The sequence below is a fragment of the Cnephaeus nilssonii genome (assembly GCF_951640355.1).
Source record: "Cnephaeus nilssonii genome assembly, chromosome: 21".
Taxonomy (NCBI): Eukaryota; Metazoa; Chordata; class Mammalia; order Chiroptera; family Vespertilionidae; genus Cnephaeus; species Cnephaeus nilssonii.
In genome coordinates this window covers 17,745,764-17,858,927 of record NC_137092.1, presented here as the reverse complement: position 1 = coordinate 17,858,927, position 113,164 = coordinate 17,745,764, and the positions used below count along the sequence as shown (strand labels likewise).

The following is a 113,164-nucleotide window of genomic DNA, read 5'->3' as shown; positions in this document are numbered from 1 at the left end:
AAGAATCAGCCATTGAATGCTTAAATAAGTGGGACAACAAACAGATAGCTCCCCCGCCCCCCCCCCTCTCTATTTCTCTCCCTTTCCCCTCTCTCTAGAATCAATTAATAAAAATTTAAAAAGAAAAAAACATTCTCCCAGAGACACACCCACACTTGTTGTAAAGCCAGGGACAAGGGAAGAATTCTGCTTCGGCCCTCCCTGAAGCCTGGTGGCCCTCTGCCCGTGTGTGTCTGGCTGGCCGTGGTCTCTGTCGCTGCCACAGGGAAGAGGGACTGTGTCTCAGGCAGGTCTGTGTCCCCGGTTCCTAGCACCGTGCCTGGCACAGAGCAGGTTCTCCACAAAGTCTGCAGCATACACGGAAATAGGAGCTGGAAATAAACCCTTGTTGAAATCTGCCCACAGTGGTCATGCTGGATGCGGTGGGCACGTGTGAGGGTGTGTGTGCAAAATTGGGAGAGGGGGGTAGAGGGATATTATGGGGATGTGCAATGCATGAAGTGGGACTTTTTTAAAAAAAAAAGCAATTCAAAACAGACTTCTGGAAAGTCATTTTCTAAGCGTCTTGCCGGCAGCATGAAAACAAGCCTCTTGTGCGTGGCCCCACCCGGCCTCACGTGGCCACCTCTCTGCCCCCTGCAGGGCTGGTTCCCAGTATATATGACCCGGCCAGGCCACCCAGCCGGGCACCGCTCCTGCAGGGGAGCCTTCCAGAGGGAGCCTCGCCCAGCCTCTGCCCCGGGGACTCCGTGCACAGCGCTGCAGCCACGGGCCCAAGATGCCCGCTGTCCAGCTGCTGCTTCTGGGCTGTCTGCTGTGGGGTGAGGGGGCCAGGTCAGCCCAGCTCCGCAAGGCCGACGACCAGAGTGGCCAATGCCAGTACACCTTCAGCGTGGCCAGCCCCGCCGAGGCCAGCTGCCCCGAGCAGGGCCAGGCCATGTCAGCCATCCAGGACCTGCAGAGAGACAGCAGCAGCCAGCGCGCCGACCTGGAGCGCACCAAGGCCCGGCTCGGCTCCCTGGAGGGCCTCCTCCGCCAGCTGACCGGGGCCCCGGCGGCTGGGCCCTCGGAGGGGCCGCCGAGGGAGCTGGACACCCTGATGCGGGAGCGAGAACAGCTGGAGAGCCAAGCCCGGGAGCTGGAAACGGCCTACGGCCACCTTCTCCGGGACAAGGAGGTGCTGGAGGAGGAGAGGCGGCGGCTGGGGGCAGAGAATGAGGATCTGGCCCGGAGGCTGGAGAGCAGCAGCCAGGAGATAGAAAGGCTCCGGAGGGGCCCGTGTCCCCAGGCCCGCAGCACCTCTCCGGATGTGCCACCGGGCTCCAGGGAAGGTAAGAAGGGGGCAGCGCCCAGGGTGACCTGTGACCGGGGGCCCAGGTGTGCCCTTCCGGCCCTCTCCTCCCTCCCAGAAACCGCACCTCCGCGCGAGGCAGACGGATGAAGGGGGGCAAAGCCATCGCTTTCACCTATCCCTAGCCCTTTGACTCCCGAGGGCTCCATCCGGGTTAGCGGGGCCGGGCTGTGTGCCTGCCCACGACAAAGTTTTCACGGCCGCAGCGAAAGGGGAGCGGTGAGGGCCAGGGGAGACGCGCCCGTGGGCGGTCAGTAGGGCGTACCAGCCGTCCTTTTCAGAAAACCATCCTGCTGTGCATCTTTGTTCAGGGCGGCCGGTTCCTGCCTTTTGGGGTTAACGTGACCTCCATTTATGAAGTGGCAAGAGGTTTATGAAATGACAGCAGGTGATCCAGGCCCTTCCGTGGCCACATAAAGACGCAGCAGTCACCCTCGGTCAGTGCCCCCGTTTGTTGTTTGGGAAGCTGACCTCCGCTTTGCCCCATCGGAGAGCCTCTGCATCAGAGCCACCCGACGGCTCCCTGAGGAGGCTTCTGCTAAGTGAGGGGGGTGAGTCCGTGTGTGCACCGGGAGGGGCGAGGGGCGCACGCTCCCCGGTAGCGGGGAAGACAGGACTTGCGTCACTTTTTGTGTGAAATTGTGCCCCTAGATGTTCGCTGTTGAATACGTCGTCCCATCAGGAGGAAACAAACCAGCCCATCCAGGTGTGGGACAGTTAGTCTGGACGCTTCAAAGATGTTAATGTCACGATTGAAGGGGACTGGAGAGACACGGTCACCACATGCAGGTGTGAGCCTGGATTGGCTCCTGCACCCGGGGAAAGAGCTGCGGGGGGCCGGGTGGGGGTTCGTGGGGAAATGCCCAGGTAGACTGCTGCTGAGTAGAATGTTCCCGGATTCATGTTAGGTTCCCTGGGTGAGATATGGTGTCGTGGTTAGGAGGTGTCAGGAGGTCCGCGATGTACTTTCAAGTGATTCAGCAAAGATTGTAAATAGAGCGAGAGAAAGGAAGGTAAACCGATGGTGGCAAAATAGTAACCACCGGTGAGTCAGCAGGGCAGCTGAGGCCAGGTCCCGGCACCAGGCACCTGCACCAGGCAGGTTGCCACAGCAAGGGCTGACGAAGGTGGGCAGGATATGCCCCGGGGACACCTCAGGTCCTCCACTCAGGCGCCGCTGCAGGTTTCGCTTCCTCGCCTACGGGATGGAGCTCACATCCCCTTGTGGGATTATCACGCAGGTTAGAAATAGTGGGGGTGGGTCTCCAGCATGGAGCGGCCTCCCAGGAAATGGATTGTAGCTACAAAGGGCCTCTTTTGCCCGAGCTCCACTAATGTTTTAAAATGTCATTTAATGATCAAAATGTCCACGTGTGCCTAATGATTCGATAACACACGCTGATTCTAGAGACCGGGCCTGTTGGGACAGCACCCAGCACCCAGCACCCAGCACCCAGCACCCAGCACCCAGCACCCAGCTAGTCTTCCCTTTCCTCGAGGACCCGTGATGACCTGCAATTATGTGGCACCCCAATTTTTCTTCATCCTCTCCATTTGTACAATACTGACCTAACTTTTCAGGCAAGGACAGAAAATAACGATAAAAATCATTATAGTGTCACTTGCCTATATATACTTGACACATGCAAATTAATAAATTCTGTTTCTGGGTTAATCTCTCTACGTGTCTATAACGCAGAGATAAGGTAGAATTTTGTCATCAACATGAACATTGCACCCTAGAAAGGCTAAATTTTAATAGAAACCAAGCCCTAACAATGTTGAGGTGTCTGATATAATAAAGTCCTTAATATTTTCATGACCTCTTTTTTGTTTTTTCCCATATTCAGAATGAGATATGATTTTGAAACATTCCTGAGAAACTTTTGTTTTGACACATCCTTATTGAAGACCTTGTTATTTATACCTTGAGCTGAGAATGCTGAGGCTCAGAGAGGTTGAGTAACTTGCCCAAAGTCACACAGCAGGCACATGGCAATACTGAGCTAGGAAGCTAGGACTCCCAGCCCGGTCCAGGCCCCTTTGCACAACTGCTTCCCTGCCTTCGGGACGTTGGACCTCGAGCCTTGCATCCTCTCCCACAGGATTGGGTCCTCACGCCAGACCGCTCTAGGCTGGGAGTCTGCCTACTGCCAGATGCTCTGGCTGACACAACCAAGAAGCAGCCAGCGGGCTTCTAACCCAGCCAGTCCACCTGCCAACTGAGAACTGGCCTGGCCGTCACCCTGGAAGCCGTTCCCTGACATTATGTTTTATTGTGATTCTTGTTTACTTCAAAAGCACTTGAGGTGTGGTTCCCGCGGAGCGTGGCGGAAAAGGGGCGGGAGCAGAGGGAGAGAGGGAGGCAGAGAAACATCCCTGAGGCTTTCGTAAACCCTCTGGTAACACTCTGGTTAAGTCGGGGACATTGAACACAAAGAGCTGGGTTTTTTCTTAGATGGCATTTGTTCAGGCTGGGGACTGGGACAGGGAAGGGCTGAGGATAGAAGCAGCAGCAGGCGAGCTCGGCAGGGTGGCCTTGCTCTCTAGAAAGGTTATAGGAAAGACACTGACCAAGGCGGCTGCTTTTGCTCACTGGGAAGTCAGAGGAAAGGGGGCCTTGGGGACAGGGTCAGGGGTACCCAGACGAGCGGCTGCTGCCCATTGCTCCCCTGGTTGCAAATCTCGCGGGGACCATGAGGGTTTAGGAGATGCACCCCTGTGGGGGAAGAGGAAGGGGTAGGGAAGGTGTGGGCTTGCTCCCAGGAGGGAGAGCCCTAAAGAGAATGCTTAACACTGAAAAAGGAGTAGCCATGAGCTGTAAGTGCACTCTCCATGGCACCCTCGGGCTGAGGAAGGACACACTTAAGGAGTTCGGGCCTCAGTAGGAAGGTGGGGTTCAGCCTATCAGATAGCAGGGAAGGTGGCCGGAGCTGGTCCAGAGCTGCAAAGACCACCTCCTGAGTGCCGGTGGAGTGACCAGCAACCTGTGGCTGCGGGCCAGGGGGTCAGGCACAGGCTGCAGGAGCCCGGCAGAGCCAGGAGGGGCCCGTGCAGGGACCCCGGGTTCCATGATGAGAGGGCTGAGGAAAGGTCATGGCCAGGCCAAGGCTTCTGGGGCCCACTCTGGCTACCAACCAGCCACCCCTGAGGACTGAAGATCTGCCTCCCACCATGCTCCTCCAGCGCCCTCTACTGAGAAAGCCTAACACTCAAAGGAGAAGCGCCTTATTTTTCAGGGAGCCTTCAGTCCTGAGACAATACATTTACAAGTGACAACCCGCCCCCCCCCCCCCCCCGAAGGTGGAAAGGGTCACAACTGCCATGGCCTTGGCAGACATGAGTTCAAGTCCTAGTCCCACCGCTTAACAGCTGTGTGACCTGGAGCAAGTTACTTAACCTCTCTGAGCCTCAGCCCAGTCACTTCCAGGGTTATTATGTGGAATAGAGGCCATGATAGCAAGCACCTGCCCAGTGCACCGCCCCCACACGACACTCCGTGTGTGTTGGCAATCATTCAGTTAGACACAGACGACAATCCTAAAGCCTAATTCTATCTCTATATTTTTCTAAAACTTGTGAAGTCACCGGATCACATGATTTACACAAAACTGCTTTGAGATGAGGAATGATTAACAAATACCTGTTCATCATCTCTTTTTATAAAGAAGCTATAATTCAGTATTTCGGTTGCCAACATTTTAGCTATTTTCAAGGAAGTTACCCGAGGAAATGCCTGTTTGGGGGGGCTTCCCCCCCACACACACACACTTTATTCCCTCTGTGTCTAAAGAGGACATTTCTCAATTTTCTTCTCACTGGCTTGTGGGTGTATGCCTCCACTTTTCTCAATATGTACGTCTTTTTCTCAGCAAGTCCCTGAGTTCTAGGACCATCCTAGCTGCATCCGCATAGCAAGGCTGCCTCAGTGGCCTACACGTGGTCATGAATGGTGTGGTCTAACATATTGTGGACGGATCACGAGAATTCTTGCTTCATATTACACAGTGTTTTTACAAAGTATCATACTTTAAAAATATATTAGCTTGTAAGAACATGTAATAAATAACTTCAAAATGCAACGGGTATTTAATTTTAAAGCGTGCCTTTCACATTTATGTAAAATGTTTTTTTGTACTCGTTCAATAGAAACTTACCTGGCCACTGGGTAAAGCTAGCAATGAAACTACTGGTCCGCAATGAGCTAAGATGGGTGAGCTGTGGCACAGGGGGCCGGGGGTCCCCTGGGACCCTCTCTGCCCGACAGCTGCATTTAGGAGGGGTGAGCAGACACGCGATAAAAGGCGAGAGTGCCCTCCCAACCTCCTCCCTGGGTGGGAGCCCAGCTGGTCAGCGCGTGGCCTGCCCTCTCCTGTCCCTCACACCTGGCACACCGGAGCTGGAGCCGGCTCCCTCGGGGCCGGGAACTGACTGAGATGGCCAGCAAGAGGAAAGGCCCGCACTTTAAGCATACCTCTTTGTTGTTGTTAATCCTCACCCGAGGTTATTTTTTTCCACTGATATTTTGATAGAGAGAGTGGAAGAGAGGGAGGTAGGGGGGGATTGGGGGGAGAGACAAACATTGACGTGAGACACATCGATTGGTTGACTCCCGCACATGCCACAAGCAGGGCCGAGACTGAACCTGCAACCCAGGTACATGATTTTGACCGGGAATCGAACCTTGGTGTGCGGGCCGACACTAACCACTGACCCACACCGGCCAGGGCTTATCTTTTGATCCTGATGCTCTGACACCTGGGCCTTGCTGATACTGAAGGGACTGCCCTTCGCGGGGTTAGCCAACTCCTAGAGGTAGCGTCAGACTCACCTGCAAGCACACCTTCCATACGCAATCCAATCAGTCCACAGCCACCCCAGCCCTCCTGTCTCAGGCTCTCACACTCAAGTCAGCTGTCCCCCTGCCCTGATCACCCCAGGCCCCCAGAGCCTGCTGAAATTATCCAAAATGGCCAATCCTCAACCTATGGCCCTGCCCCACCTGTTTCTTCCCACGGAAAGCACGGCAAGGGCTCTTGCCCATGATCCCCCTCCCTCCTGGCGGAGCCTGGTACTTGCCCGTGGGCCCCCTGTGGTGGGGGCCCCCTCCTCTCTGGGTCAGTGAGAATTACAATGGCATCGCCTCCTGACCCGCTGACCTCACCAAACCCGAATCACAAGCCTCCATTTGAAAGCAGCTAAGCCTGCACCTGTGGCTGCTGCTTTGTCCTTGTATTGAAGGACCCCCGATGGCCATAACCCTCAGCCAAAGCCGCGATGTGTGACAGTGTGGTGACCATGTCTAACCGGGGTCCTCACACCTCTTCCCTCCTGAGTTCCTGTAGGATTCCTGCCCGCTCTTCCTGGGCCAACACGGGTCTCAGAAAGAGGTCTGACAATATTTCAACGGAGTGTGTCAAGCTTAAGACGCTACTTCTTACAGGAACGCTTGCCTATGGCAAAGGGAAAAAGAAACCCAAAATCATGCCGGGGGGGGGGGGGGGGGCGGGGGCCTGTTCATCATCGAATCGCAGGCGCCCCAGCAGAAGCCAAGGACCTTCCCAGTATCCCTGAATCCATACACTGTTCCTACTCAGAAACCAGGCCTTCGAGTGGGAGTTACCTTAACGGAGACAAGCTGCCTTTAGTTTATTTCTAATACCCTACTCCGTGCTCTGCACATTGCTCTGCAATTTATTATTTGTGAGCTTCTTATTACGGAATTTTCCCAACATTCTCCAAAGTGGAGAGAACGATAGGAACCCCAGCTCCCAGCTCCAACAGTTGTCAGCAAAGTCCAGTGTTACCCCCTTTCCCCTCCCCCCATTTACTGTCCTCAAACGCCTTGTGGGAAGCCTATTGAAATGCCATCCTCAACCAGTCATCGGCCCCTCTTCCTCACGTGAGGAAGGGTATCGTCTCTTTCTTTGAATCTAGTTTCTGGATGGAATCTGGAGAACGTGGACTTCCAGGAACTGAAGTCAGAGTTAACCGCGGTGCCTGCTTCCCGAATCCTGAAGGAGCGTCCACCTGGCCATCCCGGGAGTGACGGCGGGGACACCGGTATGACGTTAAGTGTGTTCTCTTCTGTCCCCACGCGGTCTTCATCTGCGTCTAGTCCTGTGTGCCCCCTCTCCAGGGCGAATCAGACTTTCCCCAGCAAGGCCTGTGTCCTGTCACCCACGCTCGGGATCGCGGGCCGGGCTGGGCCGGGCCGGGCCGCACCTGGGAAGATGGGAGATGTGTCTGTTTCACCCACGTGATTGCCACATTGAATTGATTACTCATGAACAATGACGTTTTTCAGTGGATTCTTCTTCCCTGTATCTCGGGGCCAGACGAACACACAGGCTGTCGCGGAGGCTGTCACTGAACTTTGGGTCCTTAGGACACGTACAGGGACCCCACTTGAAGGTGTTCTGAGAGCCTGATGTTAAGACAAAGACTGTGGTTTTCAGAAACGGCGCCTCTCCGTGTTATTGACAGTAACTGCTGGCACTGCAGGTCCTGCCTGGCCATGGGGCACTTGGAAATATTCAAAATATGATTCCCTGAGAGACGAGCACCTTCTCTAAGGAAACTGAAGGTTCCTGGTCAAGTACAGAAACTTAGGATTCTGCTAAATCTAAGTTTTTAACCACCTCTTCATGGCGTGATTAAAATTATATTCAGATTTTATTGTATTAAAATGATGCCTGAAATATAGGGTCCATCAGTCAGGGCTTGTAAAACTCTAGCGATTATTATAATGACCTGATTTTTGTCTTCTTCTTTTTTTTTTAAATAACGAGATGAAGCAGACATGAAAGTCATAAGGAATAATACAGGGCACACACATGAGACACTGGCCAGGGTCAGTTGAGTATGACACATACAGGCCGAAGCCCCGGGGCAGCCTCTGTCAAGGTTCAGTTCTGACCACGTACAATCACAGCATGTACTGGCCATTTCCTCTAACCAAGCACTGGACATGTCTAATGACATTGGAGACTTATAACAGCGCTTCTACCCAAAGCACTATTATTATCCCCTTCACCAAGGAGAGAACCGAGGCCTAGTTTGCAGAGTAACTGACTGAAAGTCACACAGCCGGCAGGTGGCGGAGCCAGGATTTAAACCCAGGCTGTCACAGGGGCTCCTGGTCCGTCTCCGGGCTCCTGGCTGTGCCGGCTCCACAAGGTGGAGACACGATGGTGAGGCTGTGTGTTTTGTGTTTTGTTTTTAATTTGCCAGGATGCGGAGAACTCGTTTGGGTGGGAGAGCCCATGACTCTGAGAACAGCTGAGACCATCACGGGCAAGTACGGGGTGTGGATGAGAGACCCCAAGCCCGTCTACCCCTACACGCAGGAGACCACGTGGAGGATCGACACGGTGGGCACCGGCATCCGCCAGGTGTTTGAGTACAGCCTCCCCAGCCAGTTCTCGCAGGGCTACCCGTCCAAGGTGCACGTGCTGCCCCGGCCGCTGGAGAGCACGGGCGCCGTGGTCTACGGGGGGAGCCTCTACTTCCAGGGGGCCGAGTCCAGAACGGTGGTCAGGTACGAGCTGAGCACCGAGACGGTGAAGGCCGAGAAGGACATCCCGGGAGCCGGCTACCACGGCCAGTTCCCGTATTCCTGGGGCGGCTACACAGACATCGACCTGGCAGTGGACGAGTCGGGCCTGTGGGTCATCTACAGCACCGAGGAGGCCAAAGGTGCCATCGTCCTGTCCAAGCTGAACCCCGAGAGTCTGGAGCGTGAACAGACCTGGGAGACGAACATCCGGAAGCAGTCCGTGGCCAACGCCTTCGTCATCTGTGGCACCTTGTACACCGTCAGCAGCTACTCGTCGCCCGATGCCACTGTCAACTTCGCGTATGACACAGGCACGGGGAGCAGCAAGGCCCTGGCCATCCCGTTCAAGAACCGCTACAAGTACAGCAGCATGATCGACTACAACCCCCTGGGGAAGAAGCTCTTCGCCTGGGACAACTTCAACATGGTCACCTACGACGTCAGGCTCGCCGAGGTGTGAGAGGCAGGCGCGCGGGGTCAGGAAGGGCAGCAGGAGAGGACGTCCGGGGGCCCCCAGGGGCCGGCCAGCCCGCCAAAGCCCAACAGCTGTCCTCCGCGTCCCACGCTTGCGTGAATCCAGGAGAACGCGCCCCGTCGCTGTCACTGCGTCTGACTGCGGGGATAGATATGCTTGTCTTTTGCCAGCTCTGAAAGGGGTGTTGAGCCAAAATCGTTGGGAGTTTCCTGGTGATTTGGGGCAAAAGCTATCACGCGCAGTCGTTTCTTCATGGAAACCACAAGGCTTTTTATAAATGGCCTTCCCCTGGCTAACGAGGGTGGTTGGAGAAGAGTTTGGGGAAACGGGCTGGAATCCAGGTGGACGCCAGGGCCACCCCTTGCGCTTGCGTGCTGTGTGGTTAGCACAGGCCACCATGAGAGCAGCCCTTCTGGGGGGGGGGGGGGGGGCGGGGGGGGGCGGGGAGGGAAGCTCTGTGGCCAGCACTGAACTTGTGTAAGATGCACCGACTCTAGTTGCTTCTCATGCTTCAGGTAGAGTGCAGGTGGGCATGACATAACCTTTGCCCGTGCAATAAAATGATCGCACATGCCATCCTCCTTGGATATTGTGGGATATTTTGCATAAGAGATGTGTATACAGATTCCAACCATCAGAGAATTCCTTTGGGTTGGGAGCTGGGATGGCAGGATGCTCACGGTGTGTGTGTGTGTGTGTGTGTGTGTGTGTGTGTGTGTGTGAGACAGAGGTGTTACCCAGGATGACACCTGGCAAACACCGGAATGTACACCTTCCCAGCCCCATCTCCTGGCCCTCTTGGTCCTTCCAGAATCAACTTTTCATCTTTCCTCAGCTCACCCTCTCTTCACCCTAACTCCACTTCGGTTCTTTTTTGCTGGCATGAGTTTCATAAATCACCACGTCAGGTAAGCAAACCTTATAGCGCTGTTCTATAATAACGGAACTTAATTTCTATCTTGAGGTGCCATTGTACTTAATGGGCAGAACGCCTTCTCTTGCCAGTTCTGCTTGGACTCTGTTAGCTTTTTCAGTCAAGTCAGGGGTTTCTCTTCGCCATGCTCTTCAAGGTGGCCCTTGTGGTTGAGATAAGCGAGGGAGGGGGCACCCACCAGGAGGGGAGGACCAGGCAGAGTTAGTTACTCATCACACCTGGTTTCAGTCACCAGCACAGATCCCAGTGTTGGCTGCTGACCCCGTGTGTCCACACCCACTTCCAGCTCTGGCCGCCAGCCCATCGGCTCCCCGTGTTTTTCTAGCCTGTCCTGTGTCCCTCCGGGGCACCGGCACGTGTCAGAGCTCACCTGTGTCGTCGGACCCTCAGGGTGCTCGGGCCCTTTCCCCCAGATAGAGCTCAGGTTCCCCTGGTTTTCCTGCTGGTGAAGAGTCACTTCTCTCGGAACTTTGCCACCAACACATGCTTTACCCAGAACAAGCAGAAGTCGCTTCTGCTTTCTCACGCCCCAAACTATCTGGGACCCAAAGGCTTGTCAAGAACGCGCTAGAATTTAAGCTCCTTTTTCCTCTCTGGGGTTCCCTGGCTTCCCCTATACTCACCCCCCCCCCCACCCCCCTGACACACACACACACACACACACACACACACACACACCCAGCTGCTCCTGTCCAAATCACTGTGGCCTTTTTCCTGGATTCCTCTGAAGTGTGTGCTCCCTCCCCATGCGACCCAAGCTCCACTCAGCGGCCAGTGAGGCTCAATGAAACACAAGCCAGACCGTGCCTCTCCTTTCCTGACCACCACCACTCCCCACGGCTTCCCATTTCACACACAGTCAAAAGCAGAGTTCCCCATGACTTCATCTTCTAACGTCTCCCGATTCCTTCCACTCCAGCCAAGCCCTAGCACCTACCGGCCTTTGAACAACCAGGAGCGCTTGGTCCTCAGGGCTCTGCGCTGGCCCTGCCCACCGGCCCTGACGCCCACGCACCAAACGCCATCACTGTTCCCAAGGCCTTACTCGGATGTCACCTTCCTAGGTGCCCTGCCCACACCACCCTATCTAAGCTCGCCACTGCTGCTTTCTCTGCCACTTCCGATCTTCCTTACCCTGTCGTCCTATTTTAAGACGGTTCCCGCGTCATCCCCTGACATGATACAATCCACTGTTTACACGGTATACGCTTTCCCGCACTGAAGTGTACACTCATGGGTGCAGGCGTGGGGCACTCTGTTCAACGATGTGTCCCTGGGACCCTGCCCAGCCGGCATAGGACATACTCAAGAATATTTTTTTGCACAAATGAGCAGAAAGAAACCATCCTGAAATGTACTCAGAAACAACGGGAAATAAAACCACCTCAAGAGTCTGTTAGCCCTTCTCCCCCTCCCCCTCCTCGTGCCGATGCTGCGTTGACTGTGGCCGTGGACAGGCCCCTCGGCCTCTGGCCCAGCCACCTGCCCAATAGCACCACCCAGGGTGGCAGCCACCAGCCTCGAGTCACTACCGGGCTGGTGAAATATGGTTCGTGTGACCGAGGAAGCAAACTTTCCATTTTATTTAATTTTAATGAATTTACATTTAAGTGGCCACAGGTGGCTAGTGGCTATGCTCTTGGACAGCGCAGGTCTGTTTCCTCCTGGGACTGAGATGACGCCCTGTGTGTGTCGGAGGCCCAGTGGGCAATGCCAGGTGCCCATGGTGCACCCCCCACACCCCGGATGCACGTTGCTGCAGCAACCACGGGTGAGGAACCTGACTTCTACACCAACCCCACAGCCGCTGGCTACGCGGGCAGGGGGCCCGGAGCACATGTTAAGGGCCAGCGTGGTGAGAGAACACCTACAAGGCTCTCTGAAGAAGTGGGTGATATGAGAGATGGCACCTAAGGACGTTTCCCACACGATCACATTTGTGACGCTTTCAGGCTGAGAGAGCCGTGGGAATCCTTCTGGTGCTTTGGGAGCAGTGGGAGCCTAGAGTTTGGAGTCTGAGTAATACTCTTCTCCCCACCGAGGTCTCTGCTCTCGGCGGCTATTCAAGGTACACTTCTCCCGTTAATGAGCTTGCAATCTCCTAGAAGCAAACTTTAAAAATATTGCCCATAAATGTGAAATGCCACCTGCCTCGCACCAGCACCGGAGATGGGATGCAGCTCCCTTCGGCCACAGGCCATAAAACTGCCATGTCTCAGGCCGGGTTTCGAAAATCCAAACACCTCAGGGTTCTCTGGAGCTCGGATCTGGAAAGTCTCAGAGGCCTGGGCTTGTCATTATCCAGGTTTAGTAACAAACATTGAGGCCTGATCATCTTTTTTTTTTTTTTTAATTCAAACAGCATGCCAGAAATTAAAGATAAATATATCCACATTATCAGAGCTGAGGCTTGAAGAACCAAAGATGACCCTAGAGCATCTGTGAGGATAACAATGTGCAGCAGTGGGTGAGGAGGAGGAGACAGGAAAGAAGGACAAAGACCTTCCAAGACAGTCTTCCAAGACAGCGCAAGGCCTCCCCAAAACCGTCCTCTGGAGGTTTAGGTCAGAGTCCAGTTCAAAATAACTGACGTATTGCGTGCCTAGGAGACTTCGAGGTCCTCAGCTGGAGAGGGAGGTGGGGCAGGGGGGATTGGGGGGTCGGCCATGTCAGGGACAGGGACTTGATCCAAACCCTTTGGCTTCCTCACCAGGGCTTCCTCACCTTCCTTGGTAAGCATCTCTTCTCTGGGAGGAAAGGCATCATGAATATTATTTTAAACAAAGACAGGATTTTTTTATTAAAGAAGAAAAAAAAAGAACCCTCAGCCCCCAGCCCCAAAAGACAGCCACTTCCTGACTCGTCTACAGACGCTGACAGAGCTGAGACCTGGTGAAAATGAGCCGCACGCTAGTCGACTTGAACCGGGAGTCCGCTGGTCTCGGAGGGAACTCGGCTGTCTGCCCGGGTCCCGTGGAACCCACGGCCCTGGGTCCACCCCTACCAGCCAGCTCTCCAGTTTCAGCCCAGGGCAGGCTCGACCTCCAGGTTTCATTGGCATCCCAGCTTTTCTCCGCCAGCTCAGCTCTAGGCTCACTTCCCCTCTCCTTTCTCCTTTCTGCCTAACTTAACCTCCACCCCCATCCCACCCAGGGCTGGGCAAACCCTGCCTTCAAGGAACTAGACTAGCCCATCAAGTGCTTAAAGACCCAGATCTAACTGTCCCCTGACCACCTGCTTTGTTCCAGGGACTAGAAACGAACGAGAAACGAAGCACATGCAGATTCTCAGCCCATTGACCCCTGTCCTGTGGCCTGTAAAAGGCAGGACTAGAATGCGGACTCAGACCTCCTGACCCCAAGTTCACTGCCGAATCTCTCAGAGCTGAATCCCACTGTTGCTCAGTGGAGGTGGAGTAACGGGGAGGGGTCATGTGTGGGCTAGGAGAGGCCCCAGAATTGGTGTGTGTGGGGGAGGGGTCTATTCCTTCTTGCGTGGATGTCAGAGCACAGTGGCCACAGCCCCCAACCCAAGACAGTCTAAACCAGTGGTCACCATGTACACCGGTCAGTAAAGGTTTCCAACACCCCATATCCATGTGAACTAAGAAACTGCACCTAACTTACCAGTTCACTAGTATCTTATATTCCAATAAACTCCCAAGTTCAACAAGCGTTGTGAACAATATTGGATAGAGGTCCATATTTTAAATCAATGTTTAAAAAAAATCTTGGCTAACGTATCAGGTTTAATAAAGTCATTATTTTTAAACTGATACCCAGCCTGACAACTCAGAAGGGTCAGCCCTGCCAATTTTTGTTCTTTATTCATATTTCCTGTATTAGAATTATTTCAACGCAGGCTTCTTCGCAGAAACTCTAGGGCCACTTTCCTTAAGACTAGATCATAGAACTCGCCAATCCATGCAACCGACACGAGTAACAGGTGGGCATCGTCTGCGAGTGAAGCGTCCCTCCGCCCGGAGGTTCAGCTTCTCCACAGAACCTCCCCACACCCAGCCGGGGAGGCGTCTGGCTGCACACGAGTTTGCATAGAGCTCAGCTTTAATAGCAATGAGAGCCCCCCCCCCCCCCGGCCCCGGGTTCTGCAGGCACCTTTATCCACGATGTCTTCAGACCCGACAGAGGAGGGCTCCCTCCCACAGTGAGCACTGCAGGCTCGTCAGATTTAGCAGAGGAAAACGCAGGGTCCCAGTTCAACGGGCAATTCAAATAAACCACTGGTGTTTTACGACAAGCACATCGCAAATACTGCACACATGTGCTTTGGCCAAATGAACTTTTTGTTGTTTGTCTAACATGTAAATGTCATTAGGCATCCAGTGTTTTACCTTCTCTCCCCCCCTCCCCCCACCTCCGGCGGCAGGCACACTCTCTCCTTCAGGCGGGACAACTGTGAGCTGTCTCCTTTCTAAGGCCCCCCCCCCCCCCCCCCCCCCCCCCCGTGAGCACGGTGCTGGATAGCGGCGAGCTTCAGGGTTCGCTGTGCCCAAACTTTGCAAAGTCACGCATTTTTATACTAAGAGGGTCCCTCATCACTTATCAACCCGACCACCCCACATTAAGAGCCACGGATCTGAAACTCATCCCAGCACCCTTACCATCACCTCTGGAGGAACCACGTGGGGAAGGTCTGTTCCCCCCCAAGGGGGTGACAAAGCAGTTTCTCATTCACAAAATCTGTCTCCTCCCTGCCACGGACGAACACATGTGAATACACTGACCTTCACCAATGCCTCCCGCAGCTTCAGGCACCCACCCGCCCCCCAAGCTCCGAGTACCTGGTGGTCATGGTGAACCTGCGTCTGGCCACCTCGGACACCAGGTCCTTGTAGGGGAAGCTCGGGCCGTTGCCTGCAGGGCTCTTCTGAGCCATGGCCTTGTGCTCAGAGGACTCGAGGAATTTAGATTCAGTTCACCTGTGAGTGTAAAACACAAGCACCAGCAGCACAGGCGTCAGGGTGAGAGGAAATCTACTGGGTCCAGCCTGGCGAGGTTTGCCGAGGGCTTTCCCTGCCTTGGGGGTCCTCCCTGCAGCGGTCCCCAGCCCCAGCCCTTCCCTGAGGCAGGGACTTCCTCGAATACCTGCCCCGGGGAGGAGTGAGGGCCTCTCGCCCCTGAGGTCGGACAGGCTTTCTTCCCCGATCTTGCAACATGGCAATGGAGGTCCAGAGAGGTGGACCGACTCTCCCGGGGTTGCACAGCTGGGCCCTGAATGGTGCTGCTTCCCCTCAAACGGGGGCCACTGCCACAGAGCCCAACTCTCACAGGCCTGTTGGGCATCGCTGACACCTGCCGAGCTTTCCTCCCAGGGCACTTACCTTCTAAAGAACGGGAAGGGGACACGGACAAAGCTGGGGCTCGGGACCAGGCTACTTGCTCAGCTGTGCACCTGTCAGACACCTGAGGCTCGATATTGCTAACAGAAATCACAGCGGCCACCCATTTAGTGCCAGCCCCTGCAGGGTGTCCTTTCACAGGACTCGATTTGATAACCACAGTAACTCTGCCAGGCAGGTGCTAAGGCCCCCATCAAACGGAGGGGGGTGGGGTGAGCAGTCAAACGAAGGAGCAGGGGGTGAGCAGCGAAGAACTTGTGCAGCTCCCCCAGGGCCGCGGGGCTGAAATCTGAACCTAGGTCCGCCTGGCTTCCGGCGGTGCTCTCTCCACGACAGGGCTGAGCAACCCCCATGTGGGCTCGGCCTCGGAGGAGCCAGGCCCGTCTTCTGGCTGGAAAAGTTTGTTCTTAGGAGGAAGCCCAGCTGACTTACCTTTTGATGCCAGATCAGCTCACGTCTCCTAAAGACATGCCCTTAGGGTGGACTCGGTGCCCACATGTCAGCTACTCCGCCTCCTCCGGGAAGGGGAGACTGACCCGTCACACCCACTGCCTCCCCCGTCTTTTATCCTCCTGAGGCCCTCTCCCCCAGGATCCCGAATTAATGACAGTCATTTGCGCCCTAAGGAGGTAGCAGCTGATACAAATGATCCCTGCAGCCGTGGAGAAATCCCCAACCGTGTGGCCGGAGAAGGTGGGTCTGGAGAGCAGAGCTGGGGAAGGGCGTTCTGCCACTGGGGCAAGGAGGAAGCACCAACACAGAGGCTGGCGAACCTGACAATATCTACTGACTACGTTTTGAAGCTAACTCATGTATTCCTCTCCTCCCATCAGAACCTTTGATCTCACCCTTCTGCTGATGGACAGCACTCCTGCTGAGGTGGCAGGTGCTTTGGCTTTGAAAAGAGTTGATTGATGGCAGGGCTCCCACCTTTGAGCTGAGTGATCTTGGGCAAGTCATTTAACTTTGATGAGCCTGTTTTCTTACCTGTAAAGGGGAGTTATTCTCTTTCTCCTAGAGATGTTGTAAGGATTGAGAAAATATTTGCAAAATCCCCTAATTATATATATTTTTTTGCATTTTAAAATGTTTTTCTATATGCATTTAGCCCAGAGAGGAATATGAATATATGTGTATGCAAGAGTGGATACAATTTCCCATTTCCTCACGAATCCAATTCTATACTTTTTGAAAGCAGGCGCCCAATTTTTCTTCCTCCTCCCCCAGAGCTCGGCAGTGTTGAGCCCCAGGTGGGAATCCAACTATCACTTAAGCTGAATCAGAACCTGCAGGCGCCGTGTTCCCAGCTGCTTCCTTCCGCCAGAGCATCACCGAAGTCTCCCAAATGTGGAAGGTTGTCAAAGTATAAAGATTTCTGTGTGGGGCCTGGATGTATCAGAAGCAATTATTGGATATCAACTTCAGAAGGAACACGGTGACCGTACGATTTCTTAAAATGGTCTGTTTTATATCTTGTTACTGTGCTGGTGCAATGGCTTTGTGGAGAACTGGGCTTTATCCGGGAGCCCTGGGGAGTCTGTTGTAGTCCAGACGCATCTGAAGTGATATGTAAGACTAGGTTAGCAGACATCTCAAAGAAATGCATAGGCTTCATCTAAAGATTTGGGTGGGAAATAAATGTATACCTAAAACCAAGCAACTGAGCCCTGGCCAGGGTGTCCTCAGTGGGTAAAGCGCCGGCCCTCACACTGAAGGGCCACAGGCTTGATTCCGCCAAGGGTTAAGGGCACATACCAAGGTTGCAGGTTCAATCAATGTGTGTCTCTCTACCCTTTCTCCCTCCCACTCTAAAAGTCAATGGAAAAAATACCCTCAGGTGAGGCTTAACAAAAAATAAAAATAAAACCAAGCAATTGAGGCATCCATGATTTTTGATTCATCCCACTGGCCACTAGTCCAGAAATAGTCGAGGGCTTTTACTTAAGAATCCAAGTGATGTCATATCATGTTCACCCCACAATAGAAATGAACTTCTCTACTCGTCGGACCCCCAGACAGATCAGCTCATGTCTCCTAAAGACATGCCCTTAGGGTAGACTCGGTGCCCACATTTCAGCTACTCCACCTCCTCCGGGAAGGGGAGACTGACCCGTTACACCCACTGCCTCCCCCGTCTTTTATCCTCCTGAGGCCCTCCTGAAACTCAACAGCACTCTGGGCTTGAGACTGGATGCCTGTCTTCTGTGTATTTCAGAAAACCAAATAGAGTCCCTGATTTATTGTTGTTAATCCTCACCAGAGGATATTTTTCCATGGACCTTTTAGAGAGTGGAAGCGAGGGAAAGACAGAAACATTGATGTGAGAGAAACACATCGATTGGTTGTCTTCTGCATGTGTACTGACCAGGGCCTGGGCTGGGGAGCAGCCAGCAACCAAGGTCTGTGCCCTTGACCAGAATCGAACTTGGGACCCTTTGGTTTGCAGGCAGATGCTCTATCCACTGAGCCAAACCGGCTACGGCAGAGCCCCTGCTTTGAGTGCCAACAGCAGACTCAGCCCTACACCTGAGGGTGAGTGAAGACCAGCAGATGGAGGAAGGAAAAGGACCAAGGAATCATTTCTCTGGTGACATGGGAATGCTGAGATGGCTGGTGTAACATTCATTTCATGAGCAGAAACTGTGACATGGACTTCATCAGAGGACTGGATGAAAAATAAATGTCTACCTAAAATGTAATCCAGTTAAGGTGATTTTCATAAACAGGTGAGCTATGGTTAACTGCAGACTGCGAGGAGACTGGAAAGCGGATGTGAAAATACCCAAAGTGCTCAGAAGCTATGATATATGCTGCAGTCAAACATGAAAAACCTTGGTGACCTGTTACAAGACATGCCAACAACATTGAGGTCCTGACAGTCTACTCTCCCCCTTTTAAAATCCACGAAGCATTCTGATTCTACCTTCTCCATCTTGCCCCTGGCTAAGAGTATGTTGAGCTTTACTTTCTCTAACTTCTATTGTGAAAACGTCAATGAGGCCTTTTCAAAATACATACCCTTCCAACCCTACACCCCCAATCTTTTCTCCCACCATAAAGCACAATTTGTCATTAGCTAAGGACAAAAACATACCCTCCTCAGCAGCAAAGTTCAAGGGGTAGAGAATGTCCAGAAGCTTGTCACCAAACCCACTGTCAACTACTAAATGCAACATCTTTTGAGGTATCATATGGCAGAGAAGCCAAGAGATGAGATTTGTATGACAAAATGGAGAAGCCCTTATACAAATATTACTTTCATTGGGTAGGTTTCTGTCATTTTTTCCCCATTGGAGACCCTAGCCAGCAAAGGGCCTAAGGTATTAGTGGCATTTCAAGTTAATAATGATCAACTGAGCAAATTAAGATAACTTGGCTTGCAAATGAAGATAATGAAGCTCTGAAAATTTAGGAGCATTGAACTTAAGGACCAGAATATGGAAACCAGTGGCAATGGGAGAAGGCAAATATGTGGGGCTACAGCTCTTTGGTACAGATTTGTGTTCTGAACCTCACCCACCACGCCAATTTAGTGCATCTCATGAGGAAAGCTTTACCCTGAAAAGCTTGGCTACAAAGGTAGGGCTATTAGTACTTATTTTGTGTGTTAAGAATCATAGGGCCCATGAGTAAAGAAGGCACACAGATCATTAGTGACTGAATTACTAGTTTTCCTAAAGCTGAGGCTGGAAGCCATGCTTCTGGGTATGGGATTTTAGGCAACAAGTAATTGACAAATCAAATTCCTTGTGTAGGTGATAACGACTGGGACTGTGTGAGCCAAGATGTTCCTCCAAGTCAGAAACCAGTCTGCATAATGTTGTTCACTGTGCACGACAGACCTTGCTTCAGATTTCAGGAATGGATTAGAAGCTCCAAGACTCATTATTTAGAGAATACTTTATTAGTTTCTGTAATCAAACCCATGTAGATTAAGACCTTACATATTTAATACAGTGCGTTACCCCTGTACAAATGGAAAAAATTATGTTGAACGTTTCTAGACCAATATGGCTGTTAATTTCTGTACAATGCCAACCCAACACAGTACAACTGGGATAGTTTTTCCAAAGTTGACAGCACAGCTAAAGTTTCCAAAAATTCAAATTATATATATATGTATATATATATATTTATTTATATAAAAAGACCAATAGCAGTATGTTATGCATCAATAGCAGCAACAGCCTTTCCAGGTTCTGCAGTCATCTGAACAAAATTATAGACATCCAGCACACTCCAATAAAAAAAAAAAAAAAAGTAAAAAACAAATCTCCAGAAAACAGCAAAGTTCTGTTACTGTTGTGGTACCTGGCACCATTTTTTTTTTAAGCTTCTCCATCATCATCTGGAAAGAAAACACTCTAGAATAACGTCATTAAAAACAGCTCTGATAAAGCACGGTCACTACTACGTATCATAAAGCAGGTACAAGGTACTTTACATTCACAGAGGTATGGTACAGTACTGCCCTACGTCTATAATACTAGAGATACAATTAAAAAGGCATTGTTTGAGACTTGATTCTGTTTTCCCAGCAGAGGCCCCGGGTGGGACAGCGGCTCTGGGAAGAAACGCACCTTCTCAGACAGGCTTTCCTCTCATTAGTGGCACAGTCCTAGGTACTGACTGCTCTTCATGGATATCACCTCAAAACCGTTTCAGAAAGACCAAAACCAACAAACAAAAACAATAACCCCCCCACACACACCTCATTGGATTCATATAAAGATGACCAAGTGGAGGCAGGCAAGACTCGCCCCAACCAGTATCACCAAACCCGCTGTGTGAGTGATCAGCGCTCCACAGAAGCGAAGCCCAGCAACACGTCACAGCTTGGGCCACAACCAAAGCACAGCATCATTCCAAAAAGCAGCAGCAGCGGGGCACTGCCCACCCGGGCATGTTCAGGGTGCTGACACCGCTATTTCACCACCATCGCTCGCTCATCCAGGAAGAAGGGATATCAGTTACTATACTTTGTGTTCAACTCAATTACCATGTTATAAAAAGCAGCAGGTTGCCTGGGGCAGACGTAGGCTCCTCTGGGCAACCTGAGTTCCTGTCAGCTGCTCACCACCGCGCCCACCAATGCCACCACCACATCCACAGGCCGGAAGGGAGTCACTGCTGTGTTACCAGCTGGGACCATGTGCTGTTCAGGCTGGGCTACTCCTCTGCCGTGTTACTTTCTTGATTTCTGGTGTCTCATTCTAACCATAAGGACTGAGTTCTAAATGGTACACACTCCAAGAACGTGTGCACGTGTTTGTATGTAAATCCAGACTGAGATGCATGGCCATCAACAGGGGGTGTGTTGTGTAGTGGGTGTGAGTTGGCAAAGCCTCGTTGTACGGGTGCAGCCTGTGTCAGTGTGAATGGCTCCTATGTCCCCAGTGCTGCACCTCTGAGCTCGGGACAGGATAGTGTGTCACGGACCATTTTACCCCTTTGGCTGCTGGCATGAGCTGTCTGCATCCTTCCTTCTTCCCCTCTCCCCTCCCCAGGCCCCTGCAATAAACCACAGCCTTTTAAGATTTTGTTTCTTCGGTTTTGATGGCCTGAGGTTTGATGGGTCCAGTCCGAACAGGTTTGGTGGCCATGGTGGGTGCAGGAGGAGGCTTTTCTTCTACTTTTTCCTGACAGACACCAGGAGCGTCAGTCAGTGCTTCAGGAGGTTTGCTTGAGTCGCTGTCCACCTTCGGGGCCTTGCCACCTATCTGTTTGCTCTGTTGTTGTTCAGAGAAGAAGCGCTGCGTGGACTGAAGAACCTCTGCTCTCTGCTTTGCCTTAAAGAATGAGAAACAACAACTGAAGATGCTGCAGCATCACCAAAGCCTGTCAATCACTCTCAGTTTGAATTCTTTCACCAATCACCAATAGCTTTCCCACGCTGGTTTGGCCCAAACCAAAAGTACCTCATTGATTTTTCAGCTTTTAATGGATAGATTTCTTCCTATCTCTGAAAACATTCAGTGATTTTTTCCTTTAATATTTGAAAAAAGCAGGACCACCTCCCACCACCTTTTCAAAGTTTGCCCTCTTATAAAGCAACAAAATAGTAATTGCTGTTACTTTGTATTTTTTTCTGGGACAAACCTTACTGATACCATATGTTATCTAGGGAGCCTGCTTGTGAACTTGAAAACATATATGTTACACTTAAAACTTCTAGTTATCAGTATGTGGTCTACAATAAAATGAAAAGGAAGCACTTATATTGTGGCATTACCAACACCTAGGACCAAATGTCTTGTGGCTGAGTCCTCTTCCCACAGCTCTCTTCTGCAGGGGAAGAGCATCAGAAATTAGTAACTACGACTTCACTGCATCACTAAGTTCTGATAGCTCCTACCACACTCTGAGCTGGTAAAATAATTGCCTCATTTTAATGACTACAAGCCCCAAGTTTATACTTACGTAGTCCTATAAATTATACCACTGTAACATAGATTTCTACACCTCTTGCATATAAAAAACCCTACATGTTCTGTACTATCCAAAAATCTGAAACAATTTTCAAGAAATCTGTGCCCTCCTCCACCCCATTATTAAGCTCCAATGCCATTCCAAACATGGGAATTTATGAGAAATCAACTGCCGAGGAGCCAGGAACAAAACTGGAAACCAAGGCCAAAGAGTGCCCAGAGTTTTCTACACAGACTAGTATCTGTCAGTTATGAACAGAGGGAAACTCTAGGCACACAGCCTTAGTAAAGTAGGGGACGTTAACCAGAGTTTCACTGCAGGGTAGTCTTTAAATGTGCTTACTCAGGATCAGAAACAAGGGATATCAACCCGGAAAGAAACTCCAGCCAGTCAACCAATTCTCTACAGGATTATCATAAACATGTTTCTAATCCAGAGTAAAACCAATCAAGGCCATTTCCCTGTTCGGAAGCAGTAAGCTTTTCTTTGTTCTAGTCTGACCAGATACAGATTGGTGACAAAATAGGCAAAATTATGAAGACCTCTAAAGTGAAGTCTAAGTAAACACAGACATAAACGACTCAGCTGGCTGTACAGGCAGACAGGTAAGGTTTATGCTACAAAACCGTCCCCACACAGACTCCTCAAGGCACTCCTGCATCAGCACACCTCACGGTCACCAGTGCCTTGTATTGCGAAGGATCCCAAAGTGCTTTTGTGAGTTCTTCATCTACAACTACACAGCTACACAAACTGCTGTGGAATAAGCCACCTCAGGTGGCAGGCAAAAAGGAGTATGAAAACAGTTCGAGAAGAAAATTGGACTTGGATGACTCAGGGAAGAAAAATCAAGCCAGGCATCATGTCTTACCCATTCCAGAGTTTTCTCTGAAGCATGATTTATATCTTAACTTTGGGAAGGGGGTGTGGGGAAGAAGAGGATGGGGGAGGAAACAAAGAAAAATAAATGAAAGAAAATGGGGAAGCCTATAATATATAATAGTCCATATTACCTTTTTTACTCTTCCAAAAAAAATGTAGCAGCTAAACTTAGATCTCCCTCAAATACTTATTTTATAAGCAATTCATTTGGCCACAGAGCTTAAAATATTAACTTGTTGGTTGACAATAGTTGCAAAAGAAAAAACAGGTTGGGGGAATAGGGAGAAAAATAAAATAAGTAATAATAATAATTTAAAAAAAGGAACAAATAAAAGCAATTAGCTTGGTGAAGTCTGCTGAGACAATGAATGCCTGGATATGCAGTTATGGGTCCAGAGCATCGTTAAGACATGGTTCAGAGACAGACGGTTGCTCTGGCGGCTGCCAACACTGTACTAACCTTCATGTCTTGTTCAGCCTTCAGCGCAGCCTGGGCCTGATTGCCTCTGACTCCAGACAGTGATCCACAAGGACCCCTGGCTACATGTGGCAAACGAGCATGGCTCATGAGGCCTGTGGTCAGCGGAGGAGGCATCTGACTGGCCAGTGCCATTGGCGGCCTCTGAACGGGCGCTGGGAAGGTGTTAGTATGTGGGGCTCTTACCAATGGAGGGACCAGGTTAGGCTGAGAGAGAATCTGAGTGAAAAAAACAAAACATACAACATTAAACTGTTAAAAAATTTTATTTTGCCAACTAGACCAGGTTGGCTTATCCCAGAGTCAATGTGCACCAATTCCGCCATGAAAGGAAGTGTACGGAGCTGTGTGCTCTAGCACCGGGACAAGAACCGCAGGCCATGCTGGGAGAGTCTACGGGAAGACAGTGCAGCATGCCAGTGCCCAGCTACAGATTCTGAACTGGGGACAGGGATGCCTTCTTAAAAAGATATAATTGCAGAAAAGGCATACACCTACTCCAAACATAATCTAAATCTAAATAAAAAAATAATGCTATTTGGCAAATATTTCAGGTGCCAATTCTAGCTTGTGAGTGTTCTTATGAACTTTAGTTAGTCCTTCCATCTGATCAGCAAAGGGAAGAGAAACCAACATTTTAATATATAGATTAGAATTATCTTTTGGAAAATTTACCTCACCTACAGTTATCTTAAAAAAACAAATGAACAACAACAACAAAACAAACCCCCAAAACAAACCAAAAATCCTAGGAAACTTTAAGCACTGGGACCCTTCTCTGAAAAGTCAACTTCTTCAAAAAGATAAAAGGAACAGGACTGAAATAAAAGGATCAGAGCTGTGTGGGGAATCTTTCGACTATTTCTATTGTCTGCTTTAGAACTATATAGCTACCTGTGTCTAGCTAAAAATCCTAGAGTCTACACTTGAATGTTAGATTTACTGTTTAATAAAAAACTGCTTATTAAAAACTGTGCTTCTGAACTGGTTATAATAGGGCAAGACTATAAAATCAGAGAATTCGCCAGGTTAGCAAGCATTTGCAAGTAAATCATACTCATTTCTCACTTGTATCTGCCCACCTGGGGTGCAAACTGTGTAGGAAAAGGCTGTGTCATTCTCACAGTGGCAGGGGCTGACGGGAACTGCTTCTGATAGACAATGCTGCTCATTTTGCTGGACTGGCTGTTCGGACTTGTGGAAGTGGCCCTTGGAAAGAAGTCGTCACTGGTCAGTATGGCAGTGCTGGGTTAATGATGCTATTCGATTTGTAGACAGTGCGCTTGGCAGACTCATCATACTTGGTAGTTGATGAGAATTACCAAGGTGAGTTACCAAACATCACAGCAGTGGAAAGACATTGGAGGAGCAGAGGTGAGAAAGGATACTGGCTATATTTGCCCTGCATTAAAAAGTTCTTCAAATACAGTATAACAAATATATTCTCAATAATTCAATAGCTTAATATTTCACATAAAACTATCAGAATGTCTGTGCTTACCACAGGACTGGCGACACTGCATGCATCTAACAAACAGAAGGTAATCAGTTATTGGGAATTCTACAGCAAATGCAAATGCCCACGTTACCGGAAGGGACTAGAGGTGGGTGTGGTGCTTCTTCCGCTGATTGGAGGTGTGCCTGGTTTTATATCAATGCCGCTTCCAAAGGCTTTTAGTTCCATTTCAGACATCTGAGAAAGAGCATAAAATAAGCCTAACATTTCTGCAATCCCATAAGCTAACCTGCTGTGTTTAGTATTCTATATGTGAAGACTTAATCTAGCAAAGGGCAAAGAACCTCAGTACCAAAATCCAATAGTTTTCAAGTACCATAGAATTAACAAAGCCGAATGTGTGGCTGAAAAGTCTGAGAGGCAGTATAAATCCAATTCTCCCACAAAATTTGTGAATTCTTTGTTATGAGGTAAAACACAGAGGGGGCCAAACACATTAGATTCTCAAAGAAACTGTCCCTTTCTCTTCACTTACTTTCCCCGTGGTTGGGATCATGCTGTGCTGGGTTCCAGCGGGGATTAACCCCCTGAAAGGCTGGCTGACTTGCGCAGGGCGACTCAGGCTCTGGGCCTGTGCTTGGGGGGCAGTGTGCTGTAATGGAGGCTGAAGAGTCTGAGGCAGAGCAATTAAAGGCTGCCCCGTGGATCCAAAGTTAGGCAAGGAAAGCTGGGATGCTGGTAAAGGTACTGTAACCTAGAACATAAGCAAACAGAAACTGTAGCAATTTGCTTATAAAGAGCCCGTTGTACGTATATTCTATAACTTTAACACAACTCTTCAAATTCTTTTGAGTAAGATTTTAAACAGAAAACATCAATATATTAAGTACATTTCACATATAAATCTTTTGCTTAGTAACTATCTCCATTCTTTTTTTAAAGATGCAACAGTATGCCCTGGCCAGGTGGCTCAGTTGGTTGGAGCATCATCTCATACACTAAAAAGTTGTGGGATCTGGAACATGCCAGATCGGGGCATGTACGAGATCTGCCTTCCTCTCTCTAAAAAAAAAAATCAAGAAACACATCGTTGGTGAGGATTAAAAAAAAAAAAAAAAAAAAGTGTAACAAATTAGCACTGAAGAAACTATTTAACTAAAATAACTATCTTTCAATTAAGCTACAGTATATGTCAAACAAACACAAAATATAATAAAATCAAGGGGATGCAATGTAAGAAAGTAGTTACAACTTCCCAAATAGCAATTTATTTTGAATGTCAATAGGTAATATATAGATGTGAGTTATCACCCCTAAAATAGCCACCAAAAATAGTTATGAGAAGGTGACTAAGGCTTGCTTCTCTCATCCAACCCTCCACCAACTTTTAAAGAGTAAGCTGATAAATGATATTGCTAGGAGAGTTTTAAAAATTTATACTTTTCACTGAAAATTATTGTTACAAGCATACATGTAAGGAATATGTTTGTCATGTACCTTCTGCTGCACTAGCCTGGGTGTTACAGTGACCGCTGTGATGGTCTTTAGTCTTCCTTCATCTCTAGCACGAAGTAAAGCACCTATCACTCACTCATACATAACTGCATAGCCCTAACGACAGCCTTCAAATGTTTACATTCATGGAATCCTTTGTTAAAATAAACAATTATATGGAAACCCATAAAAAAAAAAAAAAAAGGTTAAAAAGTGGGGGTGGAAAGACTGGTATTGTGGGACCAACCAGTGGACCCCATGAAATTCCTAGGACACCACAGAGAAAAGTCTGAAAACTATCAAACATCTCCCTATCTTGGTTCTGTTTAAATTCCCAAACAACAGAAGCAACAACAACAACAACAACAAATATAATGATAAAGAAAATTGAGGAAATTTACCATGCCATAGTTTACCTGCTGGAGAGTACTCGGTGACTGGGCAGTGTTATAAAAATTTGTCTGACCAGGCTGTTGTACTTGTCCAGAATAAAGGTTTGAAGCCTGGGTAAGATTTGCTCTAGCCTAGAAAAAATTTAATAAGAAAATAACAATAAGATTTTAAAAATTTCCGATTCAGATACCAAGGTTACGGCTTCAAAGAAATCTCGAAGAATTTCAGCGTTAGATCACAAGGAAGACCTTAGTTTTCCAATGTCTTTTAACATTTTTTCTTTAAAAACTGTCCTTAAATCACCTGCTGCATAAGACTGCAACGACAGATGGTGCTTGCTCTTGCTCCTGCTGTAATTACCTGGAGAAGATGTGTATCGATCAGCTGGGAGCCTCCCAGTCCTGATGCCTGACCCAGCTGATGTTCATACAGTATAGGAATAGGCTGGGTACTGGAAGTTTGTTGAAAGGCAAGACTCGACTGTGCCTTGGCAAGTTCCTGGTGCTGGACAGCTGGGAAGTTGTGGATGGCAGTACCAGAAAGGACCACAGATGGCTGGGACAGGCTACTCTGCATAAAAGCCGGCTGAGATCTACATCAGTATTGAAGAGAAAAGGATATGTTAAAAGTTAATTCTACCTGGAATCTGGCAACCTTAAGACTCAGTAGCCTAAATGTCCAAGTACTCTACTTAGTGTAAGAAAAGAGGCAGTGAACACAGACCTTGTCTAAGGTACCTGTTTCAAGCCTTAGAGCCCACTATATAAAAATTCTGGAAAAAAGCTTCTTCTTCCCAGAAACCGCCAAGATTTTTTTCATCTTGGACAACGAGAATGGTTCTCTTTTCATGTGTTTATTAGCAAGCTCAGAACCAAACCTACCGTCTTCTCTTTGGTACTGACATTCCATTTAATTTACAGCACCAATAGCTCTGACTTGTATCATCTGTATTTCATTATTTCCCCTCCTATAATTCTTACAAGAGGCCTCAAGACCTCTATGGAATGGAGCAGAGTACTAGTTCACATTAGGATTATTCAGCAAGTATTTTCTTTTTTTAAAATTGAGGTATAATGGACATATATACCTATATAAAGATAATTTGGTATTTGCATATATTGCAAAATGATCAACATAGTAAGTCTAGTCAACACTATTGTAACCATACAGTTACAAAATTTTTGATGAGCCTTGTAAGATTTACTCTTTTACCAACTTTAAAATATGCAACACCAATATTATGATCAAAGGGTGCAAACTTCCAGTTATAAGTAAGTCACTAGGCTGAAATGTACTCCAGGCAACTATCTGAAAATTAAAAACAAAACACACACACACACCCCCACAATGCTGAAATCTGACTTGGGGTGGTGAACACACAATATAGTGTACAGATGATGTGTTGTGGAAGTGTGCACCTGAAACCTGCATAATTTTGTTAACCAGTATCACCCCAATAAATACAATAAAAATAAAAAATAAAATATAATGCTAAAATCTAACTTAAGACCTCTGGGATAGAGGCCTCCAATCTATACTTTACAAAGGCTAAGATAAAGAGCAAATAACTAAAATCAAAGTAGTGGATTAAAGATAATATTATCAATTATTACATATCTATCTATATAAAAGCCTAAGCCAGTGATGGGCAACCTTTTGAGCTTGGTGTGTCAAATTTCGCCAAAAAACTGAGCATAACTCAGGTAGTGTGTCACTTTGAGGGAAAAACTAACTCCAAGACTCTAGTCGCAAATGTTTCATCCTCAGGAGCAGCAAATGTTTCATCCTCGGCATGCGGCCGCGTGTCATCAGAAATGGCTATGCGTGTCAGTGCTGACAGGCGTGTCATAGGTTCGCCATCACTGGCCTAAGCGATCATTACAGATGACCAGCTGGTAGTTATGATGCATACAGACCACCAGGGGGCAGACGCTCAATGTAGGAGCTGGCCCCTGGTAGTCAGTGCACTCCCACAGCCAACCTCCTGCAGTCCCTTCCCCAGGCCAGCCAGCCACGCCCCGATCGGGACTGGGCGAGACGGCCCTGATTGGCCCAGATCGCCGGCCAGGCCGAGGGACTCCACCCGTGCACAAATTTGTGCACTGGGCCTCTAGTATCCACACTAATCCTATCTAATAATAGAGTAACATGTAAATTACCATCACTCCGCTACGCCCATGACTGTGCGGCGGGAGGCTGGGGGGCGGGACTCGGGGTGGCCTATCCGGCCATTGAGAGGCGCAGGGGGCGGGACTCCCGCCCCCTGTGCCTCTCAGCGGCCAGATCCGCGGCCGCTGAGGGGGCCTGCCACGGACACCCAGCTGCGCCTCTCAACGGCAGGGTAGCCAGGTGTCCGCGGCAGCCCCCCTCAGCTGCTGTTGAGAGGCGCAGGGAGCGGGAGTCCCGCCCCCTGCGCCTCTCAATAGCAGGGTAGCCCCCCTCAGCGGCCACGGACCATCAAAAGTGGGGGAGCTGGGTGCCTGTCTGCTCATGCACTGGGCCTCTAGTAAAAGAGTAAGATGCAAACTGACCGTACCTTCACGATGCCCACCAGCCAATCAGGAGTATGCAAATTAATCCAACAAAGATGGTGGGTTAATTTGCATACACCGGGGGGCGAGGCGGGATGCTTGCGTTGTTGCCATTCCGCACCGCCCCAGCTGCTCCGGGACTCTGGGCAGCGTGGGAAGGTGGAAAGGTGGCTCCGGGCCAGAGCAAAGGCAGTGCTGGCAGCCAGGGGAAGGAAGGCCCATTCTTACACGAATCTTCATGCATTGGGCCTCTAGTTATAATTTTGCTCTGTTAAACTGACACGTGGCAGGAACAAAAGCTACCAAGGAGGAGTGCTAGTCTAGAGTCCTAAGTAATCTTAAAGTCTACGGTGCTGGCAGATATCAATTCAGGGATTCCCTATGAATAAATACAGGCTGATTAGGTTGAGAGTGAGGAGTAGCAGAATGATGTGGTAGAGATACAAACTGCTTTCGAAGCCTAAACATGTGTCTTCCAACACAGTAGCCACATACAGCTTACCCTGTATTCCCAATAAACAGTCTGGTCTTCCAAGGCATTTGTCACAATGGGAAGTACAGATACAGAATGCCAGTGCACTGCTACTCCATCTCCCAGGCTATGGAAGACATTGTTAAGCTATCACTGAACTCTCTTGTCAAAGCTGAAAAGTAGCTGCAACTTTCTAACAATGTTTCAAGCAGTCAATAACAATTAAAAGGAGATTGGTTTGTGAGAGTATTTGCTAGTTCTGAATTAGAAATAAAAAAATTTTAATCACAGATTCAAAGATAACCCCAAATTTAATAGTACAAAAGAGATAGTCTGTAACTTCTACTTGAGGTAAATAGTTTACTTCTAATGGGAGTGAATTTCTTGGAATAACCAAACTAAATGATGGAGTAAACACCAGAAAACAAAACATCCTATATAATTCATTATACAGACATACTAAATTCTACCAAAGAATCTCTAATCAAAAAATAAAAGTGAGCACAGCCAGTGTGGCTCAATGGTTGGGTATCAACCTAGGAACCAGAAGGTCATGGGGTTTGATTCCCGGTTAGCACATGTGCCCAGGTTGTGGGCTTGATTCCTAGTATGGAGGTTTGCAGAAGGCAGTCAATGGATGATTCTCATTATGGATGTTTTTATCTCTCTCTCCCTCTCCCTTCCTCTCTGAAATCAATAAAAAACGATATAATAAATAAATAAATAAATAAATAAATAACTGGGAGAGCCACATTTTTAAAGTTTATTAATAATTATGCTCTGCTAAGAAAGTTTAATTTGCTGAAACTAGCTTCTTAGGAATATAATTTATGTAATCTAAAAGAAATAAGCTATTACCAATTGATGCCACGTCTAATCTATATATAGACTATAAAAATTCTATCTGAACCACATCAAAACCCAATATATTTCTAAAAGCTAATGATTAACTTTGCAACCATTCTAAGCTGCCCTAAAGAAATAGTTTATTTTTCTTTTTGCGGGCTTAGAGCCATCAAATGAATATCGGCCACAGCCATGCCACGATGATGACAGAGCTAGGCATGGGCTTTGCTCATGCCCCCACCCTTCCACTCTCATTAAGTTGGAGATGAGACCACTTGGGGTTGAATCCAGGCTCTCATTGATTTGTAATGCAACCTTAGGTTAAAACCAACCAACCAACCAACCAACCAACCAACCAACCAACCAACCAACCAACCAACCAACCCCTTCAAGTCCCAACACGGCATGTCAAAGGGAGAAGACAATCCACCTTATATGGTTTTGTGAGGACTAGATTTTCTAAGTTACTGCATGTAAAGTACTGAATAGTGATCATGTATATCACCACTACTTCTCTTCCTTGTCCGACCCTCTTTTCATCTTTTATCACACTCCTCCCTGGCCTCAGACCTTACACAGCAGACTTGGGTTTCCAATTGTTAGCAACAAGATGCAATTAAAACTTTAGGTCCCCTAGCAACTATTTTCTATGATTTCAAATTGTCATGGGACTGTTGTTACCCTCTTCTTCAAGAAATTTTGAGGCTTGACTTTGTTCAGTAAAGTCTGACTAAAATGACCACAGGCTGAGGTTCATAATCAACACGATTAATAATTTAATGTAGTTTATAAGAGGGTCATCCTAGCTCATAAAGGGAAGGAAGAAGCAGTAGGAATACAGCAAGAAAACTCAGCAATTACAATGTTTCCAACCCACAAATGTATTTTAAAGCGTTTTACCTATACGGTTGAAGGGAAGAACTGAATAATTCCTGGGCCTGGGAAACAGCGGGTCCAGCACCCAAACTCAACTGGGCTTGGTGCTGCCCCTGCAGTGGTGCGTAAATAGGAATCGGGATCTGCTGAACCGAAGTGGGCTGCCATGCAAGGAGAAAACGGTATGTGAGCACCATGTATACAACTCATGACACGTGGGAAAATAAACTTAGCTATGAAGAATAAATGATTATTACCACATACCAGTTTTCTTTAAAACCAAATGTAAACATTTTCCTTTCAATCCATTACTTGATTCTACATTGTTAACCATCAACAAAGGGTAAGTTTTAACATTTTGCTTATACATCCTAGGTAATCATGGTTTGTCCCATATTGTTAAAAGGATTATAACTTCAAAGAGTCTATTATTTGTAGCTCAAAATAACTACTACAACATAAATAAATAAACAAACAACTGCATGATGGAAGAAGTATGTGATGTTTACCTGAGAAAGACCTGGTTGGAAGCCTTGCTGCTGAGCCAATGACGGTGGAGCCAATCGTGCATGCTGGGTATTGAATAAATGACTGGTGTCCATATAGAAAGCTGGGATTTGAGCTATAGACCATTAGGAAAAAAACAACCAGTCTTAAGTATCTAAATTTCAGAATTTAGACAGGTATATGCACATTAAAACAAGGAAACTCTAGTACTTGTGAAGGTATAGAAAAATATGACACTCTTATATACTGCCAATGGGGTATAAAATAGAAAAATTTTATATATTCTACTAAAACTGAAAATGAACTCACCTGTTTAACAGCAAGTCCACTCCAATTTTAAATCTACCAACTAGAATTTAGCAAAATATTTAAAAGAATTGACATTTAATAACTGAAAGAATTTGGTACGGATTTTAAAATATATTTATTTTTAGAGAAAGAGGAAGGGAGAGAGGGAAGGATGGAGGGATGGAGGGATGGAGGGAGGGAGGAGAGAGAGAGAGAGAGAGAGAGAGAGAGAGAGAGAGAGAAACATTGATGTGAAAGTCACACTGGCCAGGGCTGGTATAGATTTTTAATAAATTTCTTTTCTATGTATTATACACACTATTTTGTTATTTGCCATTTTTATATTTTGAAGAATTTCCATATTGTTTTTAATTTGCCATCATTATAAACAATACTGTAATGAACACCCTCATACACGTATCTCTGATAAGTTTATGTATATCTTATACAGATAAATTGATTGACTATAAAACTGTTACTACAGTATGTACACATAAAATATTCTGAGGTAACTTTCTGAAAGAATTATGCCAATTTATATATTGTCACCAGCAAGGTATTTTAAGAGCCCAATATAATACCCATGATCCTTATAGATACTGGGTATTAAAGATGCTGGTTATCAATCTTTCTATTATTCCCATATGGAAAGGTAAGAAATAGTCTATTTATTTTGAATTTAAATCATTAGTGAGTTTGAATATTATACAAATGTTTATTTACTATTTAATTCAGATTAACATTGTGATATTTAGTAATACAAGTTACCCCACTCCCAATATACAATTTTTTCTTCTTTGCTATTCTTAGGTTTATTCTTCCCCATGAACTTTATTTATCAATCTGTGAAGTTTCAGATAACTAACTTTTATAATATGACTGGAATAACATAAAATGCGTAAGTTATTTTCCAAATTATTGGACACTAACTTGTCTAATATACGTGTAAGAAATAAATGCTAAGAGTCCCAGAATGCTTATCAAGGAGAGAGAGCAGTCAATTCTATCCGGAAATAAATTTGCAAAGCAGATAAAAGATATTTAAACTTGAAGGGTAACTAAAAAGAGAAAAAGCATTCAAAAGTCTTCATTTTCTCAATTCCTTATATTCAAGTCTAAAAGCCTTACCTGCTGCGGACTGAGACACATAGACCTGTGGACTCTGTTGCTGCTGGGCAATGAGGGAAGGCATACAGCTTAACTGTGAAAAATGACTTGCGGAAGGCAGGCTGCTTGTCTGTAATTGTTGGGGCTTTACTTTACAAATATTAGGAGGGTCTGATGTGGTTGTAGATTTTGTACTCAGAGAAGAGGTAGTGTATGTACCAGCTCCTATATTTGGGGGAGAGATAAAATAAGGGAACAATGTAGTATATTTTAAAGTGCTGCTGTTGTTCATAGTAAAATAACTCAAGCACCAACCATAAACTAGAAAACTAATGTTTATTGCCACCATGTACGTACTCTGGGCCAAAAGGGGATATGAGATATATCACTATCATAATTATCTATCTATAGCTTGCCCTCTCTTTCCAGCACTGACCCTCTACATACCTTAAAAACACACACACTATTATTAAATATGTGGCATTATACAACTTGAAAGTTCAATTATTTCTGTTGATCAATGAGTTCTAATGACTGCAATACTGAAGCAAATGACAACACTGGTATTGGACTAGAGAGAGATATAATCATTTTAAGATGATGTTCTATATAAGAGAAGATCAGATCAAACTACCTTAGCTGTTCAACTTGAGTCTCTATCAGTAATATGACAAGATGGCCCTCATGAAAAAATTTATCTCAGTTGAGGGACTATGGAGAAACTATAGACCTGGAAAAAAGGAAGTAGCTGGGTTCCAAAGAAGTAGGAAGCTTTGCAGTCCCTTATTTCCTAATCTCCCTACAGACTCTTCTCCACTAGACTGGGGCCCAAGCAAGAGCCAGTAAGCAGAATAAAGATGCCTTGCATATGGGTGGTGAGGAATGTTTGCACAGAGGAAGAGATATAGTTGGAACACTCCCTTTGATTTGAATCTCTGGATTTGTCTTAATAAAGAACAATACATACTTCTGATTCTAGATCAGGAGTGGGGAACCTTTTTTCTCCCAAGGGCCAGACAAAATTATCAACTTAAAAATTAGCCTGCTATATTTGATCAAACATTTAACTCACCCCTAATGCCTTGGCAGGGCCAGACCTTATACGGCCTGTGGGCTGGATGTCTCTCCCCCTCTGTAAGCTGTAGCATAACCCAAAGATCAGTTGTTTTTAGTACTTAAAACTAGCAAGGAATGCCAGAATATTGAAAAGCAGTACTACCATCAGTAAATAAGAATCAAATAAGGTAAATTCTTTGCCAGATATATTTTATAACTATTAGAAAGGAGTTTCTCACTGCTTTGGAAATATGCGAATATCAGGAAGCTTGAAATCAAATTTGTTTTCAGTAAAAGAAACAGCCTCTGTGACTCTGAGAACTGTAAAGCCCCAAATGACAGTACTGCACACCAGTGAAAAACTGAAGGAAGAAAATCACTTTCTAATTGGGATGCTGCTGGACTCTCCTTAAAAACCAACAAAACAAAAACCAAAATATATTGGATATCATCTACTCAAAACACAAACTGGAAATTCTCTACCCCTAACCCTTCACCAGAAAATGTCAGCCCAATAGATTTAGGCCAATAGTTCCTTCAAATTAGATAGAGACAGCAAAAAATTTAAAAACTGTATGATTCTATGTTATTTCTGAGTTGGTTCAATTAGCTGTATATGAGTTCAAAAAGAAGTCAAAAGGTAAATTTTGCAGGAAAACTTAAACACAATACAAAATTTTTCACCAATTACTTATTAATATGTCTTTTATAAATAACTAGAGGCCCAATGCACAAAATTCGTGCAAAAGTAGTCCTTCCTTCCCCCGGCTGCCCTCTGGCACCCGGGACCTGGGCTTCCCTCGAATCCCCAACTTCGTCTGGAAAGATGTCCGGTCTAATTAGCATATTATGCTTTTATTATTGATACTTTTGGGGGGATAGTTAACAGAAAGTGATCCTAAGAAATTTGAACTAATTGAAGATATTGAAAGGAAAAGTATAAAGACTTCTACCTGACAGTGACGTTGTAGGGGTGACCGAGGCAACAGGGATCTGAGGCATGGACGCACTGGAGAAGGAGTTGTAATTTGCACTGCTTGGGCCACTGGCACTACTGCTGACACCACTTACAATTGGAGGGGCTGTGGAAGTTACTGGAGATCCCTTTTCACGCACATTTGGAGAATTCTCCCAAGCCTTCCTTGCAGACTCCATCTGCAATGAAATGGGGGGAAAATCACTATGCTAACATAGAATATACATATATACATAAATATACTCACATGTGTACATATATAAATTCCAAATATCTTTCAGAAACGCCAAAGTAAAAGATGGGTCGTCTTCAAGGTAATTTTTAAATTTCTGACACCTAATTTATTTTTTCAGGTTGGCCACTCCACTGGGAGATGTTACTATTTTTTTTAAATTATATTTTTATTGATTTCAGAGAGGAATGGAGAGGGAGGGAGAGAGAGGAACATCAATGATGAGATAGAATCATTGATCGGCTGCCTCCTGCACGTCTCCTACTGGGGATCGAGCCCACAACCTGGGCAGGTGCCCTTGACCAGAATCGAACCCAGGGCCCTTCTGTCTGCAGGCCGACACTCTAACCACTGAGCAAAACCGGCTAGGGCGACCCTAGACTTTTCAAACCTTTCATTTTCCCCTTTATCTTTGCTCTTTTACATAAATTGGGAGGCAGTGGACTTTAATGATGTCTCCACAGAGAGCTGTTGATAGCTCTGGCAATCAGGCCAGTGAAATATAAAGTCACAGCTCCTGTATCAACTAGATCCAAGTAACTACCATGACCAGCATCTAAGGAAATGGAAATACCAGGCCCCTCCAGGAGTGCTTTAAGGCTCTGACTCTAGTAGGAAAGGCACTGAAGCATTCCCCCCTCCCCCCCCCCCCCCCCCATCAATACCCATTCCCTATACTCTGTTTTTAAGCCAACAGTTCTCAAATGGCAGATGACAGACACCTTTTGTTTGGCTGTTTTATGCTCAGTGTTTGAAAAGTTAATGTAAGTAGATAGGTTTTAGGCTTGACTGCAGCATAGATACTTGTTTCACATCAAAGCCTCCTTGGGCATTTTAGGTACTGACTGCAGCCGTTTGGCTTTGGGGCTATTGATTTTAGCAGTAATCTCCTAGTTTCTTAAAAGGAAGAAACAGGTCTTATTTCAATTTATATTCAACCTCTCTAGAGTACTGCTGTTCAACAGACATGTAAATGCAAGCCACATATATAATTTAAAGTTTAGTAGTTGTATTTTAAAAAATAAAGAGGTAATTCTAATTTTGGTAACATTTATTTGATACAACATAAAAACCTATAATTACCATAAAAGTTGAGATGTTTTAATGTTTTAAAAAATATTAATATGTCAGACCCAGTGTCTATTTTATTTTGTACTGAAGCACACACTGGACCTGAACTTGGATCAGACACATCCAGTGCCCAGTGATTTTAACCACAGGGGCTGATGGCCCCGGAACAGGAGAGCACAGATGCAAATTCTCACTATCCTAAAGCTATCTGAACAGGAAGGAAACACATGGGTTTTGACATTTTTAGTTTTAGTAGTTGAGATACTGGGTGGGCCAAAGGAAAACACAATATAATATACTAAATTCAGTTGCAATGATTCACATGAGAGTTTTTTGGGTTTTTTTACAAGATTTTTATAGTACTGCTAAGAAGTTTGTAGTCCTTCAAATACCAACTTTTAAAACTTTAACCTTATTTTAATTGTGAGAATTTGAGAATTACATACCTCCCTGCTTTTCTGTTAACACACACTATATGTAATTTAACCTTTTCTTAATGACTAATGTCATCTCCATAAATTAGAAATATAAGATAATTCAATTTGCTCGAGTCTTCTCACTATCACTTGGATGGTTTCATATGTGTTTTATTTTAAAACAAGAGTTTTTTTGGTGTGTTTTCTTTTTTGGGGGAGGGCAGGTTTAAACAAAACTTAAGTTAAACATAATGCAATTTGCAATCTGAGATTTTTATGGTTTAGAGCTTTTTTTATACATGGCAATGTCTTTTATACCAGTTTTGTTGTGGTGAAAACACATAAATCATGTCTAATCAAATTTGCATAAGATAAAGGTCACATACATTTGGCTTTATTTCATTTCTTTTTTAAAAAAAATTGATTTCAGAGAGGAAGGGAGAGATAGAAACATCAAAGATGAAAATCATTGATCGGCTGCCCCCCCCCCCCACACACCCACTACTGGGGATCAAGCCTGAAATCTGGGCATATGCCCTGATCAGGAATCAAACCGTGACCTCCTGGTTCATGGGTCAACGCTCAACTACTGAGCCACACCAGCCGGGCTATTTAATTTCTTAAGCAGCAAGAAAATTTAGATTCCAATTTTGGAAATTCAAGGAAATTCACTTTTCCCCTCGATAAATATACTGTAAATAATACCCACATAACAGAATTTTTCTATACCTTATATGTTACCCAGAAGGATGTCAGAAGTATAAAGAGTAAATTTTAAGTTAATGAAATTTAATTTAAAGTAATTAAAATTATATTATTTCTTCTTGGAGTGTTAAAAACATTGAGTGAAAGGCAATGTTGAAGGGTTTTTCTGAAGAATTAACAACTGGCCTAAAGAATAATTAATGATATTATATTTATTTATGTGGCAGACTACTTCCTTGAATAATATAAATACATAAGATGAAACAGACTGAGACAGTCATTCAAGTGGAATAGGAATTGGCAGTCAATAGTAAGAACTGGGTTAAGACGAATAGCACAAATTTTATAGTCTCAGCCAACACTCATTTAAGCCTCTTACAAAGAAGTTGGGGGGCAAAGGGTCAAGTGGTCAGGAGGCTGGAGACTCAAAAAGAAAGAGTCTAAAAGTGAACATTGTCCACATTGTGAAACCATTTCGTTTCCCACTCCTGACGACCATCAGAAAGATTCATTGACAACCAGAGCCACATTAGGAGGTCCAGCTATTACACAGGTTAATACCTGTGTTTAAAAACCCCTCACTTAATTCCATGTCTGCACTTTTTAAACCACTGACTAATCCTGAGGTGAACTCATTGAAAATACTCTCAAACAACTCAAATATAACAAAGCATTAATATCATAGCTCAAAATTATAGAGACTAAAAAACAAACAAAAGCCTAAACTTGACATCAAAAAGCACGTGTTGTCCAAAATCTTTTGCCCTTATTCAAAAATTATCTAACAATCAATTCTAAATCACTTACATAATTACCACTTCATAAAATGTTCTAACTGCTACAATGCTTTCATTCAATTCACATGAGACTTACTTTCCTATAATTTTAAGACCAAATTCACAAGCATGATAGGCCTTATTTTAGAGAGGATAGCAAGTCGCTGCTAAGGGTATTAGAAGCTAATAAGTTTAACGTGTAATTTGACATCACATTATTTCCTTGGCTTAGCATTGTTGCTTACCACACAAAACCAGTAAAAAAACCAGGAGAATAGTATTAGCATATGTCCCCCTTGCATGCAACAATCATGGACCTTTAGAGATGGATAAGGTACATACCTTGAAGGTGAGGCTGAAAGTAGTGGGAGGAACTGAAGTTAGGCTGGAGCTCTGTTGTATAGTCTCCCTCTTAGGGAGGGGAAGGGTGTTGGGCAGGGGCACCTGAAAAGGCAGGCAACACATATCACAATCTAACTAACTGGGTCTGCTACCAAAGCCCCACTAAGATAATGCTATCATACTCTACGGGTGTTCTATTTTTCATCAGAGCCAACACGAATATTCAATTACTTAGACCGTGTTTATAGTAATTGATAATTTTGGACATCTTAGATACAACTCCTGAAGAGAAGTATTTTCTGCCTTTTTATGCATGAATTGAAAGAGCCAGTCCCAAATATAAGGCATACCCTTGATGGCAGTGCTTCTCCTATTTTAATGTGGATACAAATCATCTGAGGATGTTGTTAAAATGCAGATTCTGATTCAGCTGGTCTGGAGCAAGCCCTGAAATTTTGCATTTCAAACAAGTTTCCAGGTGATGCTACGGCTGCTGGTCCCTGGACCATACACTATGCAGCAAAGCTTTAAGGGAATATAATTTTCCCCATTTATGGGATCTACAGGCTCTATCAGAAGCATTCAACATGACAAATATAATACATTTAAGAAAGAAATCTCTTTCCTAAAATTGTCAACTTTCTGACATCTACATTCAAGAACAAGAGTAATACTGGAAGGAAAATACGGAATATTGCTTCCCCCATTACACTGAACAAATTGCTTTGTTATATAGTAAATAGTAATGACACGATTATGGCAAATATTGTTAAATGCCTGAGGATATTAGAAACTCACTACCCTATCTTTTTTTCCCCTCTAAGTCCCTGGGTCTTGAGATTTTTTATGATGTACTATTTATTGCATGATTGATTTTGACAGCTCACTCAGTTGTTCAGGTACAATGACTGAGATGCTAGGGGTGCCAGATAATCACTTTGTGACACGATGGAGATTTTAATACCACAGACTAGTTACTGGAGATTAGCTGTGCTATAATAAATAATCAAAACCACCACCAGCATTTATATCTTCAAGACATTCAAAACAACTGTATTATTAGATAACACTAACCAATAAATATCAACTAAGATCCTAAAAAAGTATATTAAGCTTCAATAAAAGAAATAAGCCTCTTTTAAGTATAATTCTTAAAAAGACAGAAATCCTACCATAAAATAGAACTCCCAAACAGACTAATAAAGGAAACAAAAACATTTCAAAACGAACTAAAACTCTGGACATTGTTTTTAACACTATATTAACTAAATTCAAAATCACTACCATACTTGGCACAAATAAGCAATGCTGTGGAATCATTCCAAACTGTGACCACTTATGATGCTCCCTGACCCAACCTGATCTTCCTGTTTCCAAACGTACTCTGCATAAATTGCTAAAAATCAAACGCAGATTATTCACTGATACACAAGAGCGGGTCTCTTCCCCTCAGTTGTTTCTGTGCACAACTCACCATGTTCATATGCCAGCAAACCACATGGAAACCATTTAAATGCTCATATGAATATTTTCAATGATTTTTAGAGGGTCTGCCAGAAAAGCATTATATACTTTCTTGAAAAAGTAACATCGAAGAAATACTCTATGTTTTTCAAACTGAGAAGACACCACAATTAAAGTACAATTAACTTTACTGAGATGTTACTGATTCATTATTTGATAATCTACATAGTGAGTAATTTGCCAGGAAGTCTTTTTGTCCTTCCCATGTTTTCCATTACTTCCTATAGGAAGTTAAATACATTTCAACCTTTCTCCAAAAGGTCAGAGGAAAGGTTTAGCATATGAAATGAAGTTTTGTAAGATCTAAATTTGGACAAATTACATTAATCAGCTCCTAAAGTGAGCTCCTATCACAAAGAGAAAGCATGTGACTCACTCAGCTACACAGTAAGAGCCCTTCAATTGGACCACAAAGTTGGATTAAATGGTCCCTAAAGCATGTCACCTCTCTAACTCTAACTTGATGCTAGGGGGAATAACAGAAAGCCTAAGAAAAACTTTGTGCCAAAACATAATCAAGATTTTTATTCTCAAAATGATAGTTAAAGCCCTGTGTGAGCGACCTTTAAATATATCTATAAAGGGTATTTTTTGAAAAGAATATGCCTTTGCTTATTATATGGGATGACATTTAAAGTAGCTGATCAAATTTCCACCATCTGTGCCCTCCAAAACAAGGGCCTCACATGTAACTCCTAAAATGCTCTCTACCACAGCAGGTCACCTAACTTTGCTGGGCTTGCCATTCAATTTTTCAGTCAGTGAACTAGTCAGAATGATGGACTGTGATGACTTTTAACACAATCTTGAATTATAACATGGTTGCTCAGAGAAACCAGAGCCAAATTTACATGACTCGTTATCACCTTTTAATGAAGCATTTAAGAGTTGTTGAAGTACTTACATATACATTATAGCCCAGTCTTCACAACAGGAATGTTGCTATTAAGGTCTAGTATAATTTTTTTCAAATTCAAAAAGAAAATACCTGAATCTCTGGTAACATTGTGTTTTAATTGAGTGAGCTTTCATGGATCATAAAACGGTTTAAGAACAAAATTACCAACAAAAATAAAACACAAAGGCCTGGATCTTAAATGGAAAGGGGACAACTTTTAGGAGGAAAAACAAAAACTCCGCTTTTATTATTTTTGCTGATTACATTACAGTGCTCCTATATACAAATTTGCTATTAACTCTTTCCCTGAGAAAAGTTAAATATTGGCCATATAGCACATATAATAGCCAGGTTTCTATCCAAACTTGCCACACCTCAGGTTGATTACTTACATTATTAACCAAAGTATCCTCCATCTTTGCATTATTAGTAGCCACAGTGTTAGGCAAAGAAGAAGAAGGTGTAGTGTAGTCTGTTACAGACTCCTGTGGAGTAGTAATAGAGAAAAATATATTTTAAACTGAATCAATGAGTCACTTTCTAATTACAGCCTAACAGTTGTAATTTTGGAAGAAAGCAGGAGGAGAGCAAACCTTAAGACTCAATTCTCCCAAATCTTAACTTAAAAACCAACAGTGGGATAAAACAAACACAGAACCACTGCTGAAATGATAACATTTCCACTACTGTTTGGATCCTGTGCATTTTTAAAAATGCACTGCATAGTACTAGGAGGTTGTCATCAGTACTAAAGATTTAATTTCTGTGGATTCCTAAAAGAACTCTTTGTGTGGTTCTCACAATCTATAGATTACTTGCAACTTCTGACTTTTATTCTCTTCAAAATAAAACAAAGTAAATAAATGAATGTCAAGATCTTAGCTGTCACAATTCACTACGTTTTAGGATAAACTCTTGTTTATCGTTTATCATCATGAATCTCTTCCTTAAATGTGGTAGAACTAAATCACATGAGCTTTTAACAGAAAAATATTCAAATTAATATGAAAGATTCCATCTCTTTTTCTTCTCAATAAATATACATCCTGGAACGGCAGACATAAATTTGCTATTCTCACAAGTGTTAGCTCCTTTAAGTTTGCATCTTTCACTCAATGTGGTCCCTAAGCACAAGTCAACTACTTCTTCTGGGGCTCAACCAATGAAATAGTGATTGTTCCAAACCTGGAAAAAAATTGGCTATACTGGAGTTACTTAACTTTGCCTTATTTCCTGATTTCAAAATCTCATGAGTAGGCAAAATAAAGCTCCACTGTAACCCCACTAACAAAAGTAATGGAGAGCAACTTTTTCAAAGTATACAAACCCAAATAAAAAGCATCTTAATCTTGTGTAGACATTTTTCACTTTAAACAACCGAATGGTACAGAATTAAGAGTGAATTTCCACAAAAAAAGAAATAATTTAGTGCAAGGAATTTCTTTAGATCACACATGCACACCATGAAATAAAATCTCTAGAAATAGTAACCCATATAGTCTATAGCACTATATGTCAAGAAAAAAAAAAGAAGTGTAAGGTTGTTGTTTTAGACACGATGTGCATCAGCGGAACTGGGGATCTCTGCATGCTGCTCACCTTCACATTAGTGGCATATTCTGTGGATGCCACTGAGAGCATCGTTCCTATTTCAGTAGACATCTCTGAAGCTGCTTTGGTTTCCTTTGCTGTCCCAGGGTCTACACTTCTGACTGCAGCAGGGCTTGGTTTCTCCTGTCCTTCTGGCTCCACCTGTTGAGCATCTTTTACTTTTCTATTTTTTAATGACCGTTCCTTTCCAATAGGACCAGGTTTATGTTCTTTGTTTTCTACTGGACTCAAATCTGGAAGCTAAAGTCAATGTTTATAAACAAAAAAGGATCACGATCAAAGGCATTCATTGAATACAAAACTTAAAAACTGTTATTTGCTCTCATAAATGTTAGTGGCTTTTATACAATTACGCCTCGAGTATGAATTGTGCTTACCTTCTGGGCTTTGATGGGGCCTGCCCGTGGCTGCTTCTGCCGTTGCTCTTTAGGTTCAGGAATTTTGTCAGTTTTTTCCGAAAGCACAGGAACAATTTCATTTTCGTTCCCATTTGAAGCTGGAGCACCAAACTGAATTGTGTCAATTCCAATTTCAACTCCGCTTTCTTGACCATTCTTTGATCCCTAGTAATACAATATTTAAAAACTTGCTATCAAACAGAGTTCAGATTTGAATACATGATTTATGTAGCCCCACACATTTTAAATATAATAGAAGGAAGTTTGAAGTAACCTACATATTAACTGCCATTGATTGTTTTAAGAAAACCTTCCCTTAAACACAATGATTTGTATGTATTAGAAAACAACTAATAAAATGAAAACTAGGACAAGACTTAAGTTTTTTGTTTTTAATTTATTTTAGAGAGGAAGGGAGAGGTTGAGAGAGAGAGAAACATCAATAATGAAAGAATCATTGATTGGCTGCCTCCTGCATGCTCCTTACTGGGGATCGAGCCCACAACCTGGGCATATGCTCTTGACGGAAATTGAATCCAGGACCCTTTGGTCCCCAGGCCAACGCTCTAGCCACCGAGCCAAACCAGCTAGGGCAAGACTTAAGTTTTTAAAGTCCTGATTTTTATGTGTTATGAGTATAATCATAGGTCATCACAGCCTCAAGTTCTTTCATCACTTAAAACAAATGTAAAAGCAGCAAACACAGAAAGACACTACCAGCAAGAAATAAAGAGATGAATGAATGGGGGAAAGAATAGCAATACCAGTGTTGCCTACTTCTAAGTGTGCTGTGAAAATAAAATATACTCATTTTTGTTGCACTTTCTGTGTGCTAGGCACTGATGTAGAGACATGACAATCTAACTCACAGACCTTGCATTATAATGGATAGAGAAAATAGACAACTGAAAAGTCAGATAAGCGATACACAAAAATTAAGATATGGTTAAGCCATTTTAGATTGGTAGATGGAGAAAGACCCCAGGAGGTCATACTGAAAGTGTTTCTGGCAGAGCAAACACCTCGTAGAAGGTCAAGAATAAAAAAGGCTAGAACAGTTGGAACACAGCAAGTTAAGAACAGTGATAGAAGATGAACAAGCAGAGAGCTTGACGACACAGAATTCTGATGCATGCTGAAATTTGAGAAACTGTTTTAAGGAAACTGACCCAGTAACCCCACCAAGACCATTAGCAAGTCTATTCCTACCTCTGATGAAGTAGCTGATCCAAACGATGTTAGAGGCTTATTCCAGGCACTGACGGAAGGTGGCTGTGGTGGACTAATGGGCCCTACTGAAGAGAAAAAGCCACAGGAAATGTGAACACCAAAATTAAGAGACTAATAATCCAATCTTTATAACCTTTTCTTTAATAGTAACTAGACAATAAAACAATTACTTTTCACACCACACTCAGAGATTTTTGCATACCAAAATAAATATTAAGTCCCCAAACATTGTGTATTGCTTTTATCAACATATAAAATATGGCTATTAAAAGTATAACACCCTTGACTTACAACCAAAGGTTTTAAGGAAGTTAAGGAAAGATTACTGTAACTGCTTCCTACTAAAGAAAAGGCTAGAAAAAAACCCATACTGAATATATAAACAAAACTAAAAACAAACCCCAATATTCCCAAGCCATCATTTCTGTTGCACACTTACATTTCTTAGAGATGTCATTCAGCACAGTTGGTGGGGCCACCTTGTTATCCCATAATTCAGTTGTAAGAGTGCCATGTGACTGTGAGGTCTGGATGGATTTTCCTGTGGCTACATAATCAGTGCCATTAGGTGTTTGAGCTGAAGGTAGTCTAATTGAAGGTGGCGGCTGTTTTGAAGATGGTGTTGTAGTCTGCAGGGGACTCTGGACTGGTTTGTGAGTCTGTCCCTGAGTTTGGGCTGGGGCAGTGGGGCCTGGGATTGTGACTGTGACGAGGGCTGGGGTTGGGAGTGAGACTGGGGCCGAACTGGCTGGGGCAGTTGGGGCTGAACTGGCTGGTACTGTTGGGGCTGAGCTGGCTGGAGGTGTTGCTGAAGTTGGTGGTAGGGCTGAAGCAAGAATGGGAATTGAGGCTGAGGCAAGAATGGGGACAGCGGCTGGGTTTGAAGCTGAGGCAAGGATTGGGGTTGGAGCTGGAACTGAAGAAGAGGTTGGAGTTGAGGTGGAGGCTGGAGTAGGAGCTGAGGCTGGAGTTGGGAGTGGAGTGGCAGTTGAAGTTAGGACTGGAGCTGCGGATACAGCTGTGGCTGAGGGTGAGACTAAAACTGGAGCTGAGGGTGAGATTGAGGCCGGAACTGGACCTGAAGCCAAGGTTGAAGTTGGACCTGGGGCTGGAGCTGGAGTCTGGGCTTGCTGGGTCCCTGTAGCCTGTTTTTTGGCAAATCTTGGAGGAAGCTTAGAAGTCTGACTTCTTCCTTTCTCACTGGCATTCTTTTTGTTCCAGACCTTAAAAAATTGGTAAAAATAATTTTTGTCAATAACACAGTTAAAAGTAACAGTTCATAAATATGATTTCTAACAAAGATACTTACTGCTAATTTAGCTCCTTTAACTATTCAAAATAAGATACTGCACAGAGCAAAAAATGTCAAAGCTGCTCGTGAGATTTTAAATTATGAGAAGCCAGGGTGTGATTGGGGGTAAAAGACAAATGTGTATTATACATTCTTTATTTTTTTTGCATTTTCATATTTTTATTATTTTTTAATCTTTATTGTTGATTGTTACAGTTGTTCCTCCCCGCCCCCCATAGCTCCCCTCCACCCGGTTCCCACTCCACCCCACTGTCCGTGTCCATAGGTACTGCATACCATAGGTACATGCATATAAGACCTTTGTCCAATCTCTTCCCGCACCCCCCACACTCCCTTCCCCCTGAGAAATGTCAGTCCGCTCCATTTCCATGCCCCTGATTCTATTACATTCACCAGTTTATTCTGGTCATCAGATTTTTTATTCATTTGATATTTAGATTCACTTGTTGATATATAATTTGTTGTTCATAATTTTTTACCTTTACCTTTTTCTTCTTCCTCTTCTTAAAGAATACCCTTCAGCATTTCATATAATACTGGTTTGGTGGTGATGAACTCCTTTAGCTTTTTCTTGTCTGTGACGCTCTTTATCTGACCTTCAATTCAGAACGATAGCCTTGCTGGGTAGAATAATCTTGGTTGTAGGTTCTTGCCATTCCCTTCTGACCTGCACAGTTTCTGTTGAGAAATCAGCTGACAGTGGTATGGGTACTCCCTTGTAGGTAACTCTTTTTCTCTTGTTGCTTTTAAGATTCTCTTTTGTCTTTTGCCCATTTTAATTATGATGTGTCTTGGTATGGTCCTCTTTGGATTCCTCTTGTTTGGGGTTCTCTGCGCTTCCTGGACGTGTAAGTCTATTTCTTTCACTAGGTAGGAGAAGTTTTCTGTCATTATTTCTTCAAATAGATTTTCAATATCTTGCTCTCTCTCTTCTTCTGGCACCCCCATAATTAGGATGTTGGTACACTTGAAGTTGCCCCAGAGACTCCTTAACACTATCTTCTTATTTTTGGATTTTGTTTTGCTCTTCCGGTAGGGTATTTTTTGCTTCCCCGTATTTCAAATCTTTGACTTGATTCTTGGGATCCTCTAGTCTACTGTTGAATCTCTGTATATTATTATTTATTTCAGTCAGTGTACGCTTAATTTCTGACTGGTCCTTTTCCATTTTTTTGGCATTCTCACTAAGATCCCTGAAGGTCTCACTACGTTCCTCAGAGGTTTCTAGAAGATTCTTGAGTAACTTTATAACTGTGGTTTTGAATTCTATATCAAGAAGTTTGCTTTCTTCCATTTGTGACATATCTGTCTCCGCATTTTGGCTGTTTCCCTGCGTTTGTTTCTGTGTATTGGGTAGCTGCTATGTTTCCTTGAGTTGGTAGAGTGGCCTTCTGTAGTAGGTGTTCTATAGGGACCAATGGCTCAGCCTCCCCAGTCACCTGAGCTGGGCACTCTAGGTGAACCCCTCTGTGGGCTGTGTGCACAGTTTTGTTATAGTTGAGCCTTGAATGCTGTTGGTATCACTGGGGGGAATTGACCTCCAGGCCAATTGGATATGGGGACCAGCTGTGTCTACAATGGAAGAGCTGCTGTGCAGGAGACACCCTTATGGGGCAGGACTTGCTTCAGTGGGGCTTTGGTGCTCACTGAGTCTGCCCTTTGAGTATATCACTTATGGATGTGAAGATTTATGATCTGGTATGGTCTCACACTGACGATTGGGTACAGTGGCTCTTGGATCTCCAAGGCGGTGCCAAGTCAGCCACTGTCTGGGGCCACCCAGCAGGAGCTACAGAGAGATCTGCAGATTTCCCCTCTTTGTATTGGGTTTGGAAGTGCCCAGACCAGGCCCAGTTGTGAAGCAAGGCAGGCTGCTGCTTGTGCAGGCCTTGGGCCTTCTTTTAATAGCTTTGGGGCTCCTTGACCCAGTTGCAGCTTGTTTGACAGGTTTTAGGCTGAGAAAGGGCAGGCCATTCATATGCAAAAGTTGCTACACACAGCTTGGGTGGGGTGGGGTCTCAGGGAATCTCTAGGGCGGAGTAAACAACAATGGCTGCCAGTCAGCCCTGCACAGGGTAAGTCCCAGCACAGGAACAATGATGGTTGCCAGCATCTCCATCTGGAAGAAAGCACCCCCGCGTTCCTGCCCTGATGACAGAAAGTCCAGTTTCTTCCCATATGTGTCTTGGTCCCCCCAGAGTCTCGCCTGGCACTGGAGCTCAGAGCAAGTGGGAACTTATATCTCCCTCCCGATTAAAAAACCAGCACACTCAGGTGCCAGCCCATTCCGTACCTCCTACCAGCCTCAATGTGCTTTCTTCTTTACCTCTCTAGTTGTAGTACTTCTACTCAGCCAGTTTTCCCTCGGTTCTGGATGATAGTTGTTCTGTATTTTAGTTGTAATTTTGATGTGGTTGTGGGAGGCAGCAAGTACAGGTGTTTGTTTACCTATGCCGCCATCTTGGTTCTCCCTATACATTCTTTTTAAAAAAATCCTCTCCTAAGGATATATGTCCATTGATTTTTATTTTATATTTTAAAAAATATGTTTTTATTGATTTCAGAGAGGAAGGGAGATAGAAATATCAATGAGGAGAGAGAAACATTTATTGATTCTATTAAGCCTAGAACCCAGCCCTTGACTGCAATCAAACTTGGGACCCTTCAATCTGAAAGCCAATGTTCTATCCACTGAGCCAAACTGGCTAGGGTTTCCACTGATTTTTAGAGAGAGTAGAAGGGAGGGACAGAGGGAGGGAGGGAGGGAAGGAGGGAAACATCGATTGGTTGCCTCCTACATGCGCTGGACCGGGCCAGGGATCCAACCTGTAGCCCAGGTACATGCCCTTAACTGGAATGGAACCTGCGACCATCCGGTCCACAGTGGGCCTACACTCTAACCATCAAGCCACATTGGCCAGGGTGTATTATACATTCTTTTATTTTAAATATATTTTTATTTTTACAGAGAGAAAGAGAGAGGGACAGAGAGTTAGGAACATCGATGAGAGAGAAACATCAGTCAGCTACCTCCTGCACACACCCTATTGGTGATTGAGCTCGCAACCAGGTATATATCCTTGACCGGAACTGAACCTGAAACCCTCCTTCAGCCCATGGGCCGATGCTCTATCCACTGAGCCAACCTGGTTAGGGCTATTATACTAGTACACCAGAGACCCGGTACACGAAATTCGTGCACAGGGTGGGGTGTGTATCCCTCAGCCCAGCCTGCACCGTCTCCAATCTGTGATCCCTCTCACAATCCACGACTGCTGGCTCCCAACCGCTCAACTGCCTGCCTGCCTGATTGCCCCTAACTGCTTCTGTCTGTCAGCCTGATCACCCTCTAACCACTCCCCTGCCAGCATGATCGACACCTAACTGCTCCCCTGCAGGCCCAATTGCCCTTAACTGCCCTTCCCTGCCAGCCCGCTCACCCCTAACTGCTCTCCCCTGCTGGCCTGGTGGACACCAACTGCCCTCCTCTGCTGGCCCGCTCACCCCTAACTGTCCTCCCCTGCAGGCCTGGTCCTCCCCAACTGCCCTCCTCTGCAGGCCTGGTCCCCCCCAACTGCCCTCCTCTGCAGGCCTGGTCCCCCCCAACTGCCCTCCTCTGCAGGCCTGGTCCCCCACAACTGCACTCCTCTGCAGACCTGGTCCCCCACAACTGCACTCCTCTGCAGACCTGTTCCCCCCCAACTGCCCTCCCCTGCCGGCCCTGTCACCCCTAACTGCCCTCCCCTGCTGGCCTGATCACCCGCAACTGCCCTCCCCTGCCGGCCATCTTTGACCACATGGGGCAGCCATCTTGTGTTGGAGTGACGGTCAATTTGCATATTATCATTTCATTAGATAGAATTCTTTTTTTTAAAAAAAATATTTTTTTTTAATTGATTTTTACAGGGAGGAAGGGAGAGGGACAGAGAGCTAGAAACGTCGATGAGAGAGAAACATTGACCAGCTGCCTCCTGCACACCCCCCACTGGGGATGTGCCCGCAACCAAGGCACATGCCCCTGACCGGAATCGAACCTGGGACCTTCCAGTCCACAGGCTGACGCTCTATCCACTGAGCCAAACCGGTTTCGGCTAGATAGAATTCTTAATACACAGGGTGATAATCTCTTTTCTACAATTCTGAAATTTAAAAAATTAAGCTCGTCTGCAGTAAATTCACCTGGTAGAAAAGCTGATCTGACAAAAAGCTACTTACTGACCTAATTCGTGTTTGCCATAGAAGCATTCATTTTGGAGTGTTGTTGGGGCACTATGCTACACAGAATATATGCAATACTATTTACCTTCCCAAAGATAGTAATTAACAAATGACTTCTAAAATTATCTAGTTCTAAAGGTTATGTCCAATTGATCTCAGTATTACTATCCACATAGAATTTTTATAGTGTCTCTCGTTTTTAAGCTCTCTCATCTGCTAGAGGTCTTTATCACTACAATTCATGTGTTCAACTTATTTTTATGTGTCAGCATTTAGCAAAAGGGATGTTTGGGTTGATTTAAATAGAACAACTTATTCATTCTGTGTTTAAGTAAGTGAACTAATTTAGACTACAATTCAAACTTTCTAAGTCAAATACCTGCAACTTTAGATCATCACAGTTGCGTTTGCTAGGTTTCCAAGATAATTTAATGTTAACGCTGACAAACAAGTACCTGTCACTGTTATGTAACTAAAGTAAAGAAGGTCTACACTAAGCCGAACAGTAATTATATTCTAAAGTTGTGAAAATCCAGTCATTCTCAACAGTGAATAATAAATCCAGCCTTGACTTTCCAGGTAGACAGAAACCTTGATTATTTGCTATCATGTTTTGAGCAACAACCTAAATAACTAGCAAAAAGCTGAAACACTGAACCTGTATGATCTGTTCTTCCTTCTTCCGACGTTCCTCATCCTGTAAACGTTTTTGTTGTTTTTTGGATACCACTTCAGTAAAACCATCATCATTCAAATTTGACTGTGGGTCTTCAACTACTGTTACTTCTGGATGGTCATCAATTATAACAACACCTGTGGGTATGGAAAATATTTTAAAATATTTTTTCCCCAATAGAAACATAGAAATGTTCAGTCCAGTAGTGATTAAAAAAGACAAGGCAAAGATCTAGTTCTTCCCATAATTCACAGTGTAATCCATTTCCCACACCATAAGATGTCCATTCATTATTAAGATTTAAAAAGATTTCATAAACACAAGGTTAAAAATAAAAGTCCTGCCCCGACGGTGTGGCTTAGTAATTGAGCATGACCCCTATGAACCAGGACATCACGGTTTGCTCCCGGGTCAGGACACAAGCCCAAGTTGTGGACTTGAACCCCAGTAGAGGCCATGCGAGAGTCAGCTCATCAATGATTCTGTCTCATTATTGATGTTTCTATCTCTCTCCCCTTCTCCCTTGCTCTCTGGAGGAAAAAAAAGTCCTAAAATTATCTGCTTTGAATGATGTAGTTTTTTCTTAATCAATACAGTAGTAATGTGTTTTTTTAAAATAAAAATTACCCTATCATCCAGTCAAATCACTTTAACCTCTACCTCTCCCAGCCTGAGATCTGTATTATGCTGTGAAGATCTATATAGCACTTTACCTCACTTGCATCTAGCCTTTCTTAAGAGGTGGGTATTGCTGTTTCTCTTTTTCAAAGGATACAGTAAGCTCTGAGATGCCCATTTGCTAGGTGAAATTATGACTAGCCAACCTGATCTTATGACTCTTAATGCCTCTATTTTACGTAGACCATTGTCCACAATGTGTACTCGTTAAAAACAAGTGGCATGGATGTGTACATATCATAACCCATCACATGAATGACTCCACTCATTGTCCTAACAATTATTCTGGCTATCTTGTTAAAATTATCATATATCCCAGTGAGTATAAGAAGTCTAGATTCATTAAGCAATATTAAAAAATTTAAAATAGATCAGGTCTTAACCTAGTAAATCTCTCCATTTTATTCAGTTTTTCCAGTCTAAGTCTCATCTGAATGAATGACAAATAGCTCATTTTCACCTAAGTGTCTAATTCCTTAACTTCCTCATCAAACAAGTTCTTATTTGTCATCCTTTGCATCTGATATCCTATCACTCCATAGCTTTCTGAAAGTATCCATAGTAACACAGCCTCCCATCCTATCATTTATTCTCTAGTTACCATATCTTAGATACCTATTTCATCAAGGTCACAACTCAATGAGGTTTAGCATTTCTTTCATTTAAGACAGCATATGTATACAGTTGTTATTTTAGTTCAAGTTAAATCAGTTAGTGCTTCATATTCAGCTTCTATTGTTTAGGTCAACTCTTTCCTTCTTTGATATCTTTTTTATGTATAGCATCCAACTCAATACAGCAAAAAGACAGACAGATAGATAAATAAATAAATAAGTAAATAGAACCTAAGACGTACTTGCATAATTATTGAGATCAAACTGTGACAGTGCATCTACTTTCTCTTTGGGTTTCTTAGGGCCTGGTTTTGGGTCTTCTCTTTTTTTCCCTGCAGAATCTTTGGAGTTCTTTTGTCCTGTTCCATTAGGTGTTCCTTCCTGGTGGTGTGCAGAGGTGCCATTGACAGGATCAACACCAGTTGTGCCTGCAGACTGGTCATCAAATGGCCTACAAAATAGTAATTAGAGATATTACCACCTCCACTCTCGGGTGGGGGTAGGGAATCCTTCACTGGCAATTTGTAAAATTTAGTCTAAGAAGAAATAACAGTGGGATAGAAGACCTTAGCTCAAAACCAATAAGCCTTAGTGGTTTTAGTTGAGAACAACTTCACTAAAACTGAGCTTCCCAGTAAAGGAGATGGACTTCTAGGGTAGCTCTTCCCAGCAATTAAATTAGAGAATCCTGAAGGTTCTTATGTATCTATTTGTCTATCATGTTATAAATAAATGAGCTAAGCCATGACCGGTTTGGCTCAGTGGATAGAGCGTCGGCCTGCGGATTGAAGGGTCCCGGGTTCGATTCCAGTCAAGGGCATGTACCTTGGTTGCGGGCACATCCCCAGTAGGGGGTGTGCAGGAGGCAGCTGATCGATGTTTCTCTCTCATCAATGTTTCTAACTCTCTATCCTTCTCCCTTCCTTTCTGTAAAAAATCAATAAAATATATTTTAAATAAATAAATAAATAAGCTAAGCAACATCTTATAGCAGAAAATCTGTAACCCAAGCTAGTACAAAGTATTCACTACTAGATCTTTTCTTTTTAAAAATATTTTCTTATTGATTTCAGAGAGGAGGGAGAGATAAAACATCAACGATGAGAGAGAATCATTGATCAGCTGCCTCCTGCACGCCCCCTACTGGGGATCGAGCCCACAACTTGAGCATGTGCCCTTGACTGAAATTGAACCCGGGACCCTTCACTCTGCAGGTTGATGCTCTAACTACTGAGCAACCAGCTAGGGCACTACTAGATCTTTTCCACAAGAGGGCAGCCTATGAAAATTTATAAAAGCTTTCTATGTTTATACCATGTTTTTTTAAAAGTTTAATCAGATTTATACATTAATGTAAACATGTAAAAAACACTTTTATATGGAAATAGTTCACTTCATAAAACTAATGTATTTCTAAAGTTTTTGTTTCCTAACATAAATTTTATTCTTGGCTTCATTTTATAAATATGTTATGAAAACAGACCTAGGGAAGTTGGGCTTAAAATTTCATTTTCATCATAGCCTATAGTATCACTTAAGATAAAAGCTTACCAAGTGCCTGACACAAGCATGACCTCCAACATCTGAAAAAATAGGCACTTGTCTTCTAAATGGGACTCTTACAACATTCATTTTAACTACAAGGTGCAACTGCTGTTTCTGCAGGTTCAGCATTGTTAGCATTTACATGGCACTAAAGTCTTACTAAGTAGTTGAAATCTACATTGCTCAAAAACCCACAAGATTGTCTTAAGTATTACTCATACTTCTAATAGTTCAGGTATAGTCAGTAACTGCATTGTTATTGTAACTATGTTACCCTTTTCTTTTGGACCTTACAAAAGGATGTTCAAATTCTTCTTAAGCAAATTCTTAAGACACACAATTAGTCGCATTATCTCCCTGATACTTTTTCTAAATTACTTTAAAGCAAAAATGTTCATTGATGGATGAAATGCTAAGTATATGCAACCAGCCAGGCCTAGATTTAAAACTAGATTTAATTTTTTTCTAATACTAAAGAAATCAATAACTAACCAACATTTTAATATTTAAAAGAATAGATTAAGTTTAGTACAGTTTAGAACCATTCTTTTTAAAAAATCCAATAACCTGGTATTTATGTTAGTGGTGGCCTTGGTGGTTGGGCAGGACTTTGCTTTCTGGGTTTCTCTCTAGCTAGATCATTTATTGTAGGCTTGCAGCTAGAAGGGAAATATAATTTATCCTTAAGCTCAACATTCACTATCTATAAACCAGTACAAGAGTGATATTAATTTAAGTCCAGAGGACACCTGTGAGCACCACAGTGAATGAGAAACAAAGAAAAAGGTGGGCTACTCATCATCAGTAAGAGGACTTACTAAATGTACAGATGCAGCCCCAGGTGCATAGATTTTCCCAAAGCTACAAATTCCTAGAAGGCCCCTACTGGACACGAGGCAGGCAGAGACTCCTGAGCGACATTAACCTCTCTCCTTCAAGCACCCGTTACACTTGGAGAACAGAAAAGATAATTTGGGGAGAACAATGTGTGGTCCTCTACCTAGACTGGCTCCTTTGCACAGTTCAACCAAGAAGTCTACCTTGAGTATCTTTAAATGTGCAAAAGTAATTGTATGTGAAACAAAGGACTCACCCTCGCTTCCCACTTTTGGATGGTGGGCCACTTCTCCTTTCATTCCTAGGACCTGAGAAATTCCTCCCAGATTTGGGTGGACCTCCGTTGCCACGCCGATTCTGGCGGTCCACACCAGGTCTTTGACTAGAAAAACTTCTCTTTGCTATTTCTCTTTTTGGGGCTGAAACATTCTCTCCTGCCTTCACAATAGCATGTGCATTCAAATCAGCATTTTTTTTTTCATCCCTCTCCCGCCTCTCATTGAAATCACTGCTTTCTGAAGCTGTTTCCCATTCTTCATTTGCCTGATCTGAAGAGTTCTGATTAGACAAGTCTGGAGTCTTATTCCCAGAAACATCCCCAGCAGTACTAACTGGTTCTTGAACCACGTTACTCACTGTGCCATTTGTGGGCACTGCCACCTCATTGGTTTTTGAGACTGCCTCCCTCTCTCTGAGCCGTCTAAATCGAGGAGGCTTATCTTGCCTGGGTGGTCGGGTAGGACGCTGCCTTCGGGGCCTCTCTCTAGTTGGATCAAATTTTCGCTCAAATTTTGGAGGTCGCTTATCAGCTGGTATAGGAATAAACTGCTCATGTCTTCTTGGTGGCTCTCCATCATCTGGTTTAGGAGCTTCTGCCTGCCTTGGGTTCCATTGATTTTCCCGATAGGCAGGTCTTCGTAAGGTGGAAGGGCGCGAAGGGCGTCCCCCAGGGTCCCTCCCACCACGTCTGAATGTCCCCCCTCTGCCACGCCTGGTGGGCTCTCCTTTAGGCAGGAAACCTGGTTTAGATTTATCATCATCCCTTACGTACGGTTTGTCTAGAGGTCTATTATCTACTCGGACATGATTTTCAGGCTTGAAAGAAGATTGAGGCTTTATAGGTTTTTTGTTTTCAGACCGCTCATCTCTTTTGGGAAGTTTTCCTTTGCTTGAACTATCCTTGTCACTTGCACTTTCATGAATTTCACTGTCTGTGTCAGTCTCGGAACCTCGCTGTCGTCTTCTTTTGGGAACAACTTCAAAATCGGAGCTCTCACTACGAGTTTCACTTTCCTCTCGCTGTCTGAGAGGTCCTGAGGGCACATGCTCTGTCCGAGGCTTAGTGTCCCTGTACTGAGGATACTCTCGAGTGTGCCCTCTGCCACCACGGCCCCGCCCTCCGTAAGATCCTCTATAGCTTCGGCCTCGGGAGTAATATTCTCCTCGGCCTCGACCTCTGTATCCTTGATCTGGAAACCAATCTCTATCTCTTGCTTCTTTCCAATAGGTCCTAGGAGGTTGAGTTGATTCTTTTTTAACTACTGGCCTTAAATCTGATCGAGGCCTCTCTGTAACAAGGTCTTTGCTGACGACTTTCTCAGGTTGTTTTTCTTCTTTGACTGTTGGTGCTGTTACAGTCTGATTTACAGTTTTAGTTGCAGGCTCTACCTCAGTACTACTTACAGGTTCCAAAGGCTTCTCAGTGTCTGGAGGTGGCTTTTGCACCAAAGTTGGAGTTTCTGTTGAAGGAAATTTCTCTGGTTCTGGTTGAGGTGGTGGTGGAACGGCCTGTGGCTGAATAGGTGCTGCAGGTAGTGGGGGTGGAGGAAGAGGATCTTTCTTTTCCGTTTTTTCCGGTTTTACAACTTTTTCAGTGACCTTTTCTCCTTTTTCTCCTTCTTTCTCCTTCCTCTGCTCTCGTTCCTCTTTCATATCTCTAAGAATAGGTTTTTTAATGGGACCTGACCTTCTCACAGGTCTGTCATTACCTTCTTCTCTCCTGCTGGAGCTTGGCCTCGGGCCCCAACGAGTTTCCGATTTAGATTTATACAGTTTTTCTGGTTTTGGTCCTTCAGAAGATCGTAGGAAGCCATCCTTTTTTGGTTTTTCCTCTGACCGTTCTGCTGGTTCTTTTGAATCAATGCTCCGGCTGGTTACTTTAGGAATGCTTGCAGATGTCTCGTTTCTTTGCTCCTCTGATTTTTGAGTATGGTTAGATCCATGGGAAACACTTCTTTTCCGGGCAGGCTGATTTTCTCCCAATGAAATCCGCTCTTCTTGAGGAGTGGATATAGTCTTTTGATCAGGTACATCAAAGCAAGCAGACTGACTGACTGTGTCAGAGTGCGGAGGTCTAACGTCTTCCACAGACCTGCTTAAAACCTTCTGTACTTCGGCCTCACCTGATTCTCTAACAAAGTCTGCCTTTGGATGGGCCTCTAACTGATTATGTTCTACAGGATAAGCAGCGGTGATCGGTTCCTGATCCAGCGTGGCTTCAGACCTAGCATAAAGAGAATTCAAAAGCATAACCATCAAGACAAAATCTTTCACACGTGTAAGTGCATAGCAAAATAAACCCTCTAATTTTAAGGCAAACAATGGATCCTAATCATAAACAGCATCTTCATGTCTCTATAAAGTTTAGTGCAATGTTATTTAAAATAGCCAAGAGAAGAAACGCCTTAAATGTCCCTGACGGATGAATGAGTTAAGAAAATACAATATCCTATCCTACATAATAAAATGGTAATATGTAAATTACCATCACTCCGCTACGCCCACGATTGGGCCAGCAGGAGGCGCAGGGGGCGGGACTCAGGGTGGCCGGGGTAGCTGATTGGGCCAGCAGGACGCTGAGCTCGCGGAGCCAGTGGCGCCGCGAGCTCAGCGTCTGTGCCATGGCCGCGCCGGAGGCTTTCGGAAGGCCTGGGGCACCAGCGGACAGACAGCCAGCCAGCTCCCCCGGGATCAAAAGCCAAAGCGGGGGAGCTGGCTGTCTGTCTGCTCCGGCACAAGGCCTTTCGGAAGGCCTGGGGCACCAGCGGACAGCCAGCCAGCTGGTGCACCAGGTGCATGATTAAATCATGCACTGGGCCTCTAGTATATAATAAAAAGGTAATTGCAAATTGACCCTAATGGCGGAATGACCAGTCGCTATGATGCGTACCAATCACCAGGGGACAGAGGCTCAACGCAGGAGCTGCCCCCTGGTGGTCAGTGCGCTCCCACAGGTGGAGCTCCACTCAGCCACAAGCCGGGCTGACAGCTACAAGAGCAGAGGCAGTGGCAAGAGCCTCTCCCGCCTCCTCGGATGTCCGACTGGTGGCTTAGGCCCGCTTCTTGTGGGGAGCAGGCCTAAGCCACCAGTTGGACATCCCAAGGGCTCCCGGGCTGCCAGAGGGATGTATGACTGCCATCATAGGCCCGATCCCCTGGGTAATGGGCCTAAGCCGGCAGGTGGACATCCTGCGAGTTGTCCTGGACTGCAAGAGAGCGCAGGCCAGGCTGAGGGACCCTCCCCACCCGCCGAGTGCATGAATTTTTGTGCACCGGGCCTCTAGTATATACATAATGGAATGTTATTTAGCCATTGGAAAAAAAAAAAAAAAACAAGAAAATCCTGTTATAAGCTACCACATGGATGAGGACATTTTGTTAAGTGAAGGAGTCACATAAGGACAAATACGTAATGATCCCACTTATATGAAGTATATAATGTAATCAAACTCATTGAAGCAGAAAGCAGAATGGTAACTGCCAGGGATTGAAAGGGACAAGGAATGAAGAGTTGCTACTAAACTGGTATACATTGCAGTTGGGCAAGATGAGTTAAGTTCTTGAGTTCTGCTCTGCTGTACGTCACTATACAACGTTGTACTGTATACCTAAAATTTTGTTAACAGATTATGTGTTTTCCCCACAATTAAAAACGTTAAAGTTCATTCCTTTAGACTGTGCTGATATGACTTTTTGAATCCATTAAGACTGATAATTTCCACCTATAATCCAATACTACCCTGAGTAGGTCTATCTTTCCCCAAAGAATCAGAATTATAAAAATTATAATATATAAAGAGCAGAAATTCTAACTTTATGGGTATAAGTTTATATAGACCACCAATTGTCTGCTACTTCAAAGTTTCTTTGAATTAGATGGTGTCTTATATTGATCTTAGAAAACATCTATAAGATATTGATGATTAAATGTCTGCCATTTCTCATTAGCGGAAGAATTACATCAATACTTTACAAGACTATATGTCAAGGATCTTATCAATGGTAGAAACATACCAATTTTAACACGTACTGAATTTCAGCATTTAATTCAGTGTACAGAACTAATTTACAAAGAGCCCTAATCAATACAGAAATGCCAGAAAAAAAATATGCCCAAAATGAAATGACACACACAAAATGGGAGGCTATCAGGTTTGTGGCTCAGTCCTGAATCAGAATGACCTTCAGGGATGCTAAACATTATTCGTTTCACCACAATAGTCTATTGCGTTTATGAACAGTTTTCATAATTACCTTACACCTTCAGGTTCTTCTGCTGTCTTGGGAGCAGTGGCCTGCTGAGGCTCCGTATGAGGATAGGGCTCTGACCCCCACATCATACGAGGCTCAGAGAGGGAAACTGCATGATCTCTTGCAGATCGAGCTATATGCTCAAATGACTCCGAACTGTTGGCTGAGCCTTCCATCTGGTCTCTTCTCATCAAAGGCTTAGGAGGAATCATTCCTGCACAAAAGGTCAGAAAAAGATGGGGGTTGGGGGTGGGAGGGAGAGAAATGAAATAAATAAAAGCATTAAGAGACACAGAATCTAAGTTATTAATTGCTATTTGGTATTCTTGATATACTCAAGCTAAATAAATACTTTTTGCCATAAAATTAATGAACTCAACAAATGATTACTGGCAATTATGTTTTCCCTTAAGTGAGGTTTTTATAGCTGCTATTAAATAAACAGATTTAAGAACTGAGGAAACAAAGCAAGCAAAACCACAATAGCAGCCTATTTTACCTTATAGGAAAGAAAATATAATCAGATAATAAGCATTGTAACTCTATGCATGTTAAAACATAAGGAGAATCACACCAATAGTGAAAACTTCAGACAAAATATTTCCTATAGAAAACTATTAATCTAGTAATCTTAGCTGATCAATATGCTATAAATTATGCCTTTTAAATTTAAAATTTCAATATCACAATAGGATTTCTTGATCATGTTTTTATCACTTATAAATTTTCCTCAATAGTTTGATAATGGGCTGTCTGGATTTATTTCAATAGATTCCATGAAAGACTGCTAATTCTTTTGTTTTTAGCTAAACTACAAAGAAACAAATGTTAGGCTGATAAATGTTGGAAAAAACTAAGATGGAATATATAATATATGGAAAAATTCAAAGCTACAACAAAAGAATGAAACAATGTAGCAAATAGATATTGTTAATGAAACTAATTTTCCAGCTTAAAAACTTTAACATTTACAAATCAGAAAATAGCTATCGTAATTTAGTCTTACTAGTGCCTGGCATTTAACTACTCTGTGCTAAAAGCAAATTATCTAATTTTATGATTAAAAATCTAGCAGTCCTTTAAAGTTCTTAAAGGAATCAAGACTAAAAATGGAAGAAAAAAATGAAAAACTTTGAACCTGAATAACTACAAGTGAGCCATGCAACAATGGGGATTTGAACTCACCAGGATGAATGGGAGGAATATCCATAGCAGGTCTACCTGACATCATTCGAGGATCCATGTACGACTGCATCATGAGCCACCTTGGATCAAAGCCCATGGAAGCCAAGTGCTGAGGGTGGGGTTGCATGGGCTGGTACAGAGGTCGGTGTGGTGGAGGAGGGACAGCAGCCCCAGATGGCTGTGAAGGGACTGCCTGGGGAAGGACACCTTGTTGCTGCTGCTGCTGCCACTGCTGCTGTTTCATCTGTTCCTGAAATAGCAGAGTCCCACAGTTTGAGATTCTAGTTCCATGTGAAACATTAATATGACCAATCAAATCAGAAATAACAGGACATTTGGAATAATTCTAGAAAAAGAATTAAAAGACACTTAACAACAAAAGATGGCAAAACAAAAGAACAAGTTATGGAATCGTGACTTAAGCAACTAATCACTCATTAATTATACTGCAGAAACCATTCCCTAAAAAGGGAGGTAGTGTCTATGAAGGAGGCAGAGGAAAAAGGAATGGCAGAAGTTCAAGGTAAAACCCCTATTAACAAACTATTCTTAAAATGGGAAAGAATTTTAGTGCTTTATGTATCGTAGGTTTTATATCAAATTATTTCTCAGACTATTGAACAATAAACTTTTTCAATTGTACATGATAAAATGTTGTTATTGTCACCTGCTGCCGCTGGAACCGTGGTGGTAAAGACTTCTGGAACTGTTTAAAATAACCAGATAGAACAGCAGGCCGGGGCTGAGACCCTGATTCTGGTTCTGTTTCATGCGCCACTTGAGTGGTCTCTTTCTCACTGCGATTGCTGTCTTGTCTGGTGAAAACCGGGTCATCCTCTGCCCAAAGAAAAGAGAAAAGATAATGACAATTTTTCTATAACACTTACCAAATACATGTTTGTGCTAAAGTAAAATTATTATATTTAAAAAGGTAAGGAAGATAAAATCATCCCCAATACTCTAAAACACTGCTTTGAATTCTAATATTGATAGCCATCAATGAGGTAACAGTAGATTAATAAAACCTTTGATTTCCTCAAAGATGGATTCTTATTAATACTGAGATCACAGGTCCAAATGCTTCACTATACAAAAATCTGTATGATTTTCTGTGATAGTAAAACATTTCAAATACCTCCTATCTTCCATGGTTTAATAAATATTCATGTTACTATCAATATTTACTTATAGTTTCCAAGAACTTATGTGAAAACACAAACAGCCTATAAAATAAAACATAGTGAATTTTTTTTAAATCAAGGGACTATTATTTATAAAGAAAAAGAATGAATTTAAGTCTGATGACAACATAGTGATCACTGGCTATCTTCAAACATATAAACCATTATTCTACGTAAAGGGTGTCAAGTATGATTACACAAAAGGAGAACCATACAATACCAAAAAGAAAAATTTTCATCCCAAAGAAAACCAGTCATATTTGTTCTAGAAAACAAGTATGAGTATAAACTCAAAAAGAAATAAAAGCAGGGTCTCAAAGAGATTTCTGTACACTCACATTCACAGCAACATTATTCAAAATAGGTACATAAAATGGAAACAATCCCAAGTGCTCACCAGCAGATGAGTATGTAAGAAAAATGTGGAATATACATATAATGGATTACTAAGCCTTAAAAAAAGGGAAATTCTTGTGATATGCTACAATATGGATTAAGTTTGAAGTTGGTATGCCAAGTGAAATAAGCCAGTCACAAAGGCTGTGGAGAGAGAGAAATAGGGAGCTATTGTTTACCGGGTACAGAGTTTCGGTTTTGCAAGATGAAGAGTTCGGGGAGACGGATGGTGATGATGGTTGCACAGCATTATGAATGTATTAATACCACTAAACTGTGCACCTAAAAATGGTTAAGATGCTAACTTTTATGTCGCATGTATTTAACCACAAGAAAAAAATTAGGGAATATATTAAAGCACCCAATAAAAGTTAATTTCTTTCCCCCCCAAAAAAACCCCAAACCTCACAAACTCTGTTTTTTAAATTACACATGAAATTATAGTTTAGATTTCTAAATTCAGATTATACACATTAAAATATACAGATATCAGCACTTTGAGTAACGTGAAACATTTTGTAAAGCGTATACAAGAACAAATAAAGCTATTATACCTTTATTACAGTTCTCACTTTCTGGTTTTTCTACCATAGTTTCTAAAGCAGGTTCTTTGTGTTCAATTTTTTCCTCCACTTTCTCCCTTTCTTTCTTCTCCAACTCCCATTCCTTTTCCTGCTCTTTCGGCTTCTGCAGTTCTAGTTCTCTTTCCTTTTCCTGCTGTTCTAGTTCTTTCTCTTTTTCTTGCTTTTTTTCCTTCTCCATTTCTCTTTGTTTTTCCTGCTCTCTCTCCAGTTCTCTCTCCTTCTCCTGTTGCCTTTCTCTTTCCCTCTCCTTCTCCCGTTCTTGTTCTTTTTCAAGTTCTTTCTCCCGCTCCCGTTCTTTTTCTCGCTCCCTTTCTCTAATTTCCTCTGGAGATGGCTGCTTATCCACGATGCCCAGCTTCTCATTTAATCGTTTCAGTTTCTCGGCACAAGCTGCCTTCCTCTGTTCTTCCATCCTCCGCTCTTCCTCTTCACGCCTTTTACGAGCGCGTTCCACCGCCGCAGAGAGTTCTGACTGCTGCCTTCTTCTTTGCTTCCATATTTCATCTTCATCTGGTACTTGCTGCTTGGGGGGAAAAGGGCCTGGTCTTCCAGGTACTGCCTGTCGGTCTGGAGGAGGATGCTGAAACATTCAGAGAAATTATCTGATGAGATGAAACAAATCTACTTCTGACAAACGGGGGATATAAATAGGCATGGAGAGGAAAGAAAAAACTCCACAAAATGTCAGAAATTTTCCCGATACACATACAACATTAAAATGCAAACAAGTAACAACATGGGGAAAACATTAAATCTAGATTAATTCTCCAAACTAACAGCAGAATAATTAATTCAACCACCTAATATTTACTGAGTATGTGCCTATGTATTGTCTGGACATGAGGCTCACTCAGTATTTGTTGAATGAAGCTGTCACAACATGACTTTCAGAATCTAAATTTAGAGACAAAGGAAATTTAGCATGTGTGTTTTAACAGCAACTGCCGAAGGTGGAAGCCTAAAGAGGGAGAAAAAGTCCAGAAAAATGCATGATGGCACGAAGTGAGCCCTGAGAAGACGGCAGTGCTACGGGAGGGGCGGAGAGCCGAAGACGCTAAGTGGGAAAGAGCACTGCCACTCCACAGGAGGAGTCCCTAGAAACTGGCCCCAGAAGGAGTGGAAAGAGTGCCAGCTCCAAAATGAGAAATCCAGAAAGGCCCATCTAGAGTCCAAAATGGATCGATCAAAGAAGGATCACCTGGAGACTGAGTTTAATGACTTAATTTTCAGTTAATGTGTTCTAAAACAAGTACTGTAAGGTCTAAAAGCACTGCCAGCGACTATGTAGACTAGCAAAATAAAAAGGGTTGAAACATTAAAGAATTTAAAAAATGTTTGTTTTAAAAATACTGATTTTAATAAGCTACTAGGGTGAAGAAACCTAAAAAGCCATATATCTACTCAGAATCCTAAAAAATAATGGTCTGGTGAAAACACTGGGCTGAATATGAAAAAACAAAACAAAACTCCAGGAAGACAAGACTATAAATTACTAACAGTGCTGTCTTAGGCAAACCACTTACAGTCCCTGGTGCTGTTTACTTTATCTATAGCTCAAAGACAAGCTGCATAAACAAAACAATTATATAAAAGTACCTAATGTACACAATAAACTCAGAACACGCAATTTTTTTAAAAAAGCAACTTCGCTGAAGTATAATTTACATAAAATGTGCTGCACACACCTGAATACTACTGCCCAATTAAGACATGGAGCCTTCTCACCACTCCTCTGCCCACACCCTGCCCCCAGCCAGCCTCGGATCCATGCTGGCAAGAAAGGGTAGTTTTGCCTTTCTTAGGATTTCAAGTCATATTCTCTTTTGTGCCTGGCTTCTTACGCTCAGGATAACAGGCTGAGATCACTGTGTGCATCAAGTTTGCTCCATCCCACTGCTGGGTAGGGTAGTACTCCTTCTCAGGCACACGGTTTTATCTGTGCACGGACTCGTGGATTACTTCTGTTTTTAAACTATGAATAAAACAGCTATCAGCATTTATGCCTATGTCTTTGTGTAAATGTATGTTTTCATTTCTCTGGGATAAACATCTAGGGATGGAATTGCTGAATCATATGGTAAGTATATGTTTCACTTCATAAGAAACTGCCAAAAATCACTTATCACCCAAAGTGATTATAAGGTTTCACAGCCCCACCAGTAATGTATGAGGGCGCCAGCTGCTCTAATCCTCACCAACATTTGGTGTCATCAGCCTTTTAAATTTGGGATGTGTTGTGGTTTTAATTTGCATTTCCCCGGTGACTAAAGATACCGAGCATCTTTTTATGTGCTTGTTGGCCACCTGTATACCTTATTTTGTCAAGTGAATGTTCAAATCATTTTCTTGGATCTTATTGAGTTGTAATATACTTTTTAATTGTTGATAGTATTACCAGATGTCTAAAAGGGAATGAGAACACAGCCCTGAGCCCTCCAACACTCAAAGTCCAGTACAGGAGGCCCAGAAGGAATGCAAATTGAAGGAAAGAAAATAATATAATGCCTCAAAAGCAAGTAAAAAATGAGTTTTAAGAAGGTCAGAAAGATTAACTATGTAAACTGCTGCTGAGATTAAGTAAAAAGAAGAAACTGAATTTGGCAAGATGAAAGTCATTATTGACCTTGATAATAGTTTCAAAGGTATAGTGGGAGATGTTAATGAGAAAGTGAAGACAAGTATAGATAGCTCACTGAAATGATTTTGCCATGAAGGAGAGCAGAGAAATAGAGTCGAGACTCAAGGGGGATAAAGGGTGGGTGGGAGTTAAAGTAGGCCTGGTTTAAAAGATGTTTTGAGAGATAATATTACTGGCAAGTGATAGAAGATGGGATGGAGAGAACAAGGAAAAGAGGTAAGGACAACAGGAAGGCAGTCAGAACAGGAAAGGCACTAAAATGGGAAAAGTGGGTGCTTCTTGTTTTCCTAACGAAATGAGAAGTTTGTTCCTCAGCTGAGAACGAAGAGGGAAGGGATGAAGAGGTAGACATGTAGGAGCTACAAGGTAAAGAAAGTTGGTAAAAGTTATAAATAAAACACATACGCAGAATCTTTCCTGAAAACAAAGTCAAATACATATAGACCATAAGCCAGCATGTAGTTAAAATTTACCTGCTGTGCAAGCAACTTTGGGGGTGGTGGCAGGTGAGAAGATGGTCCACGTTCCTATGGATTGTTACAAAATAATTAGAGGAAGATATCTACTGGAAATATTTCTGACTGTATATATATATATTTTTTTCAGTGAGACCACAAGATTGCAAAAAGCAAACCATCATTATCCTTTCCTCGTTTTCAATAAAGCTGCAAGGTAACTTTACGTTCTACAGAATTACTCTGTGATTTCAATAAGGTTAGAATCTCAAAAGAACTTGGCAAAAAATTAGAATTTTAGTGTATAAAGTCTGGAATTCTAGCCCAGGTAATTTGGCTGCTTAGAAATATGCCTCTAATTTAAAATTTTTATTTATGTAAGCACAATACTTTTTCTGGATTTTCTCTCTAACAGCAAACTAAAACTGAGATTTACCTAAAGAAAAAAAAACAACAAACATCTAAAACATGTTGAAACCAGATACAATATATGGATATTCACTTGCTAATATATACATCATTGTCACACACAGAAAAAATTTAGATATCAAAAAATGGTCTATAAAATATTTCTCAGCAGCAAAATATCAGACATATGTCGTAGCAATGTCTTTACTGATACAGCTGGTGAGGATGTGGAGAAAAAGGAACCCTTGTGCACTGCTTGTGGGAATGTAGACTGGTGCAGCCACTGTGGAAGACAGTATGGAGTTTCCTCAAAAAGTTAAAAATGGAACTCCCATTTGACCCAGTAATCCCACTTCTAGGACTATATCCCAAGAAACCAGAAACACCAATCAGAAAGGATACATGCACCCCTATGTTCATAGCAGCACAATTTACAATAGCTAAGATTTGGAAACAGCCTAAGTGCCCATCAGCAGATGAGTGGATTAAAAAACTGTGGTACATCTACACAACAGGATACTATGCTGTGGTAAAAAAGAAACTTTTACCATTTACAACAGCATGGATGGAACTGGAAAGCATTATGCTAAGTGAAATAAGTCAGTCAGAGAAAGATAAATATCACATGATCTCACTCATATGTGGGATATAATGATCAACATAAACTAATGAACAAAAATAGATCCAGAGACAAGGGGCAGGGGAGGGAGGGGGGTTTAGAGATCAACCAAAGGACTTGTATGCATGCCTATTAGCATAACCAATGGACACGGACACTGGGGCTTTCCCTGGGGGTGGGCGGGGGAGAGAAGGGGCGTGTGTCAATCGGGATAAAAAGGAGACATATATAATATTTTAAACAATAAAAAAAATCCTATATAATAAAAGCCTAATATGTTAAGTGTCCGGTCATCCATCCAAACAAGCAAAGTGTAATATGCTAATGATATGCTAAGGCAGCTCAATTGCTCGCTATGATGTGCACTGACCACCTGGGGGCAGTCGACTGGTTGCTATGACGTGCACTAACCACCAGGGAGCAGACGTTCCAACCAGTAGGTTAGCTTGCTGCTGGGGTTCAGCCGATCAGGACTAAGACAGGCTAGACACACCCTGGAGCCCTCCGGCAGTCCCTCCCCAGCTAGTCCACCTCCCGTATCCCTCCCCAGCCCCGATTGTGCACCGGTGGGGTCCGGCCTAGAATGCGCCCTCTCACAATCCAGGGCCCCTCGGGGGATGTCGGAGAGCTTGTTTTGGCTCAATCCTGCAGGCCAGGCAAAGGGACCCCTGGTACACGAATTTGTGCACCAGACCCCTAGTGTGTGTGTGTGTGTGTGTGTGTGTGTGTGTGTATATATATATATTTCTCTATTCTTTCACAAAGGAATTATCATTTCCCATTATGCCAGTAGGTTAAAAATAACACAAAATATGGATTTTAGAACACAGAATACTTGAAAAATTCCTTTTCAGAGTTTCCAAATTTATTCTCCAATGACTAACCAGTGCTTTAAGAACAAAATTTAAACCTCCTTTTATAGCCTACAAAACTAACTACTGGTTCTTACAGAGCTCTTACTCTTGCTCTCACTGCTAGGAATTGGCTCTCTTTCCTGTGTTTACTGGCTAATTCTTGCTTCAAGTGCCAAGTCTTTTGTAAAGGCTTTTCCATAGTATTCTCTAAGAATTCCCTATGTGCAGTCTCTCTTGCAGCAGTTTATCACAGTGTGCTGTAACTGAAGTCTGTTGACTTTCTTTTGCTTTCATAGGGACTGCTAGCTACCCACTTTTACACCCTGAAGGGACGGGTTCCTCCATCTGTTTGCATGACTTCAACTAATACATGGAGTTAAGTGGACTCTCTGGAAGTTAGCTCTTTTTTATTCCCAGTTCTCATTGAAGCTCTTGCTACTTTGAAGTAGGATCAAGTGTATCTGTTGCCCATATACTTACTTCCCTTCTTTAATATTCTTCAAAATAGCTCAGAGTTAATAGATGTTTCTAGTCCCTGTGTCTGACCTCCCTAATCAAGGTACAATTTCAAAGATGACTACTGACTAGGACAGTGATGGGCAACCTTTTGAGCTTGGTGTGTCAAACTTCGCCAAAAAACTGAGCATAACTCAGGTAGTGTGTCACTTTGAGGAAAAATCATTATTTGGCAAATGTTTCATCCTCAGGAGCAGCAAATGTTTCATCCTCGGCATGTGGCTGCCTCAGCGGCCGTGTGTCATCAGAAATGGCTATGTGTGTCATAGATTCGCCATCACTGGACTAGGATGTATAAAGTATTCAGTGAACCATAAAGCCCTTCAGCAATGGTAGTCTGGCAAAACACTTTATTCCTCTACTTCGATATGACAGAATTATTGTAAGGGGAAAAAAAAGGTAAAAGTTTAGTTTCTATATAATAATTTGTTCCTGTTATATGCAATAAATTATGATTTAGATCTAGATCTATTCAAGAAAAAAAAATATAGTTTTCGTCTCCTAAGTCTTTGTCCAACTATGATTAATAAGGTTAATTCATCCATAGTATCTGCAGTGACAAAGATCTCCTTGAGCCCAACAAACCTGATTAAATGGTGGTCCTTTCCCATAAGGACCTTTTGCTACTGATGGCTGGGTAGGTAGCTGAGATGATGATTTAGTGTTGCACACCTCATCTGCTTCTTTTCGAGTCTCAGTGTTTTCAGAGGATTTGGAACCTTGATCCTCACTGAAGAATAAAAAAAAACAAGTGAAATAAAAGTGAGGTAGACAGACTTTACCATAAGTAAATGCACTTCCTTTACACAAAAAGGACATTTCCAGATGGTTTCAAGGAAAAAAATCTATCAAGGAATGAAAGAGATGGTTTTGTGATGCAGTGGTGCTATTTTGTTTATTCAACATATAAACAAATTAGCACCACTATATATACCTATACTGTAGTGGGGACTAGGCTTGGCCAGGTTATCACCACAAGATATAAAGTACAGTGTTATCAAAAACAGATGTGCACAGCACTAGCTAGTTTGGCTCAGTGGATAGAGCGTGGGCCTTCGGACCAAAGGGTCCTGGGTTCGATTCCAGTCAAGGGCACAGAACTTGATTGCAGGCTCCTCCCTGGCCTGGGCCCGGACCTTAGTCAGGGCTCATGCAGGAGGCAACCAATCTGTGTGTTTTTCGCACATCGTTGCTTCTGTCTTTCCCTCTCTCTAAAAATCAATGGAAAAATATCCTCGGGTGAGGATTAAAAATATACACACGTGCACACACACACACACACACACACACTCTCAACACAACCTGGCAAAGGAAGGGAATCCCGTCATTTTCCATCACCCTCACCCAAAGTCCCAACTAAATGATATTTAGTAATATTACAGATACTTAATAACTGTATTCTAATTTATTTTGACTTAATGATAAAGATAAATCAAATTACAGTATTAAAGAAAAACACAACAACAAATCACAGCATCTCACAACTGATCACGGAATAGCAGAGTGAAAAACTACACCAATGTATGCACGTAAGCACGCTCCTGTGTGTTTTAAAAGCCTAATTGCTATGCCACATAACCTATATATTTCTGATGCTGAGGCCCCTATATTCCATAAGAAAGAAAAAATAAAGCTCCCATTTTCTAAGATGCTGCTTGTTAAGCTTAAAAAATCAAAGACTTGATGTAGCTTGTCTTGATGTAGTAACCCAGGTAATTTTTCTCCAATTTTGTAAATATAGATCAGGTCAAGCAAGTAATAAGTTTTAAATGGTCCTTAATGATGTCTCTCAAAATATCTCCAATTAGTCCTGGCTGAATCGCTCAGTTGGTCAGAATGTCGTCCTGTACAACAAAAGGTTGTGGGTTCCATCCCCAGTTGGAGTGTGTACAGGAGGCAAGCGATTGATGTTTCTCCCTCCTTCTCAAAACAATACACATATGCTCGGGTGAGGATTAAAAAAAAAAAAAAAGATCTCCAATTAGATGGCAGTTATCTAAACATCTTTGTTAAAATATGCACTTCCTTTAGAAACATAAAACTTTAATTTATTGATTAGCTGTATTTTTTAAATTGGCTCATTAATCACACCATGACTCAATAAAAGTCCTTGGAATGGAATATAGAAATTCTATAAATAAAGAACAAATGCCTACTAATAATGAAGCCTCTCAAATTTAAGGCTTATCATGCCAATAAACTCATACTATTCATTGTAAAAGATATCACAACAACTTACCTGTTGTTTTCTTTAGGACTATTACTTCCTTGCTCATCATCATCACTGAAATTCAGCTGTTCTGTATAATCTACTTCCATCTGGGCACCTATTAAAATAAGGAAAACTCAGAAGGACTGCTTAGAAGGATCAAAAAATTTTTAAGCGCTTAACTAATTTGCCTCTTACCTGCCCAACCTTCATCTGCTTCAGCATCTAAATTATCAAATTTATCAAGTTCCTTCAGTTCTGATGCACTAAGGATGGAGGGGCGTTCAGGCTCAGAGGCCCATGAAGGAGGTGGGCCTCTTCCTCGAAGGCCTCTAATGAATGAGAGGTTATAAGGAGAAAAGAATACAACGTTTTAATTATTCTAAATTAAAAGATTGGAATTTAGTTCATTTCAATTCAACAATGTTTTATATACAATATACAAAATATAATGCATATGTATGAAGGAATTATAATATTAACATATAAATTTAGGATAATACATAATTTTTATGCAAGTGTTTAAGAGCAGACAAGGTTTTTTAATTGTCAAAGGTTTAAAATAAAACATATATATGTATATAACACTAATCTCAAAATACAGAACTTTAACAAAAACCATCATTCAGGAGGATGCTGAGCATTAAGCAAAAAGAGAATGGGGAGTCTTTAACATTATAGAAGAAGGGATAATAAACAAGTGTCATTGATTTTTAGGGCCATAATTGTCAGTTTTCAGAATTTTATGTAAGATAATTTTGTTGTATAAAAGCTAGCCAAGTATAGCAATTGTACTTTGAGAACAGAAAAATGAATCAGTCATCACAATCCACTCAACCACCAGAAAATCTTAATGAACATATATATGTATGTATCTTGTGGACTTTAATCATTTAGTAGTCTTACTTGTTTGTTTCAGATAAAGAAGGTGGAAACCTCATGGGGCCATGAAGAGGAGGATATGCCATCCTCGGATACTGTTGAAACATCTGAATGTGAAAAACAAACATTGATGAATGCCATTTGTAAGATTACTGCCACCAAGTGTTTACAAATAATAATAATATAACCAGCACACATCATAGAAAGAACTTATCCCATTAACAAAATTACATAAAAGTGATTGTGAACTGACATGAAAAACTAAAAAAGATATGCATGCACCCCAGAAAACAGCAAAGCCTTAACCAAATTCAAGTACTTGAAAGGAAATGTGAGACTTGATCTTAATGCAGGGGTAGATTAATTGAAGGCAGATTTGCTGATAAAGAGAAACTAAGTTCAGGTAAAAATAAGGGAGAGTTTATACCCCAAGGGGGGTGGGCAGGTAGTGACGTGGAGATTTCCTATGCGTAGACACAGGTGGATTCTGAGTCAAGTTACTAAGCAGACAGTCATTATAAACTGAGACATTTGGGATTTGCTTTAATAATCCAAGATGGTAGGAAACAGGAGACAAGAGTGACCACAAATTAACCGTTAAATATGGATGGTAGATATGGGGAGAGGTTCACTGTACTATTATTTATATTTTTACATATGTGTAAAATATTCCATAATGAAAAGCTAAAAAAGATGTACCAATAAAGACTTTAGAACTAAAGCAGTATTAACCTTTTCTGTGCCATACACGACTCCTTTGGCAGTCTGATAAATTCTATAGACTTTTTAAATAAAAATGTCTTAAAATGCACAATCTATAGATGTGAAGTATGACAATTATACTAAAATTCTGTCACCACAATATTAAAAAAAAGAAATGTCACATAGTAGTGTATGTGCTTCTTTATTAGGTCACTAAATAACAAGTGGGTCTCTCCATGGGTCTAATAAATATTACAAAGTAATGTTGAGTATAAACAACATTTTGAAATATCTAAAACAATGTAATGTGTTATGAAAATATCAATGACCCCTATTAATAATAAAATCACAGGTACTGTGATTTGTTTCCTATATTCATTATCAAAGAAAATGCTAATTTTTATTAGTTGTTAATGAAAATAAAAACCCACTTTTCCCCATTCCAAGTCTCTTTTTGGAACCCCGATCAAACATCTCTTTTTTAAGCACTTGCGATTTAGCAATACTCACGTAAGGAGGCATCATAGCTCGGTACTGGGAAGCCAGGGCAGGCTGCTGTCCATTCAGTTTAGCCTGTGGAGGACCACAAGCTATCCTCTTTTCTACCACTTTGAGGATGTCATTTTGCTCTGATGACCCAGCTGTGCTTTCATCCTGGCCAGGAAGCTTTTCATCTTGGTCAGATGTTGAGGGTGAGCCAGCAGACTTACCACCGTCTCTCCAACAAGCAACATCTGGTACAGAGGGAGATAAGAAAAGAATAAGAAAAAAATCTGAAAATGTAACAGTGAAAATCTAATCTAGGCCCTACTAATGCTTTAGGTAGTCAAGAGCAGTGGCAGAGATGATGTACCTCAGAAGGTGTCACCAAAACAAAATATGTGGTAGGGGAAGAAAACATTAGTAGTTCTGTATTAAGCTTTACCAATATTTGATAGGGAGTTTAAAATCACAGTTATGCCTGAAGTTCCTTAGAGTAGGGGAGTAGAGTTCTACAACCCAGGTTTGTCAATAATGCTCATTCATGTTTTCAATCTACTACTGCTGGTTATATGTGACCAAGTGAGCAGAGTTAGTGACTATATTATCTGGTTCAACTACACTTAACCAAGTAAGACTGGTAAGTGGTTTTACAAGGAATCCTTGTTTGGTAGGTAGCCTCTAAGGGTCTTTTATCACCTGGTATTCACACCCTGTCTACCACCCACTCACAGTGTTCCAGGACTGACCTGTGTAACCTGCAGAATAGAACAGCAGGTCAACATGAGTGAGCTTGGAACAGCAGCCCTAGTCAAGTCAGTGTCAGATGACAGCTTTACTTCAACTGTGAGGCGAGTTCCTGAGCCAGAACCCCCAGCTAAGCTGCTTCCACATTCCTTGACTCTCAGGTACTGTGTAACCATGAGTCCATTCAGTTTCTTGTTTAAAGTTGCCAAATTTGCTTTGCAGCAACAGATAAGTGATGAAAATCAAAGGAAAATAGCAGAGTTGACACTCTATTCCTAATACTATAAATTCCTGAACATCACAGCAATTAAAAAAAAATAAGATGCCCTGATTGGGTGGCTCAGTTAGAATGTCATCCTATACACCAAAGGGTCATGAGTTCAATTCCCAGTCAGGGCACATACCTACGTCGCAGGTTTGCTCTCCACTTGGGACGAGTATAGGAGGCAACCCATCTGTGTTTCTCTTCCCCTCCCTTCCTCTTTCTTAAAAAACATATCCTCAGGTGAGAATTAAATATATAAATAAAATAAGATGATCTACCCAGACCTGACAAGAAATGAGCCAAAAAATACGAAATGTATCAGGGTATCAGAAATATGAATTTGTAACCATTACTGCAAAGAGGAACTCGCCCAGGAATACAGGTCCTTTGAGATATTTGGTAATGACAATATGAAACTAATACAAATAATAAGCCTTAAAAAAATCTCAAAGACTTTATATTTCTATTTCAAATTTTTGCTTTGTAATATACATAATGCAAGTATCTCTCACTATCCAAACTTATTTGGTTCCTGGATTTGAGTTCAGAAAGCAAGGGATCCCTAAATATTAATGGAGTAGCAAAAAATAAATAGTTTTATAAATATGTAAGTATATGCATATTGGAGGTTTGCCCTAAATACTTTACTATTGCAAAAACAACCAAATATTGATGTGCAAATAAGTCACCTAGGCATCTTGTTAAGATGTATACTTCCAACAAGTTCTCAAGTTGGACTGATACTGTTAATGTAGAAACCACATTTGATTGGCAAACAACTAGTTACTGTCTGCTTTTTAAAAGTAGGCAAGTCATACATACAACATTAGCAGGCAGGAAGTTATATCACAAGATAAAATACAAATGTAATCTCATTCTATGTTTTTATTAAACAGAAAGTACTCTTACTTGGTGGGCGTAAACTGGGTCCAGGTCCATAGTTGTCATCATTTGGTTCTTTTTCTTTTTTTTCCTGATCCCCAGCTGCCTGCAAGCTGGGAAATTCTTGCTGAAAATGACTATTCACCTGGATTCCTATAGATTTTTTTTTAAAAAACACACAAAATATTGAATGTAACTTTCATACCAAAGAATATTCAAAACCCTCCCAGGATAGAGCTGCCTTTTTCGGGTAAATTATTCCATATTTCAATGATGATTATTCGTAACCACAAAACTTTTTAATTATTTAGATTTAGAATCCCTTGGAAAGTTAATGAACAGCCATGAGGAGATAAAAATCTAAGGAACATCCCAGACACTGTCACAGAGGACTCATTAAGATGAAGCAAGTGAAGAGTTTCACTTTTGTTTCTCTCTCCTTTATTTCAGTAGAAGTAAATTCCTTAATACTCAAAGAATCAGTTCAAATTATATCACTGAAAAAGATTTTTTCTTTTTTCTGGTTAATCCTTCCCCGAGCATATTTTTCCCATTGATTTTAGAGAGAGTAAAAGGGAGGGGGAGAGACAAAAAAAAACACATCCATGTGAGAGAGACACATTGGTTGGTTGCCTCCCACATGTACCTCGACCAGTGCTGGGGATTGAGCCTGCAACTGAGGTACTTACATGCCCTTGACCAGAATCAAACCTGCGACCCTTTAATCCGTGGGCCGACATTCTATCCATTGAACCAAACCGGCTAGGGCTGAAATAGATTTTAATGAATACTGCAAGTACCATGGTGAAGCTAAAATGCCTTCATTTCATTGCCTACTTTCACTTAATTTACTTTATACTTGTATAAATTAAGAGAGAGCTGATTTTATTAGATTCAGGGCTTAGATTAATTTTTCCATACAATATTTTATAGACATTTCCTGTTTTTAAGTGGAAAAATTTTTGCTGGGGTGTCCACAATTCCCTGTGGGGAGGGAAGTATTCCAACTATTATGCTTTAGGGCTACTCTCTACTTCTACGCTACCATGGAAATCATGAGCAGTATGTTTGAAACAGAGAGGTTAGGGTACATGGATGAAGATGAATATGGTTTCTAGCAAAATACACAATGCCCACGTACTTGTCTCAAACAGTTGAAAGTACAAGGTTTATCTGGTCATGTAGGATAAAGATAAAATAATATGGGACAGAGCGTATCCTAAAGACTCCTTCTTAAATCTTACTCATTATCATTAGGCATACATAGCTCTTGACCTAGAAACTTAATTAGCCCAAGAGATTTTTAAAAGACACCTAATAGGGCCTGAATATATCCTTTGACAATGTTCTCCACCCTGCCAGCACACAAATCCACCCTGTATCTCCTGCATGGCTGTTCAGTAACTATCAAGCCTGACCAGGTGCCCCAGCTAATGTCCACTTACCATCTCCTTGCCCACCTTGCTTGTTACTGGCCCATGATTTTGGAGCAGGTGCTACTTCTGGGGGAGCTGCAACCCCAGGTTTTGGCTGTGCTGGTGGAACTTCTGGTGCTCTTAAAATAAAATATGAATCCATTATTTCAGATATTTTATGCTTAAATAAAATAAATTGAATGTTGTATTTAAGGTGAATTTCTGTACAAATATTCTGGCTACATATTTACTCACAGATGCAGCCTCCACAAAAGCTTTCCCTCTGCAACATCCCTTTAAATGAAGTATAGCTGTTTTTGTCCCCTTTCATTTCTACCTTTGGATAAATACCCCAAGGAGAAGATAGCTCTGCTTACTTTCATTTTGTAAATAAGAAACATTCATTATTGAATATATCTCCCAAAAACCTATTTTGAAGAAGTGAACATTTATAATTAGAATTAACAGTTTACACATACATACGGTCTGGAGTGATGGAATTAGCCAGGGGATAAGGCTAATAAGGGAAGCTCTCCATCAGGCAGTAAACAGGTTCACCACTGTACTTATTTCTGTATTCAAAGGTAACAGCAATCTGCCTAATGCACCCCAAGTAAAAGGTGTTTTAAAAAGGGTCTACAGTTTTGTTCAATCCTTATAATGTGTTAATGCTTAAAAATGGAAAAGGTGGTTAAGAGACTTAAGAAATACAATATATTTCTGGTATACTCGGACCTCTGACTTACTAGTGCAAAATAATTCTGTAACAACTAAGAAGCAGAGGACAGTCCATCCTTGACAAGTAGTCAAATCTACTATACAGAGCTCCCCAAAGAAGAGCACAGAAATCTGATAATAGATATAGGCAAAAAGCATCAAGTACCCAGATACTTGCCTTATTTTTTTTTAATTACTGCTACTTAACCTGATTATTCAATAAATTAAGAGCCCTGCATAATCTTTGAAATACAGAATATTTAATATTTGTTGAATGAATGATGACTAATAGGGACATTAATTCTATTCCAGTTTTCTTGCTAATTCTTTATTCAGTGAAATAATATCACTTGAGCACCTACAATGTGCATCAGGCATAGTTTCAGGGAACTAGGCAGACAGAAATTCTTTGTGCCATGGAATTATTCAATATAATCCACTTCCAATCATACTAGAAAGAGAAAGCCTGATTTGGTAGGACTGGGAGAGGAGGGAACCTGATAGAGGGTTACAAGAAAAGTTGTTATTAGCAACTGTCACTGTTCTGCCTTGACACAAGGAATTATTGCCACTAAACCCACTCACAGGGAAAATGAATCAAAAGTTTGACTCGATGGACTTTAAAGGGCATGAGATATGTAATACATCCAGCATAACACCTAGCTCATAGAAAGAACTCAAACGTAAGTTCCCTACCAAGAAAGGGGGCTGGTTTCACTCTTTACTAGACATTGACTTACTTTTCTTCTTCATGCTGCTCTTGTTTTGATGCCCATCCTGTGCCATCTTTAGGTACAATGTTCACATTAGGATCATTGCCTTTGTTTTCTGCTTTGAGACTTGGGAGGTTAGCAGGTGGAGGCATGCGCCGTGAAATACCAACTTTTCCAAGACTCTGTAATCCATGTCGAGCTGCAACTAAAGATCAATAACATCAACTTTCTTAGAACATCTATTTTATTACCCACTTTACTCTTAAAACAATATAGAAATAGGAATTAATTAAATCTGGAACTATTATTCCCTAATATTTTAAGGTAAGAATCTTTAAACTAAGCCACACACCTGCAACAAAATCCAATGCAGAGATTATATTTAAAATAAGCTATCAAGCCACTGACCAGAGGCTGTAAGAATTCTAATAAATCCAATACACAATGAGAAGGTGAACATTGACAATGCCAGTTTTGGAATTTTTTAGAGGACCTATTTCAAACTCAAAAAACTTAGTACGTTAAAGAATAAATATTCTGATTTTATGTGCATAACAAACACTGTTAATGTAACGTATGTGGTCCAACTTTCACTTTTCACTGTAAACACTGGGTTTAAAGTATCAAAAAACAAAACCAAGACATCACAGGACTCTCTCTAGTTCATAATATGAAGTGGAAATAAATCCCACTAACATGTATCTCTATGCCTACCAATCTCCTTGCACCAGTTTCCCCTTTGGACCACACAACTCTACTTTTCTGCTAATAACAAACAAACAAAAAAATAAACATGTTTATAGATTTTAATTGTAAAGATATATATAACTCATATCCCCTGAAAAGTGTTGTGTACATAAAAAGCTCACTGTAAATAGGCTGTGTGAACATGGGTTTGTCCCACTTCCTAGCAGCAAAAGCTCCAGTGCACCACTTACTGGTATAGTAACAAAAGTATAAAAGCCATAAAAATATAAATACCACTTAATTTTACTCACCTGTGGTTTTCTGAGTTTCTAATGATTTACCCTTGTAAGTATTAAATAAACTGAGTGTCGCATACTTTTTCCCATCCTTTGCTTTTGTACTCTGGCCTGACTTCTCCGACATTTCGGTGGAAACTCATCGAGTCCAAAACCTCCTGCCACACCCCTTAAAACCAGTCTTAGAGATGGCACATAAAAAAAGAGAAAAAAAAAGAAAAATTTTATAATTTATTAGGTTACTAAAAACTCCTAAAATTCAAATGTTTACAGAAATTCTGAAAAAATAAAAACACAGAGAAATGAAATCAATCTTCAATTAACTCACATCAATTAAGAATTCAAATTAGCTCTAATACTATTTCCCTTCAGTTTAAGATATGTCCTGGGGCAAACCTACAAAGCCCATCTGTATCTACACCCATCTTTCCCAAGGGCTTCCCTTCCTCCACCTATGGTTACAGTGTTTCTCAGCATCACCTAGAAACCTGTTAGAAATGCAAATTCTCAGGCCCATCCCAGACCTACTGAATCAAACACTGAGGATGGGCCCAGTACTCTGCATTTTACTTAGCAATACAAAAGTTTAGGGCTCACTGACTTATTATAAGCAGATATATTCTAAACAGTGGTTCTTAATTCTACTGCACATTAAAATCAACCAGAGAATTTCAAATACACGAGAATCTGGGGTGCTGAGGTAGGGCCTGCACATCAATCCTTATTTTGAAAAGCTCCTCTAGTGATTCTATTAGAGAATAGTCTTCACACTCACTGCCACAAAGGAAGTGTGCAGCTTTCCTCCCATTCCACCTGAGGCCAGACCTTCCTCCCATGACATCCTTCCAGTCCTCACCTTCTTTCTCATTCTAAATTCTTCTCTGTATGGAATCTTCCACTCCTACGGTTTCAACTACCAACTGGTCACCCCAAAATTTGAATCTCCAGCCCAGAACTCTGTGCTACTGAAGAACATATCCCACTGGATATTTACATGTCTTTGTTTTGAATAAAGTTTCAACTTTACCTTCAACACAGGCATCTATTTTATATTAAGGATTTCAGAAACAAGATGACCAAATATTCTACACAGCACAATGGAAAATGGTAGTTTAAAAATTAAAATGACAGTCAACAGACAACCTATTTCAACATTTGACAAAATGTGAAAGCTATATAAAATAGAACTCAACAAACTGAAGAAAACAAACCAAAAAAAAAAATCTATGCTATGAACAGACAATTCACTAGAGAAATACCAATAAGCAAATGTATCAAAATGTTCAATTTTGGCCCTAACTGGTTTGGCTCAGTGGATGGAGCATCAGCCTCCGGACTGAAGGGTCCCAGGTTCGATTCTGGTCAAGGGCATGTACCTTGGTTGCGGGCACATCCCCGGTAGGGGGTGTGCAGGAGGCAGCAGATCGAGGTTTCTAACTCTATATCCCTCTCCTTTCCTCTCTAAAATATATATTTTTTAAAAATGTTCAATTTTGTAAGTAAACAAAAATTAAAATAACAAGGTAGGGGGTTCAGCTTGTCCTTGGCTTATACAAGGAAAACATTATGACATTACACAACTGAACCACAGGGTGATGAAATATCTAATTCAATTCTAGCCATTAACAAACATTAGGGCTTGGAAAGAATCATAAAATGAACTTTAATTTCTCTATTTAATATGAAAACCAAACCAAAAATTATAATAAGTTTCCAAATACAGCCCTGGCCGATGTTTCTCAGTGGTTTAGAGTGTCAGGTCTTGGGTTCAATTCCTGGTCAAGGGCCCGTGCGGGAGGCAACCAATTGATGTGTGTCTCTCTCATATCAATGTCTTCCCCCACCTCCTTCCCTTCCACTGCCTAAAAAAAAAATTTTAAATCAAGAGGGGAAAAAATTGCCAAATACAAAAAACAAACAAGCAATTGACTCCAAAAGCCACAGTAAGATTTATATTAGATCAAAGTAAAAGTGGCTGCAAATATATTATTAATATTTGAGTAGTTCTTTTTAAGGTTCAAAATTCTAGAAAAAGTTTCTCCTCCCACTATTAAATTACTGTCTATAACATGCCTTTCAGTGTTTTCATATGCTTATGAGTTTTTATGTTTAAAAGTACTTACTATACCAGAAAAAGTAAACCACATATACATGATTGAAGTTAGCGTAAATGAAATAAAAAATAATCAAAAAATAATCGATAGCCGAAACCGGTTTGGCTCAGTGGATAGAGCATCGGCCTGCGGACTCAAAGGTCCCGGGTTCGATTCCGGTCAAGGGCATGTACCTTCGTTGCGGGCACATCCCCAGTAGGGGGTGTGCAAGAGGCAGCTGATCGATATTTCTCTCTCATCGATGTTTCTAACTCTCTATCCCTCTCTCTTCCTCTCTGTAAAAAAATCAATAAAATATATTTAAAATAAAATGAAATAAAATAATCGATAGACACATCGATATGTGTGAGAGAGAGATACCCATTGCTATAAAAGAATATGTATTTCTGAAAACTAAAAATTTGTAGCCATAAACTATAATACGGAATACACCAGAATGTCCAATTCCACTATAATGGTTTGCCCATTAACTGTGGGCACTTTTAGTTTAAAGCCAAAGTTTAAGTTAGCCTACTACCTTTTTTGGTGTTTTGCTTCTCAAAGGCTTCAGAGACACTCCAAAACTCTCAATTAGGTTGAAACTTCATCAACATATACTTGAGAGAAAAATCAGTGACTAGTTTAAAAAGTTAATATTACTTTTAGGAATGTAAAACTACATTAAATAAAATAATGTATATATATTTTTAAAAGATTCCTTTTAGGACAAAGTGTCAAAATAATCTAACCAATCCAGAATAAGCACCATCAAGAATTAGCTTCACTTTGTATAATTTATTTAAAAATACTTTTTAAAATGTAAGTTCTGTTTGGATGACTAAAATGAATTGAAGAATCATGGATCCAGAGCAAGGAAGGACAGTGATAACTTACAGATGGAAAACAAATAAAAGTGAGCCCTATGGTTTCCTGAACTTATTGCCTGGAGACTTCCGAGGTCATGGCACTAACAAGGAGTTCAAGCTGGTAGATTCCCTAGGTTGAAAAAAATGAGTCTGATACCGCAGGGTGACCAAAGTAGCTAGGATTTAATATTGGAGAGAAGAGAGCTATCCAGATAGAAAAATGCTACAGATCTGAAGAGGACTCCCTCGTGTATTCAGCAGAATACTAATGTGCACATGTATGTGAGGAAACGACCCTAAGCTAAGAAAGAACCACCTGTAATAATTAGAAAGGAATAGTGTCTGTTGCTCACAAAGGGCTGAGAATAGTTGCTATTCTCACCAGCTAGACATTTTTTAAAATCTCATAATTCACTGGGCATTGGGCAGAGTATTCAGTAATGCCTTATCTCAGTGGTGGTAAAAAACTATCCCTAAAGTAAATACTGCTCTGATCTTGCCTAACAAATCTGAAAGCAACACTCAAAATGATCTAAGTGTTTCCAGGAAACTGAGTCCCAAAGAAATTTAAAGAATCTCTCTATATAAAAGCCTAAGTGACCAAATGACCGGTCGCTATGATGCACACTGACCATCAGGGGACAGAAGCTCAATGCAGAAGAGCCGCTCAGCTGACCACTGGGCGCCAGACTCATGGCTGGTGAATGCAGCTCTGTGGTGGCACAAGCCTCTCCCACCACAGGCGCAGGGGGCCATGATGAATGGGAACTGTGTGGCGCCCTCCCCTGCCACCTGCCGCTTCGAGGGGTCCTGGATTTCGAGAAGGTGCAGGCCAGGCTGAGGGACCCCACACGGGTACATGAATCCATGTACCGGGCCTCTAGTATTTATGTAAAATGAAAGTATCCAGCACCCAAGAAGAATAACCACACTGTAGCATCCAATTAAAAATTATTATTCAGCCTGGCCAGTGTGGCTCAGCAGTTGAATGTTGATCCAGGAACTAAGAGGCCATCGGTTAGATTCCTGTTCAGGGCACATGCTCGGGGTTTCGGGCTTCATCCCCATTGGGGGGCATGCAGGAGACAGCTGATGCATGATGTTTCTCTCTCTCTCCCTTCCTCTGTCTCAATAAATTAATAAAAATATATTAAAAAAATTATTATGCAGGCAAAGAAGCAATAAAATATGAATCAATTAAAGAGAACAATCAACTGAAACCAACCCAATTGACCCAGATGTTAGAATTACTGTACAAGAATATGAAATGCTACTTTATTAAAACTGCATTCTATACATTTAACAAGTAGCAATAAACAATAAGAACTAGAAACTAAAGTACAACTTAGGATAGCAATTAAAAATATTAAATACTTAGTGATATAGCTTCTGACAAAAATGTACAAGATCTGTATACTGAAAACTGTAAAAATTAAAAACCTAGATAAATGGAGATATGCTGTGTTCATGGGGTTAAAGGACCCAAAATTTAAGATGTCAATTCTTGCCAAATTGATCTGTAGATTCAAAGCAATCCAAAGCAAAATCTCAGAAAAAAAGATTGAGGGTAGAGGGTTGAATTTATCAACCTGATTCCAAAATCCATAAGGAAATAGACAGGATCTAGAATAACCAAAAAACATTTTGTAAAGAAGAAAAATGGTGGAGGGCCAATGTTACCTAATTTCAAGACATGTAAAACACAATGAAGATGTGATATTGGCGTAAAAATAGAAAAGAGAATGGGAAAGAAGAGAGTCTATGTGACCTGATGGAGGTGCCGCCTAAGGTTACAGCAGTATGCCATCAACCAACACATTGTGTAATTCAAATTTACAAATGCTAATTCTATATCTATTTTTTTAAAAAGAACTATAGACAATATGTAAAACCTAAAACTACAAAACTTGCAAGCCTGGGTTCAAGACTTCTTAGTACACCCAAAAAGTAATCCTTAAAAGATGAAATTTATAAGTTGGATTTTTGCTTTTTGAAAGATGATCCAACACTGCATCAGAGATCTACAAATGACAAGCAAACACATGAATAGATGTTCAGCATTTCAGCATTAGTATTTGGGAAATGCAAATTTAAATCACAATGAGATATTTCCATACATTGACTAAAATTACACACAGTTATACCAAGTGTTGATAAGGATGTACAAGAAGTGGAACTCTCACAGCCTGCTCAGGGAAATGTAAAATGTTGCAACCACTTGGTAAAACAGTTTGGCAATTTCTTTCTTAGAAAGAAAAAAATCCATCAATCGTCCCGTCCCCCCCTGTCCCCCACTTATTTATACAAGAAAAATAAAAACATATGTACATATGAAAACTTCTACTCTGGTTTTATCTGTAATAGACAAAAAACGGAAAACTGTCCACCAACAGGTGACTGGATAACCAAATTATAGTATATTCATAAAAGCCTCTTAACTCTCCCATTCTGTCCTGTTCGGTTGTATTCACAGTATTTTTTGCCATCTAAAATGATCTTGTTTAGCTAAGTATTTAAATCACCAGATTCCACAGTGAGGCCTAGGAGAGCATATTTTGGCTCTTGTATCTACAGTCCATAAAATACTAGACAGAGCAGGTGCTCATTGTTTTAAAGTATGGATCACTTAATAAGCGACGTTATAAATTTTATCATATACCATATTACAGTTAATATCCTTGTATGTGTATTTTACACACTCATGTGACTATTTCTTTAGACAGATTAAGACTTTAAGTTATACTGCTGGATTCGAAACCATTCTTAGCTCCCAGGCCATACAAAGAGGCCACAGCCCAGATTTTAGTTGCCAAGCCATGTCTTTAGTTCACTGTAAATACAGTGAGAAATGTCTATTATAATGACACTAGAATTTCCCTGTGAAACCGCCTGAGCCAGACACTTTTGGGGGTGGCCAGCTTTTGAATAACTTGTTTTTTTGTTTTGAGCCATATTTGGTTAATTCCTAGAAAACCCTTACTTCTCAAGCCTTCTCTTCATGTGTGTTTATACTATTTTTCTCATTCTTAGTTTTAACTAATAGTTAGAGTGATTCAGCTAACATATTTTATCCAAAAGAGCTAACTCTTAGATTTATCAATTTTTATTTTTGTTTTAATTTGATTTTTCTTTCCTGCTTTTTGGGGTAACTTTTTAAACATTTTTTGGTCTGGTAATGAAAGTTCTTAAGAGCATTCCTTTTTAACAGTAAGAGGTGTTTTCTGTGTTAGTTTTGCAATTTTGATTTTGAGGCCCTCCTTTTCCCAAGATAAGCTTGTTTTTAATTTCCAGTTAATTCACTTGTATATTCTAGTTTTGTCTATTGGTTAACTTTGTAGCCACAAGAATCTTAAAGTGTTTTCCTATCAACACTATTTGTTGATTCCTTGCTTATTCTGACATTTTCTGCTTCAATATTAGCTCTATAATTACACTGTTTTTCATTATTCCTGTCAAGGCTGCTGATTTCTGCGTCCAGTCTTACCAACCTTCACACCTCCCTCCCCCCCTGTATAAAGAAGAAAATCATTGCCATCTGTCACCATACTCAATATGCTACTTCACTTCTGACACTGCTGGTCACCACGGGTGGGGTGTGGGGGTGAGAGTTCCCCCACACCCAGCAATTCTTAAGATTCTCCAGCCAACCAGCTGGGTATCCTACAAATGCACTCAATTCTGACACTATCTACCTGGAGATAGCATAAAATTTCACAGGTCTCAGACCCTCAAGAGTATCTCCACCACTACCACCACTTCAGATGCCATTTGAAAAGTCCAGGTTGTTACCTGGGCTTTTGACTGGCTGGCTATAAACCAGAGGTTTGATTAATTTAGTAGAGCACTTCACAGAACTCAGGAAAACAATTTACTTATACTAGATTACCAGTTTATGACAAAAATATTTAAAGATACAGCCAGATGAAGAGGCATACAAGGGGAGGCCCAGAGGGTCCTGAGCACAGGAGTTTGTGGTGCGCCACCTCTCGGAAGCTTCCCCAACCAATGCAGTTCAGGGATTTTTTTATGGCACGAATGATTAAGTCACTGGCTATGGGTAATAAATTTGACCTCCAGCTCTTCTCCCCTCCTAGGAGGAGAGGAGATTGGGGCCTCTCTGAGGGAAAGGCTTCTAATATGGATTGAGGGTAGGAGCCAGCTTCAAGGCTGAGGAAAAAGCAATACAAAGGCCCTGATATGCTAATCATGCTCAAAACATAAAAGCTAGTAAAAAAGGGAGAATTGAAATACAAAGAGAAGATTGAATAAGGTAGGCCTATTAGGATTTTCAATTTCACCTTTGAAGCAAAGGGAAGCCATTAGATTCTGAGCAGAAGTATGTCTGTTATTGAATGCAGAGACCTCACAGACTGCAACAGCCTAGGCACCAGATGATGTGGCTGTGGCTGAAAAATGGAGACTAGATACAAGATTGTCATGAGTCTTCCTCATAGCTTCAAAGTTGCTTGCAAGTATGGTGATGCCTCTTCATTTTGAGCACTGGCCAAGAGAACCTAACCCATATCTATACCACTGTTTCCAGGGGGTTTCAAATCTCTCTAGTGTGCTCTTGTCCTAGGATACTGAAACCTTATTGAAAACAATGCCCTCTTAAAGCCTGCTGGAGCAATCAGTATATTCCCTGAAACAATTCAGCAAAGCAATCCTTTACAGATTACACAGAAACAACTAAGTACCTTCCTACAGCTGCAGGGACAATATTCATTCAACAACATTTATACAACAAATTGTGTTGCAAACTAATAAACTGTCAACTGTTGTTTTCAATAAATAAGTAAACAAAAATATGGAAATGAAAAAAGCAACTGGGTAAATAGGTTGGGAAAGGTCCAGAAGACCTCCCTGGAAAAGTGATGTGAGCTACGATGATCAATCAATGGTTCTCAACCCAGGCTGCACAGTTATTCAGGAAAACTTACAAGATAGTACTGCCCAGGCCTCATGCCAGAACAATTAAATCAGAATTTCTGGGTTGGGGCTGGCAACAGCCACAGTTGAGAACCACTGAAAAAAACAAACCAATTTTGGTCAGAAGAAGGAGGTTCCATTGTCAAGGTCATGCCTGCCAGTGAGAGGTTGAGGGGAAGTCAGAGAGGGGAAGCTGGAGGAGGCAGAAGTCAGATTTCGCAGAGGCTAGTAGTATTGCCTGAGTTTATTCTAAATGCCATGAAGAGCTACTATAGGGAAAACTAATTTAAAAAATCTCAATTGCTGAGTAAATGCTTGGCTGCATTCAGTAGACTCACACTTAGGAAAAGGGTACAATTAGTAATTCAAAAACCCTTGAAACAGTAAACTCAATAGGAACATTTCTTTTCTACTAGCTTTAGATTTCAAAACAGGGATTAGCACAATTATGAGACCAATATCCTCTACTTGTACCATTTTTAACTTTGGAATTTTTTTTGTTTGTACAGTGTTAAGAATATTTTTAATGTTACTATCCTGCTTGCTATGTATCTAAAAATCAAAATCATTAAGGGTCAGTTCTGAAAAACCAAAGCCTTTAGAATAACACACCTCTCATCCTTTGTTTAAGGGAAGAGAAATTAATCTTATTTCTAAATTCAAGGTTCTATGACTCTAACTGATCAATTCTGGTAAAAAACTAACATTTTTCATTGAAGTTAGATGTACCAAAACATGTGCATCTGCATTTTCCAGATTTTGAACAATTAATTACTTTGTAAACAGATATTTTTGGACAAAAAATGTTAAGATGAAAATGAGACAGGCTAGTAAGCCAGGACAGCAGAATAGGGAAAATTGGAGACAGACCATTAAAAGCCAAGCAGTTTATAGCCATCTAGCAAATCCTATCTTTTGTAACAAAGGATACTTAAAGAGTCAATGGTTTACACCAAGCATGTTAAACTCAAAGGCTGAACTGGGCCAAAAAAACAAGGTTTAAGTTTATGTGGGCCGCAAAAAAAACAAAAGCTTCAATTTTCATAGAAACATAGGTTTATTTTGATAAGAGACATGCTGAATACAAAGGGCTGAACTAAATGAGTAATCGTTAAAATAAAATAATAGAACATTTTAATAAAAATTAATATTTTTTCTTGAACATTAACTTACCAGACACTGAGTAACTGTACAAATTAATAAGCATAACTCAAATAAACATATTTTTCTTGTACTCTGAAAGTGAAATATTTCTTGTTGTGCACACCAACAAGCCAGTACAAGATTAATGATGTGGCAATCGGCTGCTAAAATATTCGCTGCTAGTATTAGTGGAGAGAAATGGTGAGCCTGCATGTAAGGCACATAAGGGAAATGAATGCAACATGATTATAGTAATCAGTCATTAGTGAACATTGTAGTTCATTATTAATAACTAGAGGCCCGGTGCACAAAATTCGTGCACTTGGGGGGGGGCGGTCTCCTCAGCCTGGCCTGCGCCCTCTCGCAATCCACAAGCCCTGGGGGCATGTCTGACTGACAGCTTAGGCCCACTAAGCCCCAGTCAGACATCCTTAGCATTGTCATGGAGGCAGGAGAGGCTCCTACCACTGCTGCTGTGCTCTCCAGCCCTGAGCCTGGCTTCTGGCTGAGTGGCGCTCCCCCCGTGGGAACACACTGACCACCGGGGGCAGCTCCTGCATTGAGTGTCTGCCCCCTGGTGGTCAGTGCGCATCATAGTGACCAGTCATTCCACCATTCGGTCATTTGCATATTAGCCTTTTATTACATAGGATTACGTGTAACAGGATATTGTAAAATTTAAGTTACAAAATTTTTATTAAAACGTTTCTTACATACTGTTATATTGGCTGGGCCACAAAAATATTCATTGTGGGCTGCAAGTTTGACAAAAGAATATAAAATTATTCAATGCTAAAAACATTTAAGTGATATTTAAAACCTAGTATGTATTTGGTGAAGGTTTGGGGGTGGGGTATGGTGGAGGGGGTCAATGGGGAAAGAGGGGGACATCTGTAATACTTTCAACAATAAAGATCAATTTTTTCAAAATCTGTATATGTGGACGAAAAGGGGCCACATGCTAACAGACTAGCTCAGAGAAGGCCTGCATGGCCGCTTTGCAAACCCAGAGACCTAAAGTAACCACAAAGGGTGGTCTGAAATTAAAACTTTAACTAAAAGCAGCTTATGGTGGATAATTATGCCCTGGGCCAGTATCGTCCCTGACAAAGGTCAATCTTTACCTTAACTGAGGCTATTGTCTTTTTGACATATCTTTGGAATGTCAAAGTAATTTTCCTTTCTGGACCCCTCAAAGCACAGGCCACAAATCCCCTCATTGTCATTGAGTTAATTGTTGACTATTAACTAAACTATACCCAACTATGTAAAAGTATGTGTCTATCTTTTTATCCAATCCCAGAGGCTTCCCCCCACCCCTTCCCAATCTATCATCAATGGATTTCATGTAACCCACAAATGTCTCCTCTTTTGATTGTAATGCATAAAATAAGGTGCAAAGCCATCACTACCCAGAGCCTTATCTCAATCTCCTTAGGTTTTGCTTCCTGGCAATTGTCGACAGTTTGGCTCAAATAAACTCATAAAAATTTTTCACAGGTTTGAAATTTTTTTTTTTATATTGACACTAGTAGCCCATTTGCAGGAAAAATCCTGCAAGCGGCCGCATGCGCTGCCGCTGCAGCCACTGTTGCGGCCGCCGTGCCTGCACCTGTGCGCCTCTGCCACCCGCCCCGCTCCGCCCCACCCAGGCTTTCCCTCTGGCAGCCATCTTGCTTTCCGCTTTTCCTCCGTCTTCCTTCTAAGTTGTCTTCACTCCTCCCTCAGCGTATGCAAATTAACCGCCATCTTTGTTGGGTAATTTGCATACTCGCCCTGATTGGATGGTGGGCGTGGCTTGGGCGTAGCGAAGGTGCGGTCAATTTGCATATTACTATTTTATTAGGTAGGATATATTTTACAAAAAAACTCACAGGTTGCCAATTTGCCAAATTCAATTAAATGAGAATTACATTTCTGGCCATGATGAACTTCTAAATATCCACCCAGGCTGTGTTTATATCCTTTTTCCTTATTTTTTTGGCTGAGAGTTTAGGTCCTTTGGAAAATACAGTGCAAATACAGTACAATGTCCCACTGATTTAAAAATTTAACATTAAAAAGCGCAACCCATTTCCAGATGAAAATACTGTACACACTCCACAAATGTCTTCTTGAACAAGTAAAGGAAGTATATCTACTAAGTAATAATAGTTATCATGTACAAATATAAAAAGTAAATAGCTTCTTTGTAAAGCATTTGCTTTGGTTTCTGGGACTCTGCAGCTTGCGGTCTCCTTTTTTTCTACCCCTCTATACAAATGCTGCTGCCCTCTCTCTCTCTCTCTCTCTCTCTCTCTCTCTGCTTTCACCTTTGGCCATCTCATCAATTGTTCATTCTTCAGTAAGGATAATTCCCAAACCTTTCTTTCAAGCTACAATTTTAAGACATACATTTTTAATTGTCTATAGAATAAAACATCTTAAAGTTTTTGACACTAATAGAAACAAATGAAAGAGGCATGCTGTCCTCATCAACAGAGTGGAGGTAACAGTTTGGTAATATGAGAAGACTGAAAAAGGTTTGCAAAGAACTGGGAGGAAATCCCACTAGGAAAACCAGGTATTGAACAAGCAGTACTGAAATCCCAGCAGAAGCTGGAGGGCAGAGTATTTAGTATTCTGCAGTCTGTGTGGTTGGAGAACTTCTCGATGTCCGGTGGGGAGTGGTGGGAAGCACACAGCAGCTGCATTGAATAAGGAGAGCTGTACCAGACAGGTGTAAAGAAAAGCAAGGGAGATGAGGATACTGCCAGGAGATTATTGGTCAGAGGAACATTCCTGGGAGGTCTAAGTCAGAATGTGAAGAGAAAAGTTGGAAGAGAATAAAGAGGAGAGCAGAAAGGACTGGCAATTTCAATAAGGATGAATAAAAGTTCTAACAGGATTAATTACTGGATGTTTATTGAGTCAAGCTTCTATGGACTGCTTTATTCACTTCTTATATATAATAGGAGAAAATGGACTATGTGAGAAAAGTGGAGGCATGGGAACTTGGATTTGAATTTAAGGTTCCAGGTGATGACAGGGCTTACACATACTATATGTGACTAAGTATACTTGCATATGGCATATGTACATGTACACAGAGAATATGGTAAGCTACCAACAATCAGGGAATAGGGATAAAGGAACATGGGAATTCTTTATACGAGTTTTACAATTTTTCTATAAGATTAAAATTATTCAAAAAGAAAAAGTTTCTTTTTATAAAAATTCATCTGCTCTCCCAAACATGTTACTTTTCCCAACTTCACAGAGCCATTTTTCCTGACCTTGACTGGAATTGATCACAGGACCCTTCGATTGGCAGGCCAACGCTCTATTCACTGAGCTAAACCAGCCAGGGCTCTCCCACTTGATTTTAAACACATTCATTAATCAAAGTACTAGTCTTTATACACTCCTTAAATAAATCCAACACAAATGAGAATTATAGAATATTTGAGCTTGAACATTGTTTTATACTTAAAAGTAATGTGGCCAGAGTAGTTAATATATTGGACCCCATCCTTTTCAAAGTGTTTTGTCAAAAACTTGCATGAAGACTTGGCAAGCAGACATCACATGACATATACATCTGAAAGAGTAACATGCATTCAATAACTAAGATTTAGAAAGGTCTTGGAATGCTAGGGAGAAGTAAATTAGACAGAATCATTATACAGCCTTAAATTAAATTTCTTAAGTACAGAATACAAAACCGGCCTGCTAATATGACACAGGAGAGCCAATGACAAAATTGTGACAGCAGTGCTTTATAAAATTTGCTACTTGAGTAGAAAGCTAATGCACTGATCTAGAACGGTCCAAGTTCCATAAATTTTGTGGGGGTTTTTCACACTGGATACAAAGGAAAACTTTTTAACTGTTCAATTAATCCATAGGTAAACAAGATATCTAAAAATCCTAACATTCTCTATTTTCACAATTTGACAAATAACCCAAAGAGCTGAGAAATGAAATGGTTTGTAATTTTGCTGAGGCACAAAATTTGCATCCAATGCCATGAGGAATCTGAAAGAAGGGTATAAATTTCTAGGACATAAACGCTTTCCTCCCTATCTCTCTTGCTATACCCCCTCCCCAAGGGTTTGTTTTATTTTTTAGAGATATATGACTGATAACTGTTACTTTAAAACACACACACAGGAAAAAAAAACTAATAAGAAAACCAAATCCCTCAAAGGGAAGGGGGCGGAAGGGTGGGTGGGTAGGAAGTGATCAACCAAAGAACTTGTATGCATATGTATATGCATAACCCATGGACACAGACAACAGGGTGGTAAAGGTCTGGGGTGGTGGTGGTGATGGGTTAGAAGAGGTCAATGGGGGGAAAAAGGGGACATATGTAATACTTACAACAATAAATATAAAAAACACACACACACACAAAAAAAAAAATAAGCCAAATCCTAGTGCAGATGATGGGAAGTAAAGAGAAAGTGAGGGGGTTTGAGTGCTATTATAATGTTCAAATATCTGGAAATTTGGAAGCTCTTAAGTAAGATATGAATGTTAAAGGTTGACTATAGTATCCTTCTGGTCACCAGATGTATTCAAGCAAAGTTAAGATAAGCCTCTGTCAGAAATATCTATATATATAAAGAGCCAGTGCCCATGATGACCAAACGACCCGTCACAATGAGGTGCATTGAGCACCTCTCCATCCCTCCCCTGCGGCCCACAGGCTCCTATCACAGCAAGGCAGGCAGGTGGGCAGGGCTGCGAGCATGGCAGGTAGGTGGGCAGGGCTACAAGCAGCGGCAGGCTACCGCGTGCGATTTCGCACACTGGGCCTCTAGTCCTATATAATAATCCTATATAATAAAAGGGTTAATAGGCAAATCAACCGAATGGCGGAATGACTGGTAGCTATGACACGCACTCACCACCAGGGGGCAGATGCTCAATCAGGAGCTGCACCCTGGTGGTCAGAGCACAGCAGTGGTGGCTGTCAGTCAGACATCCCCTGAGGGCTCCCAGACTGTGAAAGGGCGGAGGCTGGGCTGAGGGACACACACCCCTCCAGTGCACTAATGTTGTGCACCGGGTCTGTAGTTTTCAAGATAATTCTTGCTTTGGGTAAGAGATTGAACTGGTTAACTTCTAAGGTCACTTCCATTTCTAATCAATCACTTGGTAATTCTGAATATGGTGACACCAATATTTTTTTAAATATATTTTATTGATTTTTTTACAGAGAGGAAGGGAAAGAGAGAGTTAGAAACATCGATCAGCTGCCTCCTGCACACCCCCTACTGGGGATGTGCCCGAAACCAAGGTACATGCCCCTGACCAGAATCGAACCCGGGACCCTTCTGTCCAAAGGCCGATGCCCTATCCACTGAGCCAAACTGGTTTCGGCACCAATATTTTTAAGATCACATTTTCCCAGCTGGTGTGGTTCAGTTGGTTGAGCATAATCCCTCATTCCTAAAGGTTGTTGGGTTCAATTCCCAGTCAGGGCACATGCCCAGGTTGCAGGCTCTTGATCCCCAGTGGGGGTCATGCAGGAGGCAGCTGATCAATGATTCTCTCTTTCTCTTCTTCTCCCTTCCTCTCTAAAATTCAAAAGCTATACGGAAACACATTTAATCTATGCAAAAATGCTTTGATAGGGGAAACAGGTATTATCCTTACTTCACAGATGAATATATTTAACACCCGAGGAAGCCAAGTCACTTGCCCCCAAAGTTAACAGCTGACTAAACTTAGGTTTTTCAACTCCTAATCTAGAGCTCATTTTGAGTATTCAATACACCTAAAAATCAAAAGGTCTCACTACTTAGCCCTCCTTGCTTAACCTTTCATCCTCATTTGACCTAAATTCTTTTAGGGTCACCAAGGATTTCTAAGCCAAATCCAAAGGCCACTTCTCATACGTTATTCTGAACTCTGCTACATTTGGCTAATAATCCCATTTTTTCAGATTATTCTCATCCATCCTTATTTCTCCACTGACTTCCTTCTTATTCTCTTCTTGCCACAGATTATTTTAAGCATACTGTTACATTTGTCTAAATCAAACCACTCCACTTTGCAGTTATCATGGAAATGTTTGCCCCAGTTATACAGTTAAGGCTCTAATTTATATCTGTATTCCCGTAATGCTGCCATTTTCTGTTTGACGAATCTATTTCTTTCTAGGCTTAATCACTTCTGGCTTTCATCAATTCCAACTGTTGCTTGAGCCCATCAGGCCAGCACTCACTTCTCAGCAGTTACATTGTCCCAAAGGGTGGAATACAAGACTACTGATGGTATATTTTAACGATTTTAAGTGGTCTACAGAGGAATATTCAAAATTACGTTTATTTTAAAACATGTTGGGGGGAAAACTGTAAAACCAAATAATCATGTAAATTTTTCTTTTAATTAAAAGACAATTAATTGAATTAAAGAAAGATATTAACAGACATATGGTTTGAAGATAAAGCAAAAATTGTGAATGACTTGGTTGAGAAATACTCGCCACTGGGAAATCCATGTAGCATAGAAATTAAGCACTTGGACTCTGGATCAATGATTTGAATACCACTTACTAGCTAAGTAATTTTGAACAAATTATTTAAATCTCTTTAAATCCCACATATATAGTGGGAATAAAATAATCCACCTCCTAGGCTTACTATATGGATTGAAAGAGATAATGTACAAAATGTTGTTAGCTCAGTGCATGGCATGGTAAGTGCTCAACAAATATTAATATTTACAATTATTCTTGATCTCTTCTGGCCATCATGCCTTCACTTGTAATCAATTGAGCACTCAATGTATACTACAGGCAATTTTCCATATGTGGATTTTCTGCCCCAAATTTCCCTTACCTATTTGTAGAACCCTTATTTTTATCTTCTGGTACGAATAATAATAAAATAAAATATCACACAATAACTTTTATTATTCATAACCCTTAAGACTGTGAATACCTTGGCAGTGGGACCCAAAAGCTATTTTCCTCTGATTCACTGGGCCTTATAAAATTAAAAGAATCTCTGATGCAAAAATGAAAAGAAATCTCACGATGCATAGTACATAAGCTATTTGAAAGCTCTGTACTGTTCTCGTGGGTTCATAAAGGGGGAAAAATGACAGGGTATTCTTTTGCTCCACTAAAACATTCATCAGCTGAACCTCAGTTGTGGGTCTATTGTTCTGTTTCCTAATCTCATTCATTCAATGACCTATAATGAACTCTAGGCATATGCCAACCACTATACAATGTGGTGGGGACACGGAAACAGTGTAGAAATGGAAAACAGATCAGTACTGAAATACAAACAAGTAAACAGAAAATTACCCGATAAAATGCTATATAAATAATACCCATTAGTGTTTTCAATACTAACTATGCTCCATAAATGCTGATTAGACTCCATCCTTCTTTAATGCAGAGCACCAGCAGCACCATAGGGGTGAGTGTACATTACACTACATTGACAGTAATTGTATTGTTATTTTGTGTTTAGACTCTAGGTATCTGCTAACCATATCAAAGTTTCTATCTCCCAACTGGACAAGTGTTGAAACTCAGTAACAACCCTGGTTTAATCTGATTTGTGAACAAATATGTGCACACACAAGCCTGAAACCATGACTAGCATTTGGTCAAAATAACTACTAGAAATACAACTACTAAAAGATCAGTATATATTTAGTCTTTCTGGAGGTTGGTAAAAAAAACACACAATAGAAAATTCACTGAAGTTAACCTCTCTAGAGAATACTTTTACCCACAAAGATGTCCTGGCGGATGCATCAATTGCAATACTGAGAAATTTAAAATGTGAAGACTTCTAAGCAACAGTTAACAGACTGAGATAAGCTTTCTTTGTGTTACCCTATTTATAAGGTGACAAGTCTCGATTTACTGAAAGTGTATTAGGTATAACTCAAGTCAGACGATTTTTAAATCTTGTACGCTGGAAGAATAGGGTTCTGTACCAATTTGTGTAACAAATATCAATGATCAGTTCTTACACAAATATGGTATAAATATTTGTACAAGTTACCCAACTGACTTATAAATTGAAGTAGTGTTTGGGGGTGGGAGGAAACCACTCAGAGGGAAAGAGGGACATAACACTATAATCTTCAAAGACATTTTACCAGTAAGAAAGGTGAGATGGAGTAGAGTTAGGCAGAGACAGGGGCAGGAATAAGCCAGGACTTCTGTATTTCAGCTATGGGTAATATTCTGATTCCAGGGTTACCGAATGTACAGCATGAAGAAGAAATCTTTAAGAAACAAAATCCAATATGGAAGTGTGAAGAAACAGCCTTAAGGAAGAAAAAGAGGACATGAAATCTATTTCTTCAACTTTCCAAAGAATATTTACCATTCTGAGAAAATGTAGATTACTTACTGCTTGGGAGATAGTATCTTCTATCAATATTCTGCCACTCACCCTCCACTACTTTTGACCTTTTCCTAGGTACTGAGCACAGTCATAAACCCTCTACATACATTATCTTTGTTAATCCTACAGCAAGCCCTCCAGGGAGGTACTGTTATTACCATCACCATTTCCATTTTAAAGAGGAGGAAATATTTTATCAGTAAGAGTCCAGAAACCTAAAAATTGTATCTGCCATACTGTAGTTAGTTTTACTGGACTGTCCTTGAAATAAAAAAGGTATAAAAATTAGCTTGCACCCCATCCCTAAAGTAGCTATAATCCATTTTTTACACCTATACTGAAATCAAACATAAGAAAATAGGTTAATAATGCTGTATCTTATTAATTTCCATAGTTCATAAAATTATAAGGCAGGGAGGCAGTTTGATGGTTTAGGATCTCCTTGGGTTCAGACAGTCTGGATCTGAATCTATACAGCATCACCAATAACTGCTGTATGACCTTGGTCAAACTGCTTTCATCTCTTAGATTTCATTTTCTCACCTGTAAAATGGGGATGATGACAACAGCAAGCCTGACAGGGCTTGCTGTAAGATTTAAAAAGGTAATGTGTATAAAGAGCTGATTACTGTGCTCAGTACACAGGAAAAGGTCAACTAACGGTGGAAGGCAGAGCAGCCACATATATTAGCTCATCAGACCAAAACAGAAAAAAGTAAAAAGCCTGTGTTCTGAAAATCCTCTTACAGAAAAGGAGAGACTTACTATTTGACGACATGCTTAAGATAAAACTCAAATTAACCTATGCCTAATTGTTTTTAGTGGATCAATGCATTGGAGTTGGGTCAGAAAAGATGCTGCAGTGCATCTGAGACACACACCTAAAAATGGCTCCAGTCGGAGCAGCATCTTAATTACCCACAGAAAAGGTTAAATCTTCTTTTAACCAACGCCGGAGGTAGGCTTGGTGGGCGCTTATGTATCACCCTATCCTTTCTATTTGCAGGAAAACAAGCTACCGAGCCCTTAGCCAAGGATCCTGACGCTTCTAGTGCATTCCAAATGAAATCTTACAGCAGGGCAGCCTCGGTACGATTTCAAGTACCCTAGCGGGGTAAGAATCTCCGAGCCTACGCTCCTGGATCAGCCAATGCGGATATCCGGGTAGCTCCAGAAGCCAGCACACGAGCACGTAGGGTTATCTCCAAAAAATATCTCAAAAATCAAGTCAAAGCAAATACACATCCCTTTACAGGAATTTGACGCATTCCCCTCACGCAGAGGAGAATTTATCAGTGATCCTATTGGCTCTCCCGCCCCTTTCTTCAAGTCCCATAATGGGGGCCTGGATCGTAGCACCGATAACTCCGATGCTATCTCCAAGCGGGGAGCTGCAGAGGGGAACTGACCCCGCAGGTCAGCGGAGGGAGGCCTAGGGTGCGAAAGCCTGCGCGAACCCTCCGCTGGAGTTGGGGCAGCGCGTCGCTAGCGAAAGGAGGGTTGGTCCCGGTTCCCCAGCGCGCCTCTCCCGGACCCAGGGCTGTACCTCGGGTCCCCCGCACCCCGCTTCCTGCCATTCCACCCGCACTGCACACGCACAGGAGACGGTCAGGAAAGGCCCCGGAGGAGCCTGGAGCTGTTTGCGGGGGACGCACGCCTCACGCAGGGGAGATCGCGACCCTCGCCCATCCCGCAGGATGGAAACCCCCTTCGCCTCCCGGCCGCGCGCGCCGTTCCCCCGCCGGGCCGAACCGGGGCGGGTGGGAGAGGCCGACGGATCCGGAATTCCCGCTGCAGACCACATGGGGCGGGTCTGACTCCGTTTTCTCGCTCCCCGATCAGGAGGCCGCGACTTGGCGAGGCCCGGAGGAGGGTGGTCGCCAAAGAGAAGGGAGGGGATGCCCGGAACCCAGGCCCTCTCCACGCGGCTCCCCAGTGTCGGGGCGCTCCCACGCCCGCCCGCCCGCCCCGGTGGGGCCCGCGTTGATCACGGCTCCTCCGCCCGCGCTGCTTCCCTTACCGGCCAGGGTGTCGAGCCGAGTGTGTGTGTGTGCACTTCGAGGGTCCCCGCGAGCTCTGACCCCAGGAAGCAGGTGGCTGAAGGACCACCCGACGGGCCGAGCCGCAGCTGCGGATGGACAAACCGCCAAAGCACTTTCGCTGCCGCCCGAGAGGGAGAGAGCGAGCGAGAAAAAGAAGCAAGATGGCGGCTAGCCAGCCCCTACGTATGACGTCATGCCGCGGCGTACGTAAGGCAATCTCCGCAGGACCGCCCTCGGCGCACAGACGGCCGCACCACGTGAAGCCGCCGTGGCGGCGCAACCCCGGCGGAAGGCGACGTCGCCACCTGCTGGGCGGAGGGACTTTTAAGCAGAAGACCGTGGGTTTGCCTCACGGAAGAGAGCCCTCTTGTAGGGGGTGGTGATGTTTGTGAAATCCTTCACAACAGTTTGGCAGTATGTATCAAAATTAAACTAGGAAGCATCTTTAATCTTGATATTTGACAATATCGTGATAGTTTTTTTCAGAAAGGTACATAGTCAGTATTCATAATACCAAAACCTGCCGTTGATAAAGACATAGATAAAGGCATTATAAAACATCCATATTATGTAATATTTTTGAAACCATTAAATTCAGAATATTATTTAATGACCAGAGAAATGCTCCTTATGCCATAAAGTGCCTGAGCACTATAGAGGGAGTGGAGATGGAGAGAAGTAGACAGGTTTGGTACATATTTTGGAGCTAGAATATACTTTCTTGTATGAGCTGATCGCTTCTAAATGGGTGGTGGGGAGTGTGAATTGAAGAGTCAATGACAAACGTGTAGATTAATGGCTAGAACAGCTGGGTGGATGACTGACATTTATAGAGACTATGGAGATGGGAGAGGAAAGGAAAACAATTTGGATGGTAGAGCAATAAAAATTAAATATTAAAAAAAAAGGAAGAATTAAAATGTGGACATGTTAAATCTGAGATGTTCATGCAATGTCCAACTGTAGGTTAAGTGTGTCAGCAACATGCATGTCTAGCGCTCAGAGGGGAGTTGGTATTGGAGACAGAGATTTCGGCTCCATAGGCATGTGTTTAAAAATGGTGGGAAATGATAAATTCTCAGAGACAGGGTGGGGAAAAGAGGGAAAAAGGGCCAGACCTAAAGAACAACAACATTGAGAGGTTAGGTGCAGGTGGAGCGCTTAGCAACGAACATGAAGGAGAAACCAGAGAACTGGAAACCCCAAAGAGGGTGATGTCACAAAAGCCAGTAGAGGAGAGTTTTACAAGGTGTGAGCAATCCACTATGTTCAATGCTGCTGAGAGGTCAATCCTGTGAAGAAGGAGCCACAAGTGCCCATTGTGTTTGGCAATGTGGAGGTAGGTCACTGGTGTCTTTTGCAAGAAATTTTGGTGGATCCCTGAGGTCAGAAAGCCATAGGGTAGTGAGCAAAATAGATGTTGAGAAACAGAAGACTAGAGAAACAAGTCTTTCCAGATTGGAAGTTGTTCTAGAGCAGTGGTCGGCAAACTGCGGCTCGCGAGCCACATGCCGCTCTTTGGCCCCTTGAGTGTGGCTCTTCCACAAAATACCACGTGCGGGAGCACACGTACAGGGCGATTGAAACTTCGTGGCCCATGTGCAGAAGTCGGTTTTCGGCTCTCAAAAGAAATTTTAATCGTTGTACTGTTGATATTTGGCTCTGTTGACTAATGAGTTTGCCGACCACTGTTCTAGGGAAACAAAGTAGTGCCTGGAGGGAATGTGGACTAAAGAGGGACATTCTAAAGTATTAGAGAGGGTAGATCATGTTTGTATGATGATGAGAATAATCCAAAAGAAGGAGGTGGGCAGCAATAACGTAGCAGAGAGATGGTATCTAAAGGAGGCAAATCCATGGGAGGGTGAAAACAGAGCTGATCCAGGATTCTCCTTTGAAGGAGAAATAGGTACAACTCTGGGGACGTTTGATGATATTTGACGGTGGGGACACTGATGGCTTCTCTTTTCTCAGTGAAGTAGGGGACAAGGTATTCTGCTGGGAGGGCTGAGTGTGTGTGAGGAGGAGAGGATCCAAAAGTTACCTCAGTGGGTGAAAAAGTAAACCTAGTGTGAGGAGCCCTGTAGGACTGGCTCGCTCTGCAGAGAGCACTTTGGAAGCCTCTGATTATGGATGTAAACTATGCGGTTCAGTTTGTTTATATGATTTCTCCAGCAGTGGTCAGCTCTTTGATACAGCTATAGAGAAGACAGATAGTAAGATTCCTCCGTGCTGGGTTTTTCCAGGCAAGTTTAATGTGAAGAGGTGAGGGCATCTGTAAGTGAGAGACAATAATTATAATATTGTGTTTAAACATATGGTATATGTGTAGAAAACGGTAACCTTGTCTATTTGATGAATTATCTATGGTATATATTTTTTCTACTACCATTTATCCCCCCATACCCTCTTCCACCTTCTCTGCCCCCACTCAGGAATCACCACACTGTTGTCCATGTTCTAGAATCTATGGTATATTTTAAATCCAAAGACTTCCTGCCACTTCTTTTGGTCGGAACTGTCTTCCCCATCAATCTGGTCGTAGAATTGTCACTGTAGCAATGTTAGAATAAATAACATAATTAACAGAGGTAAATCACAAGCACTCCTCCCGCCACCCCCATATCAGTGGTCTTTTGAAATAGAAAAATAGGATATAAAATCTTGGCTGCTATAGGGTCATGGGCAGGGGGAATGCCTGCTGACTGTCACCAAGAGCACAGGGAAGCATTACTTTGGTGAATTTTCCACAGCCCTCCAGGATCCAGTCTAGGTTGTCTTAGTCTCAGAAATATCTTCCTTTAGCAATGCCAAGCAGCTCCAGCATTCAGATGAGCTTACGTTAATCAAGGTCATGAAACAATACATGTTAATACAACCAGAATATTCATTGATTAATTTCCAAGAGCCATCATTTATATACCTGAATACTAAAGACTGAAAAGCCAGTGCATTTTCTATATAAACTTCCAGGAAACCAAAGGCATTAATCAGAAGTTTGCTTGATGAGCACAGATTTGGAAGGAGTGGAGATATGTGGTATAGCTTGTTCCTGATTCATCTATCTCTATGACAGGATGATTTTGTCCCAAAGATAGAAATACTCAACATTTCACGTTGATCTCCAATACAACAGGGACATCGTGCTGTGCTGTTGACTTGGGCTCCCTCTCTCCTTGATAGCACTGGTCCATGGTGCCCCTGTGTGCTCCTTTCTCTGTTTCCATGGCTACCCAAACCTCTTACTAATATTCTTTCAATAAAAATCAACTTACAGTCAAGCCAGGCCGGTTTGTGTGTGAAAGATGACTTGGCTTGCTTGTGCTCTTATCCATTGCATGTGATCTTAAAGTTTAGCTCTCAGAGAGCAGTCTTATTTCCCTTATTTCCAATATCTTGAGGAAAATCTATAGGTATCGGTACAATTTCCAAAGCCAAATAATATTCTTCTTTTAAAATTTACTTTGTTTTGGCTTATTCACTCCTCTCCTAATACTCCTTCAGTGTGAATAAATTTGTCATAACAAAATATTTTCATGACATATTGAATGAAAACTTGTCATTTAATTTCCAGTTCTGCTTTTTAAACAATAATTTTAGGGTAACATTATCAAATTGCCAATTGGGGATATAAAATCAGGCAAACTAGTTTCTTATTGAATACAAGTGGATTCTCCAAATAGCATGACCTATCTCCTTTGTCATTGCCCCGCCCTTTTAAGCTAATGGTTTTATTGAATTTCTACCCTTCTCATTGGGATTGGTTCTATAAACGTGTAGGCACTGAAGATTTATGGGATATAGGTTTCCCCAGTAGCCGAAATTAGAGTGTTTCTGTGAAACTTTTTGTAAGCCAATATGGTGTAAAGCAAGAAAGCAATTACCACTCATTTACATGGAAAAATCTTTTGAGTGTTCCCCAAAAACATCCTGCTAAGTCAAATGTGCTTAATTATGTCCAGTTTTACATTAAGCTAACACCCTTACCAGCTCTCTTGCACTTTTCTGATACCTTAGGTCTCATCTTCCTAACGGATGCACAGAATCAACAGAGATAAAGCACGCATGCTCACAGACATGGTCAGCGCCCTGGCGCCTTTGGACTGAGATGCTGAGTGTGTGCGGTTCCTGAGAAGGAGCTCGGCAGGGCCCCTCTCATGTTCAGGTGTGCACTGCTTCTTTCTAGAAGCCTCCCTGCCAAACGTTTGGCAGAACACTATTTTCGCTTGGCCCTTTTACATAAAAGTGAAAATCCTCTTCAGATTTCTCTGGGTCAGCAAAAAGAGGTACTAATGGAGGTCTTTCATGAAAGCAAAGTGGTGTAATGTGAATTTTCAAAAAGCAGGGGAGACCTGTATTAGGTGAAAAATAAAAGAATCAATGAAGGCATCACGCGTTATTAGTTGCAATGTTTCTTAAAGGTTTAGGTGCATGTGACAATTTTGGTTTCTTTTCACCAGTGGTCGAGCAAATCATACTTAATAAAATTGAAACATTATAAGCCTGGTGTAATGAATACTGTAATACCCAAACACTGTATGAAAATGTAATCTTATTTATGAATGTCAACAGATATTATAACTTTGCTAATAAAGATAAGAAAAATACTGCCAGTGCTTTGAAAAATTACCTTGGCCAACTTTAGAAGGTTATATAGTAAATGCATTATATTTTATATGTGTTATATATAAAATATTATATTACCAGTGTAAAGTAGGATAACTATTTCTGTAATTTATCACTCCATTATTAACTAGCTCCATAAACCCTTTTTTATAATGAAATAAAAGGTACATTTTGGGCAAAATGTTAGTTTTCACAAATCATATGTTAATGCGACCCCAAATTTTCCCAGAATTTTCTTAGCTGTGAGGAGAAATCAAGTTCTTGGAACAATGGCTCCAAGTCAAGAGGGTGTAAGAAGGGAGGGGTAGAGGGAGGAGATGGAGAAAACAGACTTGCAGACTCACAGCTCTGCCTGAGGCTGGAAGTTCACCTGAGACAGGAAGTGAGTAATGAAAAAGGTCAAGAGACCAAAGGGTAAGGGGGTGGGTCTAGGGAATGCAGAGCAGAAAAGGTGAGGAAGAAAATTAGTCAGGTGGTAACTGAAGATACAAAATAGGTGATTTCTTAACGTTTCAGGTCAGAAAATAGATATTGCTAATAGATGTAAATACAGCCCAATAATTATCTCTAAAATTGTTACTTTGGCTGCTGTCAGTAGCATTAAAGTTTAAGACACTATTTTTTTGTTGTTGCACAACCAACTGTATATGCCATGTATAAATGAAACCACCCCGTTTCAAATGTTTTATTGCGCCATAGTAATTAAGAGAAGTAAGGCTGATAGTACATTTTTTTATGGCAGTGGGACAGGATATTTTGAATAACTCAGACGGAAAAGAGAATGTCATATATTACAGAGAATCAGTAGTCCATGCCTGGTTCAGATTTTGTTTCTTTAGAGTCTCTATTCTTATTTCTGCTGGGGTTAATTAAAAGTCACTTCAGAAATATTTCTTTGAGTCTCAGTGATATAATTACTTCAAATGGGAATTAGTAGTATAATACTCTAAGGATGGGACCATTGGTAACTTTGTAGGGCACAGTCTTGATCGGAAGAAGAGAGAAGAGAAATAGTGACTGAAAGAGAATTGAGGAAAGCTTCTCAAAGTACTTAACAGCCTGGGTAAACTGCAGTGAAATGAAACTCTCATTTCAATATCCAGTATTACCTATAGGAAACTTGTAATTGCAAAGTCTTAATCATTATAATGTTAATAAAATAGTGCCACCATGCCCAGCCAGCATGGCTCAGTGTCGACCTATATGACCCAGGAGGTCACAGTTCGATTCCTGGTCAGGGCATATGCTGGGTTGTGGGCTCGATCCCCAGTGTGGGGTGTGCAGGAGGCAGCCAATCAATGATTCTCATCATTGATGTTTCTATCTCTCTCTCCCTCTCCCTCTCCCTCTCCCTTCCACTCTGAAATCAATAAAAATATATTTTTTAAAAATAGTGCCACCTGTTAGGCTCCATGTGACCAGGCCACCTGCTCTACCTTGAGAAGATGCTGGTAGGGCAATGAGTCATCCCAAGTTTGCACGAGACTGTCATGACTTTGATGCCTCCAATGACTCAGGAACTTTCTTAGTCCAGGGCAAAATGGGATAGTTGGTCACCCTGCGCTGGCCACAATGAAGTGGAGACATGGATCTTAGTTTCAAGCTTCTTCCACTTTAAAACTTCCTTTTGATCTCTGCTATCTGCCTGTCAAGATGCCCTTGATGAGACCACTAATAGGAAGGGTTCTTTGTCTGATACTAGAGAAGGTCTCTTAATCTCGAGGAACTAGAAAACGGAGAATCTGGGCCCGAGGAGCCCCTGGCAGCAGTCGGACACGTTGGTGTGGTTCCCACCTGGCTATTATTGCTGCATTAACTCCTTCCACCCCTTTATAGCTTCGAGTTAGCAAATGCCCACTGGGGCCAGCACTGTGCTAGGTCCTCTGCACATGCCATTTTACACGGCAAACTGCAATACAGATACTAAAACTGAGGCTCAAAGAGGACAAGTGAGTTGCTTTGAACTCACAATGCAAATTGGTGACTGAGCTGGTGTTTGAGCGGAGGTCTAACTTCAAACCCAGCTGATGCCCTCATCTCACTGCTGCATCTGTGAGTATCTGTGCAGGCAGAGAGAGGGAGAGATAAAATGCTAATTTCACTTCCAGGCTGACTGTACCTACAGAAAAATCTCCATTTGGCTCTGCTTTCAAGAATACCCAGCTGTGCTCAGCATTTCCCCTGTGCACCTGCTGGTGCTCATATTTTAGACAATGGGGTAACCCAATCTGTGTCAGAATAACTGTTCATTCTTGGTTTTAACATCATAATTTAAAAGCTTGTAAAGGCTTCAAAGAGTTGCCAGCTGGTCGAAATCTTACCTTGTGTACATGTCTTAGATTTGCACCAAAGGAATACTGTGAGTACCTCGAGGGATAACCTTGATGACATAAGCAAACTGTAGTCATGGGAACATCTTGGAGGCAGTTTGTTAGTGAACTGCTGTCCCAGCGACATAAGGCAATGCTATAGCGACTCCGGTAGAAGCAGTTTGGGATTTTATGGCCACCAGAGAGACTCTCAGGGGGCTTTCTAGAGGGAACAAAAAACATTTGGCTAGTTGCTGGCACATTTGTATTCATTCAACAAATATTTATTGAGCGCCCATTATTATACTCTAGGTGCAGTAGAGAAAGCAGAAGAAAAGATAAAAGATTTTTAAAAAGTCCCTGAAGTTACTGAACTTTCATTCTGGTGTGGGAGACAGATAATAAAACAAGTATAAAGGTATTTTCAGACAGCAGAGTACAAAGCACCAAGTACTTCTAATTAAATCTTTAACAGTGATCGATTAAATTTATTGCAAGAACCCTTTAGGTTGATAGGTCCAATGGTTTATTTCACAATAAATGTAAAGATTTCTTTGTGAAAAGAACTAACAGTATTAGTTAGCAATACGATTAAGTGCAAAACTGGCTAATACAGATTCTAAGAGCCATGACATTTCAGATAAAACCAATGTTTTCCATGGTTGACAGTTTTTAGAAGCATCCTCAGACAGGTTTCAAATGTCACCCACAATTTCTTAAATCGGCTTACCACTTGTTCACTTTCTTTGGTGTCTCATGCCTTAAGAAGGGCGTGGGAGGTGAGAGGAGGAGGGTGATGTTATTATGTGCTGTTCCCTGTGGGCTGCTTGTATTTAAAAATGGCATGCTGAAATCGTTAGAATGGTGCTTGTTGTGTCTAACTGGGATGGCAGTGGCATTTTGTTTTATTTTGGAAAACATAGAAAGGAAGATCCCAGATATCAGAGTGCCTTGATTGTCCAAACCATTTAGTGGAAACCATGATACTGCTCTGAGAGATGGAAAAACCCCTACAGGAGTGAAACATTTGTCACTCTGGCTCAATTAGAGCGGGGTGAGGACCCGACTATAACTCACTTTCTTTTGATAATTTTGTACAGATAACTTTTCTGAAATATGTGAGTTGAAAGAATGACTGATTACAGAAAAAGGAATGCTGCCTAAAATGTTAGAAAGGGACTCAACTCTTCAGAGTGGACACAGAGGAGATTAATCTGGTGTTTAAGAGTACTTGGTGGGAGTAAAATCATTCTTTTAGGTGAGATGTCACCAGCATTGAGTAGAAACTGTTCATATACAGATGATTTTCTTTCTCTAGATCAGGGGTGGGGAACGTCTGGCCCGAGGATCTTATAAGGCCTGCCAAATAATTAGGTCTGGCCCTGCCAAGGAATTAGGGGTGAGTTAATTAAATATTTGACCAAATATAGCAAGCTAATTTTTCAGTTGATAATTTTGTATGGCCCTCAAATGATGTTATAAATATCCAATGGCCTTTTGCAGAAAAAAGGTTCACCATCCCTGCTCTAGGTGGTAGTCCTCTTTTAATCAAATCTGCACCATACATTTTTGATATTTTAATTGTTTTTGTATGTGTGCCACCTGCAAAAGCTTCTTCCTTTCTAATTGTATTGGGGGGCAAATAATTTTGCCAGTTAAATGATAACTTATTTGAAAAAGCATGAAGAAACATTTAGAAAATAGAAAGCTAGATACCAATTTTACACAACTAGCAAATTGATTTTTATGGTGTTCAAATTGACGTCAGACAAAAAGAATTTCCTTTTCCTTATTAAAGAATCCTATATAATAAAACCCTAATATGTAAATTGACCGAATGGTGGAACAACTTGTCACTATAATGTGCACTGACCACCAAGGGGCAGACTCTCAATGAAGGAGCTGCCCCCTGGTGGTCAGTGCGATCCCACAGGGGGAGTGCTGCTCAGCCAGAAGCTGGGCTAAGGACCCCTCAGGGGATGTCCACCTGCCCTGGGAGCAGGCCTAACCCAGCAGGCGGACATCCCCTGAGGGATCCTAGACTGCGAGATGGTGCAGGGCTGAGGGACCCCTCCCCCAGTGCACGAATGTCATGCACCGGGCCTCTAATTTACAAATAAGAGAAAACATACCATTCAGTCAAGTATGGTCTGGTGAGTGTGTCATTATCTTTTATATAATAAACTTCCAAAGGGACATGAGAAATAACTGCACACAATTTTCTATTCCTACTGGGCTGAAGCAATTAGCCTGGAAATTTTGTTGTTGTTTGTATTTTTAAGGATTGGCTTTCAAACAGTTGCCACTTCACAGACTGGTTTATAGGTTGTTGTTGTTGTTTTTTTAAAATATATTTTTATTGATTTCAGAGAGAAAGGGGGAGAGAGAGAGAGAGAGAGAGAGAGAGAGAGAGAGAGAGAGAAAAACATCAATGATGAGAGAGAATCATCGCTCGGCTGCCTCCTGCATGAGATTGAGCCCGTAACCCAGGCATGTGCCCTGACCAGGAATTGAACCGCGACCTCCTGGTTCATAGGTCGACACTCAGCCACTGAGCCACGCTGGCCAGGCCCAAAGATATTTTTTAAAATTGATTTTAGAGAGAGAGGAAGGGAGAAGGAAAAAGAGAGAAACATTGATATGAGAGAGAAACATCGATAAGTTGCCTTCCACATATGCTCCCACCAGGGATTGAAGCCACAACCTGGCTATGTGCCCTGACCAGCAATCGAACCCTCCACCTTTTGGTGCACAGGACGACGCACTAACCAACTGAACCACACCTGCTAGGGATATGTTATTTTTAGAGGAATCTACAGATTTCCACTGGTCAGCTATTCCACATCAACATGCTATTCTATCTTTTCTGGGCTTCTTTTATGTTTTTAGGATTTATAAGATTATTTTTAGGACTCCCAAGTATGAAAATCATTAAAGATGTATTTAATGACACACTTACAAGAGTATAGTGAATATTTGGAAACCATCCACATGTCCAATAACAGAGGAATGATTAAATAAATTGAAAATAGCTTGTTGTATGCATTAATAGAAAATTGTATCAATAAAAATCATACTTTTAAAGAATCTTCAACGACATAAGAAAATATTATATTACATAATTAACTGGAGAGATTACAGGGATTTAAGCTGTCTTTATTATATATATTTTGGATATGTTCCAAATTTTCTAAAATGAACATGTTTTATTTTTATAACTTTTTTTTTTCTTTTAAGAATTTGTTGGAAGCAAGTAAGTCAAGCATTTGCCATCTGACTGTACAGGAACATCGGGAAACCAGTTTCTGACTCAGCGGATGAGCTCATCACACAAGAAACAATAATTCAGATGTAAATTTCTTAGCTAAACGCTGCCTGTACCATCTGCTGGGACTTCTCACCATTTTTCAGGCCACCTGACTCAGCTAAGCATGAGTAAATGTAATTTCACATGTTCACTTTTTCATGTCACAAATATTTAATATTTAATCTGCCTCTATACAAAGCACTCCATTAGAGCTGTTAAAGATAAAGGGATGAGTCAAATAGCCTCGCCCTGAAAGGACTTAGCATGGCATGTCAAGAATTTTAAAATATATATATATTTTATTGATTTTTTACAGAGAGGAAGGGAGAGGGAGAGAGAGTTAGAAACATAGATGAGAGAGAAACATCAATCAGTTGCCTCCTTCACACTCCCTACTGGAGATGTGCCCGCAACCAAGGTACATGCCCTTGACCGGAATCGAACCTGGGACCCTTGAGTACACAGGCCGCTGTTCCATCCACTGAGCTAAACCAGTTAGGGCGGCATGTCAAGGATTTGCCTGACTTTCAGGCCCACTCTCTGTGCCAAGTCTCAATTCTCCTGTGCTCCAGTCACCTGAGACTATTTTTTAAAAAAAGATATTTTTATTGATTTCAGAGAAGCAGGGAGAGGGAGGGAGATAGAAACATCAATGATGAGAGAGAATCATTGATTGGCTGCCTTCTGCATGCCCCCCACTGGGGATCAAGCCCGCAACCCAGGCATGTGCCCTTGACTGGAATCGAACCCAGGACCCTTCAGTCTGCGGGCCAATGCTCTATCCACTGAGCCAAACCAGCCAGGGCACCCGAGACTATTTTCACTTTTACCATAGCTAAAGGTTTGTGCTCATTCTCCTGTATGGGAGAGGGGAGAAAGGAGGATGCAGTTTTAGCTTCTAGAATTAAGGTTTTATGACTAATAACAGCCAACATTTATTGAGCAGCTACTATGTGCCAGACATCACATTTAATTATAGCAACAACTCTCAAGCAGGTACTCTTATCATCCTTTTGCACATGAGACACTGAGCTTCAGAAAGATTTATTGACAGCTTGACAGTGTCGAGACTCCAGTCCTGACCGTGGGTTCTCAGAAGACCATGCTCCTAATCACCAAGCGATATTGCATCCCCAGTGCTGGCCCAGGAAGACATCACTTCTGTACCTTCCTGTCCTCCCGGCAGCTGTGACTCATAAATGAGCTCTGACTCAGCAGCCTGGTTTTCACTGGCTTCTTGAGGTGGGAAAGGGGAGGGACTGGGACTGGCTGAACCAGGTTCTGGCTTTGTCCTGAGGGGATCCATTTCTCTGGGGATGAGAAATGGGCAAGGAGGAGAAAAATGTGAGGCTTTTGTGAGAAAATAATGAGCAAATCCCAGATTGTAGCTTGTGAGAAGGGGTTGGTCCTCCCTGCAAGTCCCATCTATCTCTAGGGACTCCTCGTCTTTATCCTGTTTGACTTCCTCCCCCAACACGCTCATTCCAAAATATTGATCGAGAGCATTGTGAAAAATGAGAATGTGTGAAAGGGTTTTAAGCAGTAGAGTTTAAATGTTTCCGTTTAAACACAATCCCTCTGGCAGGCTGGGAGGAAGGCAGCTCAAGATTTCTGATAAGCAACTCCTTTTTCATCCTCTGTGATTCAGGGGTGAGGTGAGAAAGAGTTTAATACTTCCTTCTGTCCACCTACCCCTTTGTCAAAGTTTCAAGATTTCCCAGAATGCTTCTCTCCCTGCTCACTTCAGCAACTTATCTGACTTATTCTGGAATCCCAGCCAACTTTTCCTTTATTGTGCCCCATTAAGGCCCCTTAGGACCTTGACAGAGGGATCAGTACAAAGGTAAGCCATGCATTTGTAGTGATGTGTCACGGGGAATATCCTGTATCTGTTCTAAAAATGCACCAGAGCATTTTGGTGCATAGCTCTTCAATGGAGACAAGGGTGGGTGGTTTACCTGTAGGCTAAACCATGGGAGACTTTTTCTTTCCTATGGAAGATGTTTCTCTATCTTATTGGTGACTCCTCAGCATAAATACAGCAATAATGATAAAAGTTAATGAACATGTGTATTCCTTTCCTCATACCCTTCACCATTTCAAGCACTTGAGTCATTTAATTCTCATTGTCTTTTTCTGAAGTAGGTGCTATTATTGCTCCATTTTACAGAGAAAGAAATGGAGACCCAGAGAGGTTAAATAACTTGCCCAAGGACCACTTGATCATTAGGTCATGTGAAGAATATGCCAATGTCAGGTAAATTTAAAAAATTAAAAAATATATATATGTAGTGGTAATAGTTAACATCTGATCTCCCTCTTAACAGATTTTTACTGCACAGTACGTATTGTTATTTATGTTGAACTTATTCATCTTGCATAACTAAAATTTTATACTCATTGACTAGCAACTTCCCATTTCCCCTGCCCTCTTCAGCCCCTGGCAACCACAATTTTATTTTTTGCTTCCAGGAGTATGATATTTTAGCTTCCTCATATAGTGGATTCATGTAACCCACGTTGTTGCATATTGCAGGATTTCCTTCCTTTTTAAGGCTGAATAGTATTCCACTGTATGTATGTATCACATTCTAATAATCCACTCATTTGTTGATGGACATTTAAATTGTTTCCAGGGGTGGCTATTTTTTAAAAATTTTTCCCCGCCCCCCCCCCGGGGTGGTTATTATAAATGGTGCTGCAGTAAACATATCAGTGCTAATATCTCCGTAAGATCCTGATTTGGCCAACAGACATATGAAAAGATGCTCCACATCACGAATCACAGTGAAATATCACTTCCCACCTATTAGGTTGGCTATTATCAAACAAAAACAGAAACAAACAAACAAACAAACCAACAAAAAATCCAAAAGACAAGTGTTGGAGAGGCTATGGAGAAACTGGAACCATCAGGCACTGTTGGTGTGAACACAAAATGATGCAGGCACTGTGGAAAAGAGTATGGAGGTTCCTCAAAAAATAAAGAATAGGACTACCATATGACCCAGCAATCCCTCTTCTGGCTGTTTGTTCCAGCAGGTTATTTTAAGGTGTGTTTAATTCTGTACAACTCTATATTGCTTTAACCATCTGGGTGGAGTTATTTCAACATTTCTCACCCCATTTCCTTTTATGAAAAACAGCACATACAAAACAGAGGACTCAGAAGGTCTTTAGTCACAGAATAAGAACGAACCATGCCGAAGTTAAATTTAAACGTGGTGTTAAAGTGCCGGATGAACCTGGAAATTACGCAGCAGCTTTAGGAGAAATCAGTGTTCTGGAAAGACACTGGCTTGTTTCCAGACACAGTCTTATCACCTAGGGCAGTGGTCGGCAAACTGCGGCTCGCGAGCCACATGTGGCTCTTTGGCCCCTTGAGTGTGGCTCTTCCACAAAATACCACGTGCGGGCCCACACGTACAGTGCGATTGAAACTTCGTGGCCCATGTGCAGAAGTCTGTTTTCGGCTCTCAAAAGAAATTTTAATCGTTGTACTGTTGATATTTGGCTCTGTTGACTAATGAGTTTGCAGACCTCTGACCTAGGGTGTTTCTCTGGCCCCTATTTCCATAATTATTTTCGGTTTCTCTTTCACTCTCACTCACCTGAGCTGAGTCACTTAGGTAATTCAGAAATTTGCCTTTGCTGCCAAAAGACTCCAGTCTGGAGGTAAGTAGTGCTCAAGACATGGGTGACACCTGTGGCCCCAGTTTAAAAGTTGAAACCAGCCCTAACCGGTTTGGCTCAGTGGATAGAGCGTCGGCCTGCAGACTGAAGGGTCCCAGGTTCGATTCCGGTCAAGGGCATGTGCCTTGGTTGCGGGCACATCCCCAGTAGGAGGTGTGCAGGAGGCAGCTGATCGATGTTTCTCATCGATGTTTCTAACTCTCTATCCCTCTCGCTTCCTCTCTGTAAAAAAAATCAATAAAAAAAATATTTAAAAATAAAGTTGAAACCAGTCAGCACTATTGTGTGTTAATGTAATCATTTCAAGTGCCTGGGTGCAGGTACTAGGTGGATGGAGATTTGTTCACTCCCTGCCTTGGGGGGCGCATGCATGAGGCAACCAGTGGATGTGTCTCTCTCACACAGAAGTTTCTCTCTCCCCTCCTCCTCCTTCCTTTTCACTCTCCAAAAATCAATGGAAACAATATCCCCAGATGAGGATTAAAAAAATAAAATAAAATGAAGAGGTAGTTGACACTAGAGCTCAAGGCCATATTCTTTAAAGAGTTGAATTTTTGTGGGATCAGGGAGGGGAACTGGCTTTTGTGTGAGGTTGAGGAAGAAGGATACTTATATCATCTCCAGCATTGTGATATGTTGGATGTGGACAAAATATCATTCACTTGAGGAGAATCCAGGTGTAACCGAGAGAAGCACAGAGAAGAGGAAACACTCCAAAGTGTTTGAGGGTAGAGGGGTTCTGCTGAGTTCCATAGGACATGGTAGAAAAGTTTGCATGGTTCAGGAATGGTGGAAGGTTGGGCCAGTCAGGTGTGTACAGTGTCCTAAGCAGAGAAGAGTCTGTTGATGATGGGTGACCTGGAAGCTTGGACTTTGGCGGGTGACTAAGGTAAATGGGGAGTGGAGACATGCTGACATTAGTTCTGGTGGTGTCTTAGGAGAAGATGGGTAATCCATTTATTCATAGCGTCTTGCTCTGATTTGGACTCCTAGGCCATTTCTGATGGTAAGTCTGTGGGAAGAACAATCTTACAGAGCTCCAAATCAATACTAGTATTCCCTAACCCTCCCACCCGTCCTGATGTTCTTTATGGCACACACAGTCCCGATGCCTCACCAGCCTGATCACCCTCTGCTGGTTAACATTCTATTGTATCAGCGTCATTGTTAGAATGTGTTTCTTAGAACAGAATATGCTCTGAATGTGGGCTGGGAAGAACAGAGTGCCCTTCGCCTGTCAGCTCCTTTGATTTAAATGCTATTCTTACATGCATCTACCTGTTTGTGCTTCTCAGCTCATGGTGAATAATTCTGGGACATTCCCCCCCACCCCGCCCCCAACTGCTTATTGTGCCAAATTCTTCCTACAATTCGATTCTTGTAGAATCATACAAGATGGGCTCAAGATCTCATTTACTATAAAGCATTTTGTAGATGGGAAACAGTTTCCGTTAGAATAAATGATGAGTATGATTTGATATTCTGGGTCAAATACTTAGCTGGTTTAGAAAAACAAAGTACGAATGAACTCACTTGCTACTAGTTTCAGTTTCAGGGTGTGAATCTAAACCTCTTCCTCCTGGACACGTTTGGGCTATTTTTCAGGACATTGTCCTGCTGGTGGAGGACTTTGCCTTTGCACAGTGGGATTTACCTAGAGCTTTGGTAGCTCAGGTATCTGACCTGGAATCAGGGCAGCTGGTCCAGCCACTTTTTGGGAGCCTTGGCATTTTACTTTATTCCCTCTACTCTCTTAGCATTGTTATCTGAAAGTTAACAGTTAGTCCTGGATTTCATGGTGTCTTTTAAAAATTGCCCTGCTCAGCAAAGTCCTCCTTTTTCCATCTAATGTGATTTCTGGTTTATATTTTTATCAGATAT

General features: G+C 42.2%; 2 protein-coding genes across 13 annotated transcripts; one reads left to right on the top strand and one right to left on the bottom strand.

Annotated features, from left to right (window-relative positions):
- Window positions 1–766: 766 nt before the first annotated feature.
- MYOC (myocilin) lies at window positions 767–9,369 on the top strand (the record flags this gene model as incomplete). Its single annotated transcript, XM_079761368.1, has 3 exons — window positions 767–1,331; window positions 7,289–7,414; window positions 8,585–9,369. Exons 1-3 carry the CDS (start codon window positions 779–781, stop codon window positions 9,367–9,369), a joined length of 1,464 nt encoding a protein of 487 aa, XP_079617494.1. The 5' UTR covers window positions 767–778.
- Window positions 9,370–20,685: 11,316 nt separating this feature from the next.
- PRRC2C (proline rich coiled-coil 2C) lies at window positions 20,686–97,518 on the bottom strand. Of its 12 annotated transcripts, XM_079761511.1 has the most exons (36): window positions 97,327–97,518; window positions 77,928–78,093; window positions 76,957–77,134; window positions 75,530–75,639; window positions 74,112–74,237; window positions 72,221–72,444; window positions 71,033–71,115; window positions 70,325–70,458; window positions 70,157–70,244; window positions 68,503–68,647; window positions 65,539–65,592; window positions 62,398–63,007; window positions 60,934–61,103; window positions 60,267–60,516; window positions 59,085–59,295; window positions 54,808–57,054; window positions 52,412–52,620; window positions 50,860–51,014; window positions 45,111–45,894; window positions 44,651–44,736; window positions 43,421–43,606; window positions 43,032–43,283; window positions 41,825–41,917; window positions 39,011–39,112; window positions 35,446–35,647; window positions 33,458–33,661; window positions 32,044–32,156; window positions 31,559–31,695; window positions 27,170–27,401; window positions 26,818–26,940; window positions 25,458–25,676; window positions 25,056–25,159; window positions 24,549–24,675; window positions 23,449–23,685; window positions 21,910–21,962; window positions 21,247–21,466 (listed from the first exon to the last, which is right to left on the bottom strand). In XM_079761511.1, the coding sequence occupies exons 2-36, from the start codon at window positions 78,037–78,039 to the stop codon at window positions 21,394–21,396; spliced, it is 8,433 nt and encodes a 2,810-aa protein (XP_079617637.1). In that variant the 5' UTR covers window positions 78,040–78,093; window positions 97,327–97,518; the 3' UTR covers window positions 21,247–21,393. The 12 variants fall into 12 exon arrangements, with proteins under 12 accessions (XP_079617629.1, XP_079617634.1, XP_079617635.1 ...); XM_079761503.1 differs by lacking the exon at window positions 21,910–21,962 and having other exon boundaries at window positions 20,686–21,466; XM_079761508.1 differs by lacking the exon at window positions 21,910–21,962 and having other exon boundaries at window positions 20,686–21,466; window positions 26,833–26,940.
- Window positions 97,519–113,164: the final 15,646 nt, after the last annotated feature.

Coding starts and splice junctions, on each gene's coding strand:
- PRRC2C (XM_079761503.1), bottom strand. CDS start 78,039: ATGTCGGAGAAGTCAGGCCAGAGTACAAAAGCAAAGGATGGGAAAAAG. Junction 41,918..43,031: donor AATATGCCACTAATGTGAAG/GTGAGCAGCATG, acceptor ACTACTCCACAG/GAGTCTGTAACAGACTACAC. Junction 25,160..25,457: donor TGATCCCAACCACGGGGAAA/GTAAGTGAAGAG, acceptor GCTCTTTCTCAG/ATGTCTGAAATGGAACTAAA.